Consider the following 122,759-nt stretch of genomic DNA (forward strand, 5'->3'; position numbering starts at 1 on the left):
CCTCCTGATGACTGAAGGGTCTATCGATTAATCTAATGTCTGCTGATGGATCCGTGCTCTCACGCTGTTTACACTACACTCTCACAGAGGCGTCGGTCAGCTGTGTAGGCCTTTGTGACCCTGAATAGGAACTATCAAACGAAGAACTGTCTCTGCTCTGATGATATGTAAATTACAAATCTGTATTAATGCCACAACATGAGTCTTAAACCCTGAACACGTCCACACACATGTGGTCAGTCAATATATTCCAACCTGGCTCTCCATCTGGTAAATACAGACTTCCAGCCAAGTCTCTGAATGTATGAGCACACACCCAGAAGTGTGTGTCTCAGTGAGAGCACTCCAACAGCTAATAATTAAAGAGTGTGTGTGTGTGTGTCTGAAGAAGTTGTGATGGTAGGAGGCGATTACTGGAACTAGAAAAACAAAGAAACAGAGCAGCGTCAGAGGCAGCTGTCTCAAAAATCTATTTCCCAGCGCTGACTCACTGCTGCTAATCAGGTATTAGTTTAAACGGCATTGTTAAATAAGGACAATACAAACATTTCCTCTCGGCGTGGAGCCCATCAGGCGCCTGCCACTTACACTAAATGGATAATTGAGAAAAAAATAAACTGTGGGGTCCACTTGCTGCAGGCCAACTGAGACTGTGTGTGTGAGGGAGAGAGGGAGAGTTTGGCCTTTGGTTTGCTCAGTGTGTGTGTGTGTGTGTGTGTGTGTGTGTGAATGAGAAGAGGGGCGAGTGCACGCACAGCCACCAGCGGGGGAAAATTGAAGGCAGATTTTCCACGGCAGGCGTCGGCTCCAAATTGCTCGTTTTGGACGGGGAATTTGCTCTGGCACGAGATGTGACAATGATATTCATTTCAGAGCTCGCCCCATTTATACAGCACACACACACACACACCTACACACACACACACACACACACACACAACACCAGCTGAACCAAAACTATTACAGAAAACTAAAACTGCCTTCAAAGGAGAAAAAGAAACATTCCTCATAGCCTCAAGTTTAGACACTGATCAAAAGGCTCATGCTCAAACTGAATCCCTCTCTGTAACACACACACACACACACACACACACACACACACACACTCACTTCTCTGGATCTCTTGTTCGGTGCCCAGACCTGTAACATGTGCCCACAATTGGCGGATCCGATCCAAGCCTGGTGTCATGTTTCTCTAAATAATCATCTCCAACTGGCCTGTGTGGATCCTGTCAGAGAAAGGTCCAACAGATGGCTGAGCGGGTTCCTTCGTCTCAGCAGGCCGGGCCAACGCGGGCTGTATGAGGGCAAATCTAACTGCAGTTTCTCTCCTTAGCAGAACAGAAGGATCTAAAAAACTGGAAGGAGTTAGACTTTATTTATGTTATTGTTTGTGTGCAACATGTCTTTACACTTGACGACTAAACTCTGAACACTGAAGCGTGTTTGCTGTTGTTAAGTCATCCTCCAAAGACCCATTCAGAACCTAAATACTTATTTTAACTTTTAAACTATTCAAATACTTCAAAAGTACCAAAAATCCTCCGTATGTGCTTCAGAGATTTACTTTACAGTTTCTTGTCTGCAGATAAAGCTGATCAGTCATTTGTAAGGTTTGACTTGTGGATGTTTTTAGAATTATTTGTGTTTTTTTTTCATGCAGATCTGACCTGAGGAGAAAATATTCGTTTTGTGTCTGAGGCACTGTATTGATTCTTGCTGATCTGATGTTTTTTTTCTGACCTGCAGCTGTGTGGTCTGTCAGTGTCCAGCAGAGGGAGTGAGACTGCTGATTTTCTGAGGAGTTCCTGTAGAGGTGACAATCCTGCAGCAGCAGCACTCGGTAAGTGAAGGTCAGATGTTTAAAGTTGGGAGTCCTGCAGATCAGCCAAATACTCACTGATTTATGTCTGTCTTGGCTTCCTAGTTGCACTGATGAGTGCAGAATATTTTCCTTTTTTATACTATCTTGTTGGTGCAAACACATTTTTGGAGAATTAGAATTGAGACATGTAAATGTAAATGGTTTAGATCTAGATATGTTTGACCTCAGATTTGGTTGGTCACGGTCACACATGATCATTCAGGGCGTACCAGGAAGTTTCTTTTTATGATTAAAAAAATACAGCTAGCGTTTCAACACACTAGTGCTCTGATCCTCTTTTCATGTCCTCAGAGTGGGCTGATTTTGGACAGGTACATGTGATAGTGGGCTCTCTGCAGACAGCGCTGTCTTTTAAAGTGTTTTACTGCGATGTTTCGGCCATGAAAGCCGGTTTTAAAAGCAGGAGGAGTTCAAAATGCAGATATGCTGTACAGCCTTCTGGAGGAATAATGTAATATTCCCCGTGGTCAGTAAATGTCTGCGCTCTGGAGACGTCTTACATATTTCCCAGGTCATACACGTGTTCAGCTGCAAAGAGGCTGAACTTCCTGTAAGAGACGGACAAACTCCTTAAAATAGTCCATGTACCATGGGGGAATATGAGCCCTGGTGATGATTACATGGTGACGGTGTCTCGGGGCTCACGTCATGTCACTCACCATAATTGTTGTTTTGGTTGTTTCCCTGCTGGACCTCAACAGGGCCGAGAGAATTAAAATGCTAATTCACCCAGGACCGAAACGGTCACAGCAGCCATTTTAGTCAAGCCAGAAGCATTTATCACACCATAATTAAGTTAGATCCGGGACCAGAGAAAAACTATCTTTGTCACTGTGTTACATGCAGCATGGGAAAATACAGCATGTGACGTGTTACACTGACACGAAGACCTCTGCAGAGGGCTTCACTCTGAGCTGTGAATCCAAAGGTTGCAGCTCAGTCTGACCTTATGTGTGCAGCTGTGGTCATCAGTAGATTGCTGTTAAATGGCAACTGTGTAGTCTTAATGGCTTTCCTTTAAATGACCACAGTGTTGATTAATATGAGCGCTGCACTGCAAAGTGTGTGTACGTGGTACGTCGGTATCCACCCTCATGTATACAAACAAGCGAAGGTAAAATAGTTTTGTTGGCCCTGTGGCGCTGCCAGCAGAGGTAGTCACGGTCAGTGGCTGTGTCAAAGGGGCGAGCTGACTGGGATTGTTGTTTGTAATCAGATAAAGGTGGGACGATCAGGAGGAGTTGTCAGCGTGATCCTATGTTTGTGAAAGAAGCTGCTGTTTGTAAATGAACCCCAGACTCCCTGTGTGTCCACTGCTCCAAAGATTCTCTTCATTAGTCTTTATAGCCTGAACCTGCTCAGCTAACAGGCGCCACCATTTGTAATCATTGTTGTATTTGCACGTCAGAACCTTCGTTATATTCAGGTATTCATTAAGGCTCATTCAGCAGGAAGTAATATTGTCATAAAGCCAACCTGACTGCTGTTAGCACTCACAGGTGTGCAGTTAGCATGTTAGCATTACCCTAACAAATCTCTGAGGAGAAGCTAGCTAGGAGTTTTAGCCTTAGCAGCACGATGAGTCCGGTCCAGGCTGGTGCACAGCATGAGCAGATTAAACACGGAGGGTCGAGGACGACCACCAATCCCTGACGAGCAGCATTACAGTCGCTGCGGAAAACACACATTCTGTCCGTTTGTTTTTCTGTCGGGGTGTAAAGACTATTTGAAGTTGAATAACGCGGTCTGTTGGATAAAATTACTCATGCTTGTGCAAAATATTTTGCAGTCTGAACCCAGCAAGGTTCAGGTAGATTGTAGGACGTGTTGTCCACCCGTCCCTAAAGTCTTTGTGTTTGTCTGCATGTCAACACACAAACAGAGCCCGCCCCTGGCTGCAGCTCACTGCCTCTGCAGGAACTCTACTCTAGCAGCATGTGTTGCATTTGCAGTTTTGCACTTAAAAAGTGATGGTAGGGAGTTTTTTTTTAGCGTGACAGATCTGCAGATTTAATCAAAAGGACTCTTTTAGATTTGAATTCATCTGCCCCTTTACATTCTGCACACTTTTCACAGAGCGCACAGTTTAAACATGATCCTGGGCTGGTTTCCTGCCCTCCTGATGCTGGGTTGTAGGGCTGTCACGTGTTCACAGGCCTCGGTGATTACTCTTCAGGTTAAAGGAGAACTGTTTGACTTTTGACTGCAACACAAAATGTTAACCCCGCATTTTTTTAATGGGAAAAAGCAGCCAGATTTTCTCAGTTCCTGCAGAAAAGAAAAACAACAGTCGCTGGCAGCGTGTGTACTGTACATATGGTCATCAACGCTAACCTTGAGATGGCAGTTTGAAGTTAATTATGTTTCCTTTACAGTCCAACAGAGGGTGTATTCCAGCCTGCATCTGTGTTTATGAAAAGTGTGTAATAATAGTGACTTAATCACACAAACAGTGCAACCTCTCAGTCAACTTGACTTTGCGTGGAAACTCCACATCTCGGGACATTCTTTTGGTTGTTCACCCAAACCGCACACTGTTAACAGCTGTGCAGTATTTCACTCAGGCTGCACACACATTTTCTGTTTTTTGTGCGCCAAGCTCTTTTCCAAAACCACTCATTAATAAAGTATTTGTGATCATGTGGCACTGACAGCGGGACAAAGATCGCGGCAGGCGGGGAGCAGTGGGGGGAAAGCAAAAGTTACAGAGAAAACAACAAAGAGAGAGAAAAGGGGGGATGAAGGGAGAAAAAGGTGGATGTTTTAAAGGAGAAGGGTTAAGAAACACTCTCTTTCCTGCTTCACACACACACTCTGCATGCAGACTCCCCGCCCCTCCCTCGCTCTTACTGTCTCCTCTGTAATGAGCTCCAGATGTGCTGCTGAGGATGGGGGGTGGGTGAGCAGGGTGGAGGAGGAGTGGTGGGGGAGCTGCCTTGTATGTCATGTGCTCAGGCGAGGAGAGACGCTGTCCGAGGGGACGCTGTCAGCCCTGATGGAGTGGCTGGCCAGGCCCTGGGGGCGAAAAGAGGGGAAGGAGGAGGAGGAGGAGGAGGGTGGAGGGGAGCGGGGAGGAGGGGGTCAAAAAGATCTCCACATCTGGAATCACTTCAGGTCAGCCTAGGCCCTGGCCGTGAAAGGTGAGACCGGGCGCCTGGCAGGGGGAGAGGGGGACAGGGGCCTGACACTGGACATACCACAGTCAGGGATCAGTGATCAGGAAAACAAGCAGCAGCAGCAGCAGAGAATGAAACGCTGCAAAGAAAACACAAATATCCTCTTTTTAAAAAGTCACTCCGACGAACCAGCTCATCATGACGAACCTGCAACTAGAGAGAAACTCCACTACTTTCAAAATTAGACTATTGATAAATTGCTGATACTGAAATCACACAAAGCTCCTAAAGTTTCCATTAGAGTTATTTTACTTTGAGTGCATCACAGACTCGGTCAGAGGTCTTTAAAAGTGGAACAAATGCAGAAAAATCTGTTGAAATAGAAGCAGTATGGACGCCAGCTTTAAGTATTAGTAGTTACTAGGATGCAGAATTTACTACAAGACGTTAAGAATACGTTGGCAGCAGCTTTGTAAACATTGGTAACGTTCGGTCAGTGCAAAGCTGAACTTTGGATTTTTTTGTTTTTGAATGATCTGGTGAATTGCAGAGGTTGGTGCTTTCCGTGGGTATATGTGAAATAATACACCGCTGTGAATAACATTTCCTCGTGACACGTGGTCTCGCGTGAGCTCACCAAAAATTAAAAAAAAAGAAAAAAACCCTGCTTGACCCTGTTTTTACGGCCCGTGTGCAGGACGAGGACGAGTGCGGACATGTGTTTGTTGAGTGAAGGTTATGAGAGGCCACGGAGAAGAAACACCTTGTATGACAGCCGCCGAGTTAAACGAGGCCCAGAGGCCCTTCATATTAAGGAGAGGATTTCCCTGCTCATAAATATCCTGTTTTTAAGATGGAAATTTCAGGTTGTGGTAATCAGGGAAAAAAAACACTGAAGCAGGAACAGCTTGAGGTTTCTCTGAAGGAGAATCTGTTCTCGGGCTGTAAATCTCTCTTTTATGGGGCGTGCACAAGTTCCAAGATCATTTTGCTTTCCAAATGGTCTCAACCATAAACATACTTATTTCTTATAGGTTCTGAAGCATGATTTAGATCGGACTGTATTGTAGAAATCGTATTTTTGTTGTAATGAATTACAAATCTTTTTAACCATAAAGATCCCGTCAGATTGTTTCAGGAAAAAAATGGAAAAGTACTTAAAGATTGGAAACTTTCAGAGGATACGTTGAGTTGGACACTGCCACTGCATTGCAAAGACACACTTTTATTAATATGCAGGTTTTATTCTGTTACAAATAAAGGATATCATAGGAAATGATCTACTAGTTTTGGATTCAGAAATACATTAGCCTCTCCTTTATATTGGACTATTACAGGAAAATCAAAATGCGTTGAAAATGTTTGCTTGTCAGTGGTATAACATGAAAAAAACAAAACTATCTTAAAAAACTGGATAAATGTCAGAGGAAGTCTTTTTTTGTCGGTTTGTTGTTGTTGTCGTAAAAAGAATTGATCCCACGTCTGGTGTGTTGGTCTATCCAGCACTATCCACACAGTCCATTTGTAAGTCCTCTGATTGGACGTCGGCCTCCTCCTCAGGCACAAATGTTAAAACTACGCAGAGATTTGGGGAAACAGCATCCGCCCAGATGTCTTTTTAGTGAGAACAAAAGTTCAGTGACGCTCAGGAGGTGAAGAAAAGTGGGGAAAATCCTGCCATCACTTGGTGTCCAACATTTAACATACAGCTGGTGGTGGTACGCCGTCATGGCTGCTCCTAAAGGGAGAGGCTTCATTATCCAGGGCGTGTGAGATGATGTTCATCCCTGTGATGGTGTCCGTCAGCAGAGAGGGTCCCCTCCCTTCCTGTGTGAGCCCTGAGCTCCTCCTCCTCCTCCTCTCAGTTGACCGTGGGCACCTGGTTCAAGCTGTACTCCTTGGCTTTGAGCCGCAGGTTGGCGATGCTGTTGGCCATGTTCATTCCCTGGGACGTGTTGGTGTTGGAGCAGGTGGGCGGGTAGGTTGCCATGGCGCTGAGAGACAAGAGAAGGGTGGGGGGGGGGAGGAAAGAGGAGAAAAAGATGACATCACCTGTGATCAGGCTAAAGCTCAGCATGAGCCGCAGCTGTGGAGAAATGTAAAGAAAAGATAAAGACATCAGGTGAAGAAATTCAAATCTGACTGAAACCAAAAGTCCTCAAAGGAGCATCAGGACGTTTCTGCACGTTTACAACACGCTGACTGGACTTCATATGACCTGAAACAGTTCATTTAAGCTTTTTATATCCACCCAGGATGGGTCACATCTGTACTCAGCCTACAAGGACTCAAATAAGCAAAAACATCTTCCAGCACCGTTGTTCACTTTGTCTTGATTGATTGATTAATGTGTCTAATAATGTCTGAGGTCCTTTTATGTTGTTTAAAATATCTCCTATCATGCATAACTTTCCTAAAATGAACTGATTATCTACTGTTGACTTTGTGTTCAGAATTTATTCAAATAATCCTAAATTGGACGTCTTTCGGTGCATAAAAAAATAGCAGAATAACAGAAAATATGAAACTAAATTTTTGTAGCATTAGAACTTAAACATGCAGAAAGATCAGAATGCTTCCTTAAAGACAAAGAAAAGAACTGTAGTAAAGGTAAAGCGTACTTGTTCTCTGAGGGCAGCATTTTCTGTGGCACTCGCACTGGCCCCCCCTCCGGCATCGGGTACCAGCTTAAGGATAATATACAGTCAAGTGTTAGCACCACATAGCATTAGTCCTTCTTCACAAAAGATCCCCCCCCTGCTGCTCTGCGGCCGGATCAGAAACCCTCTCAGAGGGTCTGAGCCGTGGCCGCGGGCTCTGACATTTTATACCCAGTTTCATAACGGAGGATTACTGTAAATCATGACCAATGGAACCAGAGTCACAAAAAATGTTGCCCAGTAGAGCTCTGTCTCTCTGCGTAACGCTCATTATCTGGTGTAGTGTAGCACGCAGGGGTCGCAGGGGTCGGCGGTGGATTTAATACGGTTTGTTGTCACATTATCACCTCGTCAGAAGGTCACAGGATCTGGCCCCACCCCGCTCACGCTGACAGAGGGGAGAGGGCGAGGAAAAGGATGTTTGGATTCAGCACGGTTAGTCTGTATGTGTGAGGCTGGATGAAGAGCAGGGAGATTAGAGAAGAAGTCAGGATAGGAGCAGCCGTGGATGTCTGGAGCTGAGAGCTGTTGGAGTATTTTAAAGAAATATTGGCTCAATTTTTAAAAAAAAAAAGTAGATCTCTGAAAATGAAAAATGTCTCATCGATGTGATTATTTGTGTTTTGACATAAAAAGTTTAATATCTCTCAAAGCTTGGATATTAAAGTCAGAACTTTACAAGGAAAAAATAAATAAATGTTCTAGAGAAATGTAACTAACAAGGAAAAACACATTTATAAGAAAAAGCTGTAATTACGTTAAATTGCTAGAAGCCAAGAGTGTAAAAGTCAGAAAAATCTGCTGAAACAAGAGGCTTTAATCTCCAGATGAACTAAGAACCTCTTGACAAAAAGAAAAGGAGCATGTTATTGTCCCGTGTGTGCGATGCAGCGCTGAATAAAGGTGGAGTGAACGGAGCAGCAGACGTGAGATCAGTCTGAGGTCTGAGGGATGGAGTTCAGGTGGCTCAGAGGAGATGGAGCAGATATGAGGAGTATGTGCAGGTAGCAGAGGAGGAGGAAATGAAACAATAACAGAGCAGTGTGTGTGTGAGTGTGTGTGAGCCGTCACGCTGGTGTTAAGGTGTGGTTATTGTGGAGTCAGCAACGCTGAGGCACCACAGGCCTGCAGAGGTATCCGAGTGTTTGAGGGAACGTCTTTACTTTGCTGCAGTGCGGTGTGCGGGGGCGTTGTGTAGCCATGTCAGGTTTTTGGAGTGAGGTTTTGTAGTTTAAGCAGACTAGAGGGGACTGTACCTGTAGGGGGCGGCACTGCCCCAGGACAGGTAGTCATTCGGGCGTGGCGCAGGGCGAGGCACGATCGGCTGCTCCACCGCTGTCACGTCTCCTGAGTAGGATTTGAGGAGGGAGGCGTTTTTGCTCGCCAGCATGGCTCGCTCGTTCCTGCGGAACTTAGCCCTCCTGTTCTGAAACCAGACCTGGAAACACAGGGGACAGTAACAAGAGATGAAGGTGATCCTGTAACGTACTGAAACCTGAACTCTTGTTTTAGCGTTAATAGCAGCAAAGCCTGTGAGTAATTGTAAAAAGTGTGTGCACTTCTACAGCGTGGACACTGTGATATGTGAGACACTGTGTACGATGCACGTCCTGTTTGTTGCAGCTTGTCGATAAAGTTTGACACCTCAGAGTTGGATTTCTCTATTTCTCTATTTTTTCATGATGTGGTGTGACACAGAGGGGGGGGGGGCAGCCTGCTGTTTATTGATCACAGTAAGGGGTTTGATTCTGGATGGACATCAGACGTCTGTCTGAAGGCGCAGAGGACATGAAATCATTTGACATGAGAACAGTTTCCCCTGCGGGATCAATAAAGTATATCTATCTATCTATCTATCTATCTGACCTTCAGTCACATCATCCCCAAACACACCCACACCTTCTCCGTCTACACTTCACCATGACTCTGTGGGTGCTAATGTTGTGATATCAGATCCATTATTAGAAGCTGAGCGTGCTCGCTGACGCAGGGCCTCAGGAATGAGCCCAAAGTCTCTTTTATCAAAGGATTGCTGCGCTGCTCTCTCTGCTATACATTAATCACAGATGTGCAGCAGCTCTCGCTCCAGCAGCTCCACTTCCTCTCGCTCACTCTGCCCACAGAACCCTCACTTTAAAGATAAGAGAGAAGATTTGTTTGTTAGTGTGTATTTTAATGAATTGCTGCGTGAACTTTAAGTTAAGCTGCACCTTCCTCACTTGTAAGTTAGACTTGGACAGATTTGCGTTTGCATATTCAGAGCTGACTAAAATCGGCTTCTGATTCCATAAATGCAGAAACCTGCTTTGTGCTCACAGCTCCATGAACAGCATTGTCTGTGGTTACTTCTTGCCCTGACTTTTGCCTCTCAGGCTGCATACATTAAGTCTCAGTTGGAAGAGTTTCCAGATCACACTCGGTGACCCGATTAGCTCAGCACAGCGACAGTAGAGACGCTGCGTTTATGTCAACATCCCGAATTTTAACATGAATATGAAGTAAAAGCCCTGTCCCTCCAGAGGACCGCCACAAGGCCCAGGACTTTTTGTAATTCACAATGATGTGAAAGGAACTAAATTTATGCAGTTTGCTATGAAACTATTAAAGCATCAGACTGTCAAAATTCCTAATCAGGAAGATGTCATCACGTCCGCCGCCTCTGAATTCTTCCCTTCACAGTCAGCTAATGACAAACTGTTGACCTGTTTCACGACTTTTTCTATTGTTCAGTGATTTGAGGTGAAACCTGCTGAAGCGGCGGCCATGTTGGTGAGACTGGACTTGTACTTTTTGACAAACGGCAGCCTCTCTAATGCTAAAAAATGATCCTTTAAACTGACAAACACAAAACACATGAATTTGTTTCAGCACTATGGACCGCCGCAGATTCATCTCACCGCTGAATTTATTCAGTTTAATTTGTGACCAAGTCTGTAAATACTTTGCTGTCGTTGAGTTAGTGCAGAAAACACAAAAACTAACATGTCTTTTCTAATTAGGCTCGGTTGTTATTTACTTGTTTACAGCACATAAATACAGAAAGCAGCTTTCACTCTTCTGTGTGTGTGTGTGTGGATGAAATGTTCTTCTTTGTGCCTCCACACTCTCACCTACACTGGTCAGTGATTAGATAAAGACAGGGTTCTCCGTGTTGTTGGTTCTCCTCCTCATCTGGACGTGTGACATCCTGCATCATATTTAGCTGCCGCTGTGCTGCAGCCCTCATGTGCTGCACACGCTCACAGTTTATCACTGATCTGTTAACCGCTGAGGAAATTAGACGTCATTACATCCACTTTTCTGATCACATCCAGTCATCTGGGGAGTTTCTACAAACTGCTCACAGACTCTGGAATATCAGTGATTATTCCAGCCATGATGGAGGAGTGATGGATGTCTGTGAAACTTATCAGCCGCTTAATACCCAATGTAAACATGTTAATGACTTTCACCCACTGAGAATCAGTTAAATCTATTAGTGTAAGAGCTACCAGATGATTGGGAGCCCTGCTGTGTGTGGGGCTGCTGCTCTCTGTTGATCGATCTCTTTCTGTTTAATGGAATCAGTTCATTTTTTTCGTTACCTCGAGGAATCATTTCATTTCAAAATAAAAGCCTCTGGAGGTCAGCGAGGCATACCTGCACTCTGGCCTCGGTGAGGTTGACCCTGCGGGCCAGGTCCTCCCTGACGAAGGCGTCGGGGTAGTGCGTCCTCTCAAACACCCGCTCCAGAGCCTGCAGCTGGCTGCTGTTGAAGGTGGTTCTGTTCCTGCGCTGCTTCCGCTTCTTCTTCTCCTCTGTGTTCATCTGTTCATCTGAAGGCAGAAGAAGAAGGACAAGTGTTTTTAACAGAATAAAACCACAGGAACATAGGAAGGTCAAAGCACCGTGTCCGAGCACATCAAGTTTTAATAACGCACAGATCTCCCTGCTTTATAAAAGAACGGCTGCGGGCCGGTGTTCACTTCAGCCAGGAATGAAAAGTTGTCCTGTACAGGACTATTCTGATTGATTTAAAAATACACACTCATTACTTCATACTAAAAATCTGGCTGCTGTGAAATGAACACATGGACTCTACAGTCTCATTGTTTCTGCTTAAAACACAAACAGTTCAAACACAACATGTGAACATCGTGTGTGTTTCTGCACAAAGTTCTTTTAAATTAAAGGGTGACATCACTGTGATGTGATCATATGGGTAAAAATATCTAAAAATATTGTTTGTTAATGTGTCTGTTCACCCAAAGTATCCTAATAATAATAATAATAATATCTCTGCACCCTCTCTCTTGAGAAGGAAGTCCTGATCTGTGACCTCACATGTTTCTGCCCCGTTAACAAAAACAAACACACCAAATACATTCTGTTAAATAAAGAATCATTTAAATAACTCATCATCGCTGGCCCCGAGCCGAGCTACCAAACAGCCGACAAACATACGAGCAGGCAGGCAGACAAACAGGCGCCCTGCAGTAAATGTGCGAGCACCTTCCTGTGCTCGGTCTGAACGCTCCTGCCGGCTGGAATCAGCGCCGGAGCTGCGGCTGCACAACAAGACCACAAAATAACACTTGAACACAGACAACAGGAGCCGTGCTGCTGCCTGATCACACACACACACACGTTCAGCCCAGCTTTTGTCTTGGCCTGACAGCCGGAGGTGTTCAGTTGTTTTATTTGCACTCTCTGTGTCGAGTGTGAGCTGATGGATGAAAACTGGTCTGGACCTCTTTCAGGCTGACGCTGTGACTCTTAGAGACACAAACTGTAACAACGATCATAGTTCAGACAGGATCCTCCTTTTGGTCTTAGCTTGAGTTTCATTTAGCCGGCGGTAAACAAGCTTTTCTATTATACTAATACTGTGAATTTAAATCGTTTAATTGTAAAATATGATCCCATAAAAACAGTTTCATCGATCTGGGTGTGTTTTGTTTTTTAAATGATACACAACATTTAGAAAATAACTTGGATCTCAAGCAGCAAATAAAGACAAATTTAAAAATGGAATTATGATATGATCATATTTCCCAGCATTCATTTTCATTTCAAACCCGGTGTTTTATTTCTTTTCTTTATTTCCGGAGCTTTCTGCTGCTCCTCTCTGAGGCTGCAGGTTCATTTACAGGCAGGACGTTCACTAAATCAATGTTCAGATCAATAATCAGGGATTTTCTTCTTTTTTTTTACATTACCAGTCTGAATTTGTATTTAATTTTCCAGTGAGTCCTGTAACATATTTTATGTTCAATTATAAATTAATGCTCGTAAAGTTTTATGGGTCATTTTTTGGAGTGTTTTATTTTCCTGACTCAGTTTAGGTCTTTTATGGGATCAATATTTTTTAAAACTATTTTCTCTCACTCTGTCTCACACACACACACACACACACAGTGATGGAGTAACTTGTTGGGACTTTTGTCATCATGTCTCAGCCAATCAGGAGACAGCTCAGAGCAAACACATGTAAACATTCTTCTTGTTTGAACTGACAGAAATGAGGCCAGCTTTTTGTCCCGAGTTTCTGTAAAATAAATCATGTAGTTTATGTTTTTAAACATAGTTTATTGACACATTTGGACTGTTAAAAATATAATTATTATTATAATTCTTATTATTATATAAAGATAAAAGGAATATCTTATATTTAATATTTCTGTTTTCTTTAATGTGTCCTCAGTAAATGGTCTTAAAGTGTTAATGTTCTCCGTTCAGCGCTTTAAAGCAGTGAAGTGTCCTTCAGTTCATATCAGGTGTAAATAAGCTGTGGAGGAGTTTACCAAAGCTGCTTCACAATCTATTTGACCTTTGACCCTTAATTAAAATGAACCCACGGGCCACCAACTGAGCTGAGAAGGGTTTTTTTTCTCCCTGAGGCGAAGTTCAAGCTGCACACTCTACTTTATTCTTTTTATTTATTTTAATGTTTAAATGTTCTGCTTCAGGTCCAGTTAATCATGGCCGGAGCCCTCAGAGTGGCTGCCTGGGAGCAAACTAACTGAACATATCATTCATTAGGTTTTTGTTATTAAAGCGACACTGACAGGGAAAAAAGTTTAGAATTTAAAAGTCACCCTGACTTCAGGTAAATAATGAAACGTCCTGTGTTTAAATGTAAACCTCCTGACTCCTCCAGGAGTCTGTTTCGGCCTCAGTTTTTCCACCGTGCTGACTGCAGACTTCACGCTCTCTCAGGTTTAAGCTCGGCTCAGTAAACGGAGGAAAAAACACAGACGGAGCTCCAGAAGAGCTGAGCTGTAAACGCTGCTGGCAGCCGGAGACCGCGCTCAGATCCTGCAGAGAACAGGCTGCACAGGCCCGGCACAGCGGGCCCGACGTTTAACCCGCTCAGAGCCGCTGATGGCGTCCGAAACCAGAACTGTTCCCATAATAGTCTGATAATAATAATAATAATAATAATAATAATAATAATAATAATAATAATAATAATCCCAGCACATCATTCCTCAACATATTGAAGGAGCTGGTTAACATTTGAATTAAATGTTTTTATTGTTTTAGCTCTAAGCTCTTTAGCTCTGTATGAAAAATATAGTGCACAAAAACAATTCCTAAAAAAACAAAAAAATTATTTAAACTGCGCATTTTTAAAATAAACTGCGCATGTTTAAAATAAACTGCGCATGTTTAAAATAAACTGCAGGTTTCAGCCTGCGTGTTTCTCTGAATAGCTCTGCAGCGTCTGCGCGGCGCTCCGGCCTCAGAACGCTTTTAATTAAGCCTGCAGGCTGAAATTTAAAACGGCAAATCAAAGCCTTCCCCATCACCGCCACCACCATCATCATCATCATCATCACCGTCATCATCATCATCACCATCATCACCGTCACCCTGCAGCTCAGTGCGGCCCGCACGTGATTAGACTGATCTCATTAGCAGCTATCAGTAAAGTCAATGAGCCTCCTGCCAGAGCTCATTCAGGAGAGTGCTGAAATAACACAGCGGGGAAAGGCCGTGTTTGTGTTATTTCATGGAGTCAGAGAGTCACAGAAGTTTCTGGAACATCCTGAAACGGACTGAGATCCTCGAGCTGCCGATGTTCTGAGTAAAACTCAGGATGAAATGAAGCAGACGTGTTCTAAAATAACTGGCTTTAAAAACAGAAAAGTGTCGGTGTTCTGAGTGTGAGTGTTGTTTGCAGCCTCACTCACTGATATTTGATTCCTTAATTGTTGGAACGAGGACACGCGCTCTAATTATGACAAATGATTGGACGTCGATGCTCTGAAAGTGTTTGACAGGCTGAAAATAACCGTGAATTAACGACGTGACCCGGACACTTCCTCCCGCATATTTCTCACAAAGAAATAACAATAACACTCATTAAAGCCTGTAACGGTTCTGTCAGCCTGCGGAGGAGGAGGAGGAGGAGGAGGAGGAAGGAGCGTTTATTGACTCTCTCAGCGGGGCGCCTGAGAGGCCGAGCGGCCACTTTCAGAGCAGAGCCCACTTCCACGCACGCAGTGACGCGCCGACAGACGGGGGAAATGGAAATAATAATCCAGGCTCTCTGGGTGGATTATAGCGGCAGCCCGCGCAGGAGTGTCCGCCTCTGGACTCACCAAAGCGGGCCTCAATTTTACGCACACACACGCAAAAAAAAAATCATCATTTAGAGATCGAGTTCCGCAGATACACACCAAACTATCACACACGTGGCACACGAGCTCAGTCCTGTACCCGCTGAGGATTTTCAAAATAAAATATTTTTCCTCTTAATTAAAAAAGCTCACAATCTGGATGATGAAAAAGTGGCCTCATTTAGGTCAGCAGGCATCAGGAGATTTATCACCCCTGAGCAGGACTCGTAAGGTTACTTCACTGACCATGTCCACCAACAGCATCATACCTCACTGACATCAAAGTGTTAATGGTAAATTAATGGCCGTTTTGAGGGGGAGGCCGTCAGGGATGATGCATTGCCAAAACTCACTAAAGGATTCCTTCCATGCGCGCCGCGCTGCGCACAGCTCCATTCATGCGCTCAGCGCGCGGACACGCGCCAGCACGTCATGAAAACAAATGAGTTTTCAGCGACTCATTAGAGCCACATTTCCCAGAAAGCCTGCCTGACACCACGGGGCCATCCGCAGAACCCAGGGCCGTGAGACAGAAAGCAAACACTCTGAGGCTGGTTCTTTAGTCCCATCCCGCGTTCGGCCTCTCTCCGAACTCTTTTTCACTTACTCTCCTGTTGGGTCGTGTCGCTCCCGCTGGTCAGCCCCGGGGACTCCAGCATACTCCTCCCCGCCTCCCCGACGCTTTCGTCCGCCTGAGTGCCGACCATTTCCCCGGCCTCTTCCAGATCCAACAGGTGGCTGACCGAGAAGTTCTTTTTGGCTTGCAGGGTGTCCAGGTTAGACGTGATCGGACTCTCCAGGCGGTTTGATATCGTAGCTTGCCTGTCCATTACATGTGCATAGCTAGAAGTCATGACGCAAGAGTGGAGCAGCGGGAAAGAACGGAGCGGTGAAGACCAGAATCACGAGCGAGCCCAGTAGATCCGTGCATGCAGAGCGCACCGGCAGCGTCTCCAGGAAAACACAGCCAGGGACAGACTCTGCTCCGAGCAGAGGGCGGATCTGTTCACATCCAGGTCAGCCGCGGGACCAGACTTCAGCAGAGCTTTTCTCCCCGATCAAACCCGGTTCAGCCAAATCCATCCAGCGGCGCGCGGTGCGTGGGTCCGGCTGCCGGACAGCGACTCTCACGCGCGTTCAACAAGTCATGTAAGAACAGAAGAAGTCCTCCCGCGCTGCTTCTCCTTCCTCTTCTTCTTCTTCCCACTCTGGTTGACTCACATCTGAGGAGGAAGAGCTGCTGCTGCTGATGACGACCAGATGCGCAAAGCTCCGTGTGTGCGCAAAGCTCGCTCTCAGCGGCAGCTAGGCGCGGGGAGGCAGGACGTTAGCGCCGCGCCTCCAGGCGGCAGACCCTGTAGTCTCTCTCTCCCTCTCTCTCTCTCTCTCTCTCTCTCCCCCCTCTCTCCCCCTCTCTCTCTCTCCCTCGCTCTGAAATGAAACTTTGGAGGGCGGACACACACACACTAACACACACACACACACTCTTAATAGGAGCCCCGTAATTACGTGGCAATGCCTTTATGCTGTGTCTGACGTTTCACAGGCCCCCACCGCGAGCGCCCCCCACACACACACACACACACACATACACACACACACCTCCTTCCTCAGCAAAAAACATCATCATCAGCACCATCAGCCCGGCTGTGGTCCTTCTCCGGCCCGTCTTCGGCCCCCTGGCGGAGCAGCAGCCTCTGCAGACACACACACTGTTGTTATCTCTGGTTGTGTGTTGATAAAAACCCACTCTTGACTGTTCTGCGGTCTGCCACCAATTAAATCAACCATAACTCCTGCCAGTCAGCTCTGCACGGGACTGTCAGGGCCACACTTCCAAACTACACGATGGAGCTCATAGGGAGGAATTCTTTCATAATGAAAATTAAAAACAACATTGGAGCATTTTAGCTTAAATATACATCTGTTACGGAGCTGCTCGGGGCCCCCAGGGGCCCCACATAAGCAAACAGAACCTCTCCAAAAGGGACAAGGTATTGGGAAATCATTAGGGATGTTGTAGTTGGTGGTGCTTTGGTGCTTAATCGGACCAGAGGAGAGTCTGACAGCTGTGTTTGTGTTTTTCAGGTATTTTACAGCATCTCAGCCAGTCAGAGGTGGAGCTGTGTGTCCGGCCCTACAACCAAACATTCATCTGAGCAGGTATGTTGATGACGATTCTCAGTCGTCCGGTTCTGATGGAGCTGCTCACAGACTTGCCCTGCTTCAGGCTTTTGATCAGCTAATGGATCAATTTGAAGACTTGAAGTCATTTAATGTTTTCCGTGTCTGTTCTGTATATTCGTAGACATTTTTACCTCAACAGATCTCTAAGCTGTACCAAAAAGAACCCAAAACAGGGAGGCAGGTTCATATTTGAAGTGTTCCAACAATAAGAGGTTGTGTTTGTGATGACTGGTCTCAGATTTGTTTTACAGGAGCCAGAAATGTTTGAACGTTCTGCTTTAGGTCATGTTTAAAACGCTTCATGTCATATTTTTTAAAGAGTTTTCCTCTGCAAAGTAACCAGCAGCTCCAGAGGAGTGGAGGGGTGGTGGAGGTGATGGGGGGGGCAGTGTAGGTGGGGGTGGGGTCATGCGTTCAGATGGCAGGAGTCGACTCTGGGCTTGGAGCTGCCATAGACATCCCGTAGCTTCCAGCCCCCTGATCTGGGAAAAGAACACTTGATGCCATCAAAGGGACGCGGATTGAATCCAGATGTGCCTCTCTCGTTCTTTCCATGTATTTAATGAAGGCACAGGGATAGAGTAGACTTTTTCATCATTAGTTTTCCCTCCAGATTCTCTTTTCCTGCCTACAAGTCCATTCCGGTGCCAGCTAGAGCAAAAAAAAAAGGAGAAGGAGAGAGAGAGGAAGGGGGAAAGGCCTCCCTGTGTCTCCGTCTCCTCCTGCAGGGCTGCTATTCTTTGTTCGTGTGAAAGTGGCTGTTTGGAAAACATCCAAACATCCCAGAGAGGGAAAGGCCGTCCTGCAGCGCTGATGTTAGCAGGAAGAGGCAGAAAAGGGACGAACACACTCAACAATGCTTTTTAATCTGCAGCTATTACATCTGCAAACATCTGGGATTCATTCATTGATTAAACTTTATCTCAAAATTTACAACAAAACTCTGCAGAAGTAAAAGAATAAAAAAATCAGTAATGGCCCAATAATGAGAGAGAGGCATGTTAAACAGTGTGTTTAATACAAGTGTCATTTGTAAGCAGTCCATTAGAAGAAACTGGAAAATCTCTGCAGGCAGGATTATTTACAGCGTCCTCTTCACTGGATTTAACCAAAAAAAGAAGCACGATAAATAAACATAAGTGTAGAAAATACATAAATATTATTCAGTGATAAAACCTGCAGTCACACAAACTGATTGATTTATTAATTATTGATTGATTTGATTTAGTTCCTTATGTGCGACAGCGGCGGCGTCCTCGTGTGATTTGAGACATAAACCACGTCTGCAGTCCGCACACAATACTTCATATTTACACAATGGAAACATGAGACAAACATGAAGAGAAGAGGAATCTGTCCTCCTGAGGACACGGCCACCGTCTCTAATAAACAGTTATTAAAAGTATCCATCTATTCATTGGCACAAGAATTCAGCTGATGCGTGCAGAGACAAATATAAATTAGATCTGCCTCCATCATCTGCATACTGGGGGTGATGGAGACGCAGCTGTGGGGAAGAAGCTGAAGAAAGTCGGGGTTTATGAATTTAGCTCAGTTTTATGTGTTTGCATGTGAAAAGCACGAGTCAGCAGATAATCTGCACGTTCATTTAAACATCACTCTGATGAAAATATTTGACTGTTTCTAATGCCTGAATCCAAACCAGCACCGCACTGAAGTGTGCTGCTCAGTCCAGTAAGTTCTGGGCTCACATTTAGCTCCGATAAAACTCATAAATCTGACAGGCTGATACAGTTTAAACTGCAGGAACAGGGAGCGTCGTAAATTAACACAGAGCTTCAGTAAAGTGTGTGTGTGTGAGTTTGAAGTGGAACCTGATCACACAGTCATGAAACTGCTCTCTGCAGCTCATGTCAGGACTCAGAGGCTTCAGCGGGGTAATTAGGTGGTGCAGAGGCGGAGGCGGTGGGTGGCAGCTGATCGCTGACCTCCAGGTTTAAATGTTTAAATGTTTGCACGATACAGCAAAAGTTTTCTGACTTTAAACCCGTTATGTTCAGTAAAATGCCTCGGAGTGAGTGTTTTTATAAATGATCAATAACTCTGAGCTGCAGTCATGACTCAGTGAGGGAGATCACAGTGTGACTGCAGGGACTGAAGCTGCAGCTGATTGGATTATATTCATTTTCATGTCAGCGTCTCATGTTACAAAGAAAACACACAAAACACACACGAGGTGACTTCACAATACAAAAAAAAAGATTAAAGAACAGGACAAACCGTCCGGGCTCCTCGTGACGTGTCGACACATCCCATGAACATATCCTGTACTTTAACTCTGCTGAATCAGAGTCACACTTCGAAGAGTTAAATATGCAGCAGAAGAAGACGCTTTGTCCTTTTTCATGCAGTCTTTATGTAACAGCACCAGCTCCTTCTCTGAGTGTGACCTCCTTTCAAAGTTTGACTTTTTAATGCTAATTGTGGGTAAACCTGCAGAATTCTGCAGACAAAAGTCAGACTCACATGCTGCAGGTTTATACTGCACCAGCTGCCAGTCAGCACAGACTCATTTAAATAAACCCTTTTTTGTCTTAATGTGTTTTCTCAGCTCAGTCCCTCTGTGCAGCCGTGGCCTGAGGCTGAGGAAGATGAGGATGATGACGACGGGCCCCTGGTCGCCGCCCTGATGCCGCCGCCACTGTCCAGTGACCCCTGGTGCTGATTGGAGTAGCGCTGTGGCCCCTGTCCTGTTTTATTTCCCTAATTGGGAGTAAATGGCCTCCTTGTTGACTCACAGCTTCCTGTGCAGGGAGCCACATGTTGCCGTGCCGCCGTGCCTGATTGCAGCGGGACTGCTCCGCGGACTCTGAGGTTGATTGCAGCGCCCGGAGGAGGCCGTCATCAGGGCGCTGCAGCAGGACCGGGTCCTGAGAAGTCCAGCAGTCCTCTGACCTGCTGCAGGAGGAGGTTGGTGTCAAACCAGGTGCCCAGACACACATTAGGGGCTCATAAAGTATCACACAGTTACTCAGATCTGAGGGCTTGACTGGAGTATTTATATTTGATGTTACTTTATACTCCGCTCGGCATCCATCCATCAGCTTTACAAGGCCAGGAGAACACGATCACTTCATTTAATAATAACCTGCTAAATTACAGACTCACCATGATTACAGGGTGTCACATGGAGGGCAATGATAATATAATAACTCAATGTTTAAACACTGACATCAGGATATGTGTGTGTGTGTGTGTGGGGGGGGGGGCTTTTAACTGGGACAATGCTCATTGTTTCATAGAATTTTTAATTTAAGAACCACCTCTTCAATTAATTTATTTTCATTTATACTTTAAAATATGAATTTCTGCAGTTTCTCTGAATCCACTGCTGCTCCTCAGGAACGTGAAGTGTTAACATCAGCTGAAGGTGTTTCAATAAAACAATGAATAAAATAAAACAAATTCATCATCACAAAAATCAGACAGCTGTGGAGTTAGTGAGGAGAAGTCTCCTAAAATCTGCCCTAACTGTGCGCAGTAAAAGAATCAATAAACTTTTATAATAAGTGTACAAAGCATAAAGTTTCCTGCTCAGCTGATGCACCAGGAATGTGTTTGAATTATTCTGAACTAAGTTAAATTTTAAACTAAATTAGTGATCACGTGATTTATTTACATACATGTGCATGAATCATAATACTCTCAGCTGCGTGGGGTACTTGGAGAGAAACGCGTGCTAATTGTGGGTAAACCTGTTTGTGTCGCCGCTCTTTATATTTTACGACTGCGTGTGTTGCTATTGTTGCTCACATGCCGCAGTGTGTAACTGTAAACGCTCTGTGGCCTTCCGACATAAAACAGCAGATCTGCTGCTGATTAAAACAACACGGAGAGTTCACAGACACGGATTCATTCATTATTGCGGGGCCGCCGCGGGGCCTCCGCGCGGATCAGTCCGCGCCGCCTCACGCCTTCATTTCTACCCAAACCTCGCTAAAACACGTCTCCTCTGAAGTAGTAATATTTCAGATTTTAATCCGGCTTCAGTGATGAAAACAGATTTCTTACAGCTTCGTTTCCAGCGCGGCGCGTCTCAGAGGGAACAGTTACGCGCATTTTACGCACAGGTTTTCGTTCAGCGTGGAGCTGGCGGAGGTGAAGAGCGGCCCGGGGGTGGAGGTGCACCCCGGCCTTGTGGGGACGAAGTAGCCGGCCCGGTGGAGGCAGACCTCGGCTCCTCCAGATGTCAGCCATCTTCAGGGAAAGTTAATTTTTCTGCTCTCTCTCGGACCTCTCGGGTTTCAGGGTCTTTCTCGACCTGTCGAGGGACGCCAGCGCCACATAAATCACACTTTACTTTATAAACCTCTGCTCTCTGAAGTCCGGCCCAACACTCACACACTCACACACACACACTCTCTCACACGCCGAGGTAAATGTATTTCCAGTGTAGGAGCGATTTGTGCAGCTCTGAGCCCGGCTGGACGCCCTAATCTCCGCTGCCTGCGTCTTCTCATTTTTCTGCGTCATAATCCAGAACACATTTGTTTTCAGTGCGCGGCCCCCCGAGGAGCTCCTGAAAGATCCTGACAATCACGGTTATTAAGCAGCGAGGAGGAGGAGGAGGAGGAGGAGGAGGAAGGTCATATTCCGTCTGTGCAAATGTTTCAAATTGTTTGCAATTATTCAAAATAAAGGAAACAGATTTATTATTAATTTATCCAACAAAAAACAAAACAATACAAAATATTAACACCTTTATCTTGGCATAAACTTTATGTTTTGGTTTTGAAATAAATTTTTATCAGAACTTACTCAATATAATTTTTTTTTTTTTTTTAAAAACGCTGTAACTCGTAGATGGAAAATATTTTAGATTTTTTTGTATTTCTTTTTTTTCTGTACTTTTTTTTTGCAGAAATCTGTGCATTAAAAACAATAACTCATGATTCAGTGATGAAGGTCTGTGTGAGTGAAATATTTCATGTGGCTCTTCTGCAGCTTCCTTTAAATTTTCAGCATGAGAGAGTTGAAATTAAAAATGTGAAAAGCTTTTAAAATATGAAAGTACTATTTATTAAACACCCACACATGAAGAAATGTTTTTGTTTTTATTACAGATTGTCAGACAAAAACAAAATGTTGTCATTTTTTTTACTCTGAGACAAAAAGTGACCTGAATCTTCAGCATGAAAAAAATGCATTTTTAACCCCTTATTTAAAAAGTATCATAAAATACTGAAGAGCTGCTTACAGCAGAGCTGAGGACATAATAAAGCACCTCGTGTGTAACGGTGAGCAGAGACGTGCTGAGGACATCAAACGCTGTTCCATGCTGCTCTTCTGCAGCTTCCTTTAAATTTTCAATTGTGAGAGAGTTGAACTTGAAAATGTGAAAAGCTGTTAAAATATGAGAGTAGTAGTTTATTTAAACACCCACACATGAAGACATTTTTTTTATTACAGATTGTCAGACAAAAACAAAATGTTGTCATTTTTTTTACTCTGAGACAAAAAGTGACCTGAATCTGCAGCATGAAAATGCATTTTTAACCCCTTATTTAAAAAGTATCATAAAATACTAAAGAGCTGCTTACAGAGAGCTAGGGACATAACAAAGCACCTCGTGTGTGTAACGGTGAGCAGAGACGTGCTGAGGACATCAAACGCTGACCCTGCAGACGGACGGTGGGCACTCTCCGTCTCTGAGCTTCTGACTAATTAAAAAAGCTGCTTTTACGGCCTTCAGAGGGCCAGATGTGCCCGGAGTGCCGTAAACTCTCACAGAAACACTGACTGCTCCTTTAAAGTGCGCGCCGTGTAAATTCCTCCTCAGATAACTCATCAGCTCCGAGACAACACACAGGAAGAGACTTCTCCAGGTTTATTGCAGTCAAAGATGTCACCATAGTGTCCATCGCCTTTCTTTAAATATATGCTTCAGTTCATAATAAATCACTTTGCTCAGACACACGTATAGTTTTACATTTCCATTAGATTACTGTCATACATTATTTCTGACACATTGTTCCGTGTCCGTACATACATTAACAGATATCGTCTTACTGCTCAGGAGGCCCACTGCTCCTCAGCTGCACTGACAACATGAGAACGAGCTCTGTGAAACACGAGCCCGGCCGGCCGGAGCCGCCTGACAACTTCATCCACTACACAAAGCGGAGGCCTTCCAGGAAGTAAACAGGGCCGAGGGTTCGATCCTGCCTCAGAGACAACAATCAAACACAGCCATCTTTCTGCTGCTCAGGGACATCATTCACATGTGATGTAGAACCACATGTTTGGAAGCACACACACACCCAAATGTTTCAGTGATACCGCGCTCCAGCTTCTACAACAACATCCAAATTAAATCGTACATTTTCGGATCAAATATGAGCAGATGTCTTCACCAGCTCCTGCAGCTCGGCCCCGTCTGCTAAGACCTGCAGTGAAATACACCAGAAAGATTGTGTTCCTTTCTGTGCTTCTAAAGCCGTCATGTCATTTTGATTTGATTGTTTTCGTTCTCTCCTTTAACCAGATCTAAACTCCGTGATGCAGCTTTGTTGCTGCTGGAGGGAAATATCAGACCCAACTACACAGAAGAGCTCGCAGCCTGCCAAAGACTTCATCACTGTCGGTGGAAGCAGAGGCTCTGCGTTTCAACACCGACAAAGAAACCGCAGTTCAGTGTCAGGATCGATACCAGCGTCAGAGCGTTGCTCCGCACGCAGGCTCACTTCTGCTGACACAGCAACAGGAGAATGATTGACACATGAGCTTTCATTAGACGGGAATTTAATGGTAAAAAATAAACTACAAAAGGCTGAACTCCGGATGATAGTTATATCTTTGATTAATTTAACCTTCTGCGTTTTCTCGACAGGCCGGCAGCAGAACGGATCGGACCTGCAGTCATGTAGAGCTGAGCAGGTTTGTGATAACATCGCACTTTACTGCATGTACAGAGCCAGACAAGTACCAAACAGTTCTATCTAGACAAACATAGAACGCTTGTGCAAGAGTTTTTTCAAATGGTCCGAGTCGGGCCAAATTGAATACATAGAGGGATACAGGACCTGGATTGTCCATTCTTCTACTCACTGCCCGTGACTCCTGAGCAGCCCTGTATGGTTCAGTGGACCAACAGAGGCCCTTATGTATAAAAAAACAGAACATGAACAGTCCCATGAGTTACACACATGGTGTTTGTCATGTTAAAATCTGCCCTGAAGACAACACTGACTCGTGGTCCTGCATGCTGACTTAGTGAATCAACTCTCCCTCACCGGGACCAGACTTTGTGTCCAACGTAAAAAGGGCCTTGATGCTGTTGGTCACATGTGAGTCAATCCTTGAGTTTGTTTTAGAGTTTCAGTATACAGTATAGCAGGAGGAATCATTTTCAGGGGCGGAGCTGCTCTTAGTGTGGATCCTACAGTATTCAATGTGCAGATATCTTACAGAGCAGCTGACGGGCGTCTGTCTCTCTGAGCATCAGGAGGCCTCAGTCTCACTCGGAGGACAGGTTTCTAGAGTTTCACCGTCCTGTTCAGTCTTTGGAGTTTTGATTGTCAGTTGCTGCTCCTGCTGGTCGTCGCCTCCTCTCTCCTCCTCTGTGGGTCCACAGTCTTTGCCTGATTGCACTGATCCATTGCCCTCTTTCCCATCAACCTGGGTCTCCACACAGTCTCTCCTCTTCCTCTCCTCCTCCTCCTCCCTCTGCCTCTCCAGCTCCTCCTCGGTGGCCTGAAGCTGCAGCTGCTGCATCAGCTCCTCCAGCTTGTGGGCTTTGCGCAGCTCGTTCTGCTGGATGATGGCGCAGAGGTGCTCCATCAGCTGCTCCTTCACCTCTGTCTTCTTGTGCAGGTCCAGCTTGGCTGTCACGTACTCGACTTCGGCCTTCTCGTAGCGCTTTCTGAGACAAAATGTGACAAAAAAACAAGAGACATTAAAACCAGAAAGCAAGCAGAACACTTCAGACGCTCTGGTTTAGATTTAAATCTCATCTGTGGCAGCAGCAGTTTTCCTCACATCCAAGGACGCCTGTTCTTTGACAGTCTGTGAGCAGAGCGCACATTATGAAATGTCCAAATTTAACTACTCTCAAGAACAAATCAAGTCCAAAATTATGTCAAGACTAGTTTTGTTTCTCTTAGGAGAGAAATAATCCTGCATGTTTAGAGATTATTTTGCAGGACGTTGCTGTTTGTTCCCACGGCCAATGAATCAGAATCTATTTTTAGCCTTTGGACAAAAGCCAGATTAACTGAAAAGGAAATAATCTGCTGTTAATCTGCTTCTTTTATTAAATTTTAATTAAACATTTCAGAAACAATGTTAGGTTTTTGTTTGTATTGTAATGCAGGCATCCTATTGGCTCTCGCTCTGCATATTTCCAGCCCCGATGCAAATCCCCTCACAGTGTTTTAACGCACAAAAAGATTGTTTTAATTGTGAAGAGCTGAACGCCACATGCTGTTTGGAAACATTGTGGTAACAAACCAAATGATGTCAAACATTTTCAGACGTCCAGCTTCACCTCTGGGTTTTATGTTGCATCTCAACAGGTGATTAAATCAGCGTAATCATAACAAAGCCCGGTGAAACCGGTGTGTGAAGGTCGGCCTCTCCTGCCTTTATACAAACATCTGGAACGACGTGGAGCTACACAGAAATCACAGCTACGTTCTCAAGGTCCAAACACTGCATCGCAGCGTGAACATGACGGTTTACAGTCCGTCCTGCTGAGAAAGTTAAATACAAACTATCAGCATAAAATTTGAGTTTTAGTAAATTGAACAGGATTCTGTTTAATTTACTAAAAGCCTAACAAGAGTTTGAAAGGTGCATGAACACACACACCAGTAGTACCAGTAACCAGGCGCAGGGGGCAGTGTTTCAAGAGTTTACAGCTGACCATGTACAACAAATTACTTGTATTATTACAGGTAGTATTTCAAATAAATGAACTCATAGAGACATTTGTAGCCCTGCTGTTGCATTCAGTGCCCAAACATGTGACTGTGACTGTGCACTGCAGCGCGGGGACAGAACAGTCATCATCACCGTTTTCAGTAACAGGTGTGAGAAGTGATGTTTGTGCTGACTGGCCCTGTTCACTGCAGATAGTCTGCTTTGTTACAGTGGATGAAACAAAGGTGAGATAATGACTGTGGAAGAGGGTTACTTCAGTGTTCACCTTGCAGTACTGTAGTCCCAGCTGGCCTGCTCTATCCGCCCTCTTAGGATGCCAATGTCGTTGGACACCATGTCGTCGAGGGCCTGCAGCTCATACTGGATTCTCTTCAGCTTCACGGCTTCTGCCTGGGTCTGTTTGGATCTGCGGACGATGACAAACCTTTAATGTAAGTTCACTTCCTCCTGCCTCCCTGTGTGTGACTGTGTGTGAAGGTTAAATGTGAAGTAGCTCTTTTAACTTGGAGTGATTTCATACATACAGACCTACACAGCATCAGGTGATTTGAAGTACTCACTTCTCGGCGATGGTTTTGGCCAGCAGAGCCTTCTTGCGTTTATTCCTCTCTTCAATTAGTTTCTGTTCTTGCTGCAGCTGCTCCAGGCGGGTCTTTTCCCGGCTGTGAACACATGCACAGAAATGAATGCACAACACATTTCACACAGACCCCTGTACTCTATGGACTGGTTACTCTGGTGTTTGCTCATATTTATTGATAAAAGGAGGATGAGAAGCCGAATAATCTTTATTTTTTATTTTTTTTTTTTTTTATTTTAGATACTGTATTAATCCCAGAGGGAAATTCTTTACGGCTGCTGCACAAGCAGTGTCATACAATGACTAGCAAGGCGCGCCACAGGCTAGGGTGAAGTGTCTTGCCCAAGAACACACAACCCTGCTATCCCACTGCGCCACTGTTGCCCCTGTCACCATGATCACTGACTGTACTCTGTGTCTCAGAATCAGCTTCTAAATGAGGCAGTAACACGTTTCACGGATAAATAAGATGAGTGTGGGTATACTAACAGTTCCACCTCTTGTGTCTCCAGCTCTTTAACCGGCGGGCTCGGTTGATGGTTCCCGTCTAGCTTCATCTCAGCTGGTTCCTGCTGGGTTTCCTGTGTGACAGCCGGGGCTCCTGTACGGCCTGAGGGCTGAGGCTGAGGCTCTTCCTTCGGCGTCGGTTTGGTGAGTTGTTGCTCGGGTGGAAGGCTGGCTGACTCGGCTGCTGCGGTTTTCTGACCGGCTAGCTGCAGGGCCCTCTCCCGCTGTAGCTGCTGCCGAGTCCGGTTCGCTGGAGCCGGCTTTCTACCGCGGGCTGCGGGTACAGCGGGGTCTGAAACACACACGCCGACATGTTTACTGCTGAACACACCAACATCAAGTGGCCGCTGGTTAAATGACCGTGTCTGTGGGTGATCCGGGCGCTGCTAACATCAGGCAGAGACGTTACCTTTTTGCTGCATCCTCCGCAGCTCCTCATCAGAGAAACCGGCCCAGCCGCTCATGTTACTGCGCCGCTTCTAAAATAACACAACACGGACACACACCCGATTCATGCAGGAAATATTTGACGAAGACGTTTATTTAAAAGTTTCTCATTTACAGTGAAACTCCAGGAAGCGTTAAACGCCGCCGCCATCTTTGTTTATTGATGCCACGTCAAGGACCTCAAACAGACCCGCAGAGGAGGCGGCGCAGATCCCGCCTGAACAAAAATCAACCTTTAAATCAACCTTTAAAAGACAAACCTCGATTATTTGATCAGTTTAACTCCCTGGTTAGTTTAAATGAGTTTTTAAAAAATATTGTTTTTATTGTATTCTCCCTTTCAGTAAATATGACCTGCAAATAAACACACATTTCAAAGGCATATTTATGGCATGCCGCGTTACTAATACATTATTATCCTTATAAAGTTTCTTATCTAAATAATTGTGGCCTTATAGTTTGAATTATTTATTATAATCATATGACATTTTGTCAGAAATTTATAAAACACTAGAAACATGATTATAATTAAATTGAACAGACAGAATTATGACTTTAGTAATAAGAAAACCTTTCTAAGTGTAAACATTTAGTCCAGAATGTTTTTTTTGTGTGTGTGTGTTTTTAATTTTATAGAAATGTGTTTTCTTATTCTTAGCTGCAGATCTTTAGGCTGCCTGGAGGTCAGAGGTTAATTTAAGAAAACACTGCGTGAAAGCTGCATGTAATTTAAGTGGCTGTTCTGTGAAGTGCAGGGTTAGTCACCCTGTTGTCACAGTGCGTCTGATATAATTTGATTTTCTCTCCCTCTTTGTTAGCAGACAAAAGGATTTGAAACGTTTAATTGATTCAGCACACACACAAGCCTGCGTGCCACCAGATATCTGAGGCATTTTTCACTTGTATTGCTGCTAAACTTCAGAACCGGTTCCACCATTTATCACCTTCTGGGTGAAACTTTGATGTCTGATCTTCAGTCAAACTTCAACGACCCAGAAAGACGAATCTTGTCTGAGTCCTGTGTACAGGAGAGCTGTTCAGTACTTACCCTTACACACTTCATACTGTCAGACTCGTTATTTCTCTCAGTAATTGGTCATCGTATAGACTTCGACTTGGCAGAACTGAGGAGTCCAAGCGATGCAAAACAATGACCTCTGCTTGGCAACTAATAAAAACTGGCCTCCACATCTTTTTTGCATCTGGGGGCCAATTATGTTTGAGTTAAAAGGCGAAACACCTCAGGAGGGCATAAATCGCCAGCAGAGTGGAGACAGAGTGAGGCATGGAGGCCAGATGGGTGAGAGAGAGAGAGAGACTCGGTGTGTTTTCCTGTGTTGGGCCGAGGATGGGCCGGCCTTGGATCCCTGATTAGGGAGAGCCAGAGCGACCACATGGCTCATTACTGAGATGACCTGTGGAGGCAGATCAGGGTCAGAGGTGGTGGAAGCGGAGGAATGGGTGGTACTGATAGGAGAGGAGGAGGCTAATGCTGTGCTCAGTTCACAAGTTCAGGTCTGCTGTTCAAGCAGAGAAAGTTCTTCCACAGCAAGAGGGCATTAATCTGAAGTGAGTTTATACATTAGTAATTAAACTGGTGTCGTTTCTTGGTATGTGTAAATCCTGTAATATAAACAGGACTACTTGTGCAGCTCGTTCCTCTGATCAGTCACACTGTCAGCCGCTGTCGTCACTTTAAAGGCCTGAAGATTATATTCCATCATGTATACTTTATATTTCATCATTTTTCAAAGAACACCAAACTTTCCAAGGTGTGTTTCTCTCACAGATATTCTGGTTAAATCATTGGCAAAAACATCATCTATCTGCTTCTTTGTTAATAAAACAATGTACACGTTTGGAGGGGAAAGTAGATCAGGCCTCTGAAGCTGAGTCTGTCACACATCAGATTCTGTTGGGTGAACTGAGAGAAAGTGTCTGAAAACATTCAGACCACGCTACATCCTCTGAACCTCCTGTGTACAGCAGGATGGAGGATGATGAGGCTTTCACTCAGTACAAACAATTATATGTATATATATCATTTTCAAGTGTTCTTAGCCTGCAAGATGGAAGATCCTTCTGTGGTCTCAGTGCTGAAGCTCTCTGTGCTGCGTTAGACTCCATCTAACTCTAGTTAATGGAGCTGAGCTGGAGACAGCTGACACTTTGGTAAATAGCTTTTGAACTCCCACACAGACCCAGACTGGACGTCCTGCTGCGAGGAAAATGAGGTACTTAGCAGTCATATAGTCACAGATATCAATGTGAAGTCTCCAGTATGTGCTGTTTGCTGGGAGGATTTCGTATAACTCTGTGTTATTGATGAGGAGTCTCGGTGATGAGTGTCTCAATGCGTTTGGCAGTCTGGACTGGTAATTGGTTCTGAATGGAAGATTGGCTGCTCGTGCTGCTAGATGAGTCAACACATGCAGTAAGTGTGCACATCACCCCTGCCCCTGAAGACACATTCGGTCCGACAGGAAGTGCCGTGAAAAATAAACAGCCAGTATCAGAGCGTCGCGGCCTGGAAGAAATTGAGGATGATTAGAGGTCAGGCTGTCGCCGGGGCTCTGAGCCGAAAGCTGGAAGAACTTCTTTCTAATTGCTGTTTGAAAATCTGAACGTGGAGTCTCCACGCTGACCCCTCGGCCTTCCTTCCTCGTCCCCGGCTGGAGCACCTCCTCGGCTGCTGTTCTGAATTTGTTCTTTTAATTTCCATCCCTGACCTCTCAGCCTGCCATCTGCAGTCAGTTTGTTGCGTTAACCAGCAGCCTGACATCATGCAGCAGTTGGCCTTTATCACTCTGACACACAGACACTGCAGCAAACATGGCGTGAGTGACCAGTTTCTGTAAAACAAAGATTTATTTACTGCCCCGCAACAGCATTTTTTCACTTTTATTGGATGCTGTTGGATGATTCTCTGCTTTAGGCAGTCACTTGAGTCCATTTACAGCAATCTCATCTTACCAAGAACATCTGATATCACTGGTCTGTAGCTTCGACGAGACCCACCTGTCAGGAGGAGACCTGCCTCACCTGCCTCTCCACGGTTTCTCCTGGCAGTCTGTTTTTTTTGTGTAAAGCATGGAGCTGATTGGATCTCATCCAGAGAGCTGAGGCCCAGGTCAATGGATGGAAGTCAGCAACAGAGTCGGTCTGTCAGCTTGTGTTGAGATGAAGAATACAAGCAGTCAGATGAGGCAGGTTCTCAGACCGAGAGAGACACAAGCGGAGGACGACAGGACCTGAGGGACGGACGAGAAGAAGTAAGGACGTGCGTCAGAGCGGGTCAAACAAACCGTTCCTCTCTTATCCAGCAATCGTTCTGCAGCAGGAGGAGGAGACCTGAGTCAAAACAACTTGTTATCATCATGTATTAACAGTTACCATGGCGACGTGGAGTCATAGAGGTGACGGTGATGATGCCAGCTCCTTTCCGAGAAGCTCCGAGCTTTTCAGTTTGAAGAATTGTTCAGCTGCACACAGTAAAAACACAGTCTGCACTCAGGAGGCCAACAGCTGACAAAAGAGAAATGCTTCGTGGACACTTGGGCTCGGAATGGATGAGCTCCTGCTGTCAGTTTTAATGCTAAGCTAGGCTAGCCATGTTTTAAATGCAGCTCCATACTTATGGGTAGTTGATGATGTTCAGTCCAGCGTCTGCATCGAGACGTGATTAATGAAAGTGACAGCGAGCCGGAGCCTCCTGCAGACCGAGGCAGGTTATTGGCTGAGCAGGGACGTGTTTTGACTTTGGGCTGACCCCGGCTGAACCTGACTAAACAGAGTCAGAAAGTTTGGGACTTTTTAAACAGGCAATCACACGTGATGACAACTGATTCATCAGGCCTGCAGCTCTGCCCAGAAACCCCCATAAAAAGCACCCGATCGACGTCTCATTAGGAGGGAAAATGTGGCCTCAAATAAAGATGCAGCTGTCTCCAGCGTGGCCTCCAACAATTTGGCCGCCGAATCAGATTCTTAATCAAATTATTTTTAGCTATGGCACATTTAATCCACTGTTGTTTTATTCATTAGCCGTTCCACGAATTTATTGTGGCTCTGGCGGCCTCGCCGTCTCTCATCTCAGCCATTTCCCAGAGTGTAACACACACACATCTGGTCCCAATCAGGCGCAGGCAGAGGAGAGAATGCCTATTAGCAGTTTCTGGCGTGGGTACACCCTCCCCCAGAGTTTCTGGTGCTCCTATGCCGTGTGGAGCCACGCCCTCATTACCTGCAGGGAGCGGAGCAAACAGGAGTCACGGAGGGGGAACGCCCCCCCGCCCAGTCCGAGTGTATGGATTTATAGAAACGTCGAGCCCCAGCTGGGTTCATCACATTAAACCCAAGTATGTGTCGTGTTTGTGGATATGCAAAACAATAATGACTCATTGTTCTAAACACAAAAAGAGCCCTGATAATTATGATAATTTATGACCTGCCCTCGTTAGGCCTTTTTATGTTCTTCATAAACAATTACATAAAACTGATTTGATTATTTTGAAAATCAAATTTTATGAGGCTCACTGGATGCAGATATAAAACAAGCCAAATGTGGGCTGACAAAAGAGGTCACACACACTTTCAAGTGAGCAAATACACAAATAGAAAACATTCTTGTAAATAAGCTTTTATTAAAAGTAGCAGCCAGTCGCTAAAAATGTTCAAAAACATCTGCTGTGATTTCATGTGATTTCAGAGTATTTCAATTAGTTCAGATTCCAATAAATCCTACAGTGAACTCTCAACCTCCAACAGCACCGTGACGAAACCACAACCACTGCTTCACACACACACACACAGTTCATTCCTGAATTATAACCTAAAGACTGGACAGAAACCTGCACTGACCCATGACGTGTTAGCATGTTCCATAAACGCTCTGCATTTTTCTGTCTTGTTCCCAAAATATCCAGGTTATAAATCCACAGAAAATGTCAGCGTGTTCTCAAATATGACCTGAAGTATTTCACTTGAAATGAGACTGATTTACAAGGACATTTCCCTCTGTTATGTAATGATACTGATATTATCTACTAACTAAACCAGCTTTAATAAGATTAAAGGTCCTGTCCTCACCAGGAAACCCACGTCTGTACTCCCAGGTGTGTGCCTAACTGGCGCCCTCCTGTGGAGGTGGACCACACCCACCCACAGTTGTTAAAGTCTGATAATTACTTCCTGTTTATCATATGACTGCTCCTGTTGCTTAGCAACATGCAGTCGATAAAGGTTGACCCCTCAGCCTTGTGGGGTCTGCTGTGTTCCGTTGGAAGGAGCCTTGGATTGGCCCGTGTTGGTCTGCAGATTTTTAGGATGCAGCCTGTTTGTGGTGGAGCCCACAGCCTCCCGAGTCCTCGGTCAGATTTGTTTCAGAACAGAATCCACTGACTAATAATAATAATAACACATAGATGAGTGTGTAAAGACTCACACCTCACACTGCTGTCTGTCACATGCGGGAGCGTCAGTTTGTTTTTGTTTGTATCTGTGTGTATCCAGTGTGTGTGTGTGTGCTGATCTCTGTAACTGGTTCCCATGGCATCAGACCACCACCTTCCCAGTCTCCCAGTATCAGCTGGCCCACTGCGGTGCGATGATGCAGCTCAGGAATGTGTCATCCAGAGCGATGTTTACAATCAGAGCCACAAAATATGGAGGCGGTTTGTGAGGGGAAGAGCTCGGCAGGCCGCTCCCTGGTTCTGATTAACTGTGTGTTTGTGGGAGGATGTCTTGATCAGCGTCGCTCTCTGTCTCACATTCAGTCTGCCGTCTTGTCCTGGTTCACTTCAGGACTGATGGAGAGGACTTGTGTAGATAAAAGAAGCATAGCTGTTCGTAGAAAAACCTCCTCCCCTCCTCAGTCGTCTCAGAGCCACATTGAGCAGTTATAAGAGGGTGGACGACCTTTTCCAGGTCCTCCGCTAGCAGCACTCAGAAAACTGATGCTGCAGAATCCATCTCAGAAATGTAGGATTGTCTGTGATTCTGCTTTCCATCAGGCCCACAGCGAGCTGTCAGCGTGGTCATTTGGAGTCGGTTGTATCATGTGTGGAATCGGGGTGGATGGATGGCTCAGAGTCTCTCTTCATTGTCTCAAAATAGGCCCGTCAGAGTGGTGTCTGTGAGGCCTTGGTACTGAACCTGTCACTGCTCACTTTTACCTTTCGGAGCAACAACAAACCAGCAAAACAGAGTCAGGTGTGTCTGTGCTGGGGTGTGGACGCCCAGTGACGTCACTTATTATCAACACCTGGGTGAAAAGCAACATAAACATGATCACAGGACAGAACAAAGGTTCGTCCGGCTTCGGACCATGTTGGTACCAGATGTTTGTTTTGGGATGCAGAGTGTGGAAAACATCTTTAAATGTCTTAGTTTGGACATCCTCTGAGTAAACACAGGCAGGGCGGCATCAAACGGACCGGCCTCCACATGTGAGCGTCCTCCGCATTAGGAGCTGTTGTGTATTGAGCTGAGTGACACACATTGTAGGTCGGGCTTGTGCAGCTGTGTGGTGCTGTGTAACATTTGAGGTGCCTGATAATGATGATGGTGGTAGGAAAAAGAAAGAGGGTAAGAACGGGCCGACGCTGCCAGCCTCTCCATGGCAACCCCTCCTGTTTACATTAAAAGTGGGACGTGTAACAGCGGCGGCGCTCTGATGTGGCGCCGCAGTAATCATGTGACCACGACACAGAGACAGACAGAGAGATGATCAACACCAGCACTGATGAAAGAGCCTGGCCGCAGATTCAAACGGCTCATTTCATGGGTAAATGTAGACGGGCGTTAAGAAAAGCTGCTGTGGTGGCGACAGCAGATACATTTATGAGGCTGTAACTCAGATTAGATAAACAAACGGCAGGAGTCACATCTCTGCTCCGTGGGAGGATGGAGGACAGGCAACCCTTCATCCATCCATCCACTCTGTCTTAAACCACTTTGTCCTGTACACAGTGGGCGAGGGGGCCCGCAGGTTCAAACCCAGAACCCAGCGCCCAATGGTGATCTAATAAAAAGGGCAAAATCTGCAGCTTTCGGTGGATCGGGCTTTTAATCACAACAAGACAAACGTTTGGGGGGTGGGCAGGCAACTGTCAAAGCTACTACTAGCTACTACTTTCGGTTCAGGTCAGGGCGATTCCCGCCATGGGGCGGGGCCCCGTTGACTATTTGAACTGATGCCTGCCTGTCTTTCCTTGCCAGTTCATATTGTGGATTTCCCGTGCGTCCCAGTGTTGTTTCTTTGGACTTGCCTGTCGAGTGGATTACCTTCTGTCTTGGATTCTGTTCTCTAGCTAGCGCCCTGTCGGTACCTTCGCCTTCCCTGTTGGATTCCCTGGTCTTTGGATTGCCTTTTTGGCTCTTGGATTACCAGCTCTTGTGAGTAGCCTGCTTCCTGTTTCTACCTCTGCCGTGTGGACAGCCCTCTGGTCACTGGTCACTTCTCCCTTCGCTTGTTACCTCAGCCTCCTGGACTGTTTTCCTGCTTATTGAAATCTGGACTACGTCTCAGCTCTGGTCAAGCCCATACTGTATTGTTGTTTCTCGAACTCTCTACCTGTGTACCGCCATAGCTGGCCTGTTTTTGGACTCCGTGTGCCACATCTGGGGCCCATCTCCTCGAGCCCGTCACAACACTTTTAGTCTTATTACAATAAAACCACAGAGTGATATGAAAATTCTGTCTCATCCAGGTGTGACAAAGCGGGTTAACTCAAGAGAGTAGAGTTGGACAATTTTACGGGGACTTCTGTGAGGATTGACTCACATTAGGAGCCAGCCTCTAGTGGCTGCAGTGGGAAACTGCACTTTTCCACCTCTTTGTCTGTATTTGGATTAACCAGAACTTCAGGTGGACTTACTGAGACAGTTGGAGCCTAGAACTCAGACCCTAAATGGCTCCTCAGAAGTCTATGGATGACATCACAGATGGCTCAGCCATACTGATGAAGGCGTGGTGCTGTCAGATGGTTTTCAGCTGACAGATGTTTCAGTCAGAAATACTTTATTAATCCCAGGGGGACATTGCCTTTCTATATTCATCGTCCTCCATGTTGGATGCAGCTTTATTTGCTGACTGTTGCACCGTTTTCTTCAAACATTTTTCTCTCGTTCAGCCTCTTTCTCTCATCACACGGGTCCCCTGGAGCCCCATCAGCACACATGTGTTTGTAATTACATGCCTGCAGCCACCGGTGACATAGAGGTGCCCTGGCAGAGAGTCCCTGGCAGGCAGGGCCTCTACCTTAATGTTTACACCCCCTCACCACCATGCCAGCCCCTGCACCCAAAATAGTTTAATGAGGAGCGTTGTAATGCCTTTATTATGGCAGAATCTGGCACCGCGCACCGCGGCCTAATACCACGCCGCCGCCGCCGCCCCCACCCCCGCCTCAGCTCACTAACTAACCACCAGAGGTGATGCTGTGTGAGCGCCGTGCCCTCCGGATTGGGCGAACATTTATAAAGCCTGTGTTGCCATTTTGTTTTTAATATGCTAACCCGTAACCACACACTCCTGCACGCACACACACAGCTGTGCAATCAGGCATCCTCAGGGGCAGTGATTTACTACCAGGGACTATTTTATTAATTTAATTACACATTTACAGTCATTCTTCTCAGAGGAAAACAGGGAGAAAAGTGCTGCCTGTGTGTTTTTTTGCGGAGGCAGCCAATCTTGTTTTATTTTATGGCCGAGAGAGAAAGATGTTGTTTTATTTTATGAGTGGCCTGGAGGTTTCCTTAATGTGTTAGAAACACAAAGGGTGTGTCCTGTACAGCAGAGCTCTTTAATGCTCTTTTTGTTTCTCTTTAAATTTCCACCAGCCCGTCGAGGGAAACAATCACTCACCGTAAAACAAACGGGGAAGCGTTTTTTCTCTCTCATTCTCTGAAGCCGAGCTGTCCGTCAAAGAGAAACCGACGCGCAGCCGTCACGCTGAAACGATCTGCTTTTCGTGCCATTCTCTTCCATGCTGTCATTATTTCTTAGAGGATCATCAGTCTGTGTCAGGCGGCTTCCCACATGACAGGAGTCAAATGGTTTTCGGGTCAGCAGGCTGAGAGATGAAGTTTGAAGGTTTCACCCCTGAAGGGGGAGAAATTCTCCGCCAGGACGTGAACCGCAGGACCAACAGTGAAGCAACGCCGCGGCGCAGAGGAGCTGTTTACCAACGCAACATTCTGTCTCTACTTTGATATGAGACGTGGATTAACCCTCTGAACTCCAATCAGTTCCTGTCACATGATCAGTCAGTGTGTTCTCTGTGGTCACTGCTCCTCCTCTGGGAAACAGCACCATCGTGGCTACAAGCAGAGAGACCTCAGACATGTCTGTGTGTGGAACAACACACTGATTCAGACAGAGGTCATAAAGACTCATTCTTTGATTATTCATTAGTATAAAATATGAACTGTAGAAAACAGGTCAGCCAGATGACTCAACCAGTGATGAATCACGGATTTTTAGTCATGTGACTGCCGGTCACATGTGAGTCAGACAGGACTTCCTGAGGAGTGCAGATTTTTTTGGTTTTTATTGAGTCTTATTTTAAATCTGCTGCTGGTTTTTGGAACAAAACGTCGTGGAAGAAAAACCAAATCACTGACTGGAAGAACAAGACAGTTAATTATCAACATGGACACATCCATAATCGAATCAAATCCATACCGTCCTCAGCTTTTTATGGCTGAAACATATTGCCAAAATCAGAATGCAGCTGCTCGGGTCCTGACACAAACCAGGAGGCAGGGCCGCTCCGCTCCTGGTCTAAAGTCGCTCCTCCGCCTTATCTGCACTGCTTTCTTTGTTCCTGCCTTTCTTTAAAGGGTTAATAAACTGTGTACAGCACGTTTTCCACACAGGTGTTACCAACAGGTGCTCCACACACATCAGCTGCAGATCAGACAGCCATGTTTGTCATGTGACTGCTGATCACATCAGACCTATAGAATAAAGTCATTTAATAAAATACATTTCTCTTATTTTTACCCTTTGTTTGGCTGTGAACGCTGTCATTTGGTTTTTGGGGCTAAAAGGGTTACATAATAGAGAGAAAGGAATAAGAATCCTGTAGGTGCTGAAGAAGAAGATGCTGAAAGACTACTAGTAAAATGAAGGTTAGAACCGTAAGAATAAATTGGAAACATGCTGGTGTAAAGTCGAGGTCGGCCCTTCCCTTGTCAAGTAATTTGACAAAAACAAGTCCCGTTTTCTGGCCTTAAAAACTTCAGAACACTACTGTACTCCCTCAGAGTGCTTAACTCATTCCGCCTTTCCCTCAAATCGCCATTCCAAACCACTCAAGTCACATTAACACATTCTGATATGACAACAGGCTTTGACAGATGAAATCTCAGAGACGTTCAGACACAAAAGGAACAGTGGAGTTGTGGTGCAGGCTGCTTGTCCTGGAGGCGTCCTCTGTCCCCTGTGCTGTAATCCCAACCAAAGAACACACACTACCAAATCTGAGTGCCGCGCCGGGTCCTGACCCCGAGCAAGAGACCCTCGAGGGCGTATCGCGCCAATCATCTCGTCACCTTGCTCTGCAGGGGCCGGTCAGACACGCCGCCATTTTGCGCGCTCAGATCTGCCGTTAGCATGTGGCCGTCAGCTCTCAGGGAGGTTCGTCTGCGGTGGAAAACATCAGACAGCCGCCAGCGTCTGACAGAGCTCATTACTCGCGTTACCGGCTGACGATGGCAAGGAGCCTCGGCTTTCAGTCGAGGCATCCAGCGTTGCCTGTTATTTGGGCCCTTCAAGTGCCGGGGCAGAACACACACAGACAGGGCTGAACGCAGCCACCAGGAATGTGTTTTTGCCTGATTTCTGTTGATGTGTTGGAGCCGCATCTGTCTTCATTTTCCTTGAAACTCTATATATGCAGAACAAGTCTTAATGCTGTCATTACACGTACTGTCTTATTGCTACAAATCAAACCCATGGACATGGAGTGGTAATGGATCTGGCTGACAGTCACAGACAGTATGTGTGGCTGCAGAGGTGTGCGCAGGCTGTCTGAGGACCAGGGGCCCGAATGGAGAACGGGCACCTTTTACACTCACAGAGGCCGGGTTGTGTTTGGGGTCATCAGAGTGGCACCGATGTGGATCGAGACAGTACCTGAGTGAGATGGCATAAAGGGGCACTTGGACAAACCAGTACCCCCAGACTGGACACAGACTGTGGACGAAGCTTCTGTGACGTCACCCGCAGGTTTCTGAAGACTCGTTGTGAGTTGCTGTGGCTTTGACCGTCTTCCTGTTGGCACAGTGCACTTAAACTTCTAAGTCAGGAGGGCAGTCGCCGAAGCAGGAAGTTCGCCTTGTGAGTCAGCACCCAGCTGTCACTCAAAGCAGTGAGGGAACTGCTGGTGCTCAGTCTCACCAAAAGGGCACCATGACTGCAGGACAAGGAGTCCCATATGTCTCATAGACCAGGCCGTGCTCCCATAAACACAGAACATACACACAGAAGGCGCACACGGGGGCTTCCATGATTGAAGCAGTGATTACACCAAACTACGACACCTGTTAACATTCACGTCTGTTACTGAGCCTGTTTCCCACCATGGCCTGCGCAGCTCCACACAACAACTCAACAAACCTCTGGCCCGCAGAAGGCAGATTATTACAAGAACTTAACTTAATGGAAACAGACACACACACATTAAGCCATCACAGGAAGAAGGACTCGCAGAGGTTACAGCATCCAGCATGAGTCAAACGTGTGATGTGCTTTATGAGAGCGAGGCAAAACAAAAACACATGGATCCACTTTGATTTTATAAATGGAGGATCGGTCGGCTTAACAGTGTGCAAGGTCATGACACACACACACAGACACACACACACTGAACACATAATCAGATCAAACTCTCATTTGTGTTGTTAAAATATTTATGATTGCATATTTCTTATCCAGTATGAGAAAGTGTGTGTGTGTGTGTGAGTGTGTGTTTGGGGTTCCATATTAGACTGTAATTGGAAATAAATCCACGTAGTAGTTTTTGGGAGCTGTAATGAGGTTAAGTCAGCGCTGGCCTCCTCCTCCGTCACTCAGCTTGAGGGATCATGTGAGACGCAGACGTGAGTCCTCTGTCACAGGAGAATAAAGCCTGCATCACACCTCATCCATCCCTTCAACTGCTGTACAGACACACACACAGACACACACACAGAGCTCCCTTTTTGTTTTTAGCCTGGCCTGAGCAGCGCTGATGTCAGAGCAGTGAGGCTCTGTGGTCTAGTTCTTGTTGTGCGCCCTCTGTTTGAGCATGTGGAGCCTGTGTTTAGCAACAAAAACACGACCACCTGTAATGATCCATCATCGGTGTGTGTGTGTTCATGTGGGGCCTAGCTCTTCCTGTCCACCTTTTTGAATGTACAAATACAGACTACTGCCACCTGCTGGAGGGTTATGTTCAACAGAACCAGGTTTTCATGGAGTGACCTGGTTCAATGAAGCCACAGCTCGGCTGGTATCATGACATCATGACGGCTTTCCCACCATACTGTGCCTCATCACTGTGACCTGTGTGAACAGAACCTGGTACAGCTCAGGTTCCCTCAGTGGTGGTGATGTGTTAAAGTAGGCCGCATTTGTTTCCGTGGTGATGTAGCCGAGGTTTAAGATGGTCTTCGCCATCCTGATAACTCGACTTTAGGCTCGACCGACCTCACAAACCACCTGATGTCCCGTCATGGTTCACCCCTCTGGTATGGAGAGTTCTTTCATACCTGCTGTTGTGTTTGTAGTGAACCAACACAGTCGACCGTCTCTACTTCTCCGATTGAGCACATTTAGCAGATTGTCCTCATGGAGACATGGTTGGTGTGAACGTGTGGATTTACATGCACGTCTACACACATGACATCAGTCCTGAGGGTAAGGATGTAGGGCTGCAGAACCCGTCTGTTGTGTGCACTTCTGTGTACTTCTGTGTGTGTTTGCTCCACAGAGTGCTGAGAGTTTGTTCCTCGCCACATCTCCACGGCAGTGCTGCTGGATCTTCTGCTCTGTGATATTAAACCTACAATGTCTGGCAGCCTCGCAAAGCACAGCGGTGCCCCCCCCCACACTCTAACCGAACAAAAGCTCTGAGCTGTCAGAGAGCACCCATCTGGAGCCAGCGAGAGAGAGAGAGGCCTCATTGTTCTCCCTCGCTCCACCTCTCTTCCACGACCCCATCTTCCTGTTGTGCTGGCTTGGCGGTGAGAAGGGGATTTTTATTTTGGTTTCTCTGCTGGAGGTCAAAGTTCCCTGGGATGTGGAATCAGAGGAGATGTTGCCATGTCCCCCCACCACCACCACCACCCCCACCCCCACTCATTTTTCAACCTTCCCAGCAGCCCCTCTGGGAGAGCGAGCAGCACATTTCATCTTCCATGAGAAACGGCAGCGAGCTGCTGGGCTGCGGCGGCGTTGGCCCGTCTGATCACAAGAAGCCTGAACAGGCACGCAATCCCACGTATGATGTGAGCGAGCACATGTGCTGCTGCTGCAGATGATTTCACACACTCACAAGTTGCTCAATGCTCACTTTATTTATTTTTATAGCCTTTGTGTAATTTCAGACAAGGACGCGCCGTCAACAGGTTCGAGCCAACAAACACTGAAAAACGCAGCGTTAACACTGCGATGGTCCAGGACTGGTTGAAACCAGGACCCTGGCTGTGTGCTACAGCTGAGCGCTCAAAGATCCACCACCTTCTGCTTCCCTGAACAGCTCCGTGGTGACTCCGGACGCCATCTTAGCCTCATCTGGGTTGGCGAGGCTAAGATGGCGTGCTGTGGCTGCTGTGTTCATGGGAGCTCACACTCTCGTTAGTGACACAGCCAACAGAAAGACATCCAGCCAGGCCTGGACGGAACAACAGACAGATGACAGTGTGTGTTATGAGATATTAGAACACTTAACCCTCAGGAGCAGCTGCCAGAGCAGGAGAGACAGACTCAGTCAGTGTGATGAAGCAGTCTCCTTAACGGTCCTTAACGGCCCACGTACTGAATGTGTACAACACCAAAACTTTCGACAGTTATTGACTCACTGTTGGAGTCAGCCTCTGGTGGACGCTGTAGGAACTGCAGTTTGTTGGTTGGTTTCATGGTGAAATCCCTTTTACAGTTTTGGGGGACTCTCGTCGTTGGACCTTAATCACTGGTGAAAGTAACTGCGTTAAATTGGACTTCTGATGATCTAAAGCTGTGTCTCTACAAGTAAACTGCTGTGTGAAATATCATCACAGCCAATCAGAGTAATGACTAAAATAAGAACTTTACAAAGACGTGTTTTTTGGGGGGGGGTGTGATGGAGCTCTTTGGGGCCCCAAGTCAATTACATCATTATCTGAGCGGAGCCGACTGAGGCTTTGAGACCTTTTTTCCTCCAGAAGCAGCCAGACGAGCGTTCATCCCCTCTTCTTCCCCTCTGACGCACGCCGGAGATGTTTTGATGACATCCCTGCACCTGATGCCAGGTAACGGCGTGACGCGGCGATGAGTGGGCAGCAGACGCGGCGGCGGCGTTCCTGTGCAGAGATGACTCTCCGGTGTTGTTGTTCAGCAGAATGATGAGTCATTAAGTGTTTTTAGGAGGCCTCTTCAGATGTCTGCGCCCCTCCCCTCCCCCCTGCCCGCCCGCCGGCCCGGTTCAGCCCAGCTCAGCCCGGCTCTTCACTGCGAGTTAGGGGGTTTAATATTTTCCATGCACTGTGTCCAGGACATTTACAGTTGGCGTCAGGGTACGCTGTTGGTCTGAAGGGAGGCACTTTGAAGTGTTTGCGGTTTCGCCACATCTGCAGGCAAGATGTGCGGGGCTGGGGGGTATGGGGGAGGGAGGGAGGCGGCCAGCAGGAGGAGGAGGAGGAGGAGAGTTTCTATCGGGGCTCCTAATGTCATGTGACAATGAACAACATCCCTTAACTCTTTCCCAGGACCGCTCGGTGGATTGGCGCAGTGCGGTCGTTGAAGTTCTCCGAGGGAAATGTGTGTTTTCTGTCCAGAACCAAATGTGGCAGGCACGGTGTGTTTGTGTACACACACACAGACACACACACACAGTGATCCTGTCCACAGGAAGAGGAGGATCATGAGGCTGAACTCAAACAGGGACTTTCCCAACATGTGCTTTCCATGTTGTCAGGGAGGTGTCTGCTGTAATGTTGATAAATGCCCCACATTACTGCAGCGCTCCGGCTCCAAACAGGAAAGCAGGCCCACTTGATTAAACGCTTGTTAGTACAACTCTGCACAATCATTATTTTCAGTTTGTTTCGCACTGTTTCTAAATATAGCAGAAAAAGCTATAAAAACATCAACATGGTGGTTTTAAAACTCCGACCGCAGGTCAGGAGTGAAGCCCGGGTGGTGCCGCAGCGCCCCATTAAACTGCACCACGGTACCCGTTAAACCTCCCGGCAGACGGCGGGTGTCTCCGTCTGCTCCTCTTCTTCCAGGCCGGGGCGAAGCAGAGTGTCTTCAGAACGCAGTGATTTAATCGTCAGTTTATGGAGCTGGATTTCGCTGAGCCCACGGCCGCCGCGCCCACAAGTATTTTCACATTTCATTAGCTGGCCGGCTTCGCCAGGGTGGCGGCCGTGGAGGCGGAGGGAGGTGGCGGTGAGCTGGTGTTGATCCCAGTGTAGGAATTCTTTATTTTCCACACTTTTTATTCTCGCCATATCCCTCTCCCTCCCAGACGCCGCCGCTGCCATTTGCAGCCATTATTAAAGTCATATTTCACAGCTTAGTTCATAAAATCTCCCAACTTGCTTCAAATTAGTAGAATCGCTCCGCCGCTGCTCCACCCACCCCCCACTGTGCACTTCAGAGGGGGTGACGGGTTAGTGGTGGATTTCACACAGGTTTTTTAAGATGCCATCTCAGGTCAGGATCACATCAGGTCCAGGTTTGCGTCCTGGCTCTTGTACACATGGAGCTGGATTTCCTCACACCATAAATACAGCGGTGATTGAGCCTGTAAGTGTGACAGATGCAGCGACCTGCAGCAACACTCGATTTATGACGATGACACAAACCTACCAGCACGGCTCACCTCCTATATTTCACTAAGGTTCCTGTCTGAGAGGAATATTTAGAATTTGTGGGATTAAATGGTGCCTCGATGACTTTATGCTAACATGTTGCTGCTGCACGTGCTGATGGTCATGTAGAAGAAGTCTGTCCCCCTGTCAGAGGTTTTTTTCCACATCACAGCTGTAAAGAACAGGCATGACGCCACGAATACTCTGCAGCTGATTGGATGAAGCACCCGTCAATCACTGTCCAGCACAAGCTAATTCCAACCAACCAGGACAAAGTAAGAAATCTCTGTAGAGGATCATTGGCGAGCAGAAAACGTCTTTATAAACCAACGGTCACTGCTGGAACACAAGCAGCTTGAAGCCCGGAGCATGGAATTGTGGGAGTTTGAGCAGAAACGTGTGATATCTGTTGCCATGGTGGCAGTAAATATGGCTTCCCTCCTCTCATTTACTGAGGCGTGTGGGTTTTTTATGACCTGCTTTACTAGCACTGATTTTTTTCTTTCATATAACAAATGAAACAAACAAACAAATAAACCTTTGAGTTGCTGCTGCAGGAAGGAATTTCCTGCTCACTCTGAATATTTGTGAAAACACTTTGATGATTAGCTTCACAATTAGCACCGGGCCTGAGCTGACTGCTAGCTCTCCTCCCTGCAGCAGTTGGCCCATGTGACGGCTAAATTACTATTAGGTTTGACTAAAAACGTCGCCCATGTGAGTCCAATAAATTTCCCCCTCACATCTTAACCACCGGAGTGTTTCAATGTTCCCCTTGTATACAAGGCCAGGAACACGACTGAACAATGTCTCCCTCCATCATAAACTCCTCCAGTGTGGTCTTTAAAGCTCACATCCTGTTTTCCTCAAACACAACGCTTTGAGAAACACACACACACACACACACACACACACACACACACACGAAGCCTAAAGATGCTGCGGAGCCCCTCACGGCCTCTTCCTCCGTCTGTGCGTCAGTGATTATATTAGAACCATCAACACAAAACAACAACAGCAGGATTTTTTGTTCTGAAGTCTGAAAGGACCTGTTTGTGTTTATCTGACAAGCGACCCCTGGTGGCCGTGAGAGTTATAACATGACAGTTAAGGGCAGCGGTAGAGGCGCCTGTTAATGTGTGATTCCATCACCACTTCACTTCAAAGGTAATGATGTTACCTCCTCGCTTAGTTTGAACTTTGTTTTGGTCCCAATTTAGTCGTATCGGTCAAACAGTAAGCTCGGGTACGGTTACCACCGGAGTCTGTTTCAGCTTTTACTTTCATAACAGCCGCTGTATCTGTGCTCAGCTCTTTCTGAGGAGCTCTGAGGTCACCTCCAGGGTCACAAAGGATTCTGAGCAGCAGAGGACTCTCGGGTTCAGCTTCATTTCAGGGAGACAAATATCTCTCACTTTCTTAAAGGTTTGTTTGTTGAGCTGCTGACAGGAAACCAAGAAGTAGAAGTAGTAGCTTTGGAGCATTATTCATATTCAGTTATTATATAAACGGCCAATCAGTGCAGCTGTGCGTGAGTGTTGTGATTTACAGTGACCACTTTATTCTGTAGATGCATTGCAGGAATAATTGGTTTTTAAAAATTGAGTTTTACAAAATGACCCAATTACACAAAGCAAGCACACACACTCACACACACACTGGGCTCCTCGACATGAAACTGAATAATAAACTGTTGGCATCAAACTACAACTTATTATGAAGGCTAAACCCCTACCGGCTAAAAATGAGCTCTGCCTCCCAACATCAAGAGACAGGAAATACCTGCCGCTGAAGGGCCGGCTCGCTCGGGTCCCAGCAGATTTACTGGAGCAGTTAATGGCTCCAGCGGCGGGGCCTGTTTCTCTGTCCTCCTCCTCATGAATACATCACATGTCACTCACACACACAACAACACACACAGGCAGAGATACACAGGGATACACACCGGTATGTGTGGAAGTACCAGGCATTCAGGTTTGAATGTGTTTTAGAGTCTCGCTGCAGGTGTGAAGTCACGTTCAACTCTTCCACCAGATGACACTGTGATGGTTTCTGAACAAGATTCCAAAAATTAAAAAGGTAGAAGGAGAAGTGTGCACGACGTCCTAAAGGAAGAAGGAATCCAAGATTCAAATATCAAGTTGCAGAGAGTTTCTCCCACTGCTGATACCCAGCACACACACACACACACTTGACTCCCCACACACACGTTTGACACACACACTTGACTCCCTGAAGACACACAGCGCTCTCCACAGCTCGCCGGCTCTCTGCTCTGACTCACGTAGGAAAAAAGATTTAATCATGGGAGTAAATTGGCTCGGTGGAAAATGATTGGCCGGGGCATAATGTGCATGTGCGAGCCATTTGCAGTCATTACGCCGTGATCTGAAAGGTTATGGAATTGAAACCAGCATGAAGGACAGAGCTTCCAAGGGCACCGAGAGCGGCGGGCCCCGAGAACGGCTCCACATGTTGTCAGACAACACGCTACCACGGCAACACGGAGGAGGGGCGGGGTGGCAGCGTGTATTGTGGGTAAATGTAATTGGGTGGCGCTGCTCTTAAACCTCAGACAGAGCAATGAAATGAGGTGTTTGTTGTACCAAATTACTCTGAATTAATGCATACGCGTACAATTACCACACACTCACACAAGTTTGTTTACAAGGAGTCTGTCGGTGCCAGGCGACAGGACGCAGCTGAAGTAACGCAGAGGTCAGTTTAACAGACCCTGACAGACAGTTTAGTCTTCTGTGTGTGCACTGGATTCTGCAGAGGCTCCGCCCACTGCACCACCTGCTGAGGCGCCTCAGGCCCCTGGAGGCGTAACATCACGGCCATATGCAGCCCATGGCTGGCACAGGAGCAGCTGGGAGGAGCTGTGACGGGTCGGGGAATGGATGGATGCTGTAGTGCGTGGTCCTAACCAGGTGTAAACATCATGGAGTCACACAAAGAGACCGAGTACAGTTCCTTTCAGTCAAGATGGCAGGACTGTTGTTACCCTGTTACCCTGGCAACCGGAGGATGGATTAACTTCCTGTCCTCTAATAGAAAGTATAGAGGTTGTATATTTAGACATCATTTGCAGAAGTGTTGCACCAGTCCAGGCCTCCAGGCCTGAGCACTTCTCTTGGAGCCAAGAACACACTGACCCTGCATCGCTCTGTCACAGTCACACTGAATCACTCCAGATGGGAGTTCCTTTCTCCATATTTGTTGTTGTGAGCAATGCTTTCCGTCAAGCGCTGCTCAGCAGGAAGGGCAGTTTTTCTTTTCCATTAAACACAGTTTAGTCAGCTGTCATCGTTTGTTCGGTGCGCAGATTAGACCCAGTCAGCAGCACCTGATCCAAAGCCACATCGCTGGATGAAATATTGCATGTTCAGGGCCCGGCCTATAAAAAGTGTAACTAATCTGTGCGCGCTCAGCTGAGGAGACCCTCAGCGACACGCTGAGAGTTAAAAAGCAGCCCAAACATCACCAGGTCGGTTTTTTTCATGACATGATTTACGATGAGAACTGGAGATGAAGAGAAAACACATTCCTGCAGCCTGAATCCTCCCGGGGGGTGGAGGTTAGGCTCACTCTGTCCTGTAGAAACCATCCAGAGACGCGCTGACGGAGGTTTCTCTGCACAGACTCGCTCTGTTCAGGATGGACGCTCAGGCTTCCTGGGGGTGTTTACTATCTCCACGGGAGGGAGGAAGCTGCAGTGTGAGCACCACGCCGAGAGGTCAGAGCCCCGTTAGCAGCCCCTAGAGACCACAGCGGTTATTGCAGTCTGCACGACAGCCTCTGCAGATTAATAACACTAAAAACAAGCTGGAGTGACAGTGTTAGCACTGTCACCTCGCAGCAAGGGTCGGATCTGGCTGGGAGCATTTTATGGAGTACTTCTTCCTCCCACTTACCAAAGCGGGCATGTTAATGGTTAATTGAGGACTCTGAATTGGCTGTAGGTGTGAGTGTGGAGGCTTGTCTGTCTCGTTAGCACAAAGAAAGTGGAATGTAAGGGTTAGTCAAGGGTGTAGTTTTAGCATGGACGGAGGTGACACACAAAAAAACAGATTCTCATTGGGTGCAGGAAGGGTTCAATTCCGTTCTTTTCTGGCCTCCTACCAATAGATATCCTCCTGCCCTGTCCCTGCTGTCACGTGCTGGTTAGCAGCGCCGGAACACATGCGAGGCGGCGAGTGCGTTGTTGGAATCTTAGGTCCCCACCAATGTCAAAAGCAAATCGACGCCATTGGTGTTATATATCTTCAACCCTGCTGTGTTGTGTAGCTGCAGGACAGATGCAAAACATGTTCTCAAAGAGCTTTACGGCCTCTTTCTGACCCTAACCCAGTAGGTTTCCTGTTTGGATGAAACCACAAAGGCTGAAAGACACAGCAGCGCCGCTCCAGCCACCTTTATACACATGATCGTCTGCATCTAAGGAGTTTTTGTCCTGAACCACCACCACAATCTGGCCTTTTCCAGCTTTGTCACGGTGCTCGTACCACCTCTGTTGACAGGACGCTGGACTGTCTATATGTGATAAGTTTGGACCGAGAATCTGCTGTGGACCATCAGACAGCGCCGCTCACATTTGGACGGTGAGCCGCCCCCGGCAGCTTGCGCTGGTCACTGTGTGTCAGACACTCCGCCTGGACTCCGGCTCAGAGCTCTGCAGTGCTGATGTGACGGGACAAATTAGCGTTACTGCTGCTAATGTATTCAAACTGCTGCCGAGGACATTGAGCAGTATTAGAAATGATCGCTCTGACTGTCAGCGATGCTAACCACTCCTGAAAAGGTGACAGCACATTTGGCTGCTATTTTCTGGGAGAGAAAAAAAACACCTACAAGTTTAACTTTGGGGCATTTTGATCTTTAATTCATGCGGGATGTGGAAAATATGTTTGGTCTATTCACATCTTTAAAGGCCGCAGAGAAACAGCATCTCACGCCATCGCGCCCGCCACGCTTTGATGCTCCTGTGCCAGCCTGCTCTCTGACAAGCTATCCTTTCATGAAGCGCTCAGGGAGGAGCGACTCCACGCCGACCCGTCGAGCGCTTACGCACGCAAACGCTGAAGAGAGAGAGAGTGGAGGCGACTCCTGGATGTGTTTTACACAGACAGCATCTGACAGGCCTGAAATGAAGCCAGCGCAGATATGAAAACAGGCACTGTCTGTCAAAAGCAGGAAGTAATCAGCCCCCACGTCCACCTCAGGGGCCCAGCTGAAAGCCATTAACCCAGAACAATGTGCTGCTTCTACTGTTAGCAGAGAAAATAATAACAGTAATAATACTTAGGAGAGTTGCCATCCGAGGGGCTCTGAGCCGCTCGCTGTCAGGTGTGGCTGCAGAATACTCAGAGGAAACTGGGCCGTGTTCGTGCTCCGGCCGTGATTATAACAGCCAGCAGTGATTACCCATCTTTAATCCTATTAGCCTTCGTTTAGAACAACATCATATATGAAAAGTCATGAGACTGCATCCATATGCTGCTCCGTGAGGGTTTAAAGACACACACACAGTGACGTTTATCCTGAAATGGGTTTAAGCAGAAAAATGCAATATTACAGGCAAAAGTATAAAACACATACAAACACATGAACATAATATTTACACCTGAGCACACGCTACATGCAGCGGAGCTACACAGTGACACCCAGACCACGCCCACCCGGTGCCTACATGATAACTTCTGTTAATGTGCAGCATATAATCCTGTAACTGCATATCACATGTGGAGGCAGGCGACCATGGAGGCAGCCATAATCTGACAGGTACTGAGATTAAACTGAAAAATATATGAGAAGAAAATATCAGATACTTTGATGTGGTTATTCTCTGAGATTATCAAGTCATAACATTTACATTTCAATACATTTTAAAGTAAATTTGTGAGTTTATTTCTCCTAAATGTACAATTTCAATCTTGACTCCACCTAACTCCTGATTAATTCAAATACAGAGGTGCAGCGCGGGTGGAGCTGGTGGTGTAAGGAGGCAGTTTGCAATCTGAGACTAAACGTCACTCTCCACCTGTAATCATGCTCTGATCTTTTGATATGATGTAAACATGGAGGCCGGCGAGGATCGACTCACTTTGGGAGCCAGCCTCTAGTGGCCACAGGGGGGAACTGCAGCAGGTCAGAGCTGCAGACCTGAACGTGTGTTGATAGTTTCAGAATAACGTGGCGTGTGACCCTCCCTAACGCCCAGCATCCAGCTTTCTTCGTTTGTATGTGCACACCAGGCGTCAAAATAAAAGCCTCTGCTCTGATGTTTTGAACATATGCAGACACAGATTACATGTGTGTGCTGTTTTTACATCCAATCTAACATTGTTGACATGCTGCTCTTTGATAGAGATGATTCACAGAGAGGAGGAGCCCAGCAGTAAATCAGAAGCCACATGCTGTTCCAAAGGTCCTGGTGGTTTCAGGCAGGAACACACGCTGACGATCTTTGATGTCATCTCCACAGAAGACCTGGAGGTGGTGGGCCCACAGTAAATCCAGTCGGGTTTGCGGACACACACAGAAGTGCTTCTGTGGAAGTTTAATGTCCCGCTGAAAGCTTTATTTCACTTCAGTGCAGAGCGGGGGAAAAAAGTCGCCTTGGGTGCCGTCACGCCGTCTGCACCGCTGCGTCAGATTTATCTTCTGAGAAGATTTCGTGCTGTGTTGTTGTACTTTTCAGGGACATGATCACAAATCTTAGAGCTGGAATAACACGGACTGAGCTTACGCTTGGATTCTCCTTCTCTCTGAAACGCCACTTCTACTTCATAGCGATCATCCAGACGGGCATGATGACCTCGGGGAAGCCCTCCTGTTTCTCGATGGCCAGGATCTCCAGGCCCGCCTTGGCGATGATCACCTTCATGATGTCCAGGTGGCGGCTGATGCTGCTGTCGATGGGGTCTAGCTTGCATCCCTGCCGCGCCATATTGTCCTTTATGATGATGACGCCGTTTGGACGCAGACTCTTCTTACAGCGAAACAGGAAGTTCGTCAGGTCCTTGTCTGTCAGGTGGCCTGGAGAAGGAAACAACCAACTGCAAATTACACGTTTCCCATACTTTATCTTTTAGCTAGCCAGCTAATGGTAGCCGGCTAGCTCCCTAATGTTAGTTAATAATGTTTCATGCAAACTCCTGTTGCTGATTGACAAATCCGTCACCAGACCAGAACAGCTAGCTGCCCAAAGGTTCATTACAAGTTTGACCCCACATGTTGGTGATTCTGGCTTGATTGTTCATCATGTTTCATGAACACAAACCGGATGAATTTAGGACCACCGCCTGAAGTGACTGAGATGAACAACAGGATTTGTGTGTCCATGCAGACCTGAGGGTTTGAGTTGCTTCAATCTGACTGTGGTCCAGTTACACACCTGTGGACTGTGAGCGTTCGGATGCTAACTGGAGTTCACCTGACGCCCACACATGTCAGTGTAATGAGGGGATTGTCCAGTTGTCATACTCACACGCCACCCACTGCATCCAGATGACGTCGTACTTGTTCTTGGGAGGCGTGAACTCCTGCAGGTTGAAGCAGTAGTAGGTCTCGATGCGGTCGGCGTCGTCGCCCAGGTACTCCTCGTGTGCGTGCAGCAGGAAGTGCTCCATCATGTCCGCCAGCTCCATCTTCTCAAACACAGGAAGGAGGACGCCTTTGGACACCCTGCCGATCCCGGAGCCACAGTCCAGAGCACACTGCGTGCCGGCCTTCCCGGGGCCCTGGCGGTGAAAAGAGGGAACAGGGGAACATTCAGGAGACTCATCTGGAGGAAAAGTGCCTCCATTGTTTGAAGAAACCCAGAAAATCAGAGTTTAGTTTTGGTTTCAGAGAATGCAGAATGGACATTTTGTCATTTTCCCTGCAGTGTGTTATTACCATATCTATAAGTCACACAGAGGTCTATACTTTATTCTCTGTGCTGCCAGATGTCAGGCCTCTCTGCTCAGAAGTACCGACAGCACAAACAAGTCGACCTCAGTTCCTCCGGGCAGCCAGGCAGCGAACTTCACCACCAGGGAACAGAAAGTCACCTCACTGGGTTTTTCTTCCTTTTCATTTGGTATTCTGACCTCACTGCAACCCCTCCACATCAGGGGCCCCAGTATGTGATTGTATGAAAGGAGGGGGCCCCTGAGGAGCTCCGTTACAGGACGCTTCCTGGTTTCTGTGAATTACTGCCATATTGCTGCGTGTGGATGTCGCTCTGTCTAAATCTTGTCCTGCCGCACTTTCTTCTGATGGTGACGCTGGATTCAAGCAGGAGCTGCTCACAGCCAGAAGTTGATTCCTAAGCTGACTGATGTCGATGCAGGTGACACACTGTGTTACATCTGGCTGTGTTGTGTTTACACCGGACTCTGTAGTTTGGTCTATAATTAGAGCGGCTGTATAACTGATCCTCTGACTGACTTGTGGGCCAAACCTGTTCCCTTAATTAGCATTCTGACCATCCCAACAGCTAAAAAAACCTCCAACATGTGCAGAGGCATATCTGGGTGTATATGATACGTCCCCTTTGGATGCTTATAATGTGAGTGCTGTTAGAAGCAGCTAAAGCTCCGGGTGATTAGCAGCTGCTGGTGCAGCCTGCTGCTCTGTTGGGTGTTTATGAGGCCGGCATCATGTCGCTGCTACTATTGGAAAGTGCTGGGAGGCCTGGACCCACATGAAACCCGGCGCGTTTTTTATTGTACAGTGAGGATGATGATGATGATGATGAATTCCTGCCCACAAATAGACGCTGACATGTACTGTACACTCGGCCTCGGCGCTGTAAATCAGTGCAGCCGCAGACAGGAGGCATAGCCGAGCGTCTCAGGTGTCACCTACACAGACCCTGTCAGACTCACCACAAACCTCTTCAGGAACTGACGGGAACCTTCCAGATCCACATTAGAAATCTCCACAAAGTCTCCCATCATGCCCTCCTCCGAGGCCGGGACGTCCTCGTAGAACTTCTGGGCTCTGTAGTAGAACTGTTTCTCTCCTTTGATGTACTCACAGGTGACAGGAAACAGCTTCACTGTGAGGACACACACACACACACAGTTAAAGGGACAGTTCACCTCACATCAAATATTCCTCGTGTTCGTCAGTGCTTTGTTTACAGTGTTTGCTGTCAGGACTGTTTTGGTGGCTCACGGCTGGACCTGTGACAGAACGTGTCAAAACCTGCAGCTCATCCTCTGAAGATGAATTAATAGCCGAGTTTCCATGACACAGACTGCTCAGCAGGGATCTGATTGTAAATGCGGAGCGATAATTTGATTACCAGAGGACTGTAAATAAGAAGGAGCCCCGTCCAACTGCTGTAAGACAACGCAGAGGTGGACTCAGGTCCAGGACAGCAGATATTGTTGTGTCAGAGTGTGTGATCCAGCTTTTCACTGCTCAGCTGAACTAAATCCTGCAGAATGATTGCAACATGTCCAAAGGCTTAAATGACACGTTTCGACAGTGGTCATTGGGGGGAGTATGTCTGTCCTCTTGTCAAGGGTCTCTAGTGGCAGAATTCATGACACCAGAGTGAAACGTTAAGAAGGGGACGGGGTCAGAGTTATTTCCAGCTGGACTCTGTCCTCTGAGCGCGGAGCATCAGGACGGGGCTGAAAGCACCTGGATGGCCAACAAGAGGCGGGAGCAGTTTCCGCAGAGAGTAAGTATAGAGCAGGGGGGGGGGGGGGGGGGGGGGGACGGCGCCTGCCAGGGAAGCATCAGTCTGGTGCCAACATGGAGTCCGTCTATCTCGCACCTTCAGAGCAGACCAGCTCCTCAGAGGCTGACCTTTGACCTCCTGTGTTGTTTTCCATTGGATTAAGATGACTGTTCCTGTATGAAGACATAAAGCTGTCTGTGTGTGTGTGTGTGTGTGAGGCTGTAAATAATCTGCCCACAGGGCGTGTTCAGTGCTGACTGACATGAGTTAGGGCTCTCATCCCGGACATGCCATGCCATTAATGGGCCCTGTATCATGTTAGTGGTGAGAAAGTAAAGTAAGGAGCTTGGAGTCAGATTGGCCACCGGGTCAGGAGCTCCTGTTTCTGATCGGATCAGGTGTCACTCAGACCACAGAGATGTTACGAGGTCGTGAACTGAACAAAGGAGGGAGGAGGCTGGAGGCGGTTAGCTTAGCTTTAGCACCACTGTGATCAATGATGTCAGCAGTGCAGTCACTGTGTGTGATGTGTTCAAGATTCCATCATTGACTTTTATCTGTTGTTATGTTAACCCTTTGTGCATCACTGCGTGCACATCTCTGTATATTGTGATATCTGTTAGTGACGTACGTAGCCTAGCTTAGCACACTGAAAGGAGACGGTGGTGGTCTCATGAACCCAGCATATTAACCTGTGAGGCGCCAGTCTGCTCCGTGTCTGAACAGGTGAACATGTGGACACCTGTCAGATGGAGATCAACATCCACACATCCAACAGCAGCACAGAAAGCCACACCGAGTCAGAGTGAATGTTCCTCTGTAGTGATGGAGCAGACCGCTGTTTAAGGAGGAACCACCTCCATGTGTTTGTGTGTAGTAGAGAGCAGCAGTCTTTATTGCGTTAACCCCGTTCCAACGACTGCGCTGTAAATCTTTAGCATTAAAACATTCTGTGTTATCATGAATCCCACAAACGTTGTTACTGCTGAGCATTGTCCAAAGATGGAAGTGACCCGCTGCCCTACATCTTAGGCAGCCTCTGTCTTCTCCTTACTACACAACAGTACACAACTTAAACATGTTGTGTGTTCATCACCATCATAAGCCTCTCTACATGATGCCACATACAGCACAAAGGCTGTTCTGATCGTCCCTACACAGAAACAGGGAGGGTTCACATGCAGCTGTGTTCTGCAGGTACATTCAGAGCTTCACTGAGCACAATGCAGTGCAACACACTGCCCAGCAGATGCACCTCTGCCTGAAACTTAAAGAGGTCAGAGGTCATGAGAAGCTTGTAAATCTCTGGCCTGGTTTGTCTTACCCAGAGGAATCTTCTCCACCAGGTACAGGTAGCTGGCAAAGAACTCGCTGCGGAGCGTGTGGTGCAGGTGGAAGGACATGCTGTGGCGGCACATGGTGTCGTCCGTCTCCTTCCAGCGGTCCCTCATGGCCTGGTGAGCGCCTTGGTATGCTAAGTTGGGTGATGCGGCGTCGCTCTCGCTCTGTTCTTCTGCTGTAATCTCCATGTTGTGAAGCTCTGTTATCCAGGAGGTGTTTGACTAAGACGCCGAGGCTCTGCTGCTCGCCTGGCTGCTGCTAAATCTGTCTAGCTGAGTGTTCAGCGCGTCTCTGCCAGCGTTCAAGTGATCAGCAGAGATCTTTTTCATCGTGGTGGGGGGGTGGTGCCCAGGACGTCCCACCAGATTTACAGATCGCCTGCTGACACCACACTGACTCTAGAAGGGGGGGAGGCGTGGCAGGAGTGTCCTTCTGTCTCAAGCCGCCTGAACTTCAGGCTGCAGATTCCACCAGAGTCCATACGTCTGACCTGGAGTCCTTGGTCCTAAACTTAGCTTTGTCTGCTCCAGTTTGTTTACAGGCGCTGGGTTCCTGCTGGCACACGTTTAAAGACACCACAGGCCAAACCATAGGTCCCAGTTTATCTGAAAAAATGAAGCTCAGAGAATTTCTGCAGCAGAGAGCTGACCCTCCAGTTCCACAGGGGGCGCTCTACATAGCTTCCTTTTAGATTCTTTACATCTTTTCAGATCAATAATCCTGTTCTATAACTATCAGTGACATCACCAGAAGCCACTTCCCAGCATCCTCCTTTCTGATTGGACACATCAGCCAGCAGCAGCAGAGCCCCTATAGAGGACTGTCTTTGACTTGAGTGTTCTGGTTAGCTAAGAGTCTGGCTGTGGTTAGCCTAGCTTAGCATAAAGACTGCAAACAGAGCTAAACATCATCTGTTCTATAGAAACTGAGCTGCAGCGTTGCACTGTCTAACTCAGTCCTCCTTCTCTCGTCCCAGTAGAAGCACTGATTGGTTAAGTTTTCCTCCAGCGAGGTCACCTGTTATGAGCCAGAAACAGCTGCAGCTGTCACCTCTGCAGTTTTTCTGCTTTCAAAATGATCAACACGTGTTCTCATTGCACCAGAAATCTGGGAGTATTTTTACCGCCTAACACCAAGAATATTCTGAAATATCCTGAGCCACAGGCTAAATTTAGACGCGTGACATCAGCTGTCACAGAGGAGGACTGCCCGCTGCTGAGGCCAGCGAATACCTCCAGCAGATTGACCGTGTTACAGTATTCTCTCATATTAAGTTACAGTCAGCTATGATCTCTCATAAATGTGCTTTGATCTGTTATTTTGTCTGCTCTAAAAATAAAACTAAATGAACTCGTTAAAGTAAAGTAAATGAAACAATACATGCAAATCTAAATGTGCAGCTGGAACTCCTAAACACAGAGTGTAAAACCAGACAGATCCATTTTATCCAATGCAGGTCATGTTCAGCGTTACCTGAGACCAGCCTGACCCTTGTGACCTCTGTGACTTCGCCCTGCAGCCGATCCATCCATCATATCTGCAGATGGATTCCATTCAGGTTTGTTGTATTTTAACACGGATGAGCTATGATATTATATCACATGATGTTCTCTCAGTGAACAGTGTCTCTACCTATTTATAAGCATTTCTACAGTAACAGCACCACTACAAACAGACTGGAACCAGGTTTTTTACAGTCATGGATCCCAGAGGACGGATTTTAGTGACCTCACCAACCATTTATGGAAACAACAATTTTATTCTGATATTTATGGTTCCCAGAGGATAATCTAATATTTTTACATAGGGGTCCATTTAAACGGCAATGATGATGAACACATTAAAACAGTTGAAATAATCTGCATCTTTACCTGCAGGTTAAGCGGCGCCTCGTCCTCCCAGACTCCAGGGGGCAGCACCGCCAGCCTGCCGCGCTTGTCGTGCCCGGCCGCCTCCCTGGCAACAGACCGAACAGATCAATAACATCCGCCCTGTCTCAATCTGCATCAGCTGCTGTCGATTAGGAGGAAGAAGGAGGAAAAAAATCCCTGATGCGTTTTTTCTTCAATCACTAAAATGGAGAATGTTCAAGCAGGAGAGCCGCGGTATCTGAAGAGGTAACGCCAGCTAGCTTAAAGCGCTGTTAGCACGTCTGTGTTTGAAGTGCTGTGAGAACAGCAGGATGCTCAGATGTTCAGTGATAACATGTCCAATTAAATCAACAACTAACGGGCCGCCCGGAACCAAAGCTGTCACCGAATCAACCGTAATCCGCATTTTATGTCGCTAGAAGCAGCTACAGTCGCTACCGAGCTGCGGCTGCATCTGTGTCACACATGAGGATCGATTACAGGATCATATTATATGTTTGTTAGATCATAGTGACGCATTAAAACGACCAGAGAGCCTCAAACGGTGCGAAAATGTGTGATTTAACCTTGTAAACATCCAGGGTCCACACGTTTTCTATGTGCAGGCATCATGGAGCTGCTGCCAGGACAAAAATAAGCCACCACCGCACGTTATATGTTGAGATATATATATATATTATATCGGTCATTTATTCTAGTGTTTAAACTGATTTGCATGAGCTATTTGAAACTGCCAGATGTGTATTTAAATCACAGAATTCAGATCCTTAAATAGATTTACTGATGATGAAGTTTAGGTCAGAGACGATGGAAAGAACCATCAGACAGAACGTGCTCTGAATAATGTGGCTCGCGGAGCGGCAACAAGGAGAAGCTGTAGAATTAAATCTGCTTTCACGCCTGTGTTTGTGTGGGACCCACAGGAGAGTGAAGGGATGCACTCTGGACGTCCACCCGAGTGAGAGAGCCCTCGTCATTCAGTATGAGGTGGAGGCGACTATTCTGGGAGAGATGGGGGAGGCCATGGTCGGAGAGCGCAAAGAGTGTCAGAAGATGTGAGAAGAACAATGAAAGAAAAGCCTCTCAGGACAGCAGGGTTATCCTTCGACTTCACCTCTCTGTGTTTATCGTCCCTGTTAGTATCCGACTGAAAAGCTTGAACACCAACACGGACACGTCCTCTCTGGCTCGGAAGGTGGTGGAGGAATGTCGTCTGATTCACCCGTCTAAGGTCCGCGAGGTGGAGCAGCTGCTCTTCTACCTGCAAAACCGCAAGCACACAAATGGTGCAGGTGAGTCGAGTTTGTACAGATAATCACATTAATGAAGACAGTCTGTCAACGTAGATCTGACCTGAGGTTTCCTTTGACAGACAACCAGGACAAGAAACGGATCTCACCTCGAGACTTTGCTCCGTACCCAGGAGTGGAGGTAGGTCAGAGGCTAGCAACTGTGTGTGTGTGTGTGTGCTGACTTGTTGACGTTTTATCCCCAGCTGGATGAGGAGGCGAGCATCAGCAGCATCGATGAGTATGTGGAGCTGCTGTACGAAGACATTCAGGAGAAGATCAGAGGTGCGACGCTCATCTTCCAGCTGGCTCGTAACCCGGACAACCTGGAGGAGCTCTTACAGAACGGTATCTTAATAGTTTCCTAATGATTAAGACATAACATAGATGTGGAACATTATTTATGTTGAGTGTGATATGAACGTGCTCCCTCTGGAGGCAGCCAGGCTCTGGTGACATTCATCAGGTCAGAAATGCACTCAGTGCTCGGGCGCCTATCGGCTCCTCCACTCTGCATCCCGTTGAGCTGAAAAGAAAACAGGCTGAGCTCCAGCTCCGTGACAGTCTGACCGTTCCTTCCACAGCAGCGTGGAGCCGTCACCGTCTGCAGCCTCCCTCAGATGGCACGGCTTCATTTGTTTCTGTCATAAAGCATCGTTCGCTCACTCCATCTGTCGCGCCGCATCAGCCGTTCCCATTGTGATAAGAGCCAAATGTTCATGTGAACCGAGCGGCCTGGGGTCCGGGAGGAAAGAGGAGATGAACCCTGGGACACAAGTTTTTACACGGAGAAGCACCCAGCAGCTTCCAGCCTGATTACATTCCCTCCTCTAAATGACCCTGCAGCTGCACTCGCTCCGACTCTGAGCGACTTGTGCACATTTTGCTTTTTCTCTCGTCTCCTGTGTGTTCATGGTTTGTGTTTGTGTGTCTGTGTTTAGAGGCGGCCCTCGGAGCCCTGGCCCGAGTCCTGAGGGAGGACTGGAAGCAGAGTGTGGACCTGGCAACGACCATCGTCTACGTCTTCTTCTGCTTCTCCAGGTAAACGAGCATCATTCACAGAGCCATGAGAGTTTGACTCAGAGATGTTCTTCAGACGCTCATCATGAATGATCGGCAACCAGCCCAGTGCATGCTGGGTGTTGTAGTTAGAAACACTGTTTTATGACTTCACACATTCATATGCATAGATCAACAATATGGGCTTCAGTACAATCAATATCAGTCCACATGGGTCTAAGGATCACTTATGTAGCTTCGCTCGGATCAGAATCAGAACGTTTATTACTCCCAGCACTCCTCCACTCTGTTTTCCCTGGAATCATCTCCTTGTGTCCGTTTGAACAGCGCTGGCCTGTGCAGTCAGCTCCGACTCTCTTACAGTAGTCCTCCACCTTTGGCAGCTCGCTTCGTACTGAAGTTTCACTCTTCAGCTCGGAAACAGAAAAATTAGCCCTCACTAGAATAATACATAAACGTCTGTCAGAGCTGATTTAGGCTGCGAGAGCACGGCGACGTCTGAAAACTGATCGTCATTCTTGGCTCCTCTCCATCGCTGCTTTATGCTGTTTGGATTGTGAAACGGTTCAGGTCGGGCTGATTATAAGTCGGACCAGGACACACTCTTTGACTGAGTGTGTTTTGACTTTGACAGTTTTCTCTGTAAACTGCTTCAGGGGTGACGGATCGGGTCGTTTTAATGACAGCTCCCAGCTGGAATCCCAAACATGATTTCAGTTTTGAAAATCTTTTTCCCTCCCTCTCCCTCTCCTAATGTTCCCCCTCAGCTTCTCCCAGTTCCACGGCCTGGTCACGCAATTCAAGATCGGGGCCCTGTGCATGAACATCATCGAGCACGAGCTAAAGAGGCATGACCTCTGGCAGGAGGAGCTGCAGAAGAAGAAGAGGGCTTATATCCTTTTAAATCAGGCACATCAGGAAAAATACTTTTACTCAAATAAACAGCAGCTGAGTGATGATGTTTCTCTGTGTCAGTGTTATATTTTGTGTTGAAGTTCCTTAACTGATGTCACATGAAGAATTCTCAGAGAACCAAACGCTGAGGAAGGAACACGAGAAGTCTTTCAGGAAGTACCAGAGCCTCCTGACCAAGCAGGAGCAACTGCTCAGAGGTACAGTGAGCTTGCAGCTCATCTTACCTGCACTGTTACTGGGCGTGGCTGCAGCACGTGTTAGCGCCACTGCTCCGATCATCAGCTCAGCTCTGCTCTGTTTTTACCTGCACAGTTCACACAAATGTCTGTAAAACCAAATCTAAATGACACGCTGAGAAAGCTCCGCTGCATGTTTGAAGTGCAGCAGGGCCACCGTTCAGAAGCAGAGCTGCATCGACTTTAATATGGTCCGCTCGTACTCACGATTTGAAAATAAGAAGACATTGGTCTGAGAGATGATGTTTCACTTTTCTGAAGCCTCAGCATTTATTCGAACAGGCATTATTGCACATCAGTGGACGATGTAAGCTGCTGCATGACCGATCACTGAAGGACTTAGTGAATATATTTAGTTTATAGTTTAGTAGTTTATGTAGTTTATGTATTTGAGGACCACTACAGGCAAAGAACAGACGGCAGGGTCGTCCACGTCTGTCCCGGTCAGACCCAGGGCAGGGAGAGAAGCAGCAAACGCCTCCCTGATCACAGACGTTCATTCATTAAGTCACATGGCACCGACGGACAGACAGGAGGAGCTGGGCTGAAGAACAGCAGGAGTTTGAATGGAGCGGCCTGTGTGAGAGCTGTCCACTGCAGCTGATGCAAAAAAGAATAATGACGTTAGAATGAGCCTCATTTCCTTCAGCACTAGACCCTTTCTGTGTTTGCAGTTTCTTTTTGTTTTCCTGTGTTTTGGATGTCACACACGGCTCGTATCCAATCATCTCACAGCCTGCACTAACTAGCCTGCTGCACTTCTTATGTTTTATAGAAGTCTTTGAGCTGCGGATGTCACATGTTTGTTTAACCTCTTCAGCCCCTCTGTGCTCAGTCAGACTCATTTCATTGAACAAACCAGCAGAGGAGCCAGATAACCTGTCAGAAACAAACTACGGCCTTATGAAGCGTGGTCTCAGAGCTCTGGAGATGTCTCTGTCTGAATGTCTCTGCTGTCTGTGACCCTGCAGTGGCCCTGTGTCTGCTGCTGAACCTGGCCGAGGACACTCGCACCGAGCTGAAGATGAGGAACAAAAACATCGTCCACATGCTGGTGAAGATCGTGGACCGGGAGGACGAGGAGCTGCTGCTGGTGGTCGTCTCCTTCCTCAAGAAACTGTCCATCTTCCTGGAGAACAAGAACGACATGGTGAGGCAGAAATGAACCGTAAAGACACTCAGGCTGTCCTCGTCTTGTCCTCGTCTTGTCCTCGTCTTGTCCTCCTCGTGTGGGATGAAGAGTTCAGTCTAAATGAAAGATGGCCTCTCCATTAGGGCTGAACGATTTTAAGAATAAATTGAATTGCGATTTTTTCTGGCAAATATTGCGATTTCGATTTCATCCACGATTTTTTTCAAATCATGTCAAACATGTTTCTGTGTAAATGACTTCAGGTAGCTACTCTGTCACTTCTCAAAAACTATCAGTAGATCTAAAAGTAAACTCTGATCACGTGCACTCAGTATTAGTTTTAATAAACATGAAAATAACAATTACAGAACAAAATAAAGTTTTATTTCAAATAGGTTAAAAAAAGACTAATGTAGTTCTGTAAAGTTTTATTCAACAGTCATTAAACAGACTGAAGTGTGCCTCCTAAGGTTAAACAGTAAATACAGTATTGAGACTTAAGTAACTCTTAAAGTTCAATGTGATTTAGAACAAATGATCAAACTTTAATGGGAATCATGTCTAAGGACAAACGGAGCTGCTGCTGTCAGCTCTGTCCACCGTTTAGTCCTCATGGAGCCTCTTCATCAAATGCCTGCGTTATTGATTTGGTGACGTCATCAGCTGCTGCCTCTGTCTGCATCTGATGTACACACACACACGACACACGCGACACACACACACATGCGACACAGACACACACGCGACACACACCCATGCGACACACACACATGCGAGACACACACGCGACACACACACACACGCGAGACACACACACACACACACAGGTGTAGAAGAGCTGCTGACAGCACAACAGCAGCGAACCTGAATATAAGGAGCTGGTAATGTTCAGAGAGGTGGGCGCGTACGTGCTCGTAGCATTTACACGCGGCCCTTCCACTGCGACTCACGTGGCGCGTGCACACAGACACAGACACAGACTTAGAAGACGCGCCGCTGCTCCCGGCAGAAACAGCACCGAACATAAAGGTGGAGTTCGTTTTAGGGACCAGTTCCTCCGTTTTCTTTTCGTTTTCAGCCGTAGCATTTGACAAAACAAAACCTGATTCAGTTAGGAGCAGTGCAAAAAAACGTGGCTTTGACGATCTCAAAATCGCGTCATCTGAGATCGCGATTTTCGGTCTAAAACGATAGATCGTTCAGCCCTACTCTCCATCGATACTATGTGTGGATTTGTTAAACAAAATACTAAAATGGTGTTTTCTTTGATGAAGGGCCTCTTGGATCGACAAAATATTTATTCTATTGCTTGGTTCTGAAATGAGTTCTTTAAATCGTAGCTTCTCCGAACAGAAGAGTCAGTCACCTGATTAGCCCTCTTTGTTAGAGTAAATCTCCGGTCATAAAGAAAGGAGCAGTATGTCTTAGTCCTGCACAGAAACGTCCACAGGTCACTTTGACAAATCACCGCGACTCTCAGCTCAAACCCCCGTCATCACATCTCACTTTTTAAAAATGATTTTTTTCTGCTGTGTGTCCCTCTGCGCTCATACAGGAACTTCACCGCGTCGACTTTCTGTAATCCAGCCCCACCTGGTTCCAATCGGACTCCGTTTGTGGGTCTTTATCAAAGCCAGACCCTGTTAAGAGCTGGTTTTATCTCCGTGTTTCCCCCTCAGCGTATCTTTGATTCAGATTAAAGAACCCTTCGGGGGGTTTTTAGATCTACACCAGCAGGAAAATGCTGGTTTCAGCACTCAGTGAAGTGTGTCAGCTTACAGCTTTCCATTTAAGGACGTAATTAAGAAAACCAGTCACATCATGACAGAAAAATGTGTGTCAGCAGGGTTTGTTTACTCAGCAAACGTGCTGTGAAGTCCTCTCTGACTCAGATCAGACTGACGCGGCCCGCTGTCACTAATGGAAGGAGGCTGTCAGCGGTAATTGACACAGGCTGCAGCTGATTATGCAGGTCTGGTTTGTGATGGTGCGACTGGAGCTGGTTTCACACACAGTAGCACTGAGCGCCTTTTAACTGGGAGCAGGTTGCGTCACCGCAGCGCCTGGCTGCGGGAGACCGCAGGAGCGGGAAGCAGACGTGTTAGCGACCGGCGCTGCTGCGACGCTCCGACGGTCACGCTGATGATGGCGGCACGCATCAATCAGCCGGTCGCTGCGTGCGTCAGCTCAACACCTCCACCTGCCTGCAGGTCAGGTGAACCAGCAGGTGTCTGGTCAGGATTACTGCAGTTAAATATCAGGTTAAAAATCCATGTAACTGGATTCATCAGAGTGGATATAACGTCGACCTATTCATGCAATGAATCCACCCCAGTCCATTCAAATATCTGCTGATTTAATGTCAGGTTAATGCATCATTCCTCATACAATTTTTCTAAATATAATAAAATGAATGTATATTTGATCAGGTTAGAGATCTCTAACTAAAAAACAAACTGCTTCATTTAAAACTTAAAATATATTTACAGCACAGAATGGCTTGTTTTAGCTGATAATCTGACTTCATAATATCTGAACGCTTGTCTGAATGTTGGTCATGTGACTGCTGCTCACAGTCCATCATGGCATCCTGCTGGTATGTTTGTCCTCTGGTCGTCCACAGGCGGAGACGTTGGCCGTGGAGAAGCTGGCCCGGCTGGTTCCCTGCGAGCATGAGGAGCTCCTGACCACCACCCTCCGCCTGCTGCTCAACCTGTCCTTCGACACGTCCCTGCGCAGCCAGATGGTCCAGGCCGGGCTCGTTCCCAAGCTCTCCTCTCTGCTCGGTAATCAGACTGATGTGTGTCAGTGTTCCTGTGGATGAGTGTAGCTGTGTGTTGGAGCTTGGAGGTGTGTGTTCAGGTGCACTCTGCCGCCGAGGACAGGTAGAGAGGGATCTTTCTGTGTGACAGTCAGAATCATCTCTGACCGGGCTGTCGAGGCCTCTCAGAGGGAGGCTCGGGTAACGCGGCATAATTAATATAATGTATTTGTTAGAATAACATGCCAGAGCCTCTGCACAAATGTTGTTTTTGTAGGAGCAGGCCGGAGAGGTGGAGGGGCCTTCAGAGATTTGGGGGAGGGCTGTTTTTTGGGAAGTGGCGGGTGGGGGTTGTTCCTTCAGGAAGCCAGGCACGCACACATAATGTAAGTTAACGGTGAAATATCACGCCTGCTCACAGGTTTGACACTGTTGAGTTTGCTCTGTGTGTGTGTCTGTGTGTGTGTCTGTGTGTGTGTCTGTGTGTGTGTCTGTGTGTGTCTGTGTGTGTGTCTGTGTGTGTGTCTGTGTGTGTGTGTGTGTGCGCTGCGCTCTGTTTGTGAGCCGAGCCGCCATTAATCATCCGCTCCCTCTGCCAACTGTCCTCTCTTCACCTGACACCCTGTGTGAGGAGTCCTGGGGTTATCTTTGAAGAGAGAGCACGGCCAGGAGGCGGGGCCTCCTGATGCCGCTCTCCCACCATCCAGACCTGACCTGAGGTCGTGAACCCTGATGATAAGATGAAAACCTCTGCATGTCATCACCCCCTCCTTCATGAGACATCGCACCTGAACGCATGCAGCCCTGAACAGAGACTCACTTCTCTGATCTAAATCACATGCATGACTTTCAGAGTAGAAAGGAGGCGACATGGAGATGAGATGTATTTACCCTAAGCTTGAAGACCTCACCCTCGCCTCGTTTAGTCTGTCCTCGGTCCATCCAGAGAGGTAGACTCAGAGGTGTTGGTGTCTCTGGTCCAGCAGCTTCCAGCAGCAGCCTGTATGATGGTCTGCTGGATCAGCCTGTGCTCTCTGCTGGCTGCAGGGACCAGGCTTCTAGTCCTCGTCTTTGTCCTCACAGAGACGTGGCTCAGAGACAGAGTTCTGGACGCCTCCGTCCAGCTGGACCGGCTGGTTCGGTGCTGGTGTGTTGTGAGGCTCGCCGCGGCGGCTGCTGTGTTTACATCAGCTCAGCTTCTACTTCCTGCTGCTCCCTGGTGGAGCCCCACAGACCAGGACTGTGTCCGAAATCACTCATTCACTCCGACTCCTGGAGTTCTGTGTAGGACACCATGTAGTGAGCACGTTGAGAAAACATCTACCTCCGTCATTTCCTGTCGCCGTTAATGATGTCATTAACAAAGTCTGTTGTTAGCCGTTATAATTTGTGCCGTTATAGCTCAATATACGTTTTTTTGTCAAACAGAGCCGGTCATGCTTCATTATATTTATAAGACAGCTAATGTAACTTCTGTTCCCGTGGACACTACTTGTCATGATGCATTGTGGGATATGGGGTCTATAATTTCTCAGTAAGAATTCGGACAGCACTACAAAATGGCGGAGGCTCTATACATCCATATGTAGTGACCAGGGAGTGACTTCAGACACAGACCAGGTTTATGATGAGAGGAATTACTTATCTTAAGTTGTTCAGTTGCTTAACAGAAAGTGTAGCGCCCCCTTCTGGAGGGAGGTGTAGCAGATTGCCCAGCTACGATGCTGCGTGTTGACTTTCACTTCACTGCACAAACAAATGAGGAGACTCTGAGTGGGGGTGGGGTCCTTTAAAAGTGCTTCAGCTTGTTATGCGGTGTGTGATGTCTCTGAAGCCGGAGCCCGGCCCGCTCTTTATTTATCCCGAAAATGCAATAACAGAGCGGTGCGGCCCAGACGCTCCTTAATGCGTGCGGGTGTAATTTTACGAAGGTTAGGCGGTTTTAAATCAGGCTGGGGTGTAATTGGAGTTTAGCTCTCCCACTAACTGCCCTTGAACAGTCTAGTTAATTCTTAACAGCTCCCCCTCACCTTTTTTCTCCCCCGCTGCCCCAACACTACCAGTGTTTTGAACATTTAATGGGATCCCTCTCTTCGCCCATAAAGGATCCTCCATGTTCTAGCAGCAGTTGGGTTATTGCCTGTGTGTGTGTGTGAGCTCGGCAGTGTGTGTTTTAAGGTACTGGTTGAGGTAAAGGGCCGCTAATGAGAAGCACATGTTCCGGTCGGTCACTGGCTGTGCTGGAAGGGCCCGAGCAGCGAGCGGCGTGGCTTTAACTTATTAAAGGCAGTAAAATTGATGCTTCCTCCTGTTTTCCCAATTAAATGTAGAAGCCGCCCCTCCTCGGCCCGTCCTCCCTCCTGTGATTCCAGGGGTTCACTGAGCACATCTGGATCCAATCCTCAGTGATAAGGCTGCCTGTACGGCCGGTGACCGAACACGGCTGGGACCAGTTTTAACTGGACTAGGTTGGGGGCTTTGGAGGCTGGTGGGCATTACAGGAGGTCTGTCAGTGGTTCTGGTCCAGTGACGAGCCTCTCTCTTAACACTTCCTTAATGAAAAGTCCCCGGGTCAATCTCTGGTCTGAACTCCAGTAATTCTCCGCGGCCGGCTCCTCCTCCAGGCCCGCAGCCCCCCAGCTGTGGTCAGGGGTCAAACTCATAAAGGTCCTGGGCTCTCTGACGGTCTAACACTCAATCCATTCAGTGCTTATCTGCATGCTGCTGCGCCTCAGGTTTGATAAGCTCTCTGTGCTCGTCGTGTTGGACAGAAAATCACTTTTAGCATATTTCCATACTACCTTTTTCAGCCTCTGTCATATTTGTGATTTTATTTTTCTCTCTCTGTGTAAAGTTCAGTGTTTATGTGCCTCCTTTAGCTCCGTCTCAGTCCACTGCCTGCAGCTGAAGACTGATTGTGTCGCAGCATTTCAACAAGGCCGCCCCACTTTAAAGGAGGGGTCACGACCCAACCGATCCCATGATTCATTGCACTGCTTATTTTTCAGTTTGTCTGTCAGTCAGAAGTTGTCGCTGTTTAGTGTTGCATCAGGAAGCAGCTCACAGTATAAGATCCTCCTGCTTGCAGCATCAGTGTTACTCTGAATGGAGACACAGATAAACCCGTGAAGAGTCCCTTCCCCCTCTGCTCTCCAGTGTTGGTTCTATGAGGCTTTTGGCTGTTTTTAAGCTCAGTCTGTGCTTCAGAGACCAAACACTGCTCAAACGGGGCCACATTTGTTGGAGGTTGTCCTCAGCTTGTCCTCCGGGTGTGTGAAGGATCACAAACACAGCCTTTAAAGGTGTCTTTTATTTCCAATAATAGAATCCACAGAACACATTTTCCACTGCTTTCACCTGGAACCAGCAGTGCTGCTCGTGTGGACACAGAACATGTCACAGTGCAGCAGTGTTTTTTGTGTGTGTGTATAAATCTGTGAGAAGCACCTGTGAACTTTGATTAATCAAATGTTTTAGTATGATTGAACTGTCCCTTAAAGAAGCATTAAACAAGTGTGTTTTTATATATGCATGAGAGTCAGGACAGACTGCGGTGGACTGGGTCGGGTCCTGCTCCAGCAGACGTCGCTGTTAAAAAGCCCATTCAGCCCATTAATATGTTCACAAAACACACAGCACTCCAAGATGTGGTCATTGGCATCTCACGGACGTTACGGCACAACCAGTCATTCATGCGTTGACTTCCCTCCTCCTCCTCTGTTTATGTTACAGCTGACGAGGGCCAGAGGCAGCTCAGCATGTGCATTCTGTACCACATCAGCATGGACGACCGATTCAAGTCCATGTTTGCCGACGCAGACTGCATACCGCAGGTAAGACTGGCTAATGTACGCCGCCAGCAGACCAAGACAGACACATTAGCATCAGCGGCTAGGGACGCCTGGGAATTAATGCATGAGAAGCAGTGAGAGGGAGGGACGCTGCACATCTGGAGGACGGCTGCTCAGCCTCCACTGTGATGACAGCGCCGCTTTTTCTTCTCTTTCCACCGAGTCCTAAAACTCTCACACCATTTCACCTTTCTGTGTCATCTCAGCACATCAGCCGCTTAACTACCCCGTTAGTTTAGAAGTCCTCATCATGGAACCCTCCTCGTGACATTTGTGTTGAGTGGTCCTGATTGAGCTGACCCGGTCAGTCGCTCCTCTCATCACTGGCGATAAGCTGAATGTGTTTGTTTGTGGGGATTGGGTGTAGATGCCGCCCAGATGTGGCTGAGGGTCTGCTGTTTGTTCGGAAGGTCACAGCAGCAACGGATCTGAACCTGGAGGTCTCTCTGTGGCAGGGAGGACGCTGACTAGCAGCATGACCAGGATGTGACCTCTGACCTCGCCCTGAGGTCCACTCACAGCCAGTGTTAATTTTGGCAGCAATTTTGGATTTAGTTTTTATTTTAGTCTTGTGACTAAAATGTCATTTGATTTTAGTCACATTTTAGTCATCAACATTTTTAAAGTTTTAGTCTAGACTAAATATCAAATAATTTTAGTCGACTAAATCTGCCGTGGATTTAGTCGACTGAAATTCTATGATATATATTTTTCATGAAATAATTAAGGTTTGAAGTGCAATAAAAACAGGCACAGCTTTAACTTGTGTTATTTGAAACAAACACCTCTTTATTTTATTGCTATGACCTTTTCACAAAAGAACCAGTGAACAGTGAGCTGCTCTCCCTGAACACACTGTTCAGTCATGACCTTCTTCATGAATCCTCCATAACTACAGCAAAATAATTCAGTGACTTAGAAACAGGTCGCATGCTGTAAAACCTTCAGCAGCAGTGTCTTCATTTATAGATTTTGTCACGTGTATCTTTGAACGGAAGTTAAGATGACTCGTCTGCAAATGTCGCTTCAGGTTTATTGTTTTTACCGCTGATAGTCGCTCCGCACGGTTTGTAAACCGTCTTGATTGTCTTGAAATTAAACGTGTCCGTGTGTCTGTTCTTCTCCTGTGTTGTGTTACCATGCATGAGGACGCCTTCTTCCAGCATCGCGGGGTAACGTCCTTACAGAGAGAGCACTTCTGATTGGCTCTCTGCCGCCGTCTCCTGATTCGTCCTTCCCTTTCCACAAACAAAATCTGCTCTGATTGGATCTCGTCTCCATCAATAATTTCGTCTCGTTTTTATTCGTTGACGAAAGTGTCAGTACATTTCGTCTTCGTTTTTGGCACCGTGCGTTAGTTTTTATTTAGTTATCGTCTCGTTTTTATCAGCAAAAAAAGGTCGTTAACGAAAACTATGACGAAAATGATTCGTCAACAAAATTAACACTGCTCACAGCAGCTCTCTCTCTCTCTCTCTCTCTCTCTCTCTCTCTCTGCTGTTCTTATGGTTTACATACAAATCTAAATGAAATGATCAGATGCATCTTTATCTTCGGCTGGCTCCTGCTGTGAGATGAATGGTGAAGGTCTGTCGTCGTGGTGAGAGTTTCATTAGAAGCTGGAGTTCTTCACACCTGAGTGGAAACACCTGAAGAAGCTCTGAGACCCAGCAGAACGGTTTGTCTGCACTGAGGTGTCGTTGTTTTCAGCTAAAAGATGATAAACAGCCAGTGTGTCCAGGAGCTATCATCAGGAACTCTGTGTTTTTAAATTATTCCAGCTATGACTGCCTGTGTTATATATTTAGATATTTTTTGACGTATTGTTCAAATCTTCCTTAAATTCCCGTCCATCCTTGAAATTCCGGGGGAAAGTACAGCCATCCTTTAATAAACTGCTTCACTGCATCTCCCAGCTTTTCATCCTCCACCTATTTCTTACGGTTAGGCGCTCTGTTTTATCACTTTCCCAGGGTAGGGACTGACCTGCCCCTTTCCCCGTCTGCAGGTTTTAATGGGGTCAGGCTTGGTGTGGATGTGGGTTTTGCAGAGCGGTGTGAGGGAGCAGCGGTTACAGAGGTGGTGGTGGTGGGGGGGGCAGCAGTGGCTGCGTGGGTCGGCCTGCGTCGTGGCACTGACGGGGCCTCCAGTGGCTGTCTGTGGTAAATAAGCAGAGGCAGGTGCCAGAGAGTCTAGACGGGCCTGATTTGGGGTCCGGGGCCCCTGGTATGTGATACCTAACCCAGGCCCAGCCCAGCCTGGCTCTCTCCTCTCTCTCTCTCTCTCTCTGATTCCTGACTCCTCACAGGGAAGCAGTCCACCTCTGCCCCCCGCTACCTCCTCCCAGCTCAAAGCCTTTCCTGTTTAATGTTAAATCAGCACAGGGGAGACGGACAGACAGATGGAGGCTGGGGGGGAGGAGGGGGAGGAGGGGGGAGGTGTAAGGGGAATATGCTCGCCTTCCCTTTATCACACACTTTCATACAAAGACACATTCTTTTAATTGATTCCCTCACTTGTAATGTTCTCACACACACACACACACACACACACACACACACACACACACACGCCGCTGATCACCTGCATTACTGGTTAATCTGTCTGTGTTTAATCTGATTGGCAGCTGATGAAGATGGTGTACGACTGTGGTGAGGAGAAGATGGACGTCGAGCTCATCTCTCTCTGCATCAACCTGGCTGCCAACAAGAGCAACGCCCAGGTCATCTGTGCGGGTATGAGCACCAGAGAACACACACACACACACACACACACACAAACCTGCGTCGCTGCTGCCTCTTTACCTTCCTGTCTCCCTGTTGCCGTAGGTAACGGCCTGAAGATGCTGATGAAGCGGGCCTTGAAGCTGAAGGATGTTCTGGTGATGAAGATGATCAGGAATCTTTCTCAACACAGTGGACCCACCAAGAGCCTCTTCCTGGTCAGAGACCTCTGTGACACACACATGCAGTTCTGGTCTGTGTGGGAAACAACAATACAATAGTGATCTGCACACAGCTGTTCATCTGTGTGTGTGTGTGTGTGCGTCCACGTGTACAGGACCACGTTGGAGATCTGGCCGCTCAGATCAGTGAGGAGGAGTCAGAGGAGTTTGTGATCGAGTGTCTGGGAACGATGGCCAACCTGACCATCTCCGACCTGGACTGGGCTCTGGTGCTCAGAGAGTACAACTTGGTGCCGTACCTGAAGGACAAACTCAAACCAGGTGTGTGACTCAAACCTCCATCGTTTACCACTCATCTCATTAATGAAAGATAACCTTCCTCATCCATCTCCCTTCAGAGGGAGCATGCAGGCCTCTCCCATGGCCGTCCTAACCTCTCACCTCTCACTCTAAGTCATGTTATCAGTGAGGCGTCACTGACACAGTGATGTGACGACGGACGACACACACAGCTACCTCTGCTGTTTCCGTTTCGTCTTCATCTTTAAGCAGAATCAGAGTAACGATGATTGATTTTCTTCTTCTTCTCCTCTTCTCCTCCTCGTCCTCCTCTTTGTGATCATGAATTAAGCAGTGCTCTGTGATTGTTGCAGTCAGTCCTCCCTCACTGTTGTTCAGTAGTTGTTGTTTAATTAGAACATGGAGGTCTCTCTGCCTCTGCTCTCACATCCAGACACTCCAGAGTGTGTTTGCTTCCAGTCAGTTGTTCTGTTGCCTGACGGCAGGTTGCGCTGAGGACGACCTCATCCTGGAGGTGGTCATCCTGATCGGCACCGTGTCCATGGATGACTCCTGTGCAGCCATGTTGGCCAAATCTGGCATCATTCCTGCTCTCATCCAGCTGCTCAACGGTAAGCAGCAGCTTCCTGTAGTGTTCCTGTGTGGCTTTTTATTGCTCTGTGGTAGCAGCTCATGCCTTCCCCTCCTCTGTTTGTAGTAATGATGTTTATACAAATATAAACTGGAAAAAAGAACAGAGAATTTCCAGCTACTTTGGAAATTCAAACTTTGCACTGACATTTATCAATAAGGAAATATTGGTTTTTCTTATTTTCTACTGAAAACTGATAACAAACACTATGGATGGGTGTTATTGATCCCGGTACCCGTGTCTGAATGGACCCCTGTAACCCTGCTGCCCTTGTTGTGTTCAGCCCAGCAGGAGGACGATGAGTTCGTGTGTCAGATCGTTTACGTCTTCTACCAGATGGTTTTCCACAAAGCGACCAGAGACGTCATCATCAAAGACACTCGTATCCTCTTCTGATGTGTCCCCGATGTGTGAACTGTCGACACTTCAGCCACTGTCACTGTGACCCTGTAGGATTATAACTTCAGTCACTGTTCATTCCTATCTACGTTTCCATAGTAACCCCTCTTGGTGTTTCGGTGGTGTAGTTGTGCAGTCTGCATGTTCTGGTTGTCTGTCTAAAACAGTATAAAACCGTCCCCGTCTTCCACCTCTGACCTCCATGACGGACAGAAAGCAGAAAAAGTTGTCTTTCCTTGAGTCCTGGCTCCAGAGGCCCCGGCCTACCTCATCGACCTGATGCATGATAACAACGCAGAGATCCGCAAAGTCTGCGACAACACCCTGGACATCATCGCGGTGAGTATGCAGCACAGAGGAATGCTGTCTGCCTCCACACATTCAGCAGACAGACCAACACCTGTCTGTGGCAGTACTGTCAGGTGTAATGTGCTGCTTCTCACACTGATGCTCCACTCACATGTGTTGTTGTTTGGCTCTGAGATACACAATACAAGAATTTTGGGTCAGTTATTCTCAGGACTGAAAGAAGTGACCGTAGCTGCTGATGTTAGGAGCAGTTATGAGCCGTCGCTAAGGTAGCCTGACACCTCTTGGTTGTCTGGTTTGGATGCTGTTGTTCTGTATGTCTGTAAGCAGCAGCAGCCTCTGGGGCTGAGAAGTGAAGGCCATGCTCAAGTGCCAGAAGCTGCAGTGCTCTCTGTGTCCTCTACGGGCTGTCTACAAAAACTGAGCCAGTTGCCATGTTTAAATGTCCAACTCTACAGCAGAAAGAAAGGTGTTTATGTGTTGATGAGGTCCGGCTGTGACGAACTGTACGAGACAATTTTTAAAGAAATCACTTAACCTCTTAGTGTGACCACCTTCAGCAGCAGGACATCACCTGCTCAGCTCAGATTGTGAGCTTTCTGCTTGGGAGGCTGCCCGCCCACCTCAGATCCACCTCCAGGAGGACTCCTGCCAACCTGGCAACAGTCGGAGCCTCCTTGCTCTCCTGTGGCTTTATGTAGCTGCAGATAGGTGGAGGAAACCTTAGCTGCTCCCACCCTTAGAGTATTATTGCAGATTTTAAAATGTCTATGTAAGAGCAGATTAAAGTCAAAGGGTTTCCTCTGTAGACCTCAGTCAGAACACACTCTGCAGTCAAAGCTGCTCCGGATGTCAGATTTGACGTCGGCGATTAACACTTGATGAATTCTTGGATCAGGCTGTGACTGACAGGTGTGGTCAGCTCCCAGTCAGTGTGTGATCGCTGCCAGACGTCAGATCAGCGTAATTAGCTGTAGATTACAGGCAGGCAGTGTAGCAGGGCAGAGGAAGTGTTTCATTGAAATTATCAGTGAGCCCTATTAAGCTGTGAACCACATGAAAGGCAGCTGCTGGGCTCTGGAGTGTGTCAGGGGCTGGACAGCAGAGGTGAGAGAGAAAGCAGAGCTGTGGACACACACACACACACACTCTGAGCAGGATCCTTCTGGCAGCGCCATCCCTGAGCAGCCGCCTTTGATCATCGCGACCCGCTCATGTACAAACACACAAACACACACGTGGCTTCAGCAGCGTCTTTGTAGTAGCTCCAGGTGGGACAGAGGCCGGATTCACAGTGATATTCTTAGCCTGAGCACATTTTCAGAGGAGCCTGTTCAAAAGCTTCCACACCTCATGCACTTCCTCACCCCTGCTGTGATGAGCTCCGCTGCCAATAGCTGATCAGTCATGACTTGATGATGCTTCGGCTTCTCACAAGGCGGTCAGGTGACGGAACCTGCCAGTGTGGAGCGGCGTGGTGACGGACGGTGGGCCGGTTTGAGTCAGCCGGCGCTGCTCTCTGGGCTCTGCTTTGAGTCTGAAGGATTGATGTGTTGGGCCGAGGCGGTGCAGTCTCAGAGAACAGAGGAAACACAGCACAGCTTCTTATCAGTCAGTCCAGCAGACTGTCACCAGATTCTGCTGGAAGCTCCTCCTTCTGCAGAACCTTTGTATTGCTGATGCATTCAGGGGCCTTCAGAGTGTTGATCATTGGGGATATTTTCCTTTGTTACGTCTCTTTCTACCTAAATAAACGCACCTAAAACCCTGAGTTATTATGAGCCCTCCTCTGTCTTGTTGGGATGAGGCTGCCTGACTCTGCTGCATCCACCAGGTGTGCTCCTAAACAAATCTAACAATGTATCCACAGAACCAGGATTGCTAAATGTCTGGATGTGACACCTCTGTTTTCTGTTCCCCTCCTTCAGGAGTACGATGAAGAATGGGGGAAGAAAATCCAGACGGAGAAGTTCCGCTGGTACAACAGTCAGTGGCTGGAGATGGTGGAGAACCGCCAGATGGACGAGGCAGAAGAACCCTTCCTGTACGGGGAGGACGGAGAGTCCTTCATGGGGAACGACGACATCCTGGAGAGGCCCGACCTCTTCTACACCGCAGGTACTGAGGACGTCGTGTCAGTTCATCTGAACCCACTGACGCTCGGACCGTTTGGTGAATGTGTTTGTGTTTGTGTTTGTGTGCTTTTAATCCAGATGGGATTATCAGTCCGGACTTTTACAGCGACTTCCAGAACGGAGAGCTGGGACAGACGGGATACATGAGCAGGTACTGAGCTGCACCTGCACCCCACAGACAGGCTGCCTCAATAACACACAGTCACTTATCACAGCTATTAGGTCTTCACACAAAGAACTGTGAACAGATTAAAATTGTAGATTACCAAGAAAAAATCCTGGATAATCTCTGGGATTAATAAATCAGGACATGCTTTATTTTGCACAGCTGGGTCAACCTCATCAGAATCAGAATCATGTTTTATTGCCATGTAAGTGAAGAGGATTCACATTAATAGGAATTTTCCTTAGTGAACGTATAATAAATAATAAAACGTAACGTATAATAATTAACATGAAATAAGATCAAACTAAGATAGCAAAATAAGGTAAATAAGATGAAATAAGGTGAAGTAAACAATGTAATCTAAGAGTGAAGCTATAAACTGACCGGACAATGAACAGGACATGAGTGGTGGTTGTAGTTGCAAACATAGACCTTGATATGAAAGAGTGTAACAGTGTAACAGGTACCACATGGGTCGGTGAGGTGGTACTGGTGTGCAAGGCACACCCACATCAGTGAGGCGAGCAACAGTACAGAACCTGACGTTCTGATTCCTAAATCGCCGATAAACGTCCTTATTGATCAATCCTACCGTGGGGGATAATTTGATTAGCAGAATTTCATGCAGCATTAAAACCGGCTGAGGTTCATCCACACTGAACAGAAAGAAAGATTTTTCTTTTTATATAAATATATCTGACTCTGTCATCTCAGAGAATAATCACACTTCCTGTTTTTTTCTGAGAATCTCCAGTATGACGTTTTTTATTGTAAATGTATGATTTTAATCTGTGTTTTATCATTTAACTCTCTTTAATGTCACAGAATATTCAGATTGCTCTAAAATACCATCATAACTGATGAGGCTCGCGCCTCTGTCATGTTGTTGGACTGTGTGTGACGCAGCGTGGACTGAGAATGAGACGCATATTTTAAATGTGCTTTTGTGTTTAGATGTTCAAATCTGCTAAAAGCCTACATTTGGAACATCAAACACACACACACACACCCACACTCACGGCTGTGACTGTGGGTCTGCAGCCGTCAGCGGGGCAGGTTGTCTTTGTCCAGGACGGCTGGTCGTGTCAGACAGGAAGCGGTGAGCTGTGAGTGTTTACCTTCAGCTCGTCCGGCGCTGCCCTCTCTCACTCTGTTATTCTGAATCACTATTCGCTGATGTGTGTTATTGAACCGAGCGCGGCCTGAGTCAACAACCCTCGCCAATCCCAGAAGGCATCACTCCGCCCCGCAGCTTTGAGAACAAACACTCTCCGTCCGCCTGCGCCTCTCCCGTAGCTCCACGGCTCCAATACATCAACTGCTTCGGTCCCAGTTGGACATTCCTCAGTGAAACGTGAACCTGGAGCCTGGGAATCAGAATCAGTGCTGTTATCACTGAAGGCCGCTCTGCTTCCTCTGCAGGCCCGATATGGAGCAGCTCATTCGATACGCTGCTGAGATGATGAATGGTGGGGAGTTTATTAAGAGTAATTTGTCTTGTTTATTATCGAGCCGCAGCGCGCGCGTGATAAAGCCTCTGCTCGGCGGACTTTGTGTTTTCGCCGGCGCAGATGTTTGTCTTGGCTGCAGAGAAGCTGCCTGCGAGTGTCTGAGGAGAGGACAGCCACTTGGACAGAGTCGGAGAGAGAAGTCCCAATCAGCGCTGCCTTCACTCACCGCGTGCATGGCTCTCCCTCTCTTTGTTACTGATACCGTTTAAACACACCGCGGGCGCCGGGGGAATCTGAGTCTGTGAGACTGTTTGAATTTGGCCGCTGGACTCTGAGTGATCCAGGTTAACATAATAATCAAAGCCGGCTCCGCTGCTTATTTTAAACTACGTGTGAAACATGGTGTGAATGGGGCTTTTGAAAGTGGACTCATTCCTGTCCAATCACCTTTATTTGTAGGAATATGATGACGGGTTCTATACTAACCCTGAACCGCAGGCTGTAAATAAAGATGGACACCGTCTGTGATGTCACCCGTAGGTTTCTGTGGAGCGGTTCTGTAGCTTCATTTGTGGGAATATTTGTGTTAACCAGCCGCTGAGTTTCCCCCACACCGATGTAGGTGAATTGATGGCTTTAATCCTAATTGTGTTGTGTCACCTTGTTATGGTGCTTCTGTTTAGCATGTTGTCCAATATGGCTGAATATTGACCTGATGATAGTGATGGATTAACTGCAAACATCTTGAATGTCTGATCCAGCGGTGCTGCTGGTTACTGTTAAACATCCTTCAGACTTTCTGAGTTTGGTAACAATGCCGGAGGCGTCCAGTAGAGAGCAGCGTGGCGGACGGGCCGTGTGTGACTGTGAACAGCAGAATCAATGAGCGCTTTGAGAGGCTGTCAGGACGCGATGAGGCGCCGGGGAGTGAAGCGAGGCAGAAATAAAGGCGCTGCAATCAGGTGAGACGTGGAGATACGCAGAGCGAGCCCTGGTGGTTCGCTGTAACCTGAGCGGTGACAGCGGGCACAGATCAAAGCGGGGCCCTGGAAGAGGCAGACGCAGGGGGGGGCGGAGGGTCACGCCCAAGGAGGAAAAAGGGCCTGATTCCCTTTCCTGTTCACTACCGAGGAATGCTCTCTGCGGGACGGGGCCCGCCGCTCGTCCCGCCGCCTCCTGTGGCTGCTCCTCAGGGGCCGAGCTGGCATCTGTGGGAACACAGGGCCCCTTTGTCTCCGGCCGCCCCTCCCTCCTCATTTAGGCAGCGTGTCACAACACACATAAAGCCGGTGAGGTGGCAGACGGGTTGATTTGCATGTTTCATATTGAGAGAAATCAGAGCTGACAGCGGCCGAGTGAGGCTCAGGCGTCCAGAACATTCAGGCTGCAGCAGCACCGTGTCCGGCGGCGGGCACTTTATAACTGACAGTTATAAAGTCTGGTCTCTGCTCCTCTGTGTCAACACACACACCATCAGGTCTGCAGTCAGACGTGTGTGTGTGTGCAGCTCAGACAGACACTCGCTGAGTGTTGGTCATGTGACTCCATCATGGCTTCCTGCTGGCTGCTGAGGGGGACAGAGGGTTTGTTTTTAATAGTCCATGGGCCAGATGAGATATCGGTACCACTCAAGGTGGCAAAGGTTGCTTATACTTTTTGAAAAGATACATGCCTGTAGTCAACATTTTGGTATGATAACCCTTCTGAAGTCACAGCTAAATTATGGTTATCAGCTGTTAAAGTTACCTTCCCCCATTGAAAAAATGCATTTTTGACACAGGTCCATATCTTGGTATTGGCCCTTGTTAAGGACATAATTCAATGACCTATATTATTATAAGGTTATTATAAGGCCTACATGCAGAATGAAGTGGTTTGATGGACTATTTGAAGCTCGGCTTGATTCTGATGTGTTTTATTATTGGACAGGATGTTTTCCAGACACACCGGTGTGTTCAGGCAATCACAGGGTTAAAAAATAGATTATAATCTCTGGCAAAAGAATTTCCTGTGGGATTAATAAGGTTTAATTTTATCTTAATACATGTGTTTACATAATAAAGCTGTCAGTCACCTGTTTTCTTACTCACAGTTTTTCTTTAATGATGAAGCCAAAGTTCAGAATGATGAAGTTTTGCTCATTAAGATCAACTTTTTAAAAACTCTTCTAATCTGTCTGTTTGTGGTTAATGTCAGGATGAAGAACAGGTTGACAGGTTGTAGGAGATAAGTCAGTCACTGGGCTTAATGCTGACTTGAAGGGGAAATATTTCATTTTTCACCCTCACAGCTTCTCTGAACAGCCTGGAGTCCAGGCCCAGAAACAGGCAGGCAGGCAGGCGCTGGAGTGACTCAGAGCTCCAGTGTTCCTTCCAGCCTCCTTTAGCCTGGCTCTGAAATCCCCCTGACAGGCGTAGCGTGCGGAGAGGAAAAAGACATATTTCTGCTGGAGAGGAGGGGGTGGAGGGGGCGAGGCAGCGGGGGGGCACAAGCAAAACACAGAGAGGGAGAAGATGGGGGCGGTGGAGGGGTGAGGACGGGGGGTGAGGATATGCTGCGAGCGGTGTAACTGATCGCTGGAAGTGATTTGGCTAAAAACAACACGTCATTATAGGCGCTCGCAGGGGCAACGCAAACAGCTCGTATTTTAGAGAGCCGGGAGAGGCCGGGCCGCAGAGCGCTTCCACAGCAGAGAGGCGGGACCGGTGCGAGATGTGGCGTCATCCATCACAGCCCAGTTTATCCATCACCCGCTCCGGCCTGACCCCATCACCAGGCACAAACTCCCAGCAGCTGGTCAGAAGATGGAGCGTGAAATCAGCCCCTCCATCCCTGTAGAGCCTGATTTACACGCTGCAGATACAGGCCGAGAGGGCGGCCAGCTCCTCCAGCTCCGGGCCGCCGGCCTCCACCCTCGTCACGTAGCCGTGTTTTGACATCTCTCCATGTTTTTTTTTTTGGCTTGGCCGCTCTGCTGTTTACCCGGCGGCCGTTAGCAGCGTGTGACTCTCACACTCGGTGGCGATGTCCGACACCTGCACCCTGCAGATGAATACTGCGTCACTTCTTATGAGCCTCTGTCACAGTCCTGGGCCCTGAGGAGGTGGAGGGGTTCCCCTCACTCATGCCTGGTGTCAGAGCGCCACCTGGTGGTGTTTGTTAGATATGTGGACAAGCAGTCCCTCTGTTTTTAAACCAGTATGACTTCCTGTGTGTTTAGATGGAGGCTGGGAGAGTGTTGATTGATTGTGACAATCACTGCACATTATTGATCCATCTGACGTGTGATGAAATGATGTGTACTTCCTGTCTGTTGGTCTCTCAGTGCATCGGAGCAGTTTGTCCCCTCAGCTAAGCTGGCAGCAGACCGACCCGTCAGCGCGTACGGCTTCCGTCCGGATGAACACTTCTTCTACAACTACAGCACCGACTCGCGGTAAAGCGAACCCTCCGACACACCTCACTGTCCCACACACACACCTCACTGTCCCACACACACACACACACACACCTCACTGTCCCACACACACACACACACACACCTCACTGTCCCACACACACACACACACACACACCTCACTGTCCCACACACACACACACACACACCTCACTGTCCCACACACACACACACACACACCTCACTGTCCCACACACACACACACACACACACCTCACTGTCCCACACACACACCTCACTGTCCCACACACACACCTCACTGTCCCACACACACACACCTCACTGTCCCACACACACACACCTCACTGTCCCACACACACACCTCACTGTCCCACACACACACACCCCTCACTGTCCCATATACACACACACACACACACCTCACTGTCCCACACACACACACACCTCACTGTCCCACACACACACACACCTCACTGTCCCATACACACACACACACACACACACACCTTACTGTCCCATACACACACACACACACACACACACACACCTCACTGTCCCACACACACACCTTACTGTCCCATATACACACACCCCTCACTGTCCCATATACACACACCCCTCACTGTCCCATATACACACACCCCTCACTGTCCCATATACACACACCCCTCACTGTCCCATATACACACACACACACACACACCTCACTGTCCCACACACACACACCCCTCACTGTCCCATATACACACACACACACACACACCTCACTGTCCCACACACACACACACCTTACTGTCCCACACACACACACACACCTCACTGTCCCACACACACACACACCCCTCACTGTCCCATACACACACACACACACACCCCTCACTGTCCCATACACACACACACACACACACACACACACACCTCACTGTCCCATACACACACACACCTCACTGTCACACACACACCTCACTGCCCCACACACACACACACACACCTCACTGTCCCACACACACACACCCCTCACTGCCCCACACACACACACACACACCTCACTGTCCCACACACACACACCCCTCACTGTCCCATATACACACACACACACACACACCTCACTGTCCCACACACACACACACCTCACTGTCCCATACACACACACACACACACACACACACACCTTACTGTCCCACACACACACACACCTCACTGTCCCACACACACACACACACACCTCACTGTCCCATACACACACCTCACTGTCACACACACACCTCACTGCCCCACACACACACACACACACACACACACTGCAGTCTGTGATGTCTGCGTTCCTCTCGGTGGTTCCTGTCTGCACACACTCACCCCCTCAGTGTAAAGTCAGCTGACTGTAAAGTTAACATCTGTCTGTAACGGGGAACAAGGAGCAGGAAACATTTCAGACTTGATCATTAACCCTGCAGCACTCTGCTCACACACTGAGGTCAGTCACATAGTTTGGTAAATATGTTTTAATGTAGTGTAACGTTCTCCTGCACTGATGTAAGTTATGAACACTGAACTGTCTTTATTTATATAGTTTGACACAACCGAATGTTTGTTTGATTTTTTGAACGTCGGCCTGATCTGATGATGATTGTAGCCAAAAGTAACAACATCAAGTACAAACACACCCCAGAGCAGGTCAGGGGGAGCCCCGCGGGGGGGCTGTGGTCTTTTCGTCCCTTCCACATTTCTCAGGACTCCCTTTACTTTACTAGGAAATAATCTGCAGACCTCAGTTCAGACATCCCAACAAAACCTTGGGTGACATTTTGTGTGTCTGTGGGATCAAATAACACAATCATGATCCCACACATGCAGGAAGTGAACACACCTGGGCGAGTAGACGAAGCATGGACCAACTTCTTCTCAGCTCTGTCTGAAAAGTTCCCCTTAATTAGCAGCAGATCCGAGCTCTGTCACAGTCTGTGTGGATCTGAACCATTTGTCTTTATTTAACTGAATGTAATTTAAGGAGAAATGTTAACTGCCTTTTTATTGTCTTATCTTGAAAATGTGTTTTTATTCTTGATGTGCCTGAAGCGCCGCTGACATGTCAAACACGATGTATCGAGTCCTTGGAGGGAATATTGTATTTAATGTGTCGCAGATGTGGGATCACTCGGCGCACTGTGATCGATTCAGAGCGGATGTGGAAATAAATAATCAAACCACTGTGCTGCGTTTGTTTCACTGCCATATAAAGTCATTTATTATTATTATTTTCACACACAGACTGTTTATGGACGTGTATTTTATCGTACATATGTTGCACACTGTTTCCATTAACGTGTCTGAGAGCTGCTGTGCAGGGCCACAGGTGGAGATGATGCAGGTGTTCAGACAGCGTCTCTATGGCGACCAGACGATGGAGACGCTCCTTCATGACATCCATGACACGGAGGACACATGCAGGTGAAGTATCGCTGTAAAGGCACTGAGCTACACCTCCTTCAGGAGGAAAGTCTGAACCTTCAAACTGGATCTAGGAACGATGTTAAAATGGATTCATTTGGTGAAAGGGGCGTGTCTGTGGATGGTCAGCTGGACGTTTCATCAGCGGTGGACACGGTTAGCCTAGCTTAGCATAAAGGCAGGAAATAGCCTTGTTTACTGTTGAGCTGCACTTAAGCTCACTAACCTGTTGTGTGTCTGACGGCTGATTTCTGAGTATTTATTCATCATGACTATTAATTATTAGGCTTCTGCATGCTAAGCTAGGCTAATTTCCCCCCTTCTCCCACATGAAAACTGAATGAACTCTTCTACAAATGATTCATACTCAAAGCTTACATTTCTCCAGTAATAAAATATTTCTAAATCTTAAACTTCTTTAAACAATTTCATGCAAAAATAATGGTGTCTCTACAGTCACAGCGTGGAGCGGACATGTTGGTGTGTATAAATAGTTTCATGCATATGTGTTTTTGTCAGAAATGGAAGCTTCTGGTAACGACCCGGCCGTGTCCTGTGACGCTGCTCCTTCACTCCTCTGTGGGGACTCCACTGGGGTAACGCTGCACCAGCTCCTCCACCTCGATCACCTCCACCACCAGGTCACGGATCTCCTTGATGCAGTCTGGCGGCCTGGTGTCGGGGCTGGAAGCAGACAGAGACACCGCGCTGTCCTCCGCTGGTGTCTCCGCACTCACACTGGCCCCAGCCTCCACGTCTGATCCCACGCCAACGTCGCTGCTGGCGTCCTGGGCTGGAGGGGACGGCTCCTTGCTCATGGCTCTCTCCTCGGCAGGATCATCGGAGCTCACAGGTGACTTGCTGACGTTTCCCTCATCCTCCAGAACATCAGAGGTTGTTGAGACTTCATCTGTGGACTCCAGGTCTGAGGGGTCTGACTCGCTCCCCACCGACACGTCCAGAGAGTTTGGGTCTGAGACTGTGACTGGCTCTGCTTCTGCTTCTTCTTTTAGCTCTGCAGGTGCATCACCACCAGAGGGCACTGCTGACTGAACTTCCTCTTCAGTGCTGTCTGCAGTCTGCTGGGGTCCAGGTCCCTCTGGAGGGTTTTTAGGACCTTCTGTCCGAGTGTTTGTGGTCTCAGCAGCAGCAGCAGGAGGTTCTGACACACAGGTCTCTCCTGGGGTTTGTGTCTCAGGCTCAGCCTCTTCTGATTGGACGGACGTCACTTCCTCCTGGATCACAGTCTCTGGAGCTGCTGCTGCATCCTGCGTCTCACTCGGGGCGGGTTTGTCTTCTGAAGTCGGGGTTTCAGGTGTACCAGTGCTGCCTTCTTCTTCCTTCACAGTTTGGGAAACATCTTCATCTTTGGGTAGAAGTGGCTCCGCCTCCTGACGGGCAGCATCACTGGGGGCGGCCTCTTTTACTTCAGCCTTTCCCAGAGGCGTCTCCATCTCAGTGGACTGCTGCTGCTCCGCACTCTGCTGCACCTTCTCGATCTTCTTCGCTTCCTCCTCGCTAGTCTTCACTTCCTCCTGGCTCTTCTTCGCTTCCTCCTGGCTCTTCTTCGCTTCCTCCTGGCTCTTCTTCACTTCCTCCTGGCTCTTCTTCGCTTCCTCCTGGCTCTTCTTCACTTCCTCCTGGCTCTTCTTCGCTTCCTCCTGGCTCTTCTTCACTTCCTCCTGGCTCTTCTTCGCTTCTTCCTCGCTCTTCCTGACTTCCTCCTGGCTCTTCTTCGCTTCCTCCTGGCTCTTCTTCGCTTCTTCCTCGCTCTTCCTGACTTCCTCCTGGCTCTTCTTCACTTCCTCCTCGCTCTGCTGCACTTCCTCCTCCTCCTGTTTCTGAGGGCTGGACAACAGGCCATTCAATGCTAGAGGAGACGGTTGCTGCGGGCCAGGCGAGGTTTTAGCTGGAGAGGAAGGACTACTGGGGGTGGAGGCAGACGGTGAGCAGAGGCTGGACCGGCTGGACTGACTGATCAGGTCCCTGCTGTCTGTGAACAGGTTGTGCTTCTTCAGGCTTGCCGCCTCCTTCACCACTGCAGGATGGAGAGAGAACAGAAGGCGTTAGTCCTCTCTGTGAGGGGACCACCTGTGAATCATGGAGGTTTTTGTACCTTTGGAGACCTCCTTGTCCAGAATCTGCAGGAGGATGCTCTCATAAACGTTCTCCACATGGATGAAGTTGGAGTGGTCGGCGTCGATGGACTGTTCCAGACCCTGCAGCTCCTGGACACACACACAGAGAAGATGGTCAAGTCTTGCTGTCTGTCTGTGTGTCTGTGTGTGTGTGTGTGTAGTGTGTCTGTGTCTCTGTGTGTGAGAATGAAGGCCCTCACAGTGCTGCAGGTAGGAGCCAGGTTCTTTTTGATGAAGGGCAGAGTGATGGACACGAGGGCCTCCTGGAAGATCCTCTTCCTCACTGTGCTGCTGTCGTAGTCGTATTGCTGCAGGAAGACAAGAGGTCAAAGGTCAGTGTAGCTACCTGCAGACGTCAGTTATAGAAACTCATGAACTGAAGCACAGAAAAATAATTCTCTTTAATCTGTCTGAATAACTGAGGTATTCTGCACACACACACTCTGACGTCTCTCTGCAGACAGGATGGACTGTGTGTGAGGAGGAGGATCAGGTGTTGTGATCAGAACTGTCAGACAGACCTTGAGCACCCTGTGTTTGGCCTTCTCGGTGGCAGAGCCGGCGCTGTCGGGGTTGTCCTGGACCGCTTTGTGCAGCAGCTGCTCGAAGGTGCAGGCTGCGTTCTCCATCAGCTGAAACCAGACCACATAAGACCAGGTAATATGGGAGCTGCAGAGACATCAGATTCAGTTCTACTCTACTCATGCTACCGATTCATATTTCATGCTGAGTGAAGGTTCACATTACAATCACAGTGAGTCATAACCAGCTGATGGATCCCTGAGTCAGGAAATCCCTCCGCCCACAGACAGTCTGCGGGAGGGGGAGTGAACAGAGAGGAGAACCTGCTGCAGGTCGATCTGCGCGCTGTGGATCACTCCGCTGATGTCGGAGAAGCTGAATCTCTCCTGCAGGCTCTGCAGTTTGTCCTGCAGCGAGCTGATCTTCTGGTAGCAGCTCAGCAGGTTGGGCCTCGCCATGTCGGCCAGAGCCTGACGGGCAGAGGAGGAGGGCGGGTTAGAAAGAGGCAGCAGGTGCTTCGTGTCCTCTGGCTGCTTGGACAAACCTGCATCGCCTCGTTCTCTAATCCCTGAAGGACATCCTGACACACTTGGTCCATCTGGCTTTCACTCAGCTGGCGGCCCTCCTGGAATCCAGAGCTGATCGGCTCCATCAGCTCATCCAGGACGGAGCCCAGGTACGGCTGGATGGACTCGGAGCACAGCCTCTCCGCCGGCTCCGACACTTTGGCTGTGGAGAGACACCCAGCGTCAGAAAACGTCCCCCCGACAGTGACAGTCTGACAGCAGGAGAGCCGTACCTCGGATTTTCCCCTCCAGCTGCTTCCTGGAGGTGAGGATCTGGTCCATGTCGGAGTGGATCAGGACCTCCTGCTGCCGCACTGATGTCAGGCATTCCTCCTTCAGCGCAGACAGTCCCACCAGCAGGTGCTCCTGGACCAGAATGTACGCTGCCTCCACCGCCTGAGTGCAGAGAGAGGCTTCCTGTTAAAAGTCTCACAGCTTCAGAATGAATTCAGGTTCCGGGGTTACTCACGGCGAACCAGACTCTCTTCCTCTCTGTCTTCTTGGCTTTGAGTCGAGGCAGCAGGTCTTTCCCCAGAGACGGCAGCAGCTGCTCCATCACCACGTTAGCCATCACCTGAACACACAGACAGTCAGTCCACAGCTGGAGCCCCATCTCCTCCAGGGGGCGCCACAGATCACTCTTAGATTTACCCACACTGAGGAAGCTGTGCTCAGCTGGCCTGTTAACATATCTGACCGCTCCCTCTGTGTTATTTTAAAGCAGCCGCCTGACCTGTGCTGTGCAGTGATGTCTCTGTGTCCTGTGCTGCCAGCTGTGATTTAAATACATTCAAACCGTGTGTCTTCCTGCCTGCTCACTGATCACATGCAGCGCTCTGCTTCCTCCAGGACACAGCGGCGGACCGCCTCTGCTCCACCAGCATCACTTTCTTTGACAGAGCTCGCAGCTTTCGTCCAAAACAAAAGGTTCAAACTCACAGACAGTGGAGTCATCATTTTTACCCCTCCAAAATAAAAGCACCAAAAAATACACAAGAGACACCTGATGGTAGAAACAGACAGAATTCTGAGCAGCAACCACACAGACTAACATCACTGTCCAGACTCCTCTGTTATAAATATACACGAAGGAATGAGAGGCTGACCTTCTTCCTGTTGTGTACAACATCTGGTCACTCCATCATTTCATCTTTTGTGTGTCATCATTAGCCAATAACCTAACTCCTGAGGACAGGAGTGTAAGCTCCCTGAAGGACCGACCGTCGGTCTGGACCTGCTTTGGACCTGGTTCTGATCACTGAGGAGCACAACTCTGAACAAATCCAGCGAAGAAACACGTCCCAGCAGCCATGCTGTCCCCGAGCAGAGGAACACACTGCTCATTGTTTCTGTAAGGATCACAACACACACACACACACACAGCTAAACAATCCACACACACACACAGCTAAACAATCCACACACACACACACAGCTAAACAATCCACACACACACACAGCTAAACAATCCACACACACACACAGCTAAACAATCCACACACACACACAGCTAAACAATCCACACACACACACAGTTAAACAATCCACACACACACAGCTAAACAATCCACACACACACACAGCTAAACAATCCACACACACAGCTAAACAATTCACACACACACAGCTAAACAATACACACACACACAGATAAACAATACACACACACACACACACACACACACGTTCTGTCCAAATTAAGAGTGATTTATGATTTTCAGTGCTTATAAAACCCAGACAAACTGCTCCGTCTTGTTTCTTCATTTCATTCATTCCTTTCATGTCTCACTGCTGATGTGTGTGTTTCAGATGAGAGGAGCTCCTCCTCTGGTATGTGTTCTCACTGCACGTGTGCGAGCAGCAGGCCTGAAGAAAAAAAACAACAGGAAATGTCTGACCTGTGTGTCTGTGTGTGTGTGTGTGTGTGTGTGCGTGTGTCTGTGTGTGTGTCTCTGTGTGTGTGTGTGTGTGTCTGTGTGTGTGTCTGTGTGTGTCTGTGTGTGTCTGTGTGTGTCTGTCTGTGTCTGTGTGTGTGTCTGTGTGTGTGTGTCTGTGTGTGTGTGTGTGTCTGTCTGTGTGTGTGTCTGTGTGTGTGTGTCTGTGTGTGTGTGTGTGTGTCTGTGTGTGTGTGTGTGTGTGTGTGTGTGTGTGTCTGTGTGTGTGTGTGTCTGTGTGTGTCTGTGTGTGTCTGTGTGTGTGTGTGTGTGTGTGTGTGTGTCTGTGTGTGTGTCTGTGTGTGTGTGTGTCTGTGTGTGTGTCTGTGTGTGTGTGTGTGTGTCTGTGTGTGTGTGTGTGTCTGTGTGTGTGTCTGTGTGTGTCTGTGTGTGTCTGTGTGTGTCTGTCTGTGTCTGTGTGTGTGTCTGTGTGTGTGTGTCTGTGTGTGTGTGTGTGTCTGTCTGTGTGTGTGTCTGTGTGTGTGTGTCTGTGTGTGTGTGTGTGTGTCTGTGTGTGTGTGTGTGTGTGTGTGTGTGTGTGTCTGTGTGTGTGTGTGTCTGTGTGTGTGTCTGTGTGTGTCTGTGTGTGTGTGTGTGTGTGTGTGTGTGTGTCTGTGTGTGTGTCTGTGTGTGTGTGTGTGTCTGTGTGTGTGTCTGTGTGTGTGTGTGTGTCTGTGTGTGTGTGTGTCTGTGTGTGTGTGTCTGTGTGTGTGTCTGTGTGTGTCTGTGTGTGTGTGTCTGTGTGTGTGTGTGTGTCTGTGTGTGTGTTTCCTGCTGCGACTCAAACTTCCTCCAACTAATTCTGAATCAACACAATGCGGCCCGGTGGGGGGGCTCTGACAGCGCGGTGCGGCGGGCTCAGAGGGAAACGCAGCAGGAAGCCTCTGATTGGTCGGACAGGACGGGAAGAAGGGAGGTGATGAAGGAACAAACATGTGGGCTGCTCAGCTAATCATTCCACACACAGTGAGCTGCTCATTGATACCTGGTGCTTTTAGCCAGCGATCAGCTATCTGATAAACTTATTGATCACCAGCAGGAAGTGTTCACTGTTGACCCGATGATGTGGACGTACCCTGACATCGCTTCCTATCAGCATGTCCCAGGCTTCATATTTGCCTTTGTCCTGTCTGTAGAGCTGGACGGCTTTCAGGAAGGCCAGGACCTCACACGTCTTCTTCTTCAGGAAGTCTGACACACACACACACACAGACACACACAGAGCACAACAATTAGGCAGCTGGCAGGTTTCAGTGTGTGTGTGTTTCTGCTCCTCTGAGCTGGTGTGGCGAATCTGTTGCCATGGTGACAGCAGAAAGAGGTTCAACTGATGCTGCCGTGTGAGTATCAGACACCAGAGAGGGCCGTACAGATTATTTCTATCTCTGTGATTTATCTGTTGGCTGCAGCGGTCTGATCAGTCAGGCTCAGTCATACAGACTCGTGTGTGTGTGCCTCTAATCTGATTTAAATAGGATCCATTTATTGATCAAGTGTTCAGCTGCTTTAGTGGAACCATGCAGAGCGGTGTGAAGCTGTTCTCACCCTGGTTCTGGTGCCGGATGCAGTCCGTCAGGATGGACAGGAAGACAGCCTGCGTGGCCTGCTCTTTGAAGCAGAAGTACCAGTCCCTCCTGTACGGGAGACGCAGGTAGACCGGAAACTGTCCGGGGATCCCCGTCAGGGGCGGAGCAAAGTCCTCCTTCGCACCTGCAACAGAGAGCGTCAGGTGAGCCAGCGGAGCAGCTGGGGGCGCTCTAACCGCTGTCAGAGTTTGACTCACTGCTGTCATCGGGGAAACATTTGTCCACCATGGCCATGTAGGACTCCTCTGTGGTCAGAACGGTGCCCCCTGTTGGCAGCAGCTTGTGGCGCGGTGGGACCCCTTTAACAAAAGTCTGCAGAGGGAGACGCTGATCAGCGAGCTGCTCACTGAGCTGTGATTGGCTGAAGGCCGTCTGGCGCTCGCACTCACCTCCAGGCTGTCGTGACACTCCAGGCAGTAGTTGGCTCTCACCACCACGTACCTCTCCCTCCACTTCCTGGCGTCGTCAAAGTAAAGGACGCTGTCCTCATACAGCACCTTGCCCTCCTTCGGAACCGGCTGGTGAGCGAACACGATCAGTTAGAAAACCAGCTGATTGAAGCGTCATGAAGCAGCCTGTACGCTGACGTACCTTCTGTTTGAGCAGCTGAGTGATCTTCTGTTTGTTCGGTTCCAGTTCATCTTCCACCTGACAGAACCGAGCCACCGAGAACTGCTTCCTGTAGTATGGACTGAAGTCCCTCAGCTCCGCCTCGGCCTGGTCTGCACCAACACAGAGGAGACACAGAGCCTGTTAACAGTGACGCCTGTGGCTGCTGGGAGAACTGCAGTTAGTCAAGCTAGCTGGTAAACTTCATTAGCCACAGTAGTTCATAAATCATGTTAGCAAACTAGCTTCATATCCACTCAGATTGATATAATGATGTAAGCGAGCCAAGCTTAGCCAGCTAGCTTTAACCTGTCAAACTGGTGCTGTTTATATTTGTTAGCATTAGCTGATAACAGATTGGTGTTATCTGCTAATGTTAGCATACCAATACAGACAGTTGCTAAGCTAGCTGTAACGTAGCTGTAGTGTTTGTTTGACGTGGTAACATCAGCTGATGAAGACATTCTGCTTCAGTTTGGGGTCGGAACAGATGCAGGAGGTGAACTGTAGTCTGAATGAGTGGTGCTGAGAGGTTTGTCTGCATTAGCAGGCAAGCTAGCATCACTGTAAACCTGTCCAAGTCCCTTTAATAGAAAACAGTCCTCAGGCTGTTACAGACAATGGAAATACATTAAAGCCACAGTCTCTGATATGAACGATTTAAAGCAGCTTAGAGCTCTTATTGTGAAAGGACGGGTCTGAACCTCAGGCTCTGCCGTCGTCCCTGAATGCCTGGTGGTCAAATTACAGACCAACAAAAAGCAGGAGGCTGAAACATGAACCAGGAAGTGCACAACGGGTGAATTTTTGTGAAGTAAAGAAAAAAGAAAACAACAATCTGAGGGAGTCTGAAGCATTCTTCTGCCAGATCATAACATCAGTGTGGGAGCCCCACATTTCACTGGAAGCAGGTCACTGTTAGCGGCTCTGGACTGTCCAGTATTAAGATTACAAACATCCAGTCCAAGTCCCCCCAGCACCGCCGAGGCAGATCCCCTTCAGTCCCTGCTGTGGTTCGCTGGCAGCACTTTCACACCGTGACTCAGATTTCAGGCCAGACTCCTGATGTGCTGAGGAACAGCATCACAGAGAGGAGGAGGAGGAGGATCCACAGCCGTAAACACGCCACATCCATGAACTATCAGACACCGTTCTCAGGGCCATGATGCAGGAACATGCCCGAGTGTGTGGCCGCCTCTTAGTGCAGTGACGGTAATGCCCCTGTTACTATGTCAGCCTCTGTCACCGTGGAGAGGCAGGAGAAGGTGGAGCTCATCAGGCTCAGACAGCAGCAGGAGTCCTCCTAATGATCCATTCATCAAACATACCGAACACGTTCTCTTCAGAGCCTCCTGAAATGACCCCAGAGTGTTTTATTGTTGACTGATGAAGAGCAGGAGTATTAATTGTGTTCACCACATGCCGAGGGACAGAATGGAGGATTAGAGTCTTCACAGTTCCCATCAAGCTGCACTCTATGGTTCATCAGCATCAGCTGAGAGATATTCACTGTGCTCTCATGGGTATGTTGAGGATTAATGGCGGCTGTTGTTGTTGGACTGGAGGTCTGTTCTTCATCAGCAGCTGCAGTGTGAAGCTGTCGGCGTGGCTCTCAGGGGACCGCCTTGTTTTTTCCTCTGTCCTAAACAATGCCGCCTGTAAAGGTTGGAGCCGTGTGCGGCGCTTTCTCCCGCCGAGCGGTCGGTCAGACTGGATATCCTGCTGCTCGTTTCCATCTGCTGACCGCTGGAAGCCGGTCTGCAGGATCCATGTTTGTTTTCCTGCTGGAGGTGAAAGCTGTGAGGAGCCAGCAGCTGTTTGTTCATCTGAAACAACAACTGCACTGTTTGCTGTTTGTATGGACGTGTTCACATATTTTTAAATGCTGTGCTGAATGAATATATTAAGAGGAGCCAGTTAAATGCCACCTCTGCTTCCTTTAGGGGTCTACAGAGGACTAAGGGGTCCCGGGCCCAGCCCAGTGCTCACTGGAGGACTGATGGACCACATTAAGCTCCAGCAGTGAGCAGGTGAACTATATAAAAAATGACTCAGTTTAGGAGGCTGCCTCAAGTGGCCAGTTAAGGAACTGTTGAGGAACTTCTTGGTCAGTTGAGGAACTTCTTGGTCAGTTGAGGAACTGCAGTTTTTCTTGGTCAGTCCCAAGCGGCCTCCAGAACTGAGACATGAAGCCTAGTTGCAGTTCCTCTCACAGCCTCCAGGGGCTCCAGCAGTGAGTCAGTCCCCACAGACAAACTTTAATCATGTTAAATCTTAAAATGACACATATTTATGGGTGTGACCACCGCTGCTCCGCCTCGGCTCCGCCTCGGCTCCGCCTCGGCTCCACCTCTCGTCTGTATTTGGTGACGCTGCCAACATGGAGACGGCTGGACTTCAGAAACAACAGGAGACCTCACTGAGGTTTTATGACGGCCCCCATCCTAAAACCTCCATCAGACCTGGACAGGCTGCAGATGATTCCCATTACATCACATGCAGCATGTCTCTGGGGACGCTGCAGCTGCCTCACAGACATGTGATGTGTCGAAGAAGAAGAAGAAGAAGAAGAAGAAGAAGAAGAGGCCTCTTATCATGACTCATCTGCAGACATGATGCTTTCACATGGACGTAAAGCAGTCTGCTCCCTGAAGAGTCTCAGTGAGACAACACCCAGTCATCACCACACACAGACACACACACACACACAGGGACAGTGCAGCAGGCTGGAGGTTAACCTGTTTCCAATAAAACCTCAGGAGGTCTCCTCCTCCTCCTCTGCAGTGCAGCAGGATCATCTGTCCCTCAGAATTCTGTCTAACACTACACTCAGGTCGAGGAGGAGGAGGAAGGTCTCTCCTTCATCTCCGATTGCTCAGAGATGATTTGAATGGCGGTTACTCTTTATGCAAACAGCAGCAGCCGTTTGTTTAATTTATTCTCTACTTTCATACATGCAAACTCGGAGGAGGAGGAGGAGGAGGAGGAAGAGCAGGAGGAGGAGGAGGAGGAGCAGGAGGACGAAGAGGAGGAGGAGGAGGAAGAGCAGGAGGAGGAGGAGGAGGACGAAGAGGAGGAGGAGGAGCAGGAGAAATGCTCAAACTCCTCACAAATCTGAGGAGTTCATCTTCACTGTTTAATGTGCTGCCACCACTAACACCCTGTTCTGTGTGAGTCCAACAGGTTTTTGTTCACAGTCGGAACCTGCTGCTGTGTTTATAGTCGCAGCTGATCCACAGGTTGACTGGCGTCCCTGTTTATCCACTACAAAGCCAAGATGGCGGCCATTCTGTCCACCTCTTTGTACAGCATGTGAGTACCCAGAGTGCACTGCGTGTCTGTGTGATGTCAGTGTGAACACACGTATGAACAGTGAGGTCTGTGGTTTGAGACGTGTCTCATAAAGAAACCGCTGAATCATCAGTGTGATGAAGCACAGAAATGAAATACTCAGATTACTCACAGTCATCAGAGGCTCGGTGTGAGCCGCCAGCTCTCCCCCGACACACATTTAAAACAGACAGCATCATGTGTGCAAACAACACAAACAGTTTATTAAGCTGAAGCTCGTCTCTGATCGGTCCGTCTCTCTATCAGGTTTGTAGGAACGTGTGTGTTTTTAGCCTGAATCAATGTGAGCTGGAAGCACAGCTTCAGATGAACCTGAAGCTCCACAGTTTATTTTAGTCACTGTGAGTCCTCCCACCATCTGCACACTTCACATGCAGCGCTCTGATCATCTGTGTGTGAGTCTTGTTGCTCTTTGTGTGTCTCTGCGGTTGTTTGATGTGTCTCTGTTCTCTCCTCTGGCGCCTCCTCTAACGCTGTCACTTCAAACAAACGTCCCGTCCGTCGTCTCTGCACGTCTCAGAATTACCTGCAAGCACCCACTGCTGAACGCCTCGCTCCACCTTTGCCTGTATCTGAAAGAAGAGCCGCTGCCGGGCCTTCTTCGCCTGCCGCTGGGTGCTGGCAGACCATGTCAGGTGGTTAGTGATGGTGATTCCACAGAGCTTGAAGCTAGCTAGCTCGCCGGCAGAGGCCGGGATGTTCTCGTTCAGCCAGGTCTCCATGATGATAGCGGCGCAGTGGGCGTTGAATCCTGCTGCTCTGATTTCATTCATGTTGTCAGTGAGAGGTCTGGAATTGCCTAGAAAGAGAATCTGCGATGGTGGTTTGACTTGGTCCATGTTCAGTCTCAGTCTTAGGCCTGCAGGACATCACCTGGCATGACTCCACGAAGCTCGGAGTATCTCTGGTGGGAGTCTGTGTTGTGTTGTTCACCAATTAAAAGTGGTCATATGTTATGTCTGTGTAACAACGTGACCCTAGGCGAGCACCGAGCCGTGGCTAGCAGCGCTAACGCCGCCATCTTGTCTGCAGGGAGACACTTTGCTCTGTTTGTCTGTGTGTTTTATGTCTTGTTTGTCAGCTGGTTAAAAAGTGACACCTGTGTGTTTAGGGTGTTACACAACAAGAACATGAAACCAGCCACACCCACGTGCTCATCCAGACACGCAACCTCAGGGAATCCTGCAGGTGTGCAAGAGTTTCACTTTTTACCTGATATGGAAGCATCCAGCGGGGACAGAGGGACGGCTGTGTGCTAGCAAACAGCCCACGGCGTCCTTTCACTGACAGCAAGGTCGGTATGTGGACTACCAGTCCCACCGGACAGACCTGCTCCTCAGCATTAATAAAGTCAGAGAACAGCTGCCTGTAAACCAGAAGTCACTCTGGGTTCATCAGAGTCATAAAACCAGAGTGACGCCCGCGGGCCTCTGCAGGAGGAATCAGTCGAATCGATCGATGTCCAGGAACATCGGACACACAACAGGCTGGAAAACCAGGGGGCGCCACAGGTCAAACGGTGCCTGAGCCAGCAGCAGGCTGGAATGGGCGGGGCTTCAGCTGTCGCCATGTTGGCATTACTGGTGATTCCAAGCCACACACCCCTGACATGGTCTGTGGGGAGACTGACCCACTTTTGGAGCTATTGGCCCCTAGAGGCTACTGGAGGAACTGCAGTTGTTTTGCCCTGGAGGTCACAGCGAACACAAAGGTTTCTATTTCAACACTGAAAGAGGAAATAAGTCACCTCCTGCTCCGACTGTAGGACTCAGACTTATCAGTCAGTTTATGTAAAGTGGAATTGTCCTTTAGGATGAGACGCCACCTGATGATGTGTGCCTGAGCACAACAGTGCATGTGTGCACACTAAAAGCTTTATGGATTCAGGTCTGCTGCCAGATTTATACCCGAGCCACATCCTGGACTGACTCAGCTCTGATTCATACATCAGGACTGTGTCCATACACACATCAGGTTTCAGAGGTCTGAACGCAGCCTGGGGGGGGGGGGTGACTGAAGACCTTCATCCAGCTGAAATGTGGAGGCTCCTGAAACATGTGAGGAAACCCACCAACATGTCAGACCTGAAGCTGCTCTGAGGGACGGACTGAACTCCTCCAAGCTGAGGTCACACACAGGTCATGATGGATCATCTGCCTCATCCTTCATTTCTCTGATTCTCTTTAAAATGATGACGGTGACCCAGTTTGTTCTCCACATGTCTCACCAGTGAGGACAAGGAGACGCTCAGCAGGGTTGAACATCTGTAACATCTGCTCCGCATTACTCAGCTGTTTCCTTCAGACCATTACTCATCAGGAGCTCTCGCTGACTCGTCTTCACGGAGGACCGTGGTCCTTCCTTCACGTGACCTTTCAGGTATTTATTTTTACCCTCGCGCTCCGTGTGACTGTGTGAGTCGTGGTGAGTTTTACGGACATCCCTGAACGCAGCACGGCTGGAACAGTTGGAGATTCTGGCTTAGCTGTTTTTTTGCTGCCATTCTTCACGCTGTGTCACTGCCTCCAGCTGCCATTACACCATCCCTCAGACATCCAGAGCCTGAAACTGTGAGAGTCTCCACAAAGAGAGGAAGCGGCTGCTGGAACACACCTGCTGTTCACTGAGGCCGAGCTTCTACAGCGAGCTACACCAGACTACACCGAGCTACACCAGACTACACCAGACTACACCGAGCGACACCAGACTACACCGAGCTACTACACCGAGCTACACCAGACTACACCGAGCTACTACACCGAGCTACACCAGACTACACCGAGCTACACCGAGCTACACCAGACTACACCGAGCTACACCAGACTACACCGAGCTACACCAGGCTACACCGAGCTACACCAGACTACACCGAGCTACACCAGACTACACCGAGCTACACCAGACTACACCGAGCTACACCAGACTACACCAGACTACACCGAGCTACACCAGACTACACTGAGCTACACCAGACTACACCGAGCGACACCAGGCTGCACCGAGCTACACCAGACTACACCGAGCTACACCAGACTACACCGAGCTACACCGAGCTACACCAGACTACACCGAGCTACACCAGACTACACCGAGCTACACCGAGCTACACCAGACTACACCGAGCTACACCAGACTACACCGAGCTACTACACCGAGCTACACCAGACTACACCGAGCTACACCAGACTACACCGAGCTACTACACCGAGCTACACCAGACTACACCAGACTACACCGAGCTACACCAGACTACACTGAGCTACACCAGACTACACCGAGCGACACCAGACTACACCGAGCTACACCGAGCTACACCGAGCTACACCAGACTACACCGAGCTACACCAGACTACACCAGACTACACCGAGCTACACCAGACTACACCGAGCTACACCAGACTACACCGAGCTACACCAGACTACACCGAGCTACACCAGACTACACCAGACTACACCGAGCTACACCAGACTACACCGAGCTACACCAGACTACACCGAGCTACACCGAGCTACACCAGACTACACCGAGCTACACCAGACTACACCGAGCTACACCAGACTACACCGAGCTACACCGAGCTACACCAGACTACACCGAGCTACACCAGACTACACCGAGCTACACCAGACTACACCGAGCTACACCGAGCTACACCAGACTACACCAGACTACACCAGACTACACCAGACTACACCGAGCTACACCGAGCTACACCAGACTACACCGAGCTACACCAGACTACACCGAGCTACACCAGACTACACCGAGCTACTACACCGAGCTACACCAAGCTACACCCTGCCTCACTGCACAGACCCACAACAAGCTCATGACTGCGCCCGAGCAGAAACGATGGCAGCACTAATGTTACGTTCATACGAATAATAACATCAGCGGTACAAAATAGTTCCTGATCAGAGAGCTGATGAAAATCTGACTTTATAAGTTCAGTTACAGATCGTTGAAGTATTGGAAATAAAAGTGGATGAATGTACATTCTTCTGTCAGTCTGACCCAAACCAAAGGGAGCGGTCGTCCTCCATCAGCTCATGAATCACACAGAATGCTCTCCGTCCAAGCCTGGAAACTACCAGCCTCCGCCCTGCACACACACACACACACAGTGTCTTCACCCTGTACATACACACTGTCACTGCATCCACAAACAGGCTGCCAGGAAAATCTGACAGAGTTAACCACACAGACGGGTCCCAAAGTCTGCAGGCCGCCGAGCCGCAGCGAGCCGCAGGAGGTGAAAACCACGTCAGACCCCGGTGAACATCAACACAACAGAAAGAAGCACTTCAGCGGGCGCACGGCGGCAAAGGATCGACTGTTTCATCCTCCCACTGTGAGCATGAGGCTGCCCCGTAACCACGGCAACAGCTGCAGCCATGCCACAGGTGTCAGCTTGAAGGACAGAGCTTCCATCACTTTTTTTATTCTGTTTGTTTACATGCCCCCCCCCCTTTTGTGTGACCCTGGTGCTGTAACTTAACACACACAGAGTCAGAGAGCCCATCCACAGACCTCTGTCTGCAGCTGCTGGGATGTTTTTGAGGTTTTTCTTCACCTGCTTCGTTCTGGGCGGTCACAGAGGGACCTGCAGGGCGAGGCTCTGCAGCCGCCGCTCTTCAACTTACTAAGTTGTGAATACTTTAAAGAGCAAAGGAGGGAGTGATGTGAATTCTATAAATTACAGTCACATGTTCAGAGTGTGAAGAATCGTGGGAAATTATAAAGTCAGGAAAGCAAAAACAATCCAGGACATGTTTTGGAAGGAAAAGCTGAAAAACTTAGGAGGAAAAAACTTTCTTGATAAATTCTGAATGTATGAGTGAAACGCCACATATGACGTCATAACAGCAGACTCTGAGACATGATGCCCACCTGAGGGGGCGGGGCTTCAGCTCTCTAGGAAAGTGGAACACACACACACACACACACACACACACACACCTGTGCACCAGGTGAACCACAGATCCAAACATCATTTGTGTGTGGACACCTGTCCTCTATCTCTCTCACACACACACACACACAGTCCAAACGCACCCACACCCACGGACACAGAGACATGACACAGAGATGTCCCCTCCACACTCTCACGTCCCCTGCCTGGACTGGAATGCTGCCGCCCGCAGGCGTCCAGGTGGAGCACGAACCGGCCGGACAGGTCCCTGCTGCCCGGCACAGATTCACGCTCACCCGCCGCTGTAGTTTCCGCGAGAAGTCCCCACGGGGACACAGACACGCGCACTTTAAGACCGAAACACACTGAACCAGCGACACACACACACACACACAGCGAGCTGGAAGTTTGCGCTGAAAACACACGCAGACACGAGCCTCCGTGTCCGGTGACACGCAGCGCGCGCTCGCGTCCCTCACCTCTGATGTAGTTTGACCTGGTTTCATCCAGCAGGCTGGACGCGGACACCCCCATGCTGCTGCAGCCGCGACACGATCCACAGGTGGCTTCAGTCCTGCAGGTACCCACCCCGTCATCGATCTGCGGAGGAGGAGGAGGAAGAGGAGGGGGCGCTCCTGCTGCTCCTCCTCCTCTTCCTCCTCCTCCTCCTCTTCCTCCTCCTCCTCTGAGCGTCACTCCGCTCACTTTTCATCCCCAGAGGCGCCTGATGAGCAGCCTGCAGTATAATTATGATATGATGACGTGTCTCACCTCTTGTTGCAGCCTTTGTCCTGTCTTTGTGTCTTTGTCTGTCCTGTCTTTGTGTCTTTGTGGAACTCTTTGTGTCTTCTGCTTGTTTGTTAATGTGTTTGTGTTGCTGGTGGTTTTGTGTGACTGTTTTTTTTATGCAGACTTTAACACACAAAGTAAAGTAAAAACTTTATTTGTTCAGTTTTATTGACAAAGAGGTCCACAGAGAAATAAATAGACAGCAGATGAACTGGGCTCAGGGTGCTGCCGACTTCGAAACAGGAATCAGAGCTGAGGCCTCGGCGTCGCTCCGCCCGGTGTCGGTTTGCGTCACGCCGTCTGCTCCATGCTCACGCTCGGTGTCTGCGTGGCGCCGGCCTGGGTGTAGGTGGGGACGCTGTACTTGGTGAGGATGGACTTAAACTGTGACAGCGTGGCGTCGGTTCGAACCCCCGTCGGGTCAAAGTGAGTCCGGCTCACCCTGAAGCCGGCCTCCGTCAGGTACTGCAGGAACTTGTTCAACCTGTGAGGAGAAAGATCAACACCACCACGTTACAGCCGACGCTCCGCCTTCTGATGTGTCACCACGGCTACACCTGAAACGTCTGCCTGCCTGGAGGTCAGAGGTCACTCACTTGGGCATGTTCATGCCTCGGATGCTGTGGCGGTGGATGCTGTAGTAGAAAGGCGGATGTTCCAGAGGTGCATCAGACTTCAGCTTCTTCACTACGTTCCCCGACTCGTCTCCGGTCTTCCTCTTCCCTGCGGGAAAACTCGGAGTTACACCTGGACAAGAGACACCCACGAACAAAGAAGACATCCAAACCGATGGATGCCATGATGAGCAGAGCTGGGCTGCACCGCCCTCTGGAGGACACACGGTGAACTCACAGTGCAACACAAACTGACAGCTTTATGACTCATTATTGTATGGTGTGTGTGTGTGTGTGTGTGTGTCACAGGAACAGCAGGATGGACTCACCGCTCGGGTCCACAGCTCCGGTCTCGTCTCCGCTCTGTAAGGTCTTGATGACGACGCCGCACTCCACTGCAGAGCGAACAGAGGACTCAGTGAACACACACTGCCTCCTTCAGACATCACACACCTTACAGGTGAGCAGGAGTGTGTGTGTGTGTTACCCTGGTTGGTGAGAGCCGACGGGCCGTGGACTAAAGACTTGAGCGTGGTGCACTCAGACTCGCAGATCAGAGTTTTGACGAGCGGCTGGATGTCGTCCATGTTGTGCTGCACCGCCGCAGACAGCATCCTCCTCAGGAAGCCTGTGTTAAAGAGCGGGCCACACCTACACACACACACACAGGTTTACTGCGCCTGTAACTCTAACCTTAGACCATGTCCATGCCTGAGTGTGTGTGTGAGACTGACCACAGCGGTCCCAGCTGCACTGTGGTCTTCCCGGGCAGACTTCCATGACAGTTACAGGGCAGCGTGTCTGCAGGGAACAGACCGTTCATTCTGCAGTTAGGACATCACCTGTACACTCTGTGTGTGTGTGCAGCGACTCACCGTCCACCATGTTCCCCAGTTTGAGGAAGACTCTCTCCTCGCACCACTGACAGTGGACCAGCTTCCGTAGTTTCTTGGCCGACTCATCGGCCTGCGTCGGACCTCTGAGGACTCTCACCACCACCAGCACAAAGTGCTCCAACGCCACCGCCAGCAGCACCTCGATGCCTTTGTTACAGCGCGCCGCCGCCCTGCAGACGAAGAAGTCACAGTTATACCGTTTCACTGTTTTCCCTCCTGTCACATGGTCAGTCTGTGTGTTCTCGGGGGCACCTCAGGCTTACCTCGCCACAGAGGCCACCACCATGCGTGCAGCCAGCTCCTTGTAGTACTCGGTGCGTACGATCTGGCAGCCGTAGTGACGCAGGGTGACGTTAGGCGACTTGGCGTACAGGGAGCCCGTGTCTGTGGACGTCACGGAGATGATGCCCAGGTTACGGACGTTTCTGAAGGCAGCGTCCAGGTAGTTCACGGCCGTGCCGAATGGATCCAGGTGTCTGGAACAGAGACAGCAAAGATGGAGGACTCCTCACAGACGTCTGTATCATCTGAAAAAACACTTACATGTAGTCAAAAGGCCGCAGGTGCATGATGACGTTGGCGTCCATCTTGGCCACCTCCACCGTAGCAATGGGCGCTGCCTTGACGTCATTGCCGGCCCCGTCGGGCCCCCGGGGACCTCGTGGGCCTCCGTCCACCCGGATGTGGTTGAGCTCACAGTTCTCTTTGATCATTTTGATGCACGTGTCACTGATGTCCGTTATGGTGACTTTGACGGCGTTCCGAAGGTGTCTCGCCCACTGCAGGCCCATGATGCCTGAGAACACGAGACGGAGCTTTAGTGACGACTCAATGTGACGATCACATGTAACCTTTTCTGTTAGTATTGTAGCTGACAAACACGTCTACATAGTGAAGATGAGAGGATGTGAGTCCTAGTAGCTCATGTAAATGTAATTTACTTAAACCAATATTAGAAAAGTCAAAAATATTAAATTTCCTTTTACCAAAATAGGAAAATATCTACTGTTATATTTTTTAGTTTCTCTGAAGTGACCTGTGTTCCAGGTGAAAGCAGCTCTGACTGGACCCAGACACTGAAGCGGTTTCAGTGAGTCTCTGTGGTCTCTGTGTATTTCTGTTTTCTGACTCTCACCTGTGGCTCCGAAAGCATCCAGACACTCGAGCGGGTTTCTCTCCTCGGCCAGAACGGCCAGCGAGCAGAACACCAGCTGCCTGAAACACAAGCACGCTGTGTTTTAGCGGGTTTTTATGATGGGGCTCGTGTTTTTACACTCTGTGAGTTCTCCACCTGTTGGTCTTCATCTTGCGGTTGAAGTAGGTGTCGCTCTTCTGCGGCGTGCTGTAGTTGGGGAGGAGCTGGACGTTCGTTCCCAGTTCTTTCATGATCTCGTAGGCCTGACCCAGCGGAGCTGCAGACACGTGACACCACACTCAGTCATCAGCTCAACGTCATTCAGAACAGAGGGAAAACCTCCGCATCCTCACCCGGCTCCTCAAACGGCACGTCGGCGCTCCCGGAGTAGCTGGCCTCCGTCTCTCCTTTGTTGACGTGGCGTTTCAGGTGGCTGATCATGTCCGTCTTTCGGGCGATGGTGACAGAACACACCACGCAGTGATAGTGAGCCACGTGCCGGCCCGACACCTGGAGCAGGAAGAGAAAGTGCTGACTGTCCATAACATCGCCATAACAACAGAGGGAGCACAGGCAGCATCCCTCAGTACACAACCTTAACTAATAACGCATATGCACGTGTGTGTGTGTGTGTGTGTGTGTGTGTGTGTGTGTGTGTGTGTGTGTGTGTGTGTGTGTGTGTGTGTGTAATGTCACCTGATCTCCGCTGAGGCTGGGCTTCAGGTTTCTGCAGGGCAGGTGACAGATGCACATCCTCTGGCCTGTTAAAAGGAAGCAAAGGGTTAAATCCATTCTCACCATCATCAGTGTGCAGACTGAAGTCTGTCTGGGACAAACATCATGGCGGCTGGTGGAGGGACGGAGGGTCTCCTACCTTCAAACTCCACGTAGACCTTCCAGTGCAGGTTCTGCAGGTGTCGGCGGAGCTTGTGGCTGTAGCAGGCTTTAAACTTCTCCTCGGGACACAGAGGGCACGACTTGCGCCCCGCTGGAGGAAAACATTCATTCGTCTGAGAGTCCCGAGACAAATATTTGCTCAAACAATGACTGTTCATATTGTTCTCAGCACAGACCCTCATCCTACACTGAGGGCTGCCGCCTGACCCAGCTGTCAACAGGCGAGGGGCGGGGCCAGGCCGGCAGTCACAGGGCCACACAGAGACAGTCCTTACCTACAGGCAGCAGTTAAGGAGGCTTTAGACATGAACAGCCTGAAACAGTGAGTGGACTGTTTTCTAAAAAAGGACCGGGGGGGGGGCTGTCTCCCAGTGTCCCTGTGGTAGACCGGATGTGATGCTGGTGCTCTGAACGTGCTGCTTCAGTGCTGCCAGCCTTCTTGTTAAGCTTGCTGGGATAACACTGACAGCACTGTGAGGAGCTGGACTCACCACCGTTGAGGTCGACCAGCGCCTCCAGGCCCTCCAGGTTCATCTGGATGGAGATGTGTCTCTCTGTAGAAAAGGAGGAGACGTGTTATTCTGTCTGGCTCTGGTGTTACAGAGGACACACACACATCAGCAGCATGAATACCAGATGTTGTGATTGGAGGTTTGATGTCATCGTCTGCTGCAGCCTCACTCGTCTGCTCTGCAGGCCGCTCTGAAGCCGAAGACGCATCCCCCCCATCACCACCTGAGAGGACAGAGCGGACAGGACTCATTACAGGCGCCTCTTTAGATACTCAGGGACTGGATGTTAATTAGATATTTATCATATTTTATACTTTCATTTTGTGAACAAAAAGAATTTAATTCTAAAAGGTGTCACCCCGGGCAACTCTATGCTATTTAATAAGCATAAAATATATTGATATTATATACTTTATCTGCACAAACATCCAATATGCGTCTGGCTTTACTGAATTTTGTGTATTTTATTTATTTATAAATATTGAAAGAAAACTATTGGTGGCGGAGGGTGGACTTGAACCGGTGACCTCCGTGTCTCTGGCCGGTGAGCAGCATCTGCTCTCGGCGTTTCAGAGCCTCGTCAGTCACTCACAGGTTTATGGATGTGTGCTCGGTGCGCGGTTCGGTTCTGACGGCTCGGTGGGTCAGACCCGTTAATAAACGGACAGTCTGAAGCGTCCGAACTAAGCGGCTCTGCGGTGCAGCTCCGTGATGAGACCGTGTCATCTGTGACTATGCGGCACAAAGCGCACTGATCCCCGACACAGCCTCCACGAGGAGACCCACAGCAGCACGGCCCGAGGCTGGCGGCCGCAGCGGGGCTCATGCTAGCTTCAGGCCCCTTTGTCGCTGTTGTTGTTGACTATTTAGGTCCTGTGGCGGAGCTCCGTGGTGAGGCCCTCGTTTAGTTTCGCAGTTACAAACTGGGATTCTCCGTGGTTTGAAGGAGCGGCGGTGAAAACACACGAAGAAGAATTTATTCTGCACTTTAAGGCAACAAAATGAGCGAGCAGACGACAAAGGCACAGAGTTTACTCACGTTTGATATCGACGTCCTCCTGATGAAGCTGAGCAGCGTCCGTCTCTTTGAGCTCCGCCATTACGAAACAGCCTCCTACCAGGAAGCGTCCTGCCGTACGTCCTTTACGTAAAGTGCGCCGCTTTTTAGCGTAACGACTCGAGCGGAAGCGCACATCCAGCACGGAGGTCTCCGGGTCTCCGGGTCTCCTCATTCAGAGCTTCCCTCACAGCGGAGGACCTGCTGCTGTGCAGCATTCAGACAGACACGCAGAGTATGGACGTGTTTGGGATGTCTTTACAATGACAGAACTATCTGTGTGTGTGTGTGTGTGTGTGTGTGTGTGTCTTCAAAGATTCAAAGTGTTTATTGTCATGTGCACAGTATAGAAACTGGTTTCCTGTACAATGAAGGGTTAAGAAGTCAAAATGGAATAATTTTTAAAAAAGCCATTTCAAGAGCAAAAAGATGCAAATATGTAGAAAATATAAACTCTGGAAGTAAATGAAGCTGTAAACATATAAATGTGCATAAAACTCAGCAGGTAAACAGCTACATGTGCAGGGACTGAATATTAAGGTGCATAAAGAAATAAATAGATAAACAGTGTTACTGTTACTGCATGTAGACAGTCAGTGTGTGTGTGTGTGTTACATGTCAGTGTGTAAACAGTGTGTGTCTGTGTGCGGGGTACAGTCCATTGTTGCAGACTCCTGTCAGCTGTTTGCAGTCTGATGGCGGAGGGGGGGAAGAGTTCCTGAGTCTCCTGGACCTCCTACTCCTGGACCTCCTACTCCTGGTCCTCCTACTCCTGGTCCTCCTACTCCTGGTCCTCCGGCCTGAGGGGAGGAGAGTGAACGGACCTTGTGTGGACTCTGCGCTGGTAGATGCTCTGCAGAGAGGGCCGAGGAGTCCCGGTGATCTTCAGTCTCCACCGCCCTCTGCCGGTTCATGGCGGCGGAGCTGCCGGACCACACGGTGACGCAGCGGGTCAGGATGGACCCAACGACGCAGCTGTAGAAGTAAAACTTTCTGTCTAACATAGGCGTCGCTACCATTAAATCAGAGGGGGACGTGTCCCACCCACATTTTAAAACGGCCCGTTTGGACCCCCCCACATTTAGTGAGTAGGAAACTCCACCTAACGCTGTTTCGATTGCTCGTGAAAAACTCCGTTCCACTTGGTTCATAAGAGAATAACCTCACCGCTGAAATCCACTCCATGTTTTCCTGGTTACCACAGCGCTGCAATACCGTTACTATAGTAACGGACCTAACAAAGCCAGTGGCTTTCTTCGAGCGAGCGTTAAACACCGTAAAGAGAACCGTCGGTGCTGCTCGAAGCGTCAAGTGACGTCAGTGTCATCCCACAAAGTCCAGCTCATGCTGAAGCCTGACTGTTTGTCACATGGACCCAGGTGACGTTAGGTTGATGTTAAATCAAGAAAAGTTGGGAGGAAGCTGCTGTGTACTTCCAGTTACAGTAGACGGTTTTATTTGTCTGATGACATGTTGTTGTCTTTTCTTTTCCCCACACACAATGGACATGAGGAGATTCTAACAAAGACACGGAGAGTTAGAGTTGTTTTCAGCATTAACCCATATTGTAATGAGGCCAGGTTAGCCCCTGTTAGCCTGCTAGCTTCAGCCTCGCCTAGCCAGTGAACAGCCACCTGCTCCTATTCTTATCAGCAAGAATAAAACACATGTGATGGACCGTCAGGACACAGTGGAGCATTACATGAACAGGGACACACTGATGTAGCAGATGAGGCATCATTATAAACATCCACAAGGTTTGCTGTGAATTCAGCAGTTTTATAAGCAAATAAAAATAAAGACATGCATCTTTTTGTAAGTTAGTATTTTTAGTGTTTCAGTATTATCTGCATTAAGCAGTTTGGTTCATTTTTCTATGGGATTTGCCAGTTTTTTGTCTCTGTAAATGAGAGAAGGCCTCAGATATGGAGGCTGTTAGTGTAGTAGCACCAGTATGTTTGACAAAACTTCTGTTTGTCACCGAGTTTTTGTTGAATCTGTCTCTGAAATAGTCATTAAGTGTTTACTTCTGTAGGTAAAATAGTTTAACAACCTGTTAAAATCCACAGGAAAACGCAACTACTTCATATTATATTATATTTCATAATATACTGATGTACTTTTTTTTCACCACCCACCCACAGAAGGCGTCCCCCCCACATTTTTAATGCTTCCTACGCCACTGCTGTCTAATGTATTGATAAGTGAGTTTCCTTATTTCCTGTTAATGGGACGGTGTGAGGAGCTTAAAAAGAACTCTGTCCCTTTAAATCTTTATCAGCTGTTCGCTTTCGGTTCCAAGGAAACGAAAGTCTGGGCGCGTTCATCAGAAACACAGAAGTTACAGAGACGTTCAGACCCACAGCTGGATGATGAGGTGAGTTAATCATTATCAATGATTCTGATAGATAGATAGATAGATAGATAGATAGATAGATAGATAGACAGATAGATAGATAGATAGATAGATAGATAGATAGATAGATAGATAGATAGATAGATAGATAGATAGATATTATTTCCTCCCTCCGTCCTTGCTGCTTCATGTCCTTTTTAACACATATTGTCATATCTTACTCTCCATCAGTGCCTCTCAGAGACAGTCCGCCCCGGAGTCCAAACTGGAGTCCCTGCAGTGCCACTTCACCTGGGATCTGGACCCCAGCAGGTCCAAACTCCTCCGTCTGAAGGACAAGCTGGAGGACATCGGCACAGAGCAGGGAAACATCTGGATGGGTCACATATACAACCTGCAGGGCTTCGTCCAGTATCAGCTGGGCTCCATGGAGGAGGCCCGGCGTCTCCTCAGCAGAGCCACGGAGGCCTTCAACCAGCTGAGACATGCTGACAAAGGTCCCTGGCTGGTGGTGAACTATGGGAACCTGGCCTGGCTGCACCACCATCAGGGTGAAGAAGAAGAGAGTCAGGCCTACCTGTTGAAGGTCGACGCCCTGATGAAAGAGTACCCTCCCCCGTCTGAGGACGAGCTCCATGCAGAGGTCTACGCCGAAAAGGCCTGGACCCTGATGAAGTTTAGCAAAGACCAAAAGCTGCTGGCTGCAGATTACTTCCAGAGGGCCCTCAGGATGCAGCCGGACCGAGTGGAGTGGCAGACCAGCCGGGTCATAGCGTTAGTAAGCGCTAATAAACACAGTGAGACGGGTGTGGACCCTGACGTCCTGGAGCAGATGAAGATGGCCAAAGAGCAGGACCCAGAGAACCTGTCCCTCGCTGTTCACTACCTGGAGCAGCGTGCAAGGAAAGGCGAGTGGATCCAGGACGAAGCACGCGACTTGACCAGCAAGATTTTAGTGAATCCTGTCAGCAGCTACAGCGGCCTGAAAGCCTTACTGAGGCTGTACCGGCAGCACCTGTCTGTGGACGAGGCCATGGATGTGGCAGAGGAGGCCCTGAGGGACCACCCGGAGGAGCGCTACCTGACAAGGTGCACTGCTCTCTGTTACAAATGGAAGATCATCTTCTTCAGGGACGGTCGGCTGAAGCAGAGCGTGGTGGACCGAGCTGTCAGTCTCTACGAGGAGGTCATCTCTCTGTACCCCCATGCCTCACTGGGGAAGAAAATCGACCTCGCAAACATACACGCAAAGTCGAGTGGCGGCCTGGCTAAGGCGGAGGAGATGTACAAGGAACTGCTGGAGAGCGATCTGGAACCGGCGGACAAACAGATGCTCTACAACTGCTACGCCAAGTACCTGCACTTCGACCGGCAACAGCATCGTCTGTCCTTACAGTACCACCAGAGGGCGGCAGACATCCCCGAGCAGTCCTTCTTCCGAGACAACAGCGTCCGCGTGCTGGAGAGGATTAAAGAGCGCAGAGGGAACCGAGGAGGCAGCCGAGGAGGCAGCTACAGAGGGAGCCACAGAGGGAGCCGGATGGACAGATGAGTGTAAGAGAGTAAATCTAAAGTGACAGTCACTGTGACCTTTGACCTCCAAAATGCATGTACGTAAACATGTTACCAAATACCATTCACATCCTTAAAAAGCATTACGATGACAAAACAGGTCAAAGGTCATCCATCCTTATATCTGCAGTGTATTATCCGTTTTATTCAACAATCTTTGTACCCAAACTGCACCCTCTGAAATCTGCTACTTCCTCACTCACTTGTTTTTCCGTGTAGCTCCTCCTTTCTGTTTTTGGTCAGAGGAGCTGACGTCATCTTTAACAATAAACTCACAACAGCTGTGATGGATCAGTCTTTATTTCCATCAGAAACACATTTCTCTGAGCTTCATCACAGAATGGAATCATCTGATTGTTGCCTCTCAGCAGGGTTTCAGAAAGAAGCCCAGAGAGCTTCATATCTACAGACACGTCCGGGGTCCAAACTCAGATTATTAAAAAAAACAAAACATTTTACAAAATTCTGTGGCGAGATGGTAAAAAAACATTTAGAATCACTCATTTCCTCTTCGACTCTTCTTGTGACTCTTCTTTGAACTCCTAAAATAAAACAAGGTGAGTTTAAATGAAACAGCCACTGAGAGAACATGGCCGCCCTCCGACGGAACTCACCGCTCTGGAGACTTGGAGTGGCTGCGATGTCTGTGGCTCCTGTGGTGACCTGGTTCACAGAAATACAGTTTAAACCTCATCATCCTGTTGCTGCTGCTCATAGTTCAGAATCCGTGTCCCGTCTACCTACCGGGGGACTTGGAGCGGTGGCGCCTGTCTCTGGACCTGCTGCGATGCCGGCGGGGACTCTTGCTGCGATGGCGGTCTCTGCGAGGCGAGGGGCTGTTTACGTGCAACAAAACATATTCACTGTCCCACCGGGGCGAACAACAAGTACTTTAAATGTAGGATGATTAAATTTAATGTGAGAATAACCGTACCTTCGCCTCTTAGGAGATCTGCTCCGTCTGCAAAGGAAAGACAGGCACCGAATTTATACTTTGAATGTTTTTTCATCTTTGAATTTATTGATTGCAGGACAACACGAACCGCCTGGGTGAGCGGCTGCGTCTGTATCGTGGCGACGGGGAGCGGCGAGGTCTGTCGTTGTCACGGTAACCACGTCTGTGAGGCTCAGGAGTCTGAAGTCTCTCCGGCTGCAGGCAAAAAACAAAACAAAAATGAGCACATTAAGAAAAGGCTGCAGCTCAGCAGCCTGTGGAGGATCGTTCAGACATGTGAAGTGGGCTGGGTTCTTTTAGGCGTGTATGTGGCTGTACGGTGTTTCTTTACCTTCTCCTCTTCCTCATCTTCATCGTCACTGCTTTCCACTTCATCCAGGTCCTCCTCCAGAGCGCTGATCCGTGGGTCCAACATCTCAGCCTCCTCCAGCACTTGTCTCTTCTGTAAACACAGAAGCAAACATCAGCAGCGTCCCCTTGTGGATGGGACAGCATGTCCGAACCCGTCCCACTACACACCTGAAGTCGGGGCAGGATGACATCACACATGCGCTCTTCATGAAGAAGCCCGTCGATGAACTCGTCAACATGCATCAACTCAAACTCTGAAATGAAAAAAGAGAAAGAACGTCACAACCGGTGACCAGTTCTCTGCGTCTAAACTCAGTTAACAGAACTCGCCTCCGTTTCTGTTCTGAGACTTGATCTTTCTGTAGTCGTTGTAGAGCGGCTCCAGGTATTTGTAGCAATCCACTGCAGTCCCAGTTAACCTCATGTACATCGCACCCAGTAACCGAACATATCTGATAAAACAGAGACAGCGCGGGTACAAACATTTAGAGGCTGTGGTGAAACATCTTATTTTAATAAATACACACAAAATATTCACATTAATCAGCAGAAGTGAAAACAAACACACAGGAACTCACTTAAAGTCTTCATTTTTTATGAACTCCACGATGATGTCCTTCTCAGGCTGAATCTGCAGCATCTTCAGCGTGAGGCAGAGGAAGGGAGTGGGCTTGATGTTCCCCCCATAAACGCCACCCACAAACTTGAGCTCCATGGCTTTGTCTACGACCAGCTCAGCTGCAGAAGACACGACAACACGTCAGTGCAAGTCCACACAAAGTACAAGACTGCACCGGAACTGACACACAAACATGATGTGTTCAAATATTCTCAGCCCTGTCCTAGGAATAACAATATAATACACAACATGACAATAACACAACACAGCACAATAACACACAGGACAACATTCTGTGATTTATGAATAACAAAAGAACCTCTGACGTCTTATTCTGATGGTTTCTAGGTCTTCAAAGCCAGATGTGTCTCACTCTGATAGAAACTGATTTTATCGGAGTTTTTAAGATTTTGATCGGACACAATAAATATTGTTATGCTGTGATCTTTGACACATATTTCAGAAATAAAGTAATTGGTAATTCACATATAACTATAATTTAAAACAGACTAACAGAGGTTATAAACTTAGTTGACGTCTAACTTATATTTTATACTAAAAGTCACTAACATGCCATAAATGGTTTTGTTACCGGCATTAAATGCAATTGTCCAAATAAGTATGCGTAACTGGAAGTAAATAAACATTTGAAATGCTCTGAGCTAACATGTTAGCACGTTAGCTCACCGGCTAACGTGCTACTTACCGGTCAGACCGAAGCACTCCTCCTTCCAGTATTTAGACTCATAGATTCGAGTCCGGATTATTTTCTCCACCAGGTACTGTGGGTTGGTTCCGTGTATGCTGTTAGCATCCTTCACGGTTCTGTTTGCCATCACAAAAAACGAGTTATGTTACTAGCATGAACACAGCTAGCATCAGCCTACGAGTCCTCAGCGGAAACGACAAACACTTCCGGTTTAATGTTCCCCTCCGAAGCAGGAGGCGGCGCTGTGCAGCTCCATTAACAGAAGAAGAAGAGAAAAAGGAAGCTGCGCAACTTTCGCGGGAAAACTTGTAGCCGGTGTGTGCGGACTGCTTCCGACGAAGTTTTAAAGACCCGAGTTAACGCAGAAAATCAGCTTCGGGTTTTATTTTTGTGAGTCTGAGAAGAAGCAGCATGAAGCTGAGAGTCCGGCGGAGCTACGAGTGGCGCGGGAAACCTCTGAGCTTCAACAGGAAGCTCAAAACACACGAATACGGGTGAGTTCCTATAAACGGACCAGTTCCCTGCTCGGTTCTTCTTAATTAGTCCAGAACGACGCTCCAAACAACAGCAGGTTGTTATGGAGACACTCAAAATGTCTGTTTGTAGGACGGACACGTTTCCATGTGTTCCACATTAAAATAAATAAAGTGATGTTTTATAAAGACAGGAGGAAGGTGTGCGTGGAAACAACAGGAGAAACACGTTTATTGATTGGTTTTCAATACATTAAAAGACAGAAAACATGTCCGCGAAGCCTTCAGCCAATCAGAGGATGGAAGCTGGGTACACGTGACTTCTGTCCAGAGTTGCATGAGGTTTCCTCTCTCAGCCATGACTTCCTGTTTCTTTTTACTGCATCACCATGGTGATGGATGAATATGAAGCTGCCGTGAGGGCTGCTGCTGGTGTTCTCTGACAACCAGCCGGCAACATGATGGTTATCACCCTGTAGACCGACACTGTAACTGTACCGGCCGCAGCTGGTCCGTGGACACGTCCAGCAGAGTCTTCAGGGACAGACGATGAGTTCGTTTTTGTGTTTCAGCTTGTTGGTCATCAGTGTGGAGGGCCTCCCGCGGAAAACCATCATCAGCACAGGCCAACACATCCTCATAGAGGGCGACGATGAAGACAACCCGTATGTGGCCAAAGTCGTGCGGCTGTACGGTGACGGTGAGTCTTCATCAGCAAGAACACTTTGGTTAAAATCAGGTTGTGTGTCTCCCTGAGTGACCGACTGACGTGTCCATCAGAGAGCGGGAAGCAGAAGAAGGCGGTGGTTCAGTGGTTCGTCCGCCTGTCTGAAGTACCTCCGAGCAAACTGAAGCTGCTGGGCCGAGAGCCTCATCCTCAGGAGGTCTTCTACTATCAGAGCCGCAGCTGTGACGACGAGGTCAACGTGGAGTCCATCCTCAGGCCTGTGCAGGTTTGAACACGCCGCCATCTTAACCCAGCACAGCACATGGTCTGAGAGAGCCTGAGACACAGCAATCGAAGAATGTTTTCTATGAGCACCAAATATCCAGAGGAAGTCATGTTCTGAAGGTTTTAGTGAACGGTCCCTTTAAATCCTTCGCAGGTGATGCACCTGGACGCCGCCGCTCCGTTCCCCGACTCCGACGACAAAGATACTCTGTATGTGAAGCTGTCCTGGGACTCAAAGACCTTCAGGGTGGCACCACCTGAACCTGCTCCAGCTTCCTCCCCTCCGCTCTGCCCCAAGCCCTCCCTCCCCCCCTCACCCCCCTGCTCGCCGCCCGCCACCACCCCCGCCACCAAGGGCTTCTCTCGGCGCGCCCTGCCAACCCCGGACCCCACCGTCATGCAGAGGGCCTCGTCAGGGGAGGTGAGGTACAGCCGGGCCACTATGAGTGCAGGAAAAGCCGCCGAGGCCGAGTCCTTTCACTCTGCCACCAAACTGTCGGCGTCAAAATGCCTCAGCGCCAAGAGGAGGAACATGGCGGGCAGGACGCCGGGCGTCCGCAAGAAGCTGGAGCTCAGCAGTGAGTGCAGAACGTTTCCTGTCCGTCTGATGAGCTCAGCGCTGTTTTTAAAACATGACATATGCTGCTTTCAGGTCCGGGGAAGAAGCTGTCCATCGACGAGGACGTCCTGAGTCAGCTGCTGGCCGAGGAGTCGAAGGTGGCGCTGGCTCAGAGTCTGCCGTCCTCTCCGCCTCTGTCTCTGTCCCTCAGCCCAGTCAGGAAGGAATACAACCCCCCTGCCGCACAGGGCGCCATCTGCCTGAAGACCTCTGCCGTTGTCCTCAATAAGATGTCTCTCTCCAACCTGGACAGTCCTCCGTCACCTGCCAGGGACGACTCCACCAGGTCAGAGCTCACACACACACACATACAGATAGGTGGAGCTCCATTAAACAGAAAAGCTGGTGTGAAGCAGACGCTCTGGTGCTGTTCAGTCCACAGCGGGCCGATGAGAGAGCGGCTGCCTGGCTGACCGGCTCAGCTAAAACACCGAAGAGAAGGAGCGCCACCCCAAAGAGGACCCAGGGACGGGGGGCAACGTGAGTCAGACTGAAACCTCCGTCAGGTTCCGTTTAGTGAAAATGGGACCACATCACTGTCCACTCCTTCTTCCCCCTGAGGCTGCTGGGAGTTTGAGTCTTAGAGCACAAAGTGGTGTGTGTGTGTGTGTGTGTGTGTGAGTGTGCACAGCGGGGTGAAGCTCGGTGTCACAGCGTTAACGACCACACATCACTGATCAGAGTCTGAAAGGACACGAATGTTGTTTTTTCACCAGAGATCGATGTGTGTCTTCAAACAGAGCGACCACGCCGTCCAGACGGAAGGAGGCGAAGAGCCTGAAGGAGCCGGCCCTCGCCGTGCTGTGAGTACACTCACTGACCTGCTGGTCTGTTTACAGCCGTCACATGTTAATGAATTGTGTTAAAGCAGCTGGGTGACATTTGTAACAGTGATTGTAATTAGCCACCTGACCTGAAGGTGGCAGTGTCACACAGCCTGTTCCTTTTACCTCTGCTGCTCCTGCTTGATAACAACAAACACACCAGGGGCCGTGTTCACACAGACTCTCAGCACGTGGGGTTTCCCTGAGTGGTGAAAATTCTCCGAATTATTACGTTTTCTGAGAATTCCTCCTTATAGTTAAGACTAAATCTTAGTAAAGAGCAAAGTGATTCACCAAATCACATCTCAGCCCTTAAAGAGGCCTTAAAACCTGTTCAGAGAGGAGGACTTTAAGAGTTCCTTACAGAGAGGAGAGCCGTCCTTTAAACTCTGACTGACAGTGAGCTGTTAGAACTCTGCAGATCAGATGTTTGTGGCCTCACCTTAGACTGAAGACACACATCCTCACTTAAACCAGCGCCTCCAACAGACAGCCGCCACAGAAAGCTGATGACAGCTGAGCCAGTCGTCCCACCTTAACTTCATACAGGCTGAATTCCATCCAGGCCCTTTGTGTCGATGATCATCATCATCATCATCATCTGCAGCCTTCATGTCTCTGTCCGTTCTGTGCTCTTTATATTGTTAGGAACCTGTTCTCATGCTCCTGTGTGTGTGTGTGTGTGTGTGTGTGTGTACACACAGAGCTGAGGTCGACAATGAAAACTCTCCGATGCTTCCAGTCGCTGCCACACCGAGGAGCTCCAAGAGGAGGTCCGCTCTGCTGGTGTCGTCCCGCATCAGACAACAGCTGTGAGTCTAAAATGACTTTTACATTCATATATATACATGTGTCTGATCAGAATGTCTCACAGCTCCTCGGCCATTCAGCAGTTTTAGTGTCAGTGTCTGAATCTTGTGAATGTCAGAAAAAATCTAAAGGAATCCTCAAAAGTCTGAATCTGAAACGTACAAATTTAATGTGAAAAAAATCAGTTTTTTCCCCGCTGTCATCATTGTGAGGTAAAGTCGTGTTTTTGATCAGGAACCTTCTGGACAACAAGCCCGGCCTGGACTCGGATGGAGAGGACGAGGACGAGTTTGTTCCGACAAGGAAGGAGCTGCAGAGCAGCAGCGAGGAGGAGGAGGGCGATGGGGAAGAGGAGGCGGAGCTGGATAGTAACGAAGAGGTTGCAGCAAAGAAGAGTCGGCGTGTCGCCGCAGGTTGTCGGACTCCTCGTTCAAAGCAGACGGCTCGCTCCTCCACCAGGACGCCGCGAAAGACTCCCAGCAGGAAGGTGAGTGTCCTGACAGACGCAGAGCTGGAGGTCCGCTCGCTGCTCGCTCACCTCTTTCCTTTTTTTTTTTTTTGGACAGGTCACCCCGGGCACGCCACGGACCCCTCGTCACGCCACGCCCAGCATCCCCAGCAGGTCGCTGCCGGCCCGACAGCCAGCAAACGTCTTGGAGGAGGCCAGAACCAGGTGAGCACAGCACCGCTGAACCCTGCAGGTGGTCTACAGTGTGAGGTGAACCTCAGGGCTGCAGAGCGCTGTCAGCGCCGCGAGTACACCTCAGTGCGTCTGAGAGGAGCTGAACAAACATGAAGTGAATGATTTGTTGTGTAACATACTAATGGACGGCGGTTGTGTATGTGTCAGGCTCCACGTGTCCTCGGTGCCGGAGTCTCTGCCCTGCAGGGAGCAGGAGTTTCAGGACATCTACAGCTTCGTCGAGAGCAAAGTCATTGACGGCACGGGAGGGTGAGTCTCACGCCGGGAGCGGCGGCGGCGCCGGCTCTCTGCCGGGAGCGGCGGCGGCGGCTCTCTGCCGGGAGACGTGACCCTCTGCACTCTGGTTTCAGGTGCATGTACATCTCAGGCGTGCCGGGAACAGGAAAGACGGCCACCGTCCACGAGGTGATGCGCTGCCTGCAGCACGCCGCCGACGTGGACGAGATCCCTGCGTTTCACTTCATCGAGATCAACGGCATGAAGATGACGGACCCTCACCAGGCCTATGTCCAGATCCTGCAGGTATTAATCACTCTGTATTTACATCGCTGTCGGGTTTTATTTTCAAAGTGATGTTTAACCCATTATATCAAAACCTACAGAGAAATGCATGGTTAAATCACCTCCTTCTACACTAATTACAACAAAAGTCAAAATACTTCAGGAGACGTCTTTATTCTGTCTCTGACATAAAAACCCTGCCCTAACCACTGGTCATGTGACCACAATTAATTGATTGATTGGCTGATCTCGAGGCTTTGTACAGCTTAAATATAATGATTCTACGCGTATGAGGACGAACAGGAAGCTGTGATTCTGCCCCCACATCTTACATTATACATGCGTTATATTTGGCAGAATGTTCTTCAGTCACCTTGAAACTATACAAATACGCTAAATACGCTAAAACTGAGAGCGTGTGTGTTTGTTGTGTCTCCTCAGCTCCAACTGTACAACAGTCACTTGGTGCTTTTTTTTTTTTTAATGAGAATTTGAGGAAGTGCAGGTTATAATCTGTTTGAGATAATTCCTGTTGATGAGTTGTGAAAACTGCAGAAAATAATGTCATAAAAGAAGAACTGAAATGACCACAGGCTCAAGCATCTGACCTGACTTCTGAATAATCCCCGGCCTTCACAGAAGCTGACCGGTCAGAAGGCGACGGCGGACCATGCAGCTGCTCTGCTGGAGAAACGGTTCAGCAACCCGGCACCGAGGACGGAGACCACCGTGCTGCTGGTGGACGAAGTAAGAACGCCTTCCCAAGAGGAGATTAAGATTAAGATTAGGAAAACGTTTATTGTCCCACATGGGGAAATGAACACCGACCGATTATCAGTCTAAAACTTAAGAAGTCACTGCAGCAGGTTTAGCATTTTCCCACGTGTGTAGTGTTTCCAAAGCGCTGCTGCTGTAAATATGATGACATCGCACTGTGGTTTCTAAGCTTTGTTTGTGAAGACATGACTCACATGAGTCATGTCTTCAGTTAAAAGTCCCATTTAAACAGAAGCTACATGTCAACAGCACGTGACGCCGTGGTTCGGTGTTGAACAGGATTTCCTGTTTCCGCTGTCTCTGCACTGTGGACGGGGTGGATGAGGTGTCATCCTGTTCACCAGACCTGAAGCCTCTCTTCCTTTGGTTCAGGTCACTGCCAGTCCCAGGCGTGTTGGTAGGAAAATGGCGTCCTTGATGAGGCAACCTTACAGAAATGCATGTAGTCTGTGAGGATCACAGGATCTGAGACCTCAGCAGTCCGGTGAACACTGGATCACACTGTGGATCTGTGTCTGTGTCCACATTAACCCTTAGCTTCCCCTCTGTGTGTCCTGCAGCTGGACCTGCTGTGGACGAGGAAGCAGAACGTGATGTACAACCTGTTCGACTGGCCGACACGGCGCCACGCTCGCCTGGTGGTGCTGACCATCGCCAACACCATGGACCTGCCGGAGAGGATCATGATCAACAGAGTGGCCAGCAGGCTGGTGAGAAGCTTCAGTCCGTTCCTGCTGCTGCTGGGGGAACGGATCAGGCCCTGATGGGCTGATATTGAGCTGTTACAGCTAGCTTAGCTTGCTTGGCTAACTTCCCAAGTAGCTGTTTGCTAACTTGGTATTTGCATCAGTTAATAATACGATCAGCAGGTAGTGTGCAGTGCTGTAACAGTGGCTACTTGGTTAATATGAGCCATGTCGGTCTGAGATCACTTTCCTCTCCCTCTCCAGGGTTTGACACGTATGTCCTTCCAGCCGTACAGCTTCAAGCAGCTGCAGCAGATCATCATGTCGCGCCTCAACAAGGTGAAGGCCTTTGAGGAGGACGCTCTGCAGCTGGTGTCCAGGAAGGTACGTGACCCTGGCCCTCACAGCTGTAACGCCGCCTCGCTGCTGCCACAGGTCTCAGTGTCCCTCTGCTGTCCGGCAGGTGGCGGCTCTGTCCGGCGACGCTCGCCGATGTCTGGACATTTGCCGGCGGGCGACCGAGATCTGCGAGCACTCTGCCGCTGAGCCCTCTGCCTCAGGATTGGTGGGGATGAATCATGTGATGGAGGCTCTGAATGAGATGTTTTCCTCGTCTTACATCGCCGCCATCAAGTGAGACTCTGGAGTTAATGACTGTTGGGTTTGCTGTGAGGACAGGAAGTGACTGCTGTCTGTTTTCAGGTGTGCGTCGTTGCAGGAGCAGCTCTTCCTGCGCGCCGTCATCGCAGAGTTTCGCCGGCTGGGATTAGAGGAGGCCACCTTCCAACAGGTGAGAAGAGTCCGCCAAGTGTTTGTACTGGCCGGATTCTTTCTGGAGCAGGGAGCAGATGGTTGCTCTTAAAGCTTTAATAAGATTCTTATGTTCACACAACTCAATATGACTGATGTGAATCAGCTTGTAGACGTGTTTCCCACACTGGCTCCTGCTCCTCTTCCTCCTCTTCCTCCTCCTCTTCCTCCTCCTCCTCCTCCTCCCTGTGAGCACATGATGGCTCTGTGTCTCTGTGGACAGCCGAGCAGCCCTCCTCACTGTGTTTGCTCTGCCAGGTGTTGGTGCAGCACCAGGCTCTGTGTCGGGTGGAGGGTCTGCAGCCCGTCGCCGTGTCAGAGGGCCTAGCCGTGTGCCAGCGCCTGGGAGCCTGCAGGCTGCTGCTGCTGGAACCCAGCCGCCTGGGAGTCCTGCAGCGGGTCCGCCTCAACGTGAGCCAGGACGATGTCCTGTACGCCCTGAAGGCCGACTGAGGGCTGGGCCCTGATGTTAATCAGCCCCGAGCACAGACTGACAGGCGTTTTAGACGGATGTGATGGGAGACTCTGGGACGTCCCCATTTTTATTTCTTTCTGTTTTAATGTTGACTCGTCTTCTTGTTATACAATAAACTCTCTAACCTTCTTTATCTGCACTGATGAGTTCACAGTTATTCAGGGGACAGAGAGCTCCGGCTGCTCAGTCTGTTCACTCCGACCGCTTCTTTCAGAGCTGAGGGTTCGGTGAGTGTCCACAACAGCAAGGACGGCAGTTTGTGCACAAAACAATCGTTTTTTTTTAGATTTTGTTGATATAGCACCTTCACAGAGCAGGACCTGGCTCATAAGAGAGAGAGGAAGAGGGAGACAGGACAGAGAGGATGAAGGAGAGAGAGAGGAGAAGAAGAGGGAGACAGGACAGAGAGGATGAAGGAGAGAGAGAGGAGAAGAAGAAGAGGGAGACAGGACAGAGAGGATGAAGGAGAGAGAGAGGAGAAGAAGAGGGAGACAGGACAGAGAGGATGAAGGAGAGAGAGAGGAGAAGAAGAGGGAGACAGGACAGAGAGGATGAAGGAGAGAGAGGAGAAGAGGGAGACAGGACAGAGAGGATGAAGGAGAGAGAGGAGAAGAGGGAGACAGGACAGAGAGGATGAAGGAGAGAGAGGGGAGAAGAAGAGGGAGACAGGACAGAGAGGATGAAGGAGAGAGAGAGGAGAAGAAGAGGGAGACAGGACAGAGAGGATGAAGGAGAGAGAGAGAGGAGAAGAAGAGGGAGACAGGACAGAGAGGATGAAGGAGAGAGAGAGAGGAGAAGAAGAGGGAGACAGGACAGAGAGGATGAAGGGGAGAGAGAGGAGAAGAAGAGGGAGACAGGACAGAGAGGATGAAGGAGAGAGAGGAGAAGAAGAGGGAGACAGGACAGAGAGGATGAAGGAGAGAGAGAGAGGAGAAGAAGAGGGAGACAGGACAGAGAGGATGAAGGAGAGAGAGGAGAAGAGGGAGACAGGACAGAGAGGATGAAGGAGAGAGAGGGGAGAAGAAGAGGGAGACAGGACAGAGAGGATGAAGGAGAGAGAGAGGAGAAGAAGAGGGAGACAGGACAGAGAGGATGAAGGAGAGAGAGAGAGGAGAAGAAGAGGGAGACAGGACAGAGAGGATGAAGGAGAGAGAGGAGAAGAAGAGGGAGACAGGACAGAGAGGATGAAGGAGAGAGAGGAGAAGAGAAGAAGAGGGAGACAGGACAGAGAGGATGAAGGAGAGAGAGAGAGGAGAAGAAGAGGGAGACAGGACAGAGAGGATGAAGGAGAGAGAGGAGAAGAAGAGGGAGACAGGACAGAGAGGATGAAGGAGAGAGAGGAGAAGAGAAGAAGAGGGAGACAGGACAGAGAGGATGAAGGAGAGAGAGAGAGAAGAGGTTAGTTTATATTTTAGCTGTTTGTTCATGTACTGAGAGAAACCTTTTGAATCTAAGAGTGAGTTAAAGGCTGCAGACGTCCACATGAATGTTAAAGTCACCATTATAATGACTAAGAATTCTGAAAACTGGAGCAGGTGGGTGATACACTGAACAAATGACCACCAGGAAGTGAGGCAGTAAAGATTAACCCTTTGTGACTAGAAGTACCACAGAAGTCTGAAAGTGAATGAAGTTATTTCACCCAGCTTACCTCACTAACAAGATGATCCTCACAGGACTCACTCTGATCATCTCCAGTCAGACCAGGTTTTTGACAGCTCTGTTAAAATGTCAGCTGTGAAACAGGCAAACGTAGATTTAAAATTGAAGCAAATAATCTGTGTTTGAAAGATGGCATCAGTCGTTATCAGTTATTGCTGTTTATCCACTGTCCTTTGAGCTGTAAGCTGCCTGAGGCCAAAAGCTGCAGAACAGGGACTAACCTGACAACACCCTGCTCTGCCTCTGTCTGTCTGTCTCTCTGTCTCTGTCTGTCCCTCTGTCTGTCTGTCTCTCTGTCTGTCCCTCTGTCAGAGACGTCAGACAAGTGTGAGGCAGCAGGAGAATTTGCTTTCAGCAGTTAATGTGTAATAAGAACAGAGTGAGTGTGCGTTGTGTTCTTTCCCTGAGGCCATAGCTGGGAATACACTCACTCAAACCCTGCAGCTGCACACACACACACACACACACACACACAGAGACAGAGACAACAGGTTTAGGTCTTCAGGGATTTATTAATTCAGGTCATTCAGATGGTTGTAGCGCTGAGAGTCACATGACAGAATGAATCACCGGAATCTGAGGCTGAGTCACGGCTGATGGGTTCAGCCGGCAAGCTGCTGTGTTATCTGCCAACAATCACACATGGTCTGTTTTGTTCAGGCTGTGACTTTCTATTTAGGGCCCGAGCACCGAATGGTGCAAGAGCCCTATTGAAACCCTTAGGATTATTACCCCCCCCCCCCCCCCCCCCCCCCCCCCGAGATCGCATTTTTTGGGGCCCTTAACATGCCGAAAAACTCACCAAACTTGGTAGAAAAATTCATTCGCCCGAAAAATTTTGAAATTTGCTGACTTTGAAAATGCACATAGGAAAATGACTCTATAGCGCCCCCAACGCGTAGCCCCTCTGGCCGGTTTGACACAGGATTATGAAAATTGGCACACATATGTATCACCTCAAGACGCACAAAAAAGCCTCCTGGACCCCCCCTCCAAACCCAACAGGAAGTCCGCCATTTGAAGGTTTGTGGCCATTTTTGGCAATGTGTGACCCTGCTGCCAAACTTTTCACGCCTCGCATACTTCAACGGATTGAGCTGAAATTCGCCGTGTCCACTCAGGACACCATAGGGAATAGACGCATTCCAAAACTCTTACAAAAGTCTGACGGTGTGGCCGGGGCGTGGCCTCAAAGTTTGACCATTTCAGAGGAAACAGGAAGTCGCTATAACTTCTTCGTTTTCTGTCCGATCTGTACGAAATGTCACATGTATGATCAGAGTCTGACCCTAAACACATCTATACAACACTATTGAGGATTTGATAGAGCGCCACCTACTGGCTACACAAAATGTTGTGTTTTCATAGGTTTTTCTGCCTGCCCCTGTGGCCTGTTTTGAGTAGGGTCATGAAAATTGGCACACATGTGTATCACCCCAAGATGCACAAAAAAGTCTCTTGGGGACCCCCCCCCCCCGTCAAACCCAACAGGAAGTCCGCCATCTTGAATTTTAGGCACATTTTTGGCGATTTGTGACCCTGCTACATGCCTCACATACTTCAATCAACAACAATCAAGCTGAAAGTCACCGAAAAAAAAAAAAAAAAAAAAAAAAAAAAAAAAAAAAAAAAAAAGCTGAAAGTCACCGTGTCCACTCAGGACACCATAGGGAATAGACGCATTCCAAAACTCTTTCAAAAGTATTAAGGTGTGGTGGGGGCGTGGCCTCAAAGATGACCATTATGGGTTGCTATGAACCAAACTAGGTTTGAATAACAATATATCAAAAATAAATACGAACGATAAAACACTAGAAACGCATTTCCTGAAGAAAATGCAAGTTTGGTTTGCCTCAGCTGAAGCATTGCTTTTTTGCTATGAACCAAACAATAGTTTGGTTGCCTAGCAACTATACAAGATAGAGAAACCATTCTGTATGATTCTGATCACACCCACTTCTCTCCTCCCCTCTCCTCCCTCCCCTCCTCTCCTCCCCTCCCTCTCCTCTCTTGTCTCTCTCCCTCTTCTGCCATTCAAACAGAGGGAAGCAGAGGAACCAGATCAACCTGACAAAAGCAGAAAAGGTGAGTTGTACAGTCTTTGATGTGAAGTGGGATCTTTAAGGGATTAAGGTGGATTATCAGTTTGAATGGCACATGTGTAGGATGATGCAGAAAGTTGCTGAAGTCGGTGACAAACTGTGTTAAGATTCTTCAGCCAAACTGTGTCAGTCAGGGGTTGATGCCTGGTGAAAGCATGCAGCAAACACTCAGGCGTGGTCCGGGTTTGTCCTTCTCTGTTTATGAGGCATATCTGTTTAGAATAAATAATCTGATTGAGTTAAATCGTTTGTCACATTTACAGGTGTACATAGTGCGCAGAGAAATGTGTGTGATAATCAGAGGAGAATGTGAATGTGTGAAAGAATGTTACAGCAACAGACTCTGACCCACTTTGCACCACTGAGCAGAGCCGTCGCAACACGGTAGGCAAACCAGGCAAATGCCTAGGGCCCCGAGAGGGGCCCTAAGACGGACGGTCAGTTAGCGCCACCGTTCATCTACAGCTGTTTTGGCGCATTGACACATCCAGACTCCCCCCTCGCCCCCACGGGGCCCTGTGACAGCTGCTGGAAGCAGAGAGGAGCGGCTGTTCAAAATAAAGGAGGAAGCACACACTCTGCAGGCTGCAAGGACAGGAGCAGAGGACAAAACAAGAGAGGAAGAGTCTGTGACACAGCTCAGCCTCATCTTACTGCACCAGTGTTTGTCTTTTTCACATTGTATCACAGAACACCTTAGAGACGCAGGCTTCACGTCACTACAGCCTCCTTCATGCTGCAGCCTGAATGTTCACTGTGAGCCGCTATGTGTACAAACGTCTGCTAAATGAGTTAGAAACGTCAATATAATGACGTGATATAAAACTTAAATGAAGCTGTAAAGTAGCTTGTTAGCTCATGCAGCAACAGTGTGTAGCTGTGATGCTAATGCTACTTTAGCTTGTTTAGCGTTAAGCTAAGTGCTGCTGTTACAACTTACTGTTAGAGTTAATGAGCTCTAAACCACAGCAGGAAAAACTAATGTATATATTTAGTCTATATAGTGTTTATTAATGCTCAGGCGTTTCTCTGTAAAGGACAAGCTAGTCAATTATTGTCATATAGTTGTTAT

The 122,759-nt window shown here is 48.4% G+C and overlaps 9 protein-coding genes and 1 long non-coding RNA gene across 17 annotated transcripts; 3 read left to right on the forward strand and 7 right to left on the reverse strand.

Annotated features, from left to right (window-relative positions):
- Positions 1–6,206: 6,206 nt before the first annotated feature.
- Positions 6,207–16,581, reverse strand: prrx1b (paired related homeobox 1b). 5 transcript variants are annotated; one of them, XM_028404705.1, is made up of 5 exons: positions 15,873–16,573; positions 11,301–11,476; positions 8,918–9,099; positions 7,623–7,688; positions 6,207–6,995 (listed from the first exon to the last, which is right to left on the reverse strand). In XM_028404705.1, the coding sequence occupies exons 1-5, from the start codon at positions 16,117–16,119 to the stop codon at positions 6,863–6,865; spliced, it is 804 nt and encodes a 267-aa protein (XP_028260506.1). In that variant the 5' UTR covers positions 16,120–16,573; the 3' UTR covers positions 6,207–6,862. The 5 variants fall into 5 exon arrangements, with proteins under 5 accessions (XP_028260506.1, XP_028260507.1, XP_028260510.1 ...); XM_028404709.1 differs by having other exon boundaries at positions 6,940–6,997; positions 7,629–7,688; positions 15,873–16,581; XM_028404707.1 differs by having other exon boundaries at positions 6,972–7,087; positions 15,873–16,577.
- Positions 16,582–23,285: 6,704 nt separating this feature from the next.
- On the reverse strand, positions 23,286–28,044 carry gorab (golgin, rab6-interacting). The gene is made up of 6 exons (XM_028404772.1): positions 28,003–28,044; positions 27,850–27,919; positions 27,423–27,732; positions 26,914–27,015; positions 26,619–26,759; positions 23,286–25,334 (listed from the first exon to the last, which is right to left on the reverse strand). Exons 1-6 carry the CDS (start codon positions 28,036–28,038, stop codon positions 24,914–24,916), a joined length of 1,080 nt encoding a protein of 359 aa, XP_028260573.1. The 5' UTR covers positions 28,039–28,044; the 3' UTR covers positions 23,286–24,913.
- Positions 28,045–28,485: 441 nt separating this feature from the next.
- Positions 28,486–36,978, reverse strand: LOC114434748 (uncharacterized). Its single transcript, XR_003670504.1, has 3 exons — positions 36,757–36,978; positions 30,861–31,138; positions 28,486–30,739 (listed from the first exon to the last, which is right to left on the reverse strand). It is a non-coding gene; the product is annotated as an uncharacterized LOC114434748 (long non-coding RNA).
- A 13,738-nt stretch (positions 36,979–50,716) lies between these two features.
- Positions 50,717–55,482, reverse strand: ntmt2 (N-terminal Xaa-Pro-Lys N-methyltransferase). The gene is made up of 4 exons (XM_028404277.1): positions 54,959–55,482; positions 52,829–53,001; positions 51,445–51,697; positions 50,717–50,993 (listed from the first exon to the last, which is right to left on the reverse strand). Exons 1-4 carry the CDS (start codon positions 55,161–55,163, stop codon positions 50,737–50,739), a joined length of 888 nt encoding a protein of 295 aa, XP_028260078.1. The 5' UTR covers positions 55,164–55,482; the 3' UTR covers positions 50,717–50,736.
- LOC114434845 (kinesin-associated protein 3-like) lies at positions 53,305–79,916 on the forward strand. The gene is made up of 22 exons (XM_028404276.1): positions 53,305–53,634; positions 56,432–56,533; positions 56,853–57,092; positions 57,770–57,901; positions 57,987–58,138; positions 58,219–58,277; positions 58,342–58,483; positions 59,077–59,176; positions 59,923–60,047; positions 60,169–60,267; positions 61,278–61,456; positions 64,062–64,224; positions 67,932–68,032; positions 70,677–70,785; positions 70,879–70,991; positions 71,111–71,276; positions 71,741–71,866; positions 72,170–72,268; positions 72,539–72,624; positions 74,523–74,712; positions 74,808–74,880; positions 79,672–79,916. Exons 3-22 carry the CDS (start codon positions 57,052–57,054, stop codon positions 79,784–79,786), a joined length of 2,370 nt encoding a protein of 789 aa, XP_028260077.1. The 5' UTR covers positions 53,305–53,634; positions 56,432–56,533; positions 56,853–57,051; the 3' UTR covers positions 79,787–79,916.
- A 2,061-nt stretch (positions 79,917–81,977) lies between these two features.
- LOC114434987 (protein Niban-like) lies at positions 81,978–98,426 on the reverse strand. Its single transcript, XM_028404472.1, has 15 exons — positions 98,311–98,426; positions 89,550–89,680; positions 89,348–89,476; positions 89,156–89,270; positions 88,918–89,082; positions 88,448–88,563; positions 85,908–86,012; positions 85,672–85,834; positions 85,417–85,601; positions 85,196–85,342; positions 84,872–84,982; positions 84,551–84,658; positions 84,329–84,440; positions 84,015–84,250; positions 81,978–83,702 (listed from the first exon to the last, which is right to left on the reverse strand). The coding sequence occupies exons 1-15, from the start codon at positions 98,363–98,365 to the stop codon at positions 82,782–82,784; spliced, it is 2,799 nt and encodes a 932-aa protein (XP_028260273.1). The 5' UTR covers positions 98,366–98,426; the 3' UTR covers positions 81,978–82,781.
- Positions 98,427–98,783: 357 nt separating this feature from the next.
- On the reverse strand, positions 98,784–103,817 carry trmt1l (tRNA methyltransferase 1-like). Its single transcript, XM_028403698.1, has 16 exons — positions 103,714–103,817; positions 102,796–102,897; positions 102,654–102,716; positions 102,140–102,253; positions 101,962–102,026; positions 101,619–101,775; positions 101,422–101,542; positions 101,266–101,345; positions 100,674–100,926; positions 100,394–100,606; positions 100,110–100,300; positions 99,969–100,035; positions 99,722–99,885; positions 99,564–99,629; positions 99,217–99,343; positions 98,784–99,104 (listed from the first exon to the last, which is right to left on the reverse strand). Exons 1-16 carry the CDS (start codon positions 103,772–103,774, stop codon positions 98,912–98,914), a joined length of 2,037 nt encoding a protein of 678 aa, XP_028259499.1. The 5' UTR covers positions 103,775–103,817; the 3' UTR covers positions 98,784–98,911.
- An 821-nt stretch (positions 103,818–104,638) lies between these two features.
- LOC114434963 (interferon-induced protein with tetratricopeptide repeats 1-like) lies at positions 104,639–107,946 on the forward strand. 2 transcript variants are annotated; one of them, XM_028404441.1, is made up of 3 exons: positions 104,639–104,714; positions 106,013–106,108; positions 106,319–107,946. In XM_028404441.1, the coding sequence occupies exons 2-3, from the start codon at positions 106,101–106,103 to the stop codon at positions 107,637–107,639; spliced, it is 1,329 nt and encodes a 442-aa protein (XP_028260242.1). In that variant the 5' UTR covers positions 104,639–104,714; positions 106,013–106,100; the 3' UTR covers positions 107,640–107,946. The 2 variants fall into 2 exon arrangements, with proteins under 2 accessions (XP_028260242.1, XP_028260243.1); XM_028404442.1 differs by lacking the exon at positions 104,639–104,714 and adding an exon at positions 105,086–105,110.
- On the reverse strand, positions 107,942–110,521 carry LOC114434964 (pre-mRNA-splicing factor 38A-like). Its single transcript, XM_028404443.1, has 10 exons — positions 110,291–110,521; positions 109,544–109,703; positions 109,296–109,417; positions 109,134–109,219; positions 108,946–109,056; positions 108,703–108,809; positions 108,594–108,620; positions 108,404–108,495; positions 108,274–108,322; positions 107,942–108,201 (listed from the first exon to the last, which is right to left on the reverse strand). Exons 1-10 carry the CDS (start codon positions 110,418–110,420, stop codon positions 108,156–108,158), a joined length of 930 nt encoding a protein of 309 aa, XP_028260244.1. The 5' UTR covers positions 110,421–110,521; the 3' UTR covers positions 107,942–108,155.
- A 77-nt stretch (positions 110,522–110,598) lies between these two features.
- On the forward strand, positions 110,599–117,923 carry LOC114434695 (origin recognition complex subunit 1-like). 3 transcript variants are annotated; one of them, XM_028404037.1, is made up of 18 exons: positions 110,599–110,787; positions 111,339–111,466; positions 111,547–111,719; positions 111,873–112,296; positions 112,371–112,623; positions 112,713–112,817; positions 113,078–113,140; positions 113,866–113,973; positions 114,206–114,458; positions 114,538–114,644; positions 114,822–114,923; positions 115,025–115,196; positions 115,815–115,922; positions 116,513–116,662; positions 116,903–117,022; positions 117,102–117,271; positions 117,341–117,428; positions 117,707–117,923. In XM_028404037.1, exons 1-18 carry the CDS (start codon positions 110,705–110,707, stop codon positions 117,899–117,901), a joined length of 2,802 nt encoding a protein of 933 aa, XP_028259838.1. In that variant the 5' UTR covers positions 110,599–110,704; the 3' UTR covers positions 117,902–117,923. The 3 variants fall into 3 exon arrangements, with proteins under 3 accessions (XP_028259838.1, XP_028259839.1, XP_028259840.1); XM_028404038.1 differs by lacking the exon at positions 112,713–112,817 and having other exon boundaries at positions 113,054–113,140; XM_028404039.1 differs by lacking the exon at positions 112,713–112,817.
- The last annotated feature ends 4,836 nt before the right edge of the window (positions 117,924–122,759 follow it).

The sequence above is a fragment of the Parambassis ranga genome, chromosome 4, assembly GCF_900634625.1.
Source record: "Parambassis ranga chromosome 4, fParRan2.1, whole genome shotgun sequence".
Lineage (NCBI taxonomy): Eukaryota > Metazoa > Chordata > Actinopteri > Ambassidae > Parambassis > Parambassis ranga.

Bases quoted from the DNA above. Each gene is read 5' to 3' on its own strand.
- LOC114434695 (XM_028404037.1), top strand. From the start codon at position 110,705: ATGAAGCTGAGAGTCCGGCGGAGCTACGAGTGGCGCGGGAAACCTCTG. The intron at 111,467-111,546 runs GTGAGTCTTCAT...CGTGTCCATCAG, and splicing joins CGTGCGGCTGTACGGTGACG to AGAGCGGGAAGCAGAAGAAG. The intron at 114,645-114,821 runs GTGAGCACAGCA...TGTATGTGTCAG, and splicing joins TTGGAGGAGGCCAGAACCAG to GCTCCACGTGTCCTCGGTGC.
- LOC114434964 (XM_028404443.1), bottom strand. From the start codon at position 110,420: ATGGCAAACAGAACCGTGAAGGATGCTAACAGCATACACGGAACCAAC. The intron at 109,057-109,133 runs GTGTGTAGTGGG...CTGTGTTTACAG, and splicing joins TCATCCTGCCCCGACTTCAG to AAGAGACAAGTGCTGGAGGA. The intron at 108,810-108,945 runs GTAAAGAAACAC...TTTTGCCTGCAG, and splicing joins AAGATGAGGAAGAGGAGAAG to CCGGAGAGACTTCAGACTCC.
- gorab (XM_028404772.1), bottom strand. From the start codon at position 28,038: ATGGCGGCGGCGTTTAACGCTTCCTGGAGTTTCACT. The intron at 27,920-28,002 runs GTAAATGAGAAA...GTGTTATTTTAG, and splicing joins ACGCTTCCTGGAGTTTCACT to AAGCGGCGCAGTAACATGAG. The intron at 26,760-26,913 runs GTGAGTACTTCA...CATCGTCCGCAG, and splicing joins GCCAAAACCATCGCCGAGAA to ATCCAAACAGACCCAGGCAG.
- ntmt2 (XM_028404277.1), bottom strand. From the start codon at position 55,163: ATGGAGATTACAGCAGAAGAACAGAGCGAGAGCGACGCCGCATCACCC. The intron at 53,002-54,958 runs GTAAGACAAACC...GTGTCCTCACAG, and splicing joins GGTGGAGAAGATTCCTCTGG to TGAAGCTGTTTCCTGTCACC. The intron at 50,994-51,444 runs GTGAGTATGACA...TTCCTTCTCCAG, and splicing joins CTGGATGCAGTGGGTGGCGT to GCCACCTGACAGACAAGGAC.
- trmt1l (XM_028403698.1), bottom strand. From the start codon at position 103,774: ATGGCGGAGCTCAAAGAGACGGACGCTGCTCAGCTTCATCAGGAGGAC. The intron at 100,607-100,673 runs GTAAGTGTTTTT...TCTCTGTTCCAG, and splicing joins CTGCGGCCTTTTGACTACAT to ACACCTGGATCCATTCGGCA. The intron at 99,105-99,216 runs GTGAGTGACCTC...TTCTCCTCACAG, and splicing joins CGAGGCATGAACATGCCCAA to GTTGAACAAGTTCCTGCAGT.
- prrx1b (XM_028404705.1), bottom strand. From the start codon at position 16,119: ATGACTTCTAGCTATGCACATGTAATGGACAGGCAAGCTACGATATCA. The intron at 9,100-11,300 runs GTATGCCTCGCT...CTGTGTTTCCAG, and splicing joins TCACCGAGGCCAGAGTGCAG to GTCTGGTTTCAGAACAGGAG. The intron at 7,689-8,917 runs GTACAGTCCCCT...ATTATCCTTAAG, and splicing joins GGCAGTGCCGCCCCCTACAG to CTGGTACCCGATGCCGGAGG.
- LOC114434845 (XM_028404276.1), top strand. From the start codon at position 57,052: ATGGAGAATGTTCAAGCAGGAGAGCCGCGGTATCTGAAGAG. The intron at 57,902-57,986 runs GTGAGAAGAACA...CGTCCCTGTTAG, and splicing joins CGCAAAGAGTGTCAGAAGAT to TATCCGACTGAAAAGCTTGA. The intron at 61,457-64,061 runs GTGAGGCAGAAA...GGTCGTCCACAG, and splicing joins TGGAGAACAAGAACGACATG to GCGGAGACGTTGGCCGTGGA.
- LOC114434987 (XM_028404472.1), bottom strand. From the start codon at position 98,365: ATGGGGGTGTCCGCGTCCAGCCTGCTGGATGAAACCAGGTCAAACTAC. The intron at 86,013-88,447 runs GTACGTCCACAT...CTGTGTGTTCAG, and splicing joins TGATAGGAAGCGATGTCAGG to GTGATGGCTAACGTGGTGAT. The intron at 84,659-84,871 runs GTCTGTCTGACA...GTCTTCCTGCAG, and splicing joins CCAAACACAGGGTGCTCAAG to CAATACGACTACGACAGCAG.